Raw genomic sequence first — 105,870 nt, 5'->3', positions numbered from 1 at the left:
ACGATGTATCTCGGGAAGAATGGTTTTACTCTTTGAGTTTCCACATGGTGTGGAACATCTTTTTCGTCATGTTCTTCACGTGGGTATCGAGAGTGAGGTTTCGATCAATAGTAACTCCAAGAATTTTCAGGTTTTGTGTTGGGCAGACTGGATGGACCGTACAGGTCTTTATCTGTCATCATTTACTATTTACTATCACGCTTATTTTCGAAGGAGAAGGGCGCCCATCTTCTGACACAAATCAGGAGATGGGCGTCCTTCTCCTAAGGTCGCCCAAATCAGCATAATCGAAAGCCAATTTTGGGCATCCTCAACTGCTTTCCATCGCAAGGATGACCAAAGTTTAAGGGGGCGTGTCGGCAGTGTACCGAAGGTGAGACAGGGGGGTGGTTAAGAGATGGGTGTCCTCGGCCAATAATGGAAAAAAGAAGGGCGTCCCTGATGAGCATTTGGCCGACTTTACTTGGTCTCTTTTTTTTCGTGACCAAGCCTCGAAAAGGTGCCAGAACTGACCAGATGTCCACCGGAGGGAATCGGGGATGACCTCCCCTTACTCCCCCAGTGGTCACCAACCCCCTCCCACCCTATAAAAAGAAATTAATTTTTTTTTGCCAGCCTCAAATGTCATACCCAGCTCCATGACAGCAATATGCAGGTCCCTAGAGCAGTTTTAGTGGGTACTGCAGTGCACTTCAGGCAGGCGGACCCAGGACCATCCCCCCTACCTGTTACACTTGTGCTGGTAAATGTGAGCCCTTCAAAACCCACCCGAAACCCACTGTACCCACATCTAGGTGCCCTCCTTCACCCCTTAGGGCTATGGTAGTGGTGTACAGTTGTGAGGAGTGGGTTTTTGGGGGAGGGTTGGAGGGCTCAGCACCGAAGGTAAGGGAGCTATGCACCTAGGAGCAATTTGTGAAGTCCACTGCAGTGCCCCCTAGGGTGCCCAGTTGGTGTCCTGCCATGTCAGGGGGACCAGTGCACTACAAATGCTGGCTCCTCCCACGACCAAATGCCTTGGATTTGGTCGTTTTTGAGATGGGCGTCCTGGGTTTCCATTATCGCCAAAAACTGGGGATGACCATCTCTTAAGGTCGACCTAAATATTGAGATTTGGGCGTCTCCGACTGTATTATCGAAACGAAAGATGGACGCCCATCTTGTTTTGATAATAGCGGTTTCCCTGCCCCTTCGCCGGGACGTCCTTAGAGATGGGCGCCTTTAGAGATGGTCGTCCCCATTCGATTATGCCCCTCCACGTTTACTATGTTACTATTGGGTGGCACAGCCAGTGGCGGGAGGCGGGGATAGTGCTGGGCAGACTTATACGGTCAGTGCCAGAGCCGGTGGTGGGAGGCGGGGATAGTGCTGGGCAGAGTTATACAGTCTGTGCCAGAACAGGTGGTGGGGGGCAGGGCTGGTGGTTGGGAGGCGGGGATAGTGCTGGGCAGACTTATATGGTCTGTGCCCTCAAAAGGACAGGTTCAAATCAAGGTAAGGCATACACAAAAAGTAGCACATATGAGTTTATCTTGTTGGGCAGACTGGATGGACCGTGCAGGTCTTTTTCTGCCGTCATCCACTATGTTACTATGTTACTATGAGTGAAAAAAAATGTACTCCTATTTCTTTTAGAAGTATTTCCATGTAACTTCATTGAGTGTCCCCTAGACTTTCTACTTTGTGAAAGAGTGAAAAGTCAATTCATTTTCTACACCCCTCAGGGTTTTGTAGACCTCATATCGCTCCTCAACAGTCTTTTTTGTAAGCTGAAGAACCCTAACCTCTTTAGCTTTTCTTCATCCCCTTTATAATTTTGGTTGCTGTTCTTTGAACCTTTTCTAATTCTGTATATCTTTTTTGAGATATGGTGACCAGAACTGAACACAGTACTCAAGGTGAGGTTGCACCATGGAGCAATACAGAAGCACTATAATATTCTTGGTCTTATTTACCATCCCATTCCTAATAATTCCTATCATCCTGCTTGCTTTTTTGGACGCTGCCACCACACAGCAGAAGATTTCACTGTATTGTCTACAATGACACCTAGATCTTTTTCTTGAGTACTGACTCGTAAGGTGGACCCTAGCATTAGGTAACTATGGTTTGGATTATTTTTCTCAGTGTGCATCAGTTTGAATTCGTCCACATTCAATTTCATCTGCCATTTGGATGCACAATCTTCCAATTTCCTAAGGTCTCCCTACAATTTTTCACAGTCCACATGTGTTTTGGCAGCTATGAATAGTTTTGTGTCACCTGCAAATTTAATCACCTCACTCATCGTTCCGATTTCCAGATCATTTATAAATGTGTTAAATAGCACCGTTCCCAGTACAGATCCTTGCGGCACTCCACTGTTCACCCTCCTCCATTGAGAAAAGTGACCATTTAACCCTACCCTCTGATTTCTATCCAATAACCAGTTCCTAATCCACAAAAGAACACTGGCTCCTATTCCATGACTTTATTTGCACACCCTCTTTGCAGCTAGTCACTAAAGCACTGAGGGGCGTAGCCAGACTTCGGCGGGAGGGGGGTCCAGAGGCCGAGGTGAGGGGGCACATTTTAACCCCTCCATGGCGCTGCTGACCCCCCCCCCCCCCGCCGATGACCCCCCCCCCCCGCCGATGACCCTCTCGACCCCCCTCCCGCAGCCAACCCTCCCCTGCCATCACCTACCTTTGCTGGCGGGGGACCCCAACCCCCCCCCCAGCCAAGGTCCTCTTCTTCCGGCGCAAGGCTTCGTTCTGTTTCTGTGAGTCTGACGTCCTGCACGTACAACGTGCAGGATGTCAGACTCACAGAAACAGAACGAAGCCTTGTGCCAGAAGAAGAGGACCTCAGCTGGTGGGGGTTGGGGTCCCCCACCAGCAAAGGTAGCCGACGGCGATGGCGGGGGAGGGTTGGCTGCGGGAGGGGGGTCAAGAGGGTCATTGGCAGGGGGGTCCAGGGCCAAATCTACGGGGGCCCAGGCCCCCATGGCCACACATAGTTACACCACTGGCACTGACAGGCCTATGATCAGAGGAAAATGTGGGCGCTAGAGTCCATTAGCACTGGACTAGTGTCCACATTTACCTGTGCATCACGATCAGCTGCCCAGAGCGCCTGAACAAAAGTGTGCAGCAGATCAACACAGGTAGCATGCTAATGTACGCTGGTGTGCTCTTTCGTTGTGGCGTGCCATGACCAAAGGTAGAGCGTGCTGAACAATGGTGCGCTACCACCTAAGACCCTATGTCAGTTTGGAGCTGGCACTAGGGCATGAGGGGAAACAGGACAACTAGGCAGCAGGATGCAGCTCTCCTCCTGAGCTGTCACTGTCAGCCCTGGGAGTCCAGTGGACCCCCACCCTCCATTGGATGCCCCAGGGGTCCAGTGGACCCCTGAAATCCCCCACAGATACAAATACCCTGGTGGTCCAGTAGGACCCCTGTCCTCCTGCCCTAACCCCTCCCATGGGGATGATCACTGGGTCCACTGGACCCCCCACAAATGCAAACACCTTGGCGGTACAATGGGACCCCTGTCAAGGCTCCCCCTTCACCCTGGTAGCCTAGTGGTGAACACCCCTAACCCCTGGTAGCTTCAATAGAGGAGGGACACAATCCTAGTCCCTCCTTCCGCTGTGCGTGTCTCAAAATGGCAGCACCCAGCATTTAACTTACATACAAGAGTGTTTCTCTTTTATATGGAAGCCAACCCCACCCAGCACAGCTCATGATGCACCAGGAAGGACTGTTTGCTGCGATTTTGAGGTGGCATCCCGAATAGGAGGGAATGCTGGTCCCTTTTCCTCCAAGGTTTGAGGTACTGGGGAGGGGGTTAGGTTGGGGGGCCCCCACCACTTGCCCGCAAAGACTAGCCTTCAGGGGGGGTCAAGTCAGTCTTGGGGGTCCACTGGACCTCCAGGCCAATATGGGGGGGGTGCTAGATCCAGGTTTCGCAGGCCCAGGAGAAAGTCTCCGACCTGTCAAACTTCTTCTGTGTGTGTATTGTGCCCGAGCCCATGCCCAGAAGTCCCCCGATGATCAAAACTAATAGCGCACATTAATCTGCATGCTATTCATTTTGATCGTTGGGAATTTATTTCCCCGTGCTGTTCCAGCGCTTGTTTGTTTGCCTCCATTTGGGCACCTATTTTCCATTTGAGTGCCTAAAAATAGGCATCTAAATTTATAATGGACTCTATAGAATTAGTGTTCACTTCCTGATGCCAGATTGCAGACATGTCATCATATTGGTCTTGACTATGACTTTGGATGACCCAAGAGGCTAAAATCAAGATCTGCTTTGCTTCCAGCTTGTACGTTGATCTCCTTGGTCCAAAAGAGAGGGTTCCAAGTACACCAGGGCACAGAAAACAAAAAGCACAAGTGAACCTCCAGAAATGGAACAAAGAGGATGCTTTATTGGAAGGAGACGAGATGGGCCGTGTTTCAGCGGCCAAGCATCTGAATCAGGGGTCACAATAATTAATCTGTACTACCCAAGATGCAAAGGACTTAAATACAAAACAACTTACGCATCTAGTTTTTCCTACATAAGCACACAACTGTGGAACGCATTACCAAAAGCCTTGAAAGCAACGTACGGCCACCTAAACTTCCGGAAATCACTAAAAACCAACCTGTTTAAAAAGGCATACCTACCGATCCAACTTAAATGCCTAATCTCTGCAACACAACCAAACTAAAGCACGTAATGGACATAACACAACTCTTCCGTTATCCGATTCCCTAATGTGGCTGTTCCACATGAACTTGATCTTACCACATCACCCTGTATTTGTTCACACCGGAGCCTGCAAAGGCCTCTCCGGTACTATGTAAGCCACATTGAGCCTACAAATAGGTGGGAAAATGTAGGATACAAATGTAACAAATAATGAAATAAATAATGTCCGATTATAGAAACCTTTGGACGCAAATAGTTGCCTTCTTACTCCAAACGCACAGAACGCGGTGCCAATGCAGTGTCAAACATAAAGCTCCCATAATTAATTGGGATCTTCTAATCCAAATAATATTCTCAGTGTGACCCCCTTGGTCGCTGAAACAAGGCTCGTCTCGGGTCCTTTCAATAAAGCATTCTCTTTGTCCCATTTCTGGGGGTCCACTTGTGCTTTTTGCTTTCTGTACAGTATTCTCCTCTCACATTCACTGGGGCCTGATAGCCCATCCCTCCCTAAAATCTCCACTCTGTCAAGGAGGATTTGTGTCCTCTAGATTCAGGTGCACTAAACCTTTCCAGCTGAAGGCTAATGTATGTGGATTCCACCTCAGATTAGTGATCTCCAACAACAGAATAAGTATAAGTACATAAGTAATGCCACACTGGGAAAGACCAAGGGTCCATCAAGCCCAGCGTCCTATCCACGACAGCGGCCAATCCAGGCCAAGGGCACCTGGCAAGCTTCCCAAACGTACAAACATTCTATACATGTTATTCCTGGAATTGTGGATTTTTCCCAAGTCCAAGAGCAAATTGCTCAAATGACAGCTCACAAACCACACTGAAATCATGCTCAAGCATATTCTGTGTGGGCAGCAGCACAATATCAGAAATACCTTACATGTTGATGGCTTCTGGCTCCTCATTGGCTGATAGATGATCACCTGGTGCAATCTTCTGACCAATGGCAGAGGTTAATCTTCTTTGGTGCCCCGATTTTGCAGGTTTTTCCTTTCTGATCAAAATTGAAGTAGTCATCTGAATTTCTTAACATCTGTGATCACTCACATGGGCCCCACATTGGGTATCATTTCACTTTTTAACCCCCACCCCCAGGTACATTTTCTCCAAACGATCTGAGGGTACAATGGGTGTGAAGAACTCAGGCTCCTTCCTTCCCTTCATGGGTCAAGTGTTTAGTTTATTTGACACTTGTTATATCACTTTTCATTCAAGAACAGCAAAATGGTTTATAAATATATGTGGATGGGGAACAATCATTTCCAAAGCCCTAAAACCATAGACACTTCTAATATAATAATTTGCTCCTCCAACATTCCAATGAGGCTACCTGCGTTCGTAACCATCTCCTGACGTCACTCTTCCAGAGTAGAAGCCTGCGTGCCCGACGTCAGGAGATGTTACTGTGGTCGCCTCTGTCTTGCTGTCATTGGACTCTGCAGCACTGCCGCTCTCCTCTGCAACCCCACGTCCCTCTCGCTTCCCGCTCAGGTATCGGTGCCGGTCGTTCCATCTTCACTTACCAAGTCAGGGTTATGGCGGCCGCCAGCAGCGGTAAAAGGTGTGCAGCCTAGGCCCTTTTCTCTCTCTCAGCTGTGGTCCCGCCCTTGCGAAAACAGGAAATGAGGGCGGGACCACAGCTGAGAGAGAGAAAAGGGCCGAGCCTGCACGCCTTTTACCGCTGCTGGCGGCCGCCGTAACCCCAACGAGGTAAGTCGAGATGACTTTCAAACTTCGTAGGGAGGGGGCCTGGAACTGGAAGGGAGGGAGGAAGGGAGGGACGACGACCCTGGAACTGGGAGGGAGACGGGAGGGAAGGGGGACCCTGGAACTCGGAGGGAGGGAGGGGACGACCCTGGAACTCGAAGGGAGGGAGGGAGGTGGCACACACTCTCAATCTCACACACACACACTCTCTCTCACACACTCGCACCCAGTCTCACTCTCTCTCTGTCACACACACACACTCGCACATTCACTCTCTCGCTCTCTCACACACTCTCTCTCAAACATACACACTCTGAGGAAAACCTTGCTAGCGCCCATTTCATTTCTTTCAGAAACAGGCCTTTTTTACTAGTTTACTAATATTATATTACGTACTGTGTTCACATTGTAAGTAGTGTACTATGCCATACTTTGTATTATTTGCATATCTTTACTGCTGTAATTTTCTACTGCTTATGTTTGATTTATTCTTACTTGACTGAATGCCTTCAAAAAGGCAGTAAGTAAATCCTAATAAATAAATAAATAACAGACTCACTCAATTCTGAATCTATTAGCACAGCGTGATGCCAAAAGAGCAAATTATTTTATTTAGACCAAAACAAGGATGAAAACTACTTTATTATGTAAAATAAATTGATACACAGAATAGTTCACATTTATGCACATAAGTACATAAGTAATGCCACACTGGGAAAAGACCAAGGGTCCATCGAGCCCAGCATCCTGTCCACGACAGCGGCCAATCCAGGCCAAGGGCACCTGGCGAGCTTCCCAAACGTACAAACATTCTATACAATCAAGCCATTGTGACATCACTAATGAGGTTGGCTCTTATTGGTGGAATGAGCCACTATGACATCACAATAGGTTAAATCACTGCTCTATGTAATAAAAGTGAGCCAAGTAGAGGACATAAGTACATAAGTAATGCCACACTGGGAAAAGACCAAGGGTCCATTGAGCCCAGCATCCTGTCCACGACAGCGGCCAATCCAGGCCAAGGGCACCTGGCAAGCTTCCCAAACGTACAAACATTCTATACAATCAAGCCATTGTGACATCACTAATGAGGTTGGCTCTTATTGGTGGAATGAGCCACTATGACATCACAATAGGTTAAATCACTGCTCTATGTAATAAAAGTGAGCCAAGTAGAGGACATAAGTACATAAGTAATGCCACACTGGGAAAAGACCAAGGGTCCATCGAGCCCAGCATCCTGTCCAGGACAGCGGCCAATCCAGGCCAAGGGCACATATGCTATAGTGATGTAGAAATTAAATCACAGAGGGCTTCTTTTACAAAGTTACGCTAGCGATTCCTGTGGAATTGAGTGGGCTTCCTCTCATTTGCCGCACCGAGAATCGGCAGCGCAGCTTTGTGAAAGAGGCCCAGGGTTATCAAACTCTTGCTGCAGTTAGGGAGCAGGGCCTTAAACATACAGATATCAATTGATTGGCTCGGGGCCGATCTTAGCAATTGTGGGGTCCTGGTCAGACCAGTTTGGTGGGGCCCCCACCTAGCCCCACCTAGCCCCGCCCCTTGCTGACAAGTTGTGTTTTAAAAATTTTTTTATTTCAAATAAAGACAAATCAAGCAAAACTTGTACAGAAAAACTAAGTCAAATATGCATAGTGCTATCATAGGAAACCTTTGGGTTTAAAAAAGCAAAACCATGTGCATGTAAGGACTGGATAAATGAATTAAAACAAATCCCCTTAACATGTAATACTTGGTAGAAATAATGAAACAGTGATTGAATATTCACATAGCAGGCAGTCTGAGCCAACAGATTTATTTTCCACTCAACATTATTAGCTGCCAAGTTACGTTAATTGTGTGCACATTTAGACTGACTGGACAGTTCAGAATAACAGAAACCCTTCCTTCATTATTCAATACATTCTCTTTGAAATAGTACTAATAAAAAATAAAGGCAAGTGCATTTTTATAATATACCACTGCATTCCACAAAGCAAAAGGAGCAAGTTCCCACATGCCATCTTTTTCTTTTGATGTAGGCACAGAAAAAAAAAAGATGTTAAATGCTCCCAGGTCTAACCTAATTAATGATTTTTTTTTTTTTAAACTGTACTTATAAGTCTGATTGTTAAGCACCTGATACTCATAATGTCTGTTTTGGTGGCCCTTTACTAGGTGAAAACATCAGAATAGAGTGAGTCCCTATAACCAGCCCCTCTAAATAACACAATGATTACAATTTAGAACTAACTAGATGAAACCTATGCTTCCTCTGTGTTCATCCGTATGCTACACAAGCCGGTGTTATTGCTTGTTAAGTGCTGTTAAAAACGTTGATTGGCTTGTTACGCACGTTGTTATAGAACACACTTGGATTTTGGTTCGGAACGCTAGGTGCGATATATAAAATCCCAGGGTATGTACTAAGCATTAATATTCAGTGGAAATAACCAGCTATCTTGTAATGAAGAGGAGGAGGAGTGGCCTAGTGGTTAGGGTGGTGGACTTTGGTCCTGAGGAACTGAGTTCAATTCCCGGCACAGGCAGCTCCTTGTGACTCTGGGCAAGTCACTTAACCCTCCATTGCCCGCCGCATTGAGCCTGCCATGAGTGGGAAAGCGCGGGGTACAAATGTAACAAAAAAAAAATATATATATATATATATATATTACCACTTAGCTGGTTGAGTGCTATAACCACAGGTCCAATGGTTCTCAAACTTTCTCGGGTCACAGCGCCCCTAGACTTCACATTTCTTTTCAAGTCTCCTCTTCTGCCGTGATCCCCCTGCCCCACCCCCAACAACATTGAGTCCTACCCTTGTTGGCGGGGATGCCCAAGCCCCACTAGCTGAAGAGGTCCACTGCCCGAGGTCCAAGCTCCATGCTGCTTACGCAAGCAAAATCGGTAGCATGCTTAAGCCACCAACGCCTACATTCCTATGCATGTCCTCCTTTTCTCCCCCTTCCATCCAGCATCTTCCATCCTTCTCTCCCCCTTCTATCCAGTGTCTACCCTCCTTCTCTCCCCCTTTAATCCAACGCCTGCCTTCCTCTCCCCTTTCCATCCAGCATCTGCCCTCCTCTCTCCCCTTCTACGCAGCGTCTACCCTCCTCTCTCCCCTTCCATCCAGCATCTGCTTTCCTTCTCTCCCCCCTTCCAGCAGCATCTGCCCTCCAGCATCTGCCTTCCTTCTTTCCCCCCTTCCAGCAGCATCTGCCCTCCTTCTCTCTCCCTTCCATCCCTCCCTCTCTCGCAACTTTTATCTAGCCTCTAGCCTATCTCCCTCTTCCATCCAGCCTCTGCCACTCCCTCTCTCACCACTTTCATCCAGCCTCTGCCCTCCTTCTCTCCCCACTTTCATCCAATGTTGGTCCTCCTTCTTCCATCCCTCCTTCTCTCACTGTTTTCGTCCAGCCTCTGCCCTCTCCCATCTAGCCACTGCCCTCCCTCTTACCACTTTCATCCAGACTCTGCCCTCTCACCTCCTTCCATCCAGCCTCTGCCCTCCCTCTCCCCCATTTTCATCCAGCCTAAGCCCTCTCTCTGTTTCTCCCCCCCCAATCCAGCGTCTGCCTCCTCTCTCTGTCCCCGCTCTCCTCACACACCCTGCTGCTTTTCTAGATGAGCTGCAGCAGCGTTTAAACCAGACACTCCATACATGTGGCTGCCGGGGCCGGCTGTGCTCCGGAACAGGAAGTGACGTTCAAGGGGGTGGAATCATCAGTCAAATGTACGAAGAGCCTGGCACCTCGTGGCCTGCAGCTTGTTTTGCCGCCACCACTGCTGCTAATCTAGAGAAGCAGCGGGGGCAGTGGTAGGGATGGGTGAGGGAGGGAGCGGGGACAGAGAGGAGGCAGATGTTGGATTGGAGGGGAGCAGTAGCGGTTCATGTGGTGACAGGAAGGAGGTCAGGAATGGTCATGGCACCCCTAAGAGTTCAGTTTGGGAGCCGCTGCATTAGACTGTTCCTATAATCCACTTTATGGGCTTCTGGTTTGTGAAGCATTAGAATAAAGCGCAACTAGGGGTAAATGCTATAATAGCACCCAAATTTGGGTGCTGGGGAAAATCTGCACTATGCAGTATTCCATAATGGGTGCTCTGAGCTGAGCTCCCTTTGTAGAATAGCGCTTAGAGCATGGGCGTAGTTTTGGGGGGGCGAGGGGGGGCATTGCCCCCTCAAACGCAGGACCGGCACAACGGGCTCTCGGTCCCTACTTCCCGCCCTCCTCTCCCTCACAGCCCTCTTCTCAGTTCCTTCCTGCCTCCCCCCATGCGTTTAAATCTTTTTATTTTCAGAAGCGACGACAGTGAAGAGCAGAACAGCAAGCAGGCTCGCCTCCAGATTTTCCCTTCCCTCACAGTCAGTGTCCCGCCCTTGCGGAAACAGGAAATAAGTCATCAAGGAAGGCGGGACACTGTCTGTGAGGGAAGGGAAAGGCTGGAGGTGAGCCTGCTTGCTGTTCTGCTCTTCACTGTCATCGCTGCTGAAAATAAAAGGTTTAAATGCACGAGGTGGGGGGGGACAGGAAGGAACGGAGAGGCACAGGAGGGCTGTCGGGGAGAGAGGCAAAATCACTGGACATGGCGGGGAGGGAAGGGGCAGAAGAGAATCGCTGGAAGGGGACAGAAATTGCTGGACATGGAGGGGAAAGCAAAGGAGTGAGGAGAATTGCTGGATGAATGGAATGGAGGGGGCAGGGGGAGAGGACATTTGCTGGATATGGATGGAGGAGAGGGCAGGGGAGAATAGATAGTTGCTGGACATTGATGGAGAGGAGGGAACTAGAACTCAGGGACTGAAAAGGGGGAGCTGGGAAGGGGGAGCTGGGGAAGTCACTGGACATGGATGGGGGGAGGGTGGGGGTCAAAGGAGAATTGTTGGACATAGGGGGAGGGCAGAGGAGAATCGCTGGACAAGGAGGGGAGGGGAGAGAAGAGAAATCGCTGGACATGGAGAGGAGGGGAGGGCAGGGGAGAGAGGATAATTGCTGAACATGGATGGAGGGAGCAAGGGAGAGAGGAAATTTGCTGGATATGAATGGATGGAGGAGGGGGCAGGGGAGAGAGTAGAGTTGCTGGACATGGATGGAGGGGCGGGTAGAGGAAAGAGATGCACATGGATGGAGGGGAGGACAGGGGAAAGAAGAGAAATCGCTGGACATGGAGGGGAAGGCAGGGGAGAGAGGAGAATTGCTGAACATGGATAGATGGATGGAGTGAGCAGGGGAGAGAGGAAATTTGTTGTATATGGATGGATGGCTTAGACAAATTCCTGCACCCAACTGAGGACACGAAGACTGGCATGCAAGTTGTCAGTGCAACTCTGGTATTCTGTGTCTAAACATTAGGAATGCCCCTGACCCGCCCACGCCTCTCCCATGACCACACCCCCTTTTGGGTTGCACGTGAGAAATTTTGAACATAAGAATAGCTATACTGGGTCAGACCAGTGGTCCATCTAGCTCAGTATCCTGTTTTCCAAACAGTGGCCAAGCCAGGTCACAAGTACCTGGCAGAACCTCAAATCGTGGCAACATTCCATGTAGAACCCCAAAGAATAGCAAGATTCCAGAATCCTAAAGAGTAACAAGATTCCATGCAGAATCTCAGAGTTGCAACATTCCATGCTACAAATCCCAGGGTAAGCAGTTGCCTCAATAGCAGACTATGGATTTTTCCTCCAGGACTTCCCTCAGCACAGCTCTATAGAATAGCACTTAAAAAGACGAATGCGTAAACCCAAATTAGTGCCAATGAACTGCAATAATTGGTTGTTAGCACCCAACTAACTAATTAGTTTACATCAAGGCTCTGTGCCCGACTTTGGACGACTCGTATAGAATCAGGGGGTTAATGTACTTCTCAGACTTTCCTTGGTCCTTCTAGTGCTTAGCTTAGACCCTTCTCATCTTCTCCAGGGTCAGTGTCTCCACTTCCTTCATGAACCGAAGGCACAGATCCTCCTGCCAGGGTAACGCCACGCACTGCACTGCTACAGGAAGGCCTACTCCTCCTGCTGCAGCCTTCAGCAAAACAAAACAAAAATGAGAATTATCATCCAAAAACATGGAGGAACTCTTTAGTCACCCCTAAGTTTAGAGAGTTGCTTCTAACCTTTTTTATCAATTTATCCCAGTGGTCATTGTAGTGCCCTTTGCAACGCCTCAGCTCAGCCTCGTCTTCTTCAGTCACAGTGGTCACTGTCACAACCCCAGCAGGGAAATTTAAGATGTTAAATAAGACAGTGTAGGTACCAGTAGCTGGAAAAGAAGATTGTACAACTTTAGCTACTGGATTTCCAACATCACAAGATATGACAGGGAGTTTCATCCAATTTATTTGGGACAGCAGGAAAAACTTCAGATCTCCAGTTCAGAAATGTCCCGATAACTACAAGACTGAATCCTCCAGACCTTCTATGAGAAAGACTTGTCTAGAGAAGTCCTACTAAAATTACAGAACCGAGGCCTCGATGATCAAATCTCCTGTGCTGCTCTGAACAATGCTGGAAAATTAGCGCCGGAACAGCGCAGGAGATTAAAGCTACTACTACTACTACTTGACATTTCTAAAGCGCTACTCAGGTTACGCAGCGCTGTACAATTTAACATAGGACAGTCCCTGCTCAAAGGATCTTACAATCTAAAGGACAAATGTACAGTCAGTCAAATTGGGGCAGTCTAGATTTCCTGAAAGGTATAAAGGTTAGGTGCCGAAAGCAACATTGAAGAGGTGGGCTTTGAGCAAGGATTTGAAGATGGGTAGGGAGGGGGCTTGGCGTAAGGGCTCAGGAAGTTTATTCCAAGCATAGGGTGAGGGGAGGCAGAATGAGCGGAGCCTGGAGTTGGCGGTGGTGGAGAAGGGTACTGAGAGGAGGGATTTGTCCTGTGAGCGGAGGTTAAAGGCGGGAACGTAAGGGGAGATGAGGGTAGAGAGGTAATGAGGGGCTGCAGACTGAGTGCATTTGTAGGTAAGAAGGAGAAGCTTGAACTGTATGCGGTACCTGATTGGAAGCCAGTGAAGTGACCTGAGAAGAGGGGTTCTCATGATCAAAACTTATAGCATGCAAATTTGTGCACACTATTAGTTTTGATCATGGGGGGATTTCTGTGGGGGGGATTGTGCTTGGGCATGCACTCAAGGCACAATCCTCCCGCTGGTTGTTTGACAGGTACAGGCTTTCAAAAAAAAACCTGGACCTGGCAAACAGGAGATTCTTACCCCCCCCCCCCAAACCTACAAGGGGCTCCACCCTGGTAGCACCCCCCAAAAAACCCTGACATGACCCCTCCCCACCCCCAACAGAAGAGACGGCTGGAGATCCAATGGACCTCCAGCCCCTCAACTCCACCTCCAACATGAGGCACAGGGGGGCTACAGGTCCAGTGGACCCACCCACCCTGGTGGTCTAGTGGCCCCTAATCCCCTTCCCTGTACCTTATAATGACGGAGGAAGGTGCCCTGCCCTGTCCAGTGCATCCCAGAACGCACAGGGCGGGGCTTCCCTACCTTATAAGGGCGCTTCTGGGCAGGGTGCCCCCATTTTCGAGATGGCGCTGGAAGAAGGAGAGAGTGCTACTCCCTCCTCCATCATTACAAGGTACAGAGGGGTACGGAGGGTGCTAGACCACCAGGTTGGGTGGGGGTAGGGTTGCCCACTGGGCCACTAGGGAGTTTTTTTGTGTCAGGGGTGGTGGGGGAGGGAAAAAGCCACTGGACCACTATGGAAACTTGTCTGGGGAGATTATGGGGGCTGGAGGTCCACTGGACCTCCATCCCCTTGTGTGCAGGGGGGGATGGGGGCCTGTAAGCTTGCAAATGTATGCTGAACAGGGCTCCCCATTCCTCCCCAAAGCTCTGCAAACCCTAACGCCTGCTCCAAGCTGGCATAGGGCTTGCCACGGGAGCAGCGCCAATGTTTGGTGCACTGCCCGCTGAGCATTGCCGTGCTCGCTACTTGTGGTCAGAGACTGTGAGCATGTTGTTTCATGCACTCGTAGGCTCTGATCATGGGGCTGGATCAAACGCCAGCGCTAGTATTACGCTAATAGCGTCTAGCGCCCACGTTTACTTCTAGTCATTGGCCCCCAAGATAGGGGTTTTAGAGATTACACAAGATGTAAGAGCATGTGAACAATGCAGGTCAATATTCAGCCCACTGTAGTCAGTGTGCTTTTTTTAAACGCTGAAAGACAAGGACGTAGGGGTGGATCAATAAAATTAAATAGTAGAACCTTAGAGTAAAAACTAACAAAACGTAAAGAGGCATATTTTCAAAGCACTTTGGGAGGCTAAGTTCCATTGGTTTCTATGGAACTTTGGGAGGCTAAGTGCTTTGAAAATGAGCCTGATAGGGTCCCTTTATCTAAGCCGCGTAGGTCAATTTTCAGTTATCACCCGGCTACTGCATGGCCCTTGCAATAATTTCATTTTTGATGTGAGTCTGCTACGTGTGCCAGTAATTGGCATTTTACACGCATGGACCATTACTGCCCGGTTACTGTGTGAGACCTTACCACTAAGGTCAATGGCTGGGGGTAAAATCTGAGACCTAAAATGGACGCACAACAATTTTCTGCCTTGCGCCAGAAAATAAAAATTATTTTCTGGTGTGCATAGCGGACACACGGCAAAAATGAAATTACCGCAAGGGCCACGTGGTTGCTGGGGGGGGGGGGGGTAACTTCAAATTGATGCACATTGAGCATGCATAAGCGCCTACGCGGCTTAGAAAAAGGGTCCCTAAGTGTTTTATTATCCAGATTTTAAGTTTTTGTTTCTTTTCTACGGGGATATGAATATTCTGTGATCTAGAACGTATTTTGCTTTCGGTTGGATAGTATTTGTGTGTGGTCCTATGCCGATTTTATCTATTTGGATATTTGGAGGTTTTATTTAATGATATATTATTATCTGTTGAATATAACATGCTCACCTGGATCCTTTTCAAGTGAAAAGTGATAAAATAAAGAAAGAAACTTCATTTGAAAACATTTTTAAAAATCTAAAAATTGTAGAAGTAGGTACTTTGTTGTTGTTGATGGGATGTAATTTCACAGTGTCCCTACTCGCGTATTTAAATTTACAGCTTGCCAGTGACTGAGTGATTTCCATCTATTTCACTTTCAACTCTGAAACTAACACTTTTCCATTAATCCTTCACAGGCCCAGCCCATATGAATTTATTTATTTATTTGTTGCATTTGTATCCCACATTTTCCCACCTATTTGCAGGCTCAATGTGGCTTACATTGTTCCGTCATGGCGATCGCCATTTCCGGAGTGAGAGATACAAGTGGTATTACATTAGAGATCATGATTGGCGTGAGTAGATTAAACAGTCAAGTATAAAGAGTTCATATTCGGAATTAGAGATAGAGTGATGTGTTAAAGTTCATTCGTGGTAGGGTAGACTTTGAGGGGCATAATCGAACGAAAACATCTATCTCCATGGGCGTTTATCTCCGAGAACGGGTCCTTGAAGGGGCGGACCGAACCGTATTTTCGAAAAAAAAATAGACATCCATGTTTTATTCGACAATTTGTGAGCTGGGCGTTTTTGTTTTTCAGTGATAATGGAAAATGAAAGCGCCCAGCTCAAAAACGAATAAATCCAAGGCATTTGTTCGTGGGAGGGGCCATAGTAACATAGTAGATGACGGCAGAAAAAGACCTGCATGGTCCATCCAGTCTGCCCAACAAGATAACTCATATTTGCTGCTTTTTGTGTATACCTTACCTTGATTTGTACCTGTGCTCTTCAGGGCACAGACCGTATAAGTCTGCCCAGCACTATCCCCGCCTCCCAACCACCAGCCCCTCCTCCCAACCACCGGTTCTGGCACAGACCGTATAAGTCTGCCCAGCACTATCCTCACCTCCCAACCACCAAATCCTGCTTCCCACCACGGGCTCTGGCACAGACCGTATAAGTCTGCCCAGCCCTATCCCCGCCTCCCAACCACCAGCCCCGCCTCCCGATCTTGACTAAGCGCCTGAGGATCCATTCCTTCGGCACAGGATTCCTTTATGCTTATCCCACGCATGTTTGAATTCCGTTACCATTTTCATTTCCACCACCTCCCGCGGGAGGGCATTCCAAGCATCCACTACTCTCTCCGTGAAAAAATACTTCCTGACATTTTTCTTGAGTCTGCCCCCCTTCAATCTCATTTCATGTCCTCTCGTTCTACCACCTTCCCATCTCCGGAAAAGGTTCGTTTGCGGATTAATACCTTTCAAATATTTGAACGTCTGTATCATATCACCCCTGTTTCTCCTTTCCTCCAGAGTATACAGGATTCGTAGTGCACTGGTCCCCCTCACATGCCAGGACACCAACCGGGCACCCTAAGGGGCACTTTTACAAAAACAAAAAAAAAGGTAAAAGAGCTCCCAGGTGCATAGCACCCTTCCCTTGTGTGGTGAGCCCCCCAAATCCCCCTCAAAACCCACTGCCCACAAGTCTACACCATTACTATAGCCCTAAGGGGTGAAGAGGGGCACCTACATGTGGGTACAGTGGGTTTGGGGGGGTTGGATGACTAATAAGCATTAAGCAGCACAATTGTAACAGGTAGGGGGGATGGGCCTGGGTCCACCTGCCTGAAGTCCACTGCACCCCCTAACAACTGCTCCAGGGACCTGCATACTGCTGCCAGGGAGGTGGGTATGACACTTGAGGGTGAAAATAAAAAGTTGTGAAACATCATTTTTTGTGGTGGGAGGGGGTTAGTGACCACTGGGGGAGTCAGGGGAGGTCATCCCCGATTCCCTCTGGTGGTAATCTGGTCATTTAGGGCACTTTTTGGGGCCTTATTCGTGAAAAAACAGAGTCCAGGAAAAGTGCCCTAAATTCTAGCTACAAACGCATACTTTCTTTCCATTATCGGCGAAAGGCGCCCATCTCTGTTCGGGTGATAACCATGCCCCAGTCCCGCCTTCACCACGCCTCTGACACGCCCCTGTCAACTTTGTACGCTTCCACGATGGAGTGCAGTTGATAACGTCCAAGTTCGGCTTTCGATTATACCGCGTTATTCGTTTTTGTGAGATAAACGTCCATCTCCCGATTTAGGTCGGAACTTGGGCGTTTTTCTCGTTTGATTATAAGCAGGTTTGGTAGTCAAGTATAGAGAGTTGGGTTTTATCTAGTTTGGACTTAAGATTCGTTGTCTGGTAGTTAGGCTATATCATTGTGGTATGCCTTTTTCAACAGGTTGGTCTTCAGTGATCTCCGAAAGTTAGTTAGGTCGCGGATTTTTCTCACGGCAAGTGGTAGTGCAATCCATAGCTGCATGCTTATGTAGGGGAAGCTGGATGCGTATGTTAATTTATATTTAGTAAAGAATAAATTCCAAATGTGAGAAACTGGATGAGAGATTTCTTTAATCTTCCTCTCCCCAAGACTTAAAAATTCATTACTAATTTGCATTCACTCATAGACCTACCAAGTAACTTTCCCAGATAGCCAAGGTTAAAAGCAGGTCCCATCACGGGACACAGCATCACATCCAGCTTCAGCTTCCTCCACTCGGCAATGAATTCCTGGCAGTATACCTAAAGAGAGAGAGAAAAAGGGCGTTCACTGAAGAGAGACCTAAAGCTCTTGGCGTCTCAGAACTATTGGACTTTCCATGATACAAAGGTCTTCTCTCGTACATAGAAACTTGCTCACATCTATCAGCACCATAGTATAGAGATGGGCTGATCCAACCTAATGGAAGAGCTATGACCCAGCAGAGAGACAGGTGAATAATTTATAGTCATACTTGAAGCATAGCCGCCGAGAGGGGGGACGGGGGCAAAATTCCTTAGACCCAGGCCTCCGGGGGGGGGGGGGGGGGCGGCGCAGAGATCTCTCTCTCTCTCTCTCTCTCTCTCTTTCTCCTGCTCCTGACAGGACCCGGGTGATCGCGTCCTGACAGGAACAGCAGAGAGAAACCTCCGGCGCCGGGCCCCCCTTGCTTCACCTGCCTAAGCAGCTGCTGGGCCCTCAGTTTTGAAACTGAGCATGTGCGACCTAAGGAAAGCAGCCGCAGGGGCAAGCGATGCTGGGCAGAAGAAGGAGCTGCACTTCCTGCAGCTGGCGGGGCCGCAGGTACTGCGGGCGGGCAGGTGGGTGGGAGAGGGGCGGAGGGGGGCGGCAGCGGCGGTGATGACGATTCTGCCCTGGGCCCGGCGGCAGTGGTCCTGCCCCAGCCCAGTATCTCAGCAGCCCTGACTTGAAAAATTCTTTTAGGGCTCCTTTTGCCAAGCTGCGACTAAAGGGGGCCGGCACTGGCATCAGCACATGTTTTACATGCGTGCAGAGGCCCCCTTTTACCACACCTGGTAAATGGGAAGGTCTCGCTTTCCTACAGGAAATGGCCGGGCAGCAGGTAAAGCACTTGCTGCGCGACCATTTTGGGGAGGGAGCCCTTAACATCACTCAGAGGTGGCAGTAAGGGCTCCCGCCCTAACCTGGCAGTAATGCATTGCCCAATTACTGCCGGGTACACTCCGGAGCTACAAAGGTGAGAAGTACCGCCGGGCTGCTGCGGTAGCTTGGCGGTACTTCCATTGTAGCGAGTGGTAAGCCCATATTGCAGGGGCATAGCCAGACAACAGATTTTGGGTGGGCCTAGGCAAGAAGCGGGTGGGCACCAAGTGTTCTACCCCGTCCCAACCACCACAAACAAAAAAATCCCTCAGCTGGCTTGGAAATGCTTCTTTCCACCTTGGCAGTCTGCAGCGGGCATGTACTGAAAACAGAGCATGCGCAGGTGCCAGTATCGTGGAGAGTAGTGTTTTCGTTACCATCAGGGAGAAGTCTTCAGCTGGCCAAGCTTGGGAATCCCACCAGCTACCGCTAAACGTGTGCTACTCTTGGGTGGGCCAGTGCCACATTAGACTTACTGCCGCTCAGTAAAAGCCCTTAAGCTTTGAAAGTTGCATACTGTTCCGAGGCCATTGGCCACCAAACCTTATTCCACCAATCCTCAAATTTTTGGAGCTGCCACCCTTCACTCTTGAGCAGCAATTACCGTTCTTGTTGCTGGACAAATAAATAATTTAAACGATTGTTTGTTTAGCATCAATGAATCAGGATTTGCCATAAACCCCAGCGGCATTACATCACTTTTAAAATGAATGCAAATGAAGGACCCGATATTCAGCCACTAGCGCACAGCGTTCTGCCGCCCATTGCTGCTGTTATGCTGGGAAATTCAATACCTGGCCATGTCCGGGGCTTCAGCATTGAATTTACAGGTTTGCGGAGTAGCTGGTTAAGGACCTTGTTCACTAAGGTGCATTAGCATTTTTAGCGCGCACGCTAACCGTGTAGGCGCCTATAGGGATATTGCAGGCGTGTACACAGTTAACGTGCGTACGTGGTTAACATGTGTTAAAAACGTTAATGTGCCAATAACGCAGCTTAGTAACAGGGCCCTAAGTGCGATATTCAGCACTTAACTAGCTATGAGTTAGTGCCAGTGGCATAGGCGCCCCGTATAAGCCTCCCCAGCCCAATCGTGGACTTCCGCTTGTGATGTAGCCCACCCCCCCCCCCCCCCGCCCCGCGCATTTTGATCTTTTATTTCCGTGGCAGCGACGTCAATAAAGAAAAAGACTACAGGCTCGCCGCCAGCTTCTCCCTTCTCTCTGCACACAGTGTCCCGCCTTCTGCGGTGATGCATTTCCTGTTTCCGCGAGGGCAGGACACTGTGTGCAGAGAGAAGGGAGAAGCTGGCGGCGAGCCTGTAGTCTTTTTCTTCATTGACGTCGCTGCCACGGAGCGTATGGAGGTAAGCTCCACCCCCTTTAGCCTCCCCAAACAGTTGGGCTACCGACCGTCTATGGCCAGTGGCGTAGCCACAGGTGGGCCGGGGCCCACTCACTTTGGACTCAGGCCCACCCAAAATTGTGACACTTGCGGTGGCTGGTGGGGATCCTCAAACCTTGCCAGCTGAATATTTTCTGTCCTTGGGCAGTCCCCACTCTTCCAAATGTCAGCCAGCGGCACTTGCCTTGAACTGAGGCTGAGACTGGCCCTTCTGCACATGCAAAAGCACTGAGCATGCACGGCCTGCGGGCAGCAGCATCAATTTGAAGCAAGTGCTGCTGGCTGCCGTTTGGAAGAGTGCTGGCTGCAGGGGGGGAGGAGGAAATCTTCAGCTGGCAGGGTTTGGGGATCTCCGCCAGATCAAGTATTTAATATTTGGGGTTTGTGGGCATGGAGGGGTGGAGAGAGGAGCAAACGGGGAGGGGGGGAATTAATTCCATGCCCACCCACCTTAGGCTCAGGCCCACCCAAAATTGCCCATCTGGCTACACCCCTGGTTAGTGCATAAAGGTAGGACCGACTTTTATGCAGTTAACCTGGCCGGTTAAGTGCTGAATACTGGGACTTAACCAGTCGAGTGCTGATTCCATCCTGTAATGCCCCCAAAATAGCCAGTTTCCAGCAGCACTAACCAGTTAAATGCCAGTGAAAATGACTGATAAGCCCCAAACAGGCAACTTAACTGGCCAGAAGCTAAATCTGGCCAGTTAAATTGCTTTGAATATCGACCCCCAAAGATACGAAAAAGTTTTTTTAAAGAAGGGCTCACATCTGTATTTACAGAACTGATGACTGCTGATTCCTTTTATATAGTCATCCCAATGGTTTACAGACCATAGCTTATAAACTGAGAACGGCTTGGGGAGTTGCAAACCTGTAGAGTCCAATGCAAAAGATATTTGGAGACCTCAATGGAGGGAGGTTATAAAATACCTCCATTTTCAGATCTTGCCACAGGAAATCAGAATCAAAATGTGGGATCCTAATCCATCACCCCCAAGTTATTTCATTTATTTATTTGTTACATTTGTATCAGGGGCGTAGCCAGACTTCGGTAGGAGGGGGGTCCAGAGCCTGAGGTAAGGGGGCACATTTTAGCCCCCCCCCCCCGCTGCCGACCCCCACCACCACCGCCTTTGACGACCCCTGCCGACAACCCTCTCGACCCCGCCTCTCGCCGCCAACCCTCCCCTGCCGTGGGCTACCTTTGCTGGCGGGGGACCCCAATCCCCGCCAGCTGAGGAGGTCCTCTTCTAGGCTTTGTTCTGTTTCTGACATCCTGCACGTACAACGTGCAGGATGTCAGAAACAGAACGAAGCCTTCGCGGGAAGAAGAGGATCTCCTCGGCTGGCAGGGATTGGGGTCCCCAGCCAGCAAAGGTAGCCCACGGCAACGGCGAGGGAGGGTTGGCGGCGGGAGGAAGGGGTCGAGAGGGTCGTCGGCAGGGGGGGTCCAGGGCCAAATCTATGGGGGCCTAGGCCCCCGTGGCCCCACGTAGCTACGCCCCTGATTTAGACCAACCTGTGAGCTGGCATAAGTGCTTGTGTCTAAAGTTGGGCATGAAGTTATGCAACAACACAATTATTGATCTGGAATTCACACTTAGAGCTCATCATCCCAGCCAGTGGCGTACCTAGCTTGCTTGCCACCCATAGCAGGTCGCCACTGCTCCCCTTCCCCAAGGCATGTCACCCCCCCCCCCCGAGGTACGTCACACCCCACCACCCCAAAGCGCATCACCCCTACCAGCCTTCCTCCTAGCAAGGTGATGCGAAGAGCAGTCACACCCTGCCCTGGAACAGGAAGTAACGTCAGAGGGGGCAGAGGACCGGCAGAGCCGACAGCCACGCGACAGTTGCATGCACCCTCTTGCTTCCTGCACCCAGGGCGGACTGCCCCCACCGCCCCACCCTGATCCCAGCACCTAACTTTAGGTGACCTGTTGAGAATTGCCCCCCCCCCCCTAGAGGGTACCTGTCCTACAAAGGAAAATCATTTACAGAATATCAGTGTAACAGGTCAAACACGTAGCTATAATTTATGCCAGTCAAAGAGCCGATGTAAAGACCCACGCTTAAATTGCTATGCACTGGGATCACGGAAAACGTTATTAGCAAAGAATCAGTCCAAAACACGGTAACATTTGTGGACAATAAAGAAGGAAAACCCCTTCCTAAAACACAATCCTCTTCCTTATTTATTTATTTATTTATTTATTTGAATGTGGCCTAGAGTCATTTTGCAAATCGAGTGACTTTGAAACGTGAATAGTAATGCAGATAACTAATGAGATGAATCCAGTGAAATATTATGTCATAACATCACGCTAATGAATTAGATCCGTAAAGATTGTTGATAAATAGTGTATTATATTATTATATTTTATTGGGAAAGCAGGATTACCTCTGCTTCAGTGTGCTGTTTCCAAAGATTCTTCGCTGACCTAAAATTCAAGTGAAAGTATGTTGGATCATTGAATATTTTTGCATCTGTTATCCTATACTATCATTATTTATGTTATTTATTTATTTATTGCATTTGTATCCCACATTTTCCCACCTATTTGCAGGCTCAATGTGGCTTACATAATACCGTGATGGTGATCGCCAATTCCGGTATGAGAAATACAGAGTGGTATTGCGTTAAAAGTCAAGAGTGACAGAGTAAATTAGGTAGTCAAGGAGGAAGAGTTAAGTTTTGTCGAATGCTTCTACATGCTGTGTTCAAAAGAAATAAATTATAAAATGCCAATCAACTTATGTGTTTCCACTGAACTGTCCTGTAATATAACATTATTCATTTGGCAGGTTCTGATACCATTTATTAGAACAACGCCAGAATGGGGGAAGAAAGTGGCCTAGTGGTTAGGGTGGTGGACTTTGGTCCTGAGGAACTGAGTTCGATTCCCACTTCAGGCACAGGCAGCTTCCTTGTGACTCTGGGCAAGTCACTTAACCCTCCATTGCCCCATGTAAGCCCGCATTGAGCCTGCCATGAGTGGGAAAGCGCAGGGTACAAATGTAACAAAAATAAAATAGTTACTATTGGAGATTCTACATGGAATGTTGCTACTATTGGAGATTCTACATGGAATGTTGCTATTCCACTAGCAACATTCCATGTAGAAGGCTGCGCAGGCTTCTGTTTCTGTGAGTCTGACGTCTCCTGCACGTACGTGCAGGACATCAGACTCACAGAAGCAGAAGCCTGCGCAGCCACATTGGTGATCTGCAAGGGCCGACTTCTACATGGAATGTTGCTAGTGGAATAGCAACATTCCATGTAGAATCTCAAATAGTAGCAACAGTGGAGGAGTGGCCTAGTGGTTAGGGTGGTGGACTTTGGTCCTGGGGAACTGAGTTTGATTCCCACTTCAGGCACAGGCAGCTCCTTGTGACTCTGGGCAAGTCACTTAACCCTCCATTGCCCCATGTAAGCCGCATTGAGCCTGCCATGAGTGGGAAAGCACAGGGTACAAATGTAACAAAAAAAAAAAATTTTACAAGATGAATGTTGTACATGATCTATCAAGACTTAAAGAAAAAGAATTCCATGATTTTCCAACATCTGCTGGCTATACCTGCCAGTGGCGTAGCTACAGGGGGCCATGGAGGCCGTGCCCCCCCCCCAAAACAAATTGGCTCTGGGGCCCTCGGTTTGGCTGGCGGGGGTCCCCAAGTGTTCTCTAAGGGATAATTTCTCCAATTTTTGCACATACGATATGGGATTCTGTATGCGTTCCAAACCATTCAGGGTTTCAGGTTATCCACAATGCAGATTCATGAGAGAAATTTGCATAAGATGGAGGCAGTGCGTGGGATTTTTTCTTGTGAATATGTGGATGTCCTGAAAACCTGACTGGCTGGGGGGGTCTCCAGGACAGGTTTGGAACCACTGCTGTATGCGCTAGGTAGGAAAATCTCTGCAGCAGGGGACTGGATGGGCCATTTTGATCCTTTATTGTAACCACTACTCATAAAATATAAACTCCACTCTCAAAGCAATTTTCTCTCAGATTTTAGTTCTCCAGTTAAATAATAATAATTCATGCAAGAAAAAAATAAAAGCTGATGGTTTATTTTCAGTTTGCAAAAATAAACCTCATCAGCTACAAAAGTGGGAAAATCTACCATTTTTCCCCAGGTCTGTAGAGCCTAAAAGGATTAATGCTTCTTTTTGTGTAATTGACCTTGATCTGCAGGCTTTGGTTTCACCAATTATAGTAATATTTTTTTTTTTTTTATGTGTGTTTGTTGGGATTTAGTAAATACTTTTATGAAGACATTTACCTGAGTGGAGGAGTGGCCTAGTGGTTAGGGTGGTGGACTTTGGTCCTGGGGAACTGAGGAACTGAGTTCGATTCTCATTTCAGGCACAGGCAGCTCCTTGTGACGCTGGGCAAGTCACTTAACCCTCCATTGCCCCATATAAGCCGCATTGAGCCTGCCATGAGTGGGAAAGCGCAGGGTACAAATGTAACAAAAATAAAATAGATACTATTGGAGATTCTACATGGAATGTTGCTACTATTTGAGATTCTATATGGAATGTTGCTATTCCACTAGCAACATTCCATGTAGAAGGCTGCGCAGGCTTCTGTTTCTGTGAGTCTGACGTCCTGCACGTACGTGCAGGATGTCAGACTCACAGAAGTAGAAGCCTGCGCGGCCACATTGGTGATCTGCAAAGGCCGACTTCTACATGGAATGTTGCTAGTGGAATAGCAACATTCCATGTAGAATCTCAAATAGTAGCAACAGTGGAGGAGTGGCCTAGTGGTTAGAGTGGTGGATTTTGGTCCTGGGGAACTGGGTTCAATTCCCACTGCAGGCACAGGCAGCTCCTTGTGACTCTGGGCAAGTCACTTAACCCTCCATTGCCCCATGTAAGCCGCATTGAGCCTGCCATGAGTGGGAAAGTGTGGGGTACAAATGTAACAAAAATAAAATAAGTCGGAGTACATTCACAAAAGGTTACAGACTCCTGGAATTCACAGCAAGAAAAAGGTAGAACAAGAAAAATCAAGTTATTCCATGTAATGAAAAACCAGTTGGAAGAGAGCCCCTCCTCCTGGCCTAAACCATACTAAGGGATTTTTTTTTTACTAAGTTTCTGCAGAATGTTACTTCTTGTTGGTTGAACTCTACATCTCTTTGAAAATTAAACTTACCCAGTGCCACACAGTGCTTTCAATTCATTTGCAATTCTGGGAACCTGTAAGCATAAAAAATTAATTCAGATTGCAATTACAGAATTACAGCACTCCAAAGTCTGAACATTAACTAATATGAAATGAATTACCCTCCACACTCTTGCGCTGTCACGCTGTACCCCCCCCCCCCCCCTCAGTCCTTTCGTCTTGCGTCTCTATCATATCTCTCCTCTCCCGCCATTCTTCCAAAGTATACAAGTTGGGACCTTTAAGTCTGTCCCCATAGTCTTTATGATGAAGACCACTGACCATTTTAGAGGCCATCCTCTGGACCGACTCCATCCTGTTTATATCTTTTTGAAGGTACAGTCTCCAGAATTGTATACAATATTCTAAATGAGGTCTCAGAGTCTTACACAGGGGCATCATCACCTCCTTTTTCCTACTGGCCATTCTTCTCTCTACGCAACCAAGCATCCTTCTCGATTTGGCTGTCACCTTCTGTACCTGTTTGGCCACCTTAAGATCATCACATACAATCACAACTAAATCCTGCTCCTCTTTCATGCACAAAAGTTCTTCACCCCCTAAACTATACCATCACCTCGGGTTTTTGTAGTCCAAATGCATGACCCTGCAATTTTTTTAGTAATAAATCTTAGCAGCCGGATAATGCGGTTTTCCTGGACTGGGAAAGACAAGGAATAGGTAAATTGCAGCACATCTTCGCTGCTGACAGGTGTGTCCTCCCCTTTGCAGATCTTCAACAACGTACGGTAGTTAGTTGGGGACATAGATTTGCATACTGTTAGATTACGAATTGTCAAATTAGCGTATCTGGGTTTTAAAAAGGTTTGGACAAATTCCTGGTATTGAGACACACATGGGATGCAACTGCTTGCCCTGGGATTTGTAGTATGGAATGTTGCTAGTCTGAGATTCTGCTTGGAATCTTGTCACTCTTTAGGATTCCAGAATCTTGCTATTCTTTGGGGTTCTACATGGAATGTTGCTACTCTTTGAGATTCTGCATGGAATCTTGTCACTCTTTAGGATTCCGGAATCTTGCTATTCTTTGGGGTTCTACTTAGAATGTTGCTACTCTTTGAGATTCTGCATGGAATCTTGTCACTCTTTAGGATTCCGGAATCTTGCTATTCTTTGGGGTTCTACATGGAATATTGCTACTCCTTGAGATTCTGCATGGAATCTTGTTACTCTTTAGAATTCCAGAATCTTGCTATTCTTTGAGATTCTACATGGAATGTTGCCATGATTTGGGTTTCTGGCAGGTACTTGTGACCTGGCTTGGCCACTGTTTGGAAAAGAGAATGCTTGGCTAGATGGACCATTGGTCTGACCTAGTATGGCTACTCTTATGTTCTTATGTTGCTTCTCTGGCAGATCGTGCACTTGGAAAAAGAATGGGAGCCAAACTGAGAGAATTTTTTCATACTATTTCAGTGCAAGGTATTTCAATGTCTTGCATACATAAGGCCTTTCAATGGGTAGTGAAGGGAAATGATCTAGAGGAGTTGAAACAAATGGTCTGGAGACCTTGGAATCCCTTTGGATGAGTGAAATATAGCGGCATCTGTTAAGAGTATACCACGGTTTGATCTCCGGGGCTTGGCTCCAGGGGTGCCATTTTAGAGTAACACATAGGGCCTATATTTCACAGCCTCAGCTTTATAAGGTGGGGAAAGTACAATCACCTAAATGTGAGGCTGCAAGGTCCATTCTTTTTGGGATTGTATACAGATACAAAATTCTTGATCTCCCATTGTGCACTTTATGGAGTCTATTTTCAAGTGTACACTCATTGGCTCAGTGGAGCAGTTAGTTTTAGACTAGCCAGGGGCCTTTCGAGGTAGTTTCAAGGAGCATGCATTACTGTTTCGTAAGCTATCCTTGGTAGCACCCTCTGGCCTACTGGCATTGGAGAAACCAAGTACACCTGCTTGCCACCTGGGAGGCCAGAGAGGCAAGGGGTTCCTTTAAGAAGGCAGTCTGTTTTTGTTTTTGTTTTTTTTAAAGTGTGGGAAGCTTACTTTGATATTCTGTCTCCACAGGGTCTAGTCTTCTGTTTAAGAAGTGGATAGGGAAAGAAGATCACCCTGGTTTTCTCACTCATTAAAAGGGGTCCTTTACAAAGCCACGGTAGTAAGTGGCCTGCAGTAGTGTGGGCATGTGGAACTGCTGCTCTCCCAGTCCACTTACTACCGTGGCCGTAAAAACACTATTTTTTTTAAAAGGAAGCGTAAATGGCCATACGTTAAAACAAAAATCTGCACGCGGCCATTTACTGCCTGGGCCTTTACCGCCTGCCACTTAGAAGGCAGTAAATGCTCACACGCTAACCTGGCAGTAATCAGTCAGCATGCACTGCTGCCCGATTACCACCGGGTGCGCCTACGCCGTGGCCCCGCGCTAGAAAATAGAAAAATATTTTCTGGCGCAGGAAACAGTATGCAGAAAAGTCAGAACTACCGCCAGGCACCTGGGTGCATCTGGCAGAAGTGCCAGTTTCTCATGTGGTAGCCCTACTGCCTTGTAGCAAAAGGACCTCTTAATGATTTGGTAAGATCATGGACAGTCGCCTCAATTTCTGAGACACAGCAGCCATTGGCAGAAGACCTGGCAAGTTTTTTTGTGGATAAAGTTGAACAAATTAGTCTATCTTTATCTCATTCTGCCTCAGGTTTAATTCCATCAATCTCTTTTTAAAATGATAATTACATAAGTATTGCCATACTGGGACAGACCAAAGGTCTATCATGCCCAGCATCCTGTTTCTTACAGTGACCAATCCACGTTACAAGTACCTGACAAGATCCCGAAACAGTACAATATATTTTATGCTGCTTATCCTAAAAATAAGCAGTAGATTTTCCCCAAGTACATTTTATTAATGGCTTATGGACTTTTCTTTTAGGAAGCTATCCAATCCTTTTTTAAACCCCGCTAATCTAACTGCTTTTACTATATTCTCTGGCAATGAATTCCAGAGTTTAATTACACATTGAGTGAAGAAATATTTTCAGATTCATTTTAAATGTACTACTTTTACTAGCTTCATTGCGTGCCCCCTAGTCCTAGTATTTTTGGAAAGATTAAACAAGCAATTCATGTCTAAAGGGCTAAAGGCCTATCTGTTTGATGCTGCTTTTGACTCCTAACTTGTCACTTGCTCATAACCTTTATCTTGTCTTCCTCTCTTCAATAGTCCCTTTCCCTATGTGTCTTTCTGTCTGTCCTACCCTTATCCTTATTGGTCCTGTCTGTCTGTCCTGATTTAGATTGTAAGCTCTTTTGAGCAGGGACTGTCTTTTCTTCATGTTCAATTGTGAAGCAATGCGTACGACTGGTAGAGCTATAGAAATGATTTATACTAGTAGTATGTCTACCCATTCAACTCCACTCATTATTTTATAGACCTCTATCATATCTCCCCTCAGCCGTCTTTTCTCCAAGCTGAAGAGCCCTAGCCACTTTAGCCTTTCCTCATATCTTTTTTGAGATGCGGTAATAATGACTCTGTGTGTGATATTCCTGTTGATCAAATGAGGTCTTCATTCTGTGTAATTAGTAGTAGACATAGCAGTAGTAGTAGTAGTAACAGTAGTAGCATCAGTAGTAGATATAGCAGTAGTAGATGTAGTAGTAGTAGTAGGCTCATTCTGCCTCACCTCACCCTATGCTTGGAATAAACTTCCTGAGCCCTTACGCCAAGCCCCCTTCCTACCCATCTTCAAATCTTTGCTCAAAGCCCACCTCTTCAATGTTGCTTTTGGCACCTAACCTTTAGACCTTTCAGGAAATCTAGACTGCCCCAATTTGACTGCCCCTATTTGACTGACTGTACATTTGTCCTTTAGATTGTAAGCTCCTTGAGCAGGGACTGTCCTTCTATGTTAAATTGTACAGCGCTGCGTAACCTTAGTAGCACTTTAGAAATGTCTAGTAGTAGTAGTAGTAGTAGTAGTTATAATGCCGTTGTATCGCTCCATGGTGCGACCGCACCTGGAGTATTGTGTTCAGTACTGGTCTCCGTATCTCAAAAAAGATATAGTAGAATTGGAAAAGGTACAGCGAAGGGCGACGAAAATGATAGTGGGGATGGGACGACTTTCCTATGAAGAGAGGCTGAGAAGGCTAGGGCTTTTCAGCTTGGAGAAGAGACGGCTGAGGGGAGATATGATAGAAGTGTATAAAATAATGAGTGGAATGGATCGGGTGGATGTGAAGCGACTGTTCACGCTATCCAAAAATACTAGGACTAGAGGGCATGAGTTGAAGCTACAGTGTGGTAAATTTAAAACGAATCGGAGAAAATTTTTCTTCACCCAACGTGTAATTAGACTCTGGAATTCATTGCCGGAGAACGTGGTACGGGCGGTTAGCTTGACGGAGTTTAAAAAGGGGTTAGATAGATTCCTAAAGGACAAGTCCATAGACCGCTATTAAATGGACTTGGAAAAATTCCGCATTTTTAGGTATAACTTGTCTGGAATGTTTTTACGTTTGGGGAGCGTGCCAGGTGCCCTTGACCTGGATTGGCCACTGTCGGTGACAGGATGCTGGGCTAGATGGACCTTTGGTCTTTCCCAGTATGGCACTACTTATGTACTTATGTACTTATGTACTAGCAGTAGTAGTATTAGCATTAGTAGTAGACATAGTAGCAGTAACATTAGTAGTAGTAACATTGGTAGTAAACATAGCAGTAGTAGCATTAGTAGTAGATGTAGCAGAAGTAGCAGTAGTAGTAATAGAAAATACATGGAACTCACCACTGGTCTCAAGATGAAAGCCAGAATCCTCTTCACTAGATATGGGAGTTTATAAACAGAGATCTGTGGCTTCAGGTTGGGATCAATGAGATCTCCTTTCCTGAAAGAAAAGGAGGGGGGAGCAATGTTATAGTATGCCGCCAGAAGGAAACAAAATTCACCCATACATCATGACATAATAAGAGAAATGTACAGTTCTGAGACACTTTTAAAGGGGAAATTCTAAACACTGGAAAAAAAATTGGCATATTTTATAACGGCGTTCCAGGACCAGAGCCCTTTATAGAATAGAGTGTAGCGACCAGGATTCACGTTCAACTTTAGGTGTGAGGAGTTACACCAATTGAAACCAGGTGTAAAGCCCAGCACACAAGCTGGGTGCAGATCCCCCATTATATCACTGGTCAAATTTAAGGGAACAGCCCTGGCTCGCCCATGCCCCTCCCATGGCCATGCCCCCTTTCCAGAGCTGTGCAGAAACACTTATGCACTCTTCTATAAGTGGGCGAGTAACTGTTTTCACGTAGATCTGCCTTCTGTTTAAAAATGATTGTTTAAGTGTTACCTTAAAGGATTGCTTTTCAACTCTGCTTTTGTCCGATAATACACTCTGAAATCTTGTCTTTGACCGAAAGTAACTTTTCTTGTAAATAAAAAAAACAAGTTGGGATCCAGAAGATAAGACACAGCTCTAACTTATTTGGTATGCAAAGGGGAGGATGGCACTTATTTCCCAGGCCCAGCTTGGCCACCTGGACTTGGGAAAGCATGTGACCACAGTAAGCATTCTGTGATTTTCCATAGAAGCTTTCTGTAACTTTCCTTAGCTCTGGACATGGGCTCAGAGCCTAATAAAAAGGGAGGGCTTGTCACAGTAAGGTGGGGTTCATCTGTGAGTAATGTATGGACTGCACATAGGGTTACCATATGGCTCCAGAAAAAGGAGGACGGATTGAGCCAGCCGGGTTTTACTTCCATTGCTTTCCATTGAAAGCAATGGGCAATTACTTCCATTGAAAGCAATTACTTCCATTGAAAGCAATTGCTTTCCATTGAAAGCAATGGAAGTAAAACCCGGCTGGCTCAATCCGTCCTCCTTTTTTTGGAGCCATATGGTAACCCTAACTGCACAGAAGGTTTGTTCCTGGTCCAAAGCTCCTAGCTCTCGCTGCGAATCGGGCCCCCCCCCCCCCCCCCCCCCCCCAGCTGATAAGAGCCTGGATGATGGAGACCAGTGATGATTGTATGTATATACTCTGTTGCTTCTTTTCTTGGTCTAAGAGATGTAGAGGCCAGTAAAGTAATGATTGTGTATAGAGTTAATCATGGTATATGTGCTAACCATTATATATATGTATATATCTTAATCATTGTAGAATTTAGCTTCCCTAATAAAGGTTTCATTTACTTATTACGAATCTAAAACAATCCACGATAATTATTGAGCAGTCTGTGTTAGTGAGACAGGCTGTAAATCCATAGCAGTACACTAACGCCTGACATTGTCTCATGACATATGAGCACGTTTAATAATTTTTTTAAGCCGTGTACATTTGTTTAGTTTATGAAATTTGTTTTGGGGGGATTTTTTGAATTGTTTTCAAAATGGCATCTCCTGTGGTTACCCATTCTGCTCTTTTAAAAAAAAAATTCAATTTGATTTTTTTTCATTTTATTGAAATGCCGCATTTAAAAGGGGCGTGGCCATGGGAGGGGCATGGGCGGGCCTGGGGTGGTCCCTTAAATTTGCACAATGATATAGAATTTGGGGGATCCACACCCAACTTGGGTGCTGGGATTTACACCTGGTTTCAGTTGGTGTTGACATTGTAAATAGTTATACTATCGGGCTCATTTTAGAAAGAGAAGGACGCCCATCTTTCCACATAAATCGGAAGATGGGCGACCTTCTCACAGAAACGTCCAAATCGGTATAATCGAAAGCCGATTTTGGACATCCCCAACTGCTTTCCGTCGCAGGGATGGCCAAAGTTCAAGGGGCGTGTCGGAGGCGTAGCAGAGGCGGGACTTGGGTGTGCCTAACACTTGGACGTCCTTCACCCATAATCAAAAGAAACATGGACGTCCCTGACAAACACTTGGACGACTTTACCTGGTCGTGTTTTTCTTATGGCCAAGGCACAAAAAGGTGCCCGAAATGGCCAGATGACCACCGGAGAGAATCGTGGATGACCTCCCCTTACTCCCCCAGTGGTCAGTAACCCCCTCCCACCCTCAAAAAACATCTTTCAAAATATTTTGTGCCAGCCTCTATGCCAGCCTCAGATGTCATACTCAGGTCCATCACAGCAGTATGCAGGTCCCTGGAACAGTTTTAGTGGGTACTGCAGTGTACTTCAGGCAGGCGGATCCAGGCCATTCCCTCCCCTACCTGTTACACTTGTGGTGTTAAATGTGAGCCCTCCAAAACCCACCAGAAACCCACTGTACCCACATCTAGGTGCCCCCCTTCACCCATAAGGGCTATGGTAGTGGTGTACAGTTGTGGGTAGTGGGTTTTGGGGGGCTCAGCACACAAGGTAATGGAGCTTTGTACCTGGGAACAATTTCTGAAGTCTACTGCAGTGCCCCCTAGGGTGCCTGGTTGGTGTCCTGGCATGTGAGGGGGACCAGTGCACTACAAATACTGGCTCCTCCTATGACCAAAAGGCTTGGATTTCGTCATTTCTGAGATGGGCGTCCTTGGTTTCCATTATCGCCGAAAATCAGAAACGACCGAGTCTATGGACGACCAAATCTAGTGACGACCAAATTTAAGGATTTGGACGTCCCTGACGGTATTTCGGAAACGAAAGATGAATGTCCATCTTGTTTCGAAAATACAGGTTTCCCCGCCCCTAGATCGGGACGTTTTGCGAGGACGCCTCATCAAAACTTGGACGTCCCTTTCGAAAATGCCCTTCCACGCCACACTTTGTATTGTTATTTGAATATTTTTACTGCTGTAATTGTCTATTGCTCATGTTTGATCTATTCTTACTGTACACCGCCTTGAGCGAATTCCTTCAAAAAGGCGGTAAATAAATCCTAATAAATAAATAAATGAAAGCACATCCCTTTCCCATAAGCAGCCAATTGGTAAAGCAGCAACGGTGAAGGTGGGCCCAACAGAATAACCAAGGATAAAACCCACCACAAGTCGGCACCCCATTTCTACACGGTACGAGCAGTCCTGCAACTATATCTGCCCATTTCTACACGGTACGAGCAGTCCTGCAACTACAGTGGGGGAAATAAGTATTTGATCCCTTGCTGATTTTGTAAGTTTGCCCACTGACAAAGACATGAGCAGCCCATAATTGAAGGGTAGGTTATTGGTAACAGTGAGAGATAGCACATCACAAATTAAATCCGGAAAATCACATTGTGGAAAGTATATGAATTTATTTGCATTCTGCAGAGGGAAATAAGTATTTAATCCCTCTGGCAAACAAGACCTAATACTTGGTGGCAAAACCCTTGTTGGCAAGCACAGCGGTCAGACGTCTTCTGTAGTTGATGATGAGGTTTGCACACATGTCAGGAGGAATTTTGGTCCACTCCTCTTTGCAGATCATCTCTAAATCATTAAGAGTTCTGGGCTGTCGCTTGGCAACTCGCAGCTTCAGCTCCCTCCATAAGTTTTCAATGGGATTAAGGTCTGGTGACTGGCTAGGCCACTCCATGACCCTAATGTGCTTCTTCCTGAGCCACTCCTTTGTTGCCTTGGCTGTATGTTTTGGGTCATTGTCGTGCTGGAAGACCCAGCCACGACCCATTTTTAAGGCCCTGGCGGAGGGAAGGAGGTTGTCACTCAGAATTGTACGGTACATGGCCCCATCCATTCTCCCATTGATGCGGTGAAGTAGTCCTGTGCCCTTAGCAGAGAAACACCCCCAAAACATAACATTTCCACCTCCATGCTTGACAGTGGGGACGGTGTTCTTTGGGTCATAGGCAGCATTTCTCTTCCTCCAAACACGGCGAGTTGAGTTCATGCCAAAGAGCTCAATTTTTGTCTCATCTGACCACAGCACCTTCTCCCAATCACTCTCGGCATCATCCAGGTGTTCACTGGCAAACTTCAGACGGGCCGTCACATGTGCCTTCCGGAGCAGGGGGACCTTGCGGGCACTGCAGGATTGCAATCCGTTATGTCGTAATGTGTTACCAATGGTTTTCGTGGTGACAGTGGTCCCAGCTGCCTTGAGATCATTGACAAGTTCCCCCCTTGTAGTTGTAGGCTGATTTCTAACCTTCCTCATGATCAAGGATACCCCACGAGGTGAGATTTTGCGTGGAGCCCCAGATCTTTGTCGATTGACAGTCATTTTGTACTTCTTCCATTTTCTTACTATGGCACCAACAGTTGTCTCCTTCTCGCCCAGCGTCTTACTGATGGTTTTGTAGCCCATTCCAGCCTTGTGCAGGTGTATGATCTTGTCCCTGACATCCTTAGACAGCTCCTTGCTCTTGGCCATTTTGTAGAGGTTAGAGTCTGACTGATTCACTGAGTCTGTGGACAGGTGTCTTTCATACAGGTGACCATTGCCGACAGCTGTCTGTCATGCAGGTAACGAGTTGATTTGGAGCATCTACCTGGTCTGTAGGGGCCAGATCTCTTACTGGTTGGTGGGGGATCAAATACTTATTTCCCTCTGCAGAATGCAAATAAATTCATATACTTTCCACAATGTGATTTTCCGGATTTAATTTGTGATGTGCTATCTCTCACTGTTACCAATAACCTACCCTTCAATTATGGGCTGCTCATGTCTTTGTCAGTGGGCAAACTTACAAAATCAGCAAGGGATCAAATACTTATTTCCCCCACTGTATATCTGCCCATCCCCCAGGGGCCGCTGTGTGATAACGTTCACAGAAACCCTGACATTAACTCACAATTTCTCCAGCAATGTCGAACCTCCTTCAGGAAACAATCCTTTCAGGAAGAGTTCATTGGCAGTGTATTCCATCCGAAGAGGACTAAAGGGTATCAACTGCATGAAAAGAGCATTACTGGGTTAGATAATATCAGGGATAGGTGTAAGCTAAGAGATCACCTCTGTGATAAAAACTCATTGTGTAAATAAAGCTTGTTCTTTATGTCACCAAAGAGTAAAGGGCTATTACTGTTACTCGAAGCGAGTTAACCAGCTGGGAACAGCCGCTAACTGGTTAACTCACTTGTTCACGGCTATCTGGTCATTTTCACCAGTACTTGACTGGTTAGTGCCTCTGAAAATGACTAGTTAGTGCTGAACTTCAAGCTATGATGGAGGTAGGGCCACCGAGAGGGGGGGCGGGGGGGCAAAATTCCCCGGGCCCGGGCCTCCAAGGGGGGCCTGGCGCCGGGGTCAGGCCACCGGCACTGCAGTCCCCGGTCTCACCTGCCTGCCTCCACGGCTCCAGGCCCCCTTCATTCAAAGCGGCAGTCACAGATCGCCTCTCTTCTGGCCTTCCCTCCCTGTGTCCCGCCCTCGCGGAAACAGGAAGTTACATCAGACGAGGGCGGGACGCAGGGAGGGAAGGCCGGAAGAGAGGCGATCTGCGACTGCCGCTTTGAATGAAGGGGGCCTGGAGCCGTGGAGGCAGGCAGGTGAGACCGCGGACTGCAGCGGCAGGGGGAGCGATGTGGGGGCGGCAGCGGCGGGGGGGGGGCGGAGGCAGGGCGGCCTTGCCCCGGGCCCGGCCTCGTCTCTCGGCGGCCCTGGTTGGAGGCATTCTGGGGGCAGAGTCCAGTTATGTCCTGATATTCAGACATAACCAGCCAACCTGATGCAGTGTTTATGGTGCTGCCTTTTCCTACATAGATCATTGTTGTGGAAGTTACTGCTATTATAGTATAATAGAATTGCTCTGTAACAGGAAAGCCAGATTTCTTGAGATCTTGGACAAGTCACTTAACCCTCCATTGCCTCAGGTAGAAAACGTAGGGCCCTGTTTACTGAGCTGGTTGTAGGCATTCCTAGCGTGTGATAAAAATTAGTGCGTGCCAACACTAGACACACCCATGTAGTCCTATGGGTGTCTCTAGCATTAGTGCACACCAAAAACGCTAGCACACCTTAGCAAATAGGGTCCTTAAATTTCAAGCCCTCCAAAGTCTGGAACCCAATCTAGAACCACAGCAATGAAGCAGCTACAGCAACATTTCCCAAGCAGCTTTTTCTCTAACACAACATTCATTTCACATTCTGTTTCCTCGAAAAACAAGAACATCGTTCCACGTCTCCTCAGAAAGTAAGAAAATTAACAAGGAAGTTGGGCAGAGAAATTGGGATGCCTCCATGAGCTTAATGAATGATCAGTGATGCAAACGTTATCCAGAAAGCTGCCATCTTTAGGTGCAGTTCTTAGGTTACCTCCTAAAACGATCGTATTTATCCGATATCTTTGCTAATTTTCTCTTTACTAATGGAATAAGCAAGACCCCTTTAGGGTAGGGCTAAAGCGTTATTCAAATATTGCCTAGCAAAGGAAAAGACAGGGAAAAGATTTCAGCTGGAAGACGCACCGTATGCCCTGCCTTCTCAAGGAGCTTTCTGGTGTCATGGACGGCCCGTCTCATGCAGGGAGGGAGCATGGTAAAGCCATCTGTATCGTAGTATCCAATCCTCAGGGGTTTGGTGCTGGAATATACCTTCAAAGAGAGAAAAACAAAGCTTAGGATTGTTCTGCAGCTTCGACAGGAGAAAAGCCTCGGAGAATCAAACTCTTAGGGGACAATTCTATAACTTGGCGACTGAAGCTAGACACCTCAACGCATGCGCCGAGTTACAATTCTACAACAGCGCCTTGGCACCGAGATCTCATCATAGAATAGCAGTGTAAGTCGGCTTCGACGAGCCTACATTTAGATGTGCTCACTTACACCAGGTCGACGATGTTTTCCATTGCCGTGTCTAAGTGCGCCATGCTGTGCATAAGGTGCGCAGCATGTCCCGCCCTTGCTCCACCCACATGTACACTCCTTGCAATTAGAATACAACAAAGGAAAGGTGGTCTGCAGACAACACACAGCGAATAGACCATTCGTCAAGACAGAGGAAGGCATTTTGTACTGTTCTAGGCAAAGTCAGCATAAACCATCCCCAAGCAGAAGCTTCACCAGTGGTGTGACACAGAAGTTTCCTGCTCCCTTGGGTATACAACATTTTTTTGTGGCGCAAGATACGGTGTTTGATTTTTGCTTTCCCCTTGTTCTATTTATCACTAATTGGGTTTCTGCCAGATACTTACATAAGTACATAAGTAATGCCACACTGGGAAAAGACCAAAGGTCCATGGAGCCCAGCATCCTGTCCACGACAGCGGCCAATCCAGGCCAAGGACACCTGGCAAGCTTCCCAAACATACAAACATTCTATACATGTTATTCCTGGAATTGTGGATTTTTCCCAAGTCCGTTTAGTAGTGGTTTATGGACTTGTCCTTTAGGAAACCGTCTAACCCCTTGTTAAACTCTGCTAAGCTAACCGCCTTCACCACGTTCTCCGGCAATGAATTCCAGAATTTAATTATGCGTTGGGTGAAGAAACATTTTCTCCGATTTGTTTTAAATTTACTACACTGTAGTTTCATCGCATGCCCCCTAGTCCTAGTATTTTTGGAAAGCGTGAACAGACGCTTCACATCCACCTGTTCCACTCCACTCATTATTTTATATACCTCTATCATGTCTCCCCTCAGCCGTCTCTTCTCCAAGCTGAAAAGCCCTAACCTCCTTAGTCTTTCTTCATAGGGAAGTCGTCCCATCCCCGCTATCATTTTAGTCGCCCTTCGCTGCACCTTTTCCAATTCTACTATATCTTTCTTGAGATGCGACGACCAGAATTGAACACAATACTCAAGGTGCGGTCGCACCATGGAGCGATACAACGGCATTATAACATCCTCACACCTGTTTTCCATACCTTTCCTAATAATACCCAACATTCTATTCGCTTTCCTAGCTGCAGCAGCACACTGAGCAGAAGGTTTCAGTGTGTTATCGACGACGACACCCAGATCCCTTTCTTGGTCCGTAACTCCTAACGTGGAACCTTGCATGACGTAGCTATAATTCGGGTTCTTTTTTCCCACATGCATCACCTTGCACTTGCTCACATTAAACGTCATCTGCCATTTAGCCGCCCAGTCTCCCAGTCTCGCAAGGTCCTTCTGTAATTTTTCACAATCCTGTCGCGAGTTAATGACTTTGAATAACTTGTGACCTGGATTGGCCACTGTTGGAAACAGGATACTGGGCTAGATGGACCATTGGTCTGACCCAGTATGGCTATTTTTATATTCTTATGTACTCAACCTTAGGGATAAGCAATGACTTTCCCCAGGTCTACCTTAAGAATTCATGGACTTTGTCTTCATGAATTTGTCAAAACCTTTTTTTTTAAACACAGCTACATTAACTGCTTATAGAACTTGCTCTGGCAATGAGATCCAGAGCTTATCTGTAGGTTGAGTGAAAAAATATTTTCTCCTATTTGTTTTAAATCAGCTACTGTATAACTTCATGGAGTGTCCCCTAATCTTTGTATTTTTTGAAAGAGTAAACAATAGATTCACGTCCACCAATTCCACTCAACTCAGTATTTTATAGATCTCGATCATATCTTCCTTCAGCCGTCTCTTTTCCAAGTTAAAGAGCCCTGACCTTTTTAGCCTTTCCTCAGATAAAAGGAATTCCATCCCCTTAATCATTATGGTTGTCCCCTTTTCCAGTTCCATTACATCTTTTTTTTTTTTAGATGTCGTGAGCAGAATTGTAGTGATCTCACCATGGAGCAATACAAAGGCACTATGAATATTCTTTATTTTATTCACTATTCCTTTCCTAATCATTCAAACAGCAGCACCTATAGGTCAGTACCAAAAACATTATCACGACCTTCTCCACTCCAACCGATACGTCTTCCTCTGACCTCTCCGAATGCAGCAGAATATCTCATCCCAGTGTCCTTACGTGACACCTCACCCCAGTTCTGCTCTGCTGACTGACATCTTCCTGCCTCTTTACCTCATCTCTGAAGGGGATGGGAGGCACATTGGGGTCCAGGTGGAACATGTGGTCACACAGGAGCGCCTTCATGCACAGAGCCAGGCTGTCTACGTCCCTCGCCATCGGTCCTATTGCTGGGTGCACTGCAATTAAATAAGTCGACTGTCAAAATAAATAGTCTCATTTCTGTACAGATTTGTAGCATCTGTTACTTCATTAGTTCTTATTTGCTAGGATTTACTTACTACTTTTCTGAAGAAATTCACCCAAGGCAGTGTACAGCAAGAAAAATCTGGACATAGGCAATAGTCAATTTCAGAAGAAAAAAACATTTCAAATAAGTATAACAGCACATTATGGGCCCTGTTTAATAAGCCGCGCTAGTGTTTTTAGCGCACGCTAAACACGAGTCACTCATATGTTCCTATGGGCGACTTAGTGTTTAGCGTGTCCTAATCATTAGCGCGTGCTTAAAACGCTAATGCGTCCTTAGCACTGCTTAGTAAACAGGGCCTTCTATGGCATAGTATGCTACTTCAACAGCAAACCAACAAGCGAGGTCCCAAATAAAAAGGAGATGTCCAAGGAATCAAATACCAAATTTAATGCAAATAAGAAGTCCTAAAAAAAAATCTCCACGTTTACAATGCAAAAGCACGACTCGACACTTTGTAAAATACAGATGCACAACATGCAAAACATGTTTTTGCACCAGTAGCTTAGCCATGTGGGGCCACGGGGGCCTGGGTCTCCGTAGATTTGGCCCTGGACCCCCCTGCCGATGACCCTCTCAACCCCCCCTCCCGCCGCCAACCCACCGTCGCCGTCGCCTACCTTTGCTGGCAGGGGACCCCAACCCCTGCCAGCTGAGGTCCTCTTCTTCCCGCACAAGGCTTCGTTCTGACTGTTTCTAATGTCCTGCCAATTTTTACTTTGCCTCACGTTCATTTTCAGCCCCCCCCCCCCAAGGCCTTTTTTGCAGGTGTGCTGAAAAATGGACCTGCACGCGTCCAATACACATGTCTACACCAGCGCAGGCCACTTTTCAGCGCACCTTAGTAAAAGGACCCCTGAATTAATTATTTCTTGAAGTGTATTTCTCTAGTCTGGCCAGCTAGTGGAGCATGTTTATGCTTAAAGCTGTTACAGAGAACTGACTGTTCCTTCTTTAGTTAACACAGATAAGAGATAACCTGCAGTGATATGGCCAACTACTTTTAAAATGTTGTTCCGGGCTCTGATTAACCCAGGACCTCAATTCATCTAGAATGTACTGGCTTTTTTTTCCCAGTCTTAGCCAGGGAGAAAAGAAAGAAGGATCTCTTTGCTGAGGCCCTGTGAACAGTTATATTTGACTAGTTAAAAAGGCCCGTTTCTGACACAAATGAAACGGGCGCTAGCAAGGTTTTCCTCGGAGTGTGTATGTTTGGGAGAGTGTATGTGTGAGTGAGTGTTTGAGAGTTAGAGTGAAAGTGTGAGTCCAATCCATGCTCCTCTGTCACCTGGCCCCTCCATTCATCCCTATCCAGCAATTCCGCTGTCTCCCTGAGGCCTGCCCTGCAATCCATATGCATCCATGGCCATCTGTCCCCTCCATTCATCCCTATCCAGCAATTCCTCTCTCCCTGAGTCCTGCCCTTCCAATCCGTGCCCATCCATGCTCCTTTGTCACCTGGCCCCTCCATTTTTCCCTATCCAGCATTTCCCCTCTCTGCCTGAGGCCTGGCCTGCAATCCATATCCATCCATGGCCATCTGTCCCCTCCATTCATCCCTATCCAGCAATTCCCCTCTCCCTGAGTCCTGCCCTTCCAATCCATGCACCTCTGTCACCTGGCTCCTCCATTCATCCCTATCCACAATTCCCCTGTCTGCCTGAGGCCTGCCCTGCAATCCATATGCATCCATGGCCATCTGTCCCCTCCATTCATCCCTATCCAGCAATTCCCCTCTCCCTGAGTCCTGCCCTTCCAATCCATGCCCATCCATGCTCATCTGTCACCTGGCCCCTCCATTTTTTCCTATCCAGCATTTTCCCTCTGTGCCTGAGGCCTGCCCTGCAATCCATATCCATCCATGCCCATCTGTCTCCTCCATTCATCCCTATCCAGCAATTCCCCTCTCCCTGAGTCCTGCCCTTCCAATCCATGCCCATCCATGCTCATCTGTCACCTGGCCCCTCCATTTTTCCCTATCCAGCATTTCCCCTCTCTGCCTGAGGCCTGCCCTGCAATCCATATCCATCCATGCCCATCTGTCCCCTCCATTCATCCCTATCCAGCAATTCCCCTCTCCCTGAGTCCTGCCCTTCCAATCCATGCCCATCCATGCTCATCTGTCACCTGGCCCCTCCATTTTTCCCTATCCAGCAATTGCCCTCTCTCCCTGAGGCCTGCACTGCAATCCATATCCATCCATGCCCATCTGTCCCCTCTATTCATCCCTATCCAGCAATTTCCCTCTCTCTCTGAGTCCTGCCCTCCCAATCCATGCCCATCCATGCTCCTCTGTCCCCTGCCCCCTCCATTCATCCCTTTCCAGCAATTGCCCTCTCTCCCTGAGCCCTGCCCTCCCAATCCATGGCCATCCATGCTCCTCTGTCCCCTGCCGCCTCCATTCATCCTTTTCCAGCAAGTCCCCTGTCTCCCTTCCATGACCCCCCCTCGCATCCATGCTCCTCTCTCTCCCATGTCCCAGCCTGGGCCGCCCTCTTCTCCCCCCCCCCCCCCCCCCCTTCGCATCCATGCTGTCGTTCCTCCCTTGCCCTCCCGCTCCCATTGTTGTACTTTAGTGGCCACTCTCTTCTCTCCCCCCAACATGGGTTTTTTTTTTTTTTCTTGTTTTTAAATTTACCTCCGTGGCGGTTCCGGCAGCGAAGCATCAGGGAAGGAGGCGGTGCTCCCGACGTCTAGGTTTCCCTTCGCTGTGTTCCGCCTTCTTTTGACGTCATCCTTGACGTCAGAAGAAGGCGGAACACAGCGAAGGGAAGGCTAGACGTCGAGAGCGCCGCCTCCTTCCCTGACGCTTCGCTGCCGAGCGTTGCGATTGGTTGAGTGTCATTGCTCCGCCCTCGACGTCATCACGTTTGACGCGTGGGCGGGGCAGACACAATGCGATCTCACCCCCTTCACTTAGAATGTTGGCTAACAGAGGCTTCAGAACGTTGGAGGTGCGTTTTATATAGAGAGATATCCTGTGAGCAGCTATATGTCCTGATCTCCCCAGGTACTATTTAGATAGTAAACAAATGTTTAGATAGTGTTATAATAGATCCATATTTCAGTTACCTGTTATTGTTTGCTGATTGCACCTTTTTTGTTCATTGTTCCAATTTTTCATGACAATAAACATTTTTACCTTATTGCCTCTGCTTGTCTGGACTGACTAATAATCCTGGTGGTTTGTGTGTTGGGTCTGTGGGTGCTTTCTAGGAACTGTAGGACCACTGAGAGTATGGCCTCAGTAACCTAGGAATCACTAGGGATAATTTGAGAGCAGGAGACTCGCCCAGAGGCTGTTGGGACCCATTTGGTGCGAGAAGGATACCAGTGTAGAGCACAAGCGGCAGGTGCAGATGGACCTGAGCTGTGCTGGGGATAGACCCTCTAAGTGGCCGCGGGGTAGCCCCCGGTGGATGGCTAGGCATTTTGTGACAATTGGCTTTTACACTATATAACACGATTGGTAATTTTATATGTTCATATAGTCCCACATATGTAAATCAATAAACATTTGGTCCCTACTTTATATGATGCTTCTATTTCAACTTGTCTATATATGCACCATACTGGCGGCTAGTGTTATCTTTTAGATACCTTTTCAATTTGTGAAAGAGAACGGTATTTTTCTGAACTTGTATATAGTTCACCTATGAATACTATTTTATTTTATTTTGAGCTGCCTAATTCTTAATTGTGTACTGTACTAATTGCTTGGTTTTGTCCATTTACATTTGTAGACCATATTCATTTCAACCTCTCTTGACCTATTGGATGGCAAAAGAGTAGTGAGACCAGTAAGGCACCTCCAATAACATCAGGAAGACGGAGATACAGTGGAAAAACTTTATTACCCGACACAGCACCGTGTTTCGGCAAAGTGCCTGCCTCAGGGGTCTTGATATGAATGTTGATAGACTTGAGGGTTCTACTACTACTACTACTACTTATTTCTATAGCACTACTAGACGTACGCAGTACACTTGAACATGAAGAGACAGTCCCTGCTCGACAGAGCTTACAATCTAATTAGGACAGACAAACAGGACAATAGTACCAAGATTCTGGAATCCCAAAGAGTAGCAACATTCTGTGCAGAATTCCAATGAATATCAAGATTCCGGAATTCCAAAGACTACTACTACTTATCATTTCTATAGCGCTACTAGACATATGCAGCACTGTACACTTGAACATGAAGAGACAGTCCCTGCTCTACAGAGCTTGCAATCTAATTAGGGCAGACAAACAGGACAAACAAGAGATAAGGGAATATTAAAGTGAGGATGATAAAATAAGAACTGGCTGTCTTTAGAAAGACGCTCAGTGCAGTAGCTCTACTGTTTTCATAGTGATTACCTGTGTTGAGTTTTTTCCGCACTGAGCATCTTTCTATCAAGACCCCTGATGCAGGCACTTTGCCAAAACATGGTGTCGTGTCGGGTAATAAAGTTTTCCCACTGTATCTCTGTCTTCCTTGCTGATCTCACTACTCTTTTGCGTGAAGTGATCCACAGGCTCAGCACTAGTGGTATATAGTGGTATTCTGAAAATCAAGGTTTGGTTCCTGAGCCTGCCTCCTGCTCATCTGCCTGTCACAGAGCAGATAGGAAAGATGCAGCATTCACAGTCCTTGAGACCACACACAACAATGACACCTACTGTCCAGATTCAGGGGGTAGACATTGGATTCTGGAGGGTTTTAGGGACTCTGGCCCCTGGACAAAGATTTTCAATAAGACAGGAAGGGCAGGTGGAGGAACTGGTGGGAAGGGCCTGGGTAGATGTGAATGAAGGCTCTTGACATCATAACCTCAACCGAGATCAGAGCCAGAAGAGCCACGCACTGAAAAGGGGCAAAAAAAAAAAAAAATCAACCAACCAACCAACCATGGAAATAACTAACAATGAGAGCGTCTGATATCCAAAGACCATCTCTCAGCCGTGAGTTCTCTCTCTGTTGTACATTTCAACACTACAGGCAAAAAAAAGCTGATTAGATATAAGCACATCATCAATTTACCTGATTTTATGCCATATGTTGGAGAAACAATGCCAGAGAAGCTGCAGAAAAGACACAATCAAAAGATAAGGGTCATATAATAGATGAGGAGACAGCTTTCCAACAATACACGTCTGCCAAGTCTGTGGATGCTTTTGAACATTGAGGGGGGTCTTTTACTAAAGCTTAGCTCGAGTTATCTGCAGCAGGGCCCATTTTATTCCAATGGACCCTGCTGCAGATAACTCGAGCTAAGCTTTAATAAAAGACCCCCTAAGTCACACAAATCTGCACCGTATCAACTTATGCACATACTCTGGGAAAACCAAAACGAATCCGCACAAGTCTACTTCCTAACGTGTGGATAAACTTTGGCGTGTACTGCGTGTATGCATGGAAGCTTACCTGCAAATAGGGTGAGCAATTTTCAGAGATCGCATTTCTGCGTATGAAACCTCTTTATGTATAGAAATGCCTTCACATATTGCCTTCCCTAAAAGCAAAATGGGTAAAATATTTTTATCGCAAAATCGCCTCATTAGTTATTAAAGAGTAAAAGGGCCCCGGGCTCAACTCGTCATGATGTATCCACACCACCGGCCCTTTGACTCTACAAGCAATCCTTGCTCAGACTAAAGGTACAAGTATTTTTTATTTTATTTATTTATTTTATTTGTAACCTTTGTAGGCTCAATGTGACTTACATAGTTCCAGAGAGGTGATTACGAACTCCGGTGTTAACAAATACAAGGTGATAGAATGGTTAAAATGAGGCTAGTGTGGTTTAACCACAGAAGGGGATCGAGCAACGGAAGGTTTTGTGTTATGTCCATGTCGTGTTTTAGTGATGTTGTGTTTCTGTGGCCGGGTGTTTATGTTGATTCTCTGGGGTATGCTTTTCTAAAAAGGTGTGTTTTTAGGTTTTTTTTTCGGAAGTTTATGTGGTTGTTTGAGGATTTCAGGTCTTTTGGTAGTGTGTTCCATAGTTGTGTGCTTATATAGGAAAAACTGAATGCGTATGTTGCTTTGTATCCCTTACTAGGAAACAAGTCTCCACCACGGATATCGTATGATAAGTGTTTAGTGGAGAATTATAATGTAAAATACCTTAGCGGGTAGTACCGGGAGGTCAGGAAAAGAAATAAAATCAAGAGAATATACATTTTTATACGAAAAGCAGCTGATAATTTGACAGTAAGGACGCCTGCTTAGGTTCACAGAGGCATTACATAAACCAACAGAATTTCACCTCATCTGACCTCAGAAGTACACAGGCTGAATAACATCTGACCAGCTGGACATTCTGGCCTCTTCAAGAAAGAGGGAGATATTGTAATCAGAGGGAGGAATTGGAGATGGAATGAAATTCCTGACTATAAAACCTTGATTCACAGTTGAAATCTTATCCTAAGTTCCTAATCCTTCCCAGTTTCTGACTTTAATCATAAGGAGAGAGCCTTCAAGCCTAAGCCTTAGCCTCATAAGCCAGACATTATTCAGACTGGTGCTGTGCTACCCAAGCCAGTACATATTGTCAAAGGAGTAGTCAAGAATACCTAAAAGTCAGAAAGTGACTTAAGCCCCTGCTCTACTGGATAGCAAAGGGAATGGGAAACCCTCAGCACCCTCTTGAGTTCCTGAGGAGGAGAGGCTGGTCTATCTGTGTATCTATTACAGCAAGGTGACCTAGATTTCATCCCATCTACTGGTGGTTCAGGATCATCACTGGGCTGAAGAACTGGAAGCCCACAGAACAATAGACACAGAAGAGCTGGAAGCCTACGAGCAATAATACCCTGAGCCAGAAGGCAAGGCCCACAGGTGATAGTAACTAGCAAAACAGAAGAGCTGGAAGCCCACAAGAAAAGACAAGGAAAGCTAACTGTGCAAACAGCACACTCACCTCGGGACCTAAGGCACTGCGGAGGCATTGGCAATGCAAAGGCACTGAAGACTAGAACACCAGTTCCTTACAACATCTGCAGGGTTCCTGAGGACCAAAGCATACCTCAGCTGATCTCAAGTGAGAACTCTGGACCTGAGTCTCAGAGTCCCCAGGCCTCATAGGGTTTAACATCTAAACTGTAGGTGACATCTTTACTGAGCTATCCTGCACTGCTACCCAATGAGGCAAGTGTCTTGGAGTACAGGAACTGTGTTCATCAGTAGTAGGAACTAGGAGCTAAGAAGAAATGACTTTGTCAGAGAATGGAGTGGAAGCCAAATGCTTTGAAGGCATTGTATACATGTTGATTGCTACAGCTGCCTTTGCCATTGTACTTGTCGACTCTGCCACCCTGAACTGTGAATTGCCATTAATTGGCTTTAGTAAAGAATTGATTCAGAGCAACCTCTTTGGAGTTCGCTGAGTTTTTGAGTGATTGGAGTAGGGAAACGTTTGAGAAAACTGCTTATTTTGGCCTCCTGATGTAAGCCAATCCATGCCCCGGTTCCAGCGACCAATACATTCTGTTTAAGTACTGGGTTCCCACTGCTCTGGGTACATGCTAGGTGGCCACTTAGGAAACAAACATAAACCCAAGTTACATATATTAAATTAAGAGCACAAAATGTTTTTTGGGTTTTGTCTTCTTCAGACATCTAGGGCTCAAGTTTGAAGCTGCTGAATATCTAGAGGAGTTGTGTCTACAATGGCTGTGAAGAACTTCAAGGTAACAGTGCTATTGACAGGGATTATTTCCTTGATTTACTGGGATGTATCCTCACCAGTGAATTTTGATGAAGTAGAGAGGCACAAAGGACAAGTTCCAGAGTTTATGGAACTGGTAGACATTCTGTTACCCAGGAGCGTGGTCTCCAGAGGTGTTGCTACCAGTGAAAACTGAAAAGAAAGCCTACCAGAGTGAAACAGGGATTGCTATTGTGCTCATCCAAAAGGAATTCAGAAGGGCAGGAGACACCCAAGGACAGATCAGGGAAACCCAAGAGAGTCACAGATAGTTCCCTAGATTAGCCTAATGGGGACCTAAAAGTCAACGGAGGCCCTTTCAATATACGTAACTGTTTAAGTGACTGAAAGAAATCCTTGCTATTCAGCCAGTTTCTCAGTAAACTCTTTTCATTCTGGAACACCACAATCCGGTTTGAAGTTATCTTTTCTTCCAAGACTAGAAGAGTATGTTCCTAGCCCTAACAGCCCTGAAGCAAGAGACTTGTCCCCTGTTGGTGGAAGCCGGGGAGCCCTACAGGACGCATTATGGCCTTGCAGCTTCCTTATCCTCCAAGGCTTGAAACAGGGGTTATATAAGTATCGAGGAAGTCAGCTCATAGCTTACGTGTTTGGTATGTCTTCACTTTGCAACATAAGGTCCAGATATTTTGGTACCACTGCTATGTTCTAGTTCTTTTTTGAGCATCAGAAGAGGGAATCGACACTTAATCCTCTCCTATACATACTACAGAGTACAACCAGAGTCATCTGCCCCTTCCCAGCCTCTGTGCTTCTACGGCAGGTGTAGCTTTTTGATCTTATTTCTCTCTTGTATGAAATTTCTTAGGCAAAATTTAAAGATCAGTTTGTTCAGTGTTCAAGTTTTCAAGTCATAGAAAGAGCGATAAATCTGTTGGAGCTACTGAATGACTTAGCCGAGATTGGATAACAGAGCCGGTAGTGGGAGGCGGGGCTGGTGGTTGGGAGGTGGGGATAGTGCTTGGCAGACTTATACGGTCTGTGCCAGAGCTGATGGTGGGAGGCGGGGATAGTGCTGGGCAGACTTGTACGGTCTGTGCCCTGAAAAAGACAGGTACAAATCAAGGTAAGGTATACACAAAAAAGTGGCATATTTCTTGGGCAGACTGGATGGACTGTGTAGGTCTTTTTCTGCCGTCATCTACTATGTTACTATGGTGCATGCAGAAGCTCAGCCAGTTCTGGTTTTACCCTACTACAGGAAAGGCAAGAGATTGCTGCTTTTCTTAAGGGTATTAGAATCAGGTCTCCATGCCACAGCCAATGGAAAAATACAGGGCTGTCTCAGCTTATTCTAAGGGAGAAGAAGCCATCAGGTATCCATGGAAAGATGTTGTTGAAAAAAAAAAAGTGGATCGCAGTACTTACCTGAGTCTACCTTCTGTTGGCTTGATCCCACAAATCCCACAGAAGCTGGAAGGTACACGGATGCTTCCAGCAATATCAGAGCCAAAACCTAAGATGGCACCCCCACCTCCAATCAGCGCCCCCTCTCCTCCTGAAGAACCGCCAGGAGTCTTCGTGTGGTTATGGGGATTTAGGGTTTGCCCAAAAATGGGGTTGCTGCAGTCAAAGCTAAATAAGATTAAAAGAACAAGTTAGTCATTATGGACGGTAATTAATTACTAGGCCTCAAAATATTTTTGCATTATAAGTTCTTGAAAGGCTTATGACAATTCGTATTAAATATTAAGCTCAACAATGCTTAGACAGTTGTACTACACTTGGAAATCTGTGTTTTATAGCACCAGCGTTTAGAGGACAGATGCAGACTAGACATGTACAGGTTGTTTATTACATGTGGATAATTCTGTTAACACGGTAGACAATACTGCAGGGAATCAGTGGAGTGGAGGAGTAGCCTAATGGTTAGTACAGTAAGCTTTGATCCTGATGACTTGGGTTAAGAACATAAGAGTAGCCATACTGGGTCAGGCCAATGGTCCATCTAGCCCAGTATCCTGTTTTCCAAACAGTGGCCAAGCCAGGTCACAAGTATCTGGCAGAAACCCAAATCATGGCAACATTCCATACTACAAATCCCAGGGCAAGCAGTTGCTTTTCCATGTCTGTCTCAATAGCAGTCTATAGACTTTTCCTCCAGGAATTTATCCAAACCTTTTTTAAACCCATTACCAAATCCTCCAGCAAAGAGTTCCAGAGCTTAACTAATCGTTGAGTGAAAAAATATTTCCTCCTATTTGTTTTAAGTATTTCCATGTAACTTCCTCGAGTGTCCCCTAGTCTTTGTATTTTTGGAACGAGTAAAAAAAAAAATCGATTTACTTCTACTCATTCTATACCACTCAGGATTTTGTAGACCTCCATCATATCTCCCCCTCATCCATCTCTTTTCCAAACTGAAGAGCCCTAACCTCTTTAGCCTTTCCTCAAACGAGAGGAGCTCCATTCCCTTTGTCATTTTGGTCGCTGTTCTTTGAACCTTTTCTAATTCCGCCACCAAAAACAATACCTTCCATGACAAATACTTCATATGACAAGTGTCAAACGGCTCGAAAGAAGCTGTCATCAGCTGGGTAAGGAAAACATTGAGATCCCATGACAGTGTAGGGGGCTTGATGGGAGATTTGAGTAACAAGTCCCTCATGAAGCAAACAAGTAAAGGCTGAGCAGAGGTGGGCTTACCTTCCACATGGTGATTGTAAGCACCAATTGCAATGAGGTGAACCCTTACAGAGTTGGTTTTAAGGCCAGATTTAGAAACAGCTCTAATTGCATATTCCTAGCTGATTGGTATTCATTATCATAGTTCAGATGTACTATCTCATTCCATCCAGGCAACATGAGTTTCATTCGGTGCAATAGCTGTGGTGCCATCAGCATAGGGCAAACCATGTGGAGTCTTAGAACTTGCCCCATCTGTCTACAAATCTCTGCTATGCAAGGGGAGCTTACCAAAACAAGAACTGGCTGTAGTTTCCAAGACTACACATCTTCTGACCAGTTTCTCTATATCTAAATGGGCTACAGTAGGATCTGGTAGATTGCAAAATGGGCAGATCAGAGGGAAACAGCAACACAATAAATCATGGAACAATGGAACTCCCTTCTTCAGTTACCTCATTTTCTTTCTCATTGCTTCCCAACCCCATGCCAATCCCTTCATACTACTACTACTATTAAACATTTCTATAGCGCTACTAGACTTACGCAGCGCTGTACAAATTAACATGAAAAGACAGTCCCTGCTCTACAGAGCTTACAATCTAAATTGGACAGACGAACAGACAGCTAGGGGTGGGGAAATTGCAGTGGTAGGGGTGATAAGTGAGGGTGTTGAGTAAGAGAGTCATGGTTAGGAGTCGAAAGCAGTAGCAAAGAGGTGGGCTTTAAGCCTAGACTTGAAGACAACCAGAGACTGAGCCTGACATACTGGCTCAGGGAGTCTATTCCAGGCATAGGGAGCAGCGAGATAGAAGGAACGGAGCCGGGAGTTAGCAGTGGGGGAGAAGGGGGACGACAGGAGACATTTACCCAATGCACCACCCAATGCCAAAGACTTTCAAGTTCACTATCTCCCCTCTAAGAATAAATAACCATAATACCATCCATCCCCACTTACATACCTCCCTTGACTCAAAATAACTGGAATACCTTCCCCTCCAAATCCTGTACAAAACACTCACATCCCAATCCATGAAAAATAATATGACAAACCCTAGCCCATCAACCCTCCAACTTTCTACCCCAATACCTCAAAAAAAACCCCAACTTTGAATATCCCTCACCACACCTGAAGAAATTAGGCACTTTGGCATTTCTTTTCATTGCCCTAGCTGGGTAGTTCCCATTCTCCCGGGTCCAAGGAGTGCCTGCTGAGAAAGTCCGCCTCCACATTCCAGGCAGCGATGTGAGCTGTCAACAAGCAGAGATTTTTCTCTGCCCAACTCATGAGGGAGGCCGCCTCCATCACCATCGGACAGCTGTGGGTCCCACCTTGTTTGTTGTTATAAACCACCACCATCGCGTAGTCGGAGAAACTCAGACCAGGGTCCCAACCAAAAAGGGAGCAAAGTCACTTAAGACATTCCACACTGCCCTGAGTTCCAAGCGATTTATTGACCACTGAGACTCCTGTTCCGTCCAGGTACCCTGTGCCAGATGGAACTTGTAATCAGCTCCCCAACCCAACTTGCTGGCATCCATTTTCACCACCTCCCATTTTGTTATCAGAAAAGGAGCTCCTGGGCGACAACCACCACTGCATACTCCATCTGGCAGCCAGCATCCAAGGAAGATGAAGGTCGCACTTCTTTGACACCGGAAACCAGCAGCTGAGAAGAGATTCCTGTAATGGCCGCATATGAGTCCTTGCCCATGGCACCACTTCCATCATCGTGGTCATTGTCCCCAGAACCTGAATATAGTCCCAGACGCTGGGCCTGCCTTGTCTGAAGAGAAAAAAAAATCTGTTGAACCAGCTTCAACCAACTGCATTCTGTGAGGAACATCGTCTCCCTTGCTGTGTCGAATAGAATGCCCAGATACTCCAGCATCTTTGATGAAGTTAGTCTGCTCTTCTCAAAATGTATCACCCAATCCAATGACTGCAGAAGACAGACAACTTTGTCCATCGCCACCATGCTGTCCGAATAGGACGATGCATGAATGAGCAAGTCGTCAAGATAGGGGTGAACTCTGATTACCTGGTGCAGAAGGAAGGCCGCCATCACCACCCTAACCATGGTAAATGTTCTTGGTACTGTGGCAAGAGCAAAGGGCAAAGCCCTGATCTGGAAGTGACAGCCCAGCACCACAAAACGTAGAAACCTCTGATGCGGTGGCTATATTGGTATATGCAAGTATGTCTCCTTGAAATCAAGGGTGGTGAGAAATTCTCCAACTTGAACTAAGACTATGACTGCTCTTAGCATTTCCATACAGAAGCAGGAAACTCGGAGGCAGTGGTTTAGACCTTGCAGATCTAAGACCAGACGAAAGGTACTTTCCTTCTTTTGAACAATTAAGTAGATGGAGTATCTGCCTTGTCCTTGGTTCAGCCTTGGGAACTGGAATAATTGCCCAGAGCACCAGCAAGGAATCTACAGTGGCCTGAACCTCGACCGCCTTTGGTTCCCTTTCAACAAGGAGACTACAAGAAGAGAGGAGCGACTGGGCAGGATAACTCCAGCTTGTAACTTTCTGTAAGAACTAGTAAAAAAGGCCCGTTTCGGAAACAAATGAAACGGGCGCTAGCCAGGTTTTCCTCGTAGTGTGTATGTTAGAGTGACTGTGTGTGAGAGAGAGAGAGAGTGACTGTGCGATTGTGAGAGAGAGATTGAGTGCTTGTGTATCTGTGAGTGAGTGTGTGTGTTTCAGAATGAGTGTGTGCGAGTGCGTATGTTGGACACAGTGAGTGAGAGAGACAGAGTTTTCAGAGAGCTACAGTGTGTTTGACAGAGTGAGAGTCTGGTTTTCCCCTTCCCCCCCCCATCCTACTTTTGCCTTTTGTTGGCCCCCCCTCCGTTTCGTCCCTCTTTCCTCCTCTCCTGCCTTCCCCCTCCCCGCTCTGTCCCTTCCCCACCTCTACTGAGTGAGAGAGTGAGTGTGAGCCCACACCTCCCGAAATTCCTGAAGAAACCTCCCACCGGCGGAAGAGAAGAGTGGACCAACCTCACATCACTGCAAAGCTTGGGAGGCATTGGGCGCTCTTGCTGATTGAGAGGAGGATTTCCTGTCCACACAAAAGGAATATTGGCATGCCTGAAAGTGGGACCTCTGACCATATTGCTGAAGACTAGGCCAATACCATCTGCTACCTTGAAATCAAGATCAAAAGCCCCCTTAAGATGAATGACCAGGGGCTTTCAGCTTATCCTCCAGCAACTGCTGTGGCTTAATTTCTCCCAGTTCTTTCACCAAGTTACTAAGATCTTCTCCAAATAGCCAGTTGACCCGAAAGGTCAGTTAACTAGACATGACTTTGACGCTGCATCTGCTGCCCCCAATGCCGCAACCAGAGTTGCTAACGTGCCGTAACATGTCACAAATAGCATCTGCCAAGTAGCCCAACCCAGCTTCCAGCTGGGTGTTATGGTGCCCATCTTGTGTTGCAGACTGCTGATGCCACTTCAGGCATGCTCTTGCCATGAACGAGCTATACTCTGTCACTTGAAGGCTCCAAAGAGGTCACTTGAAAGGCTTGTTTCATGAGTATTCTAGCTTTCTATCCTGTAGGTCTTTTAGTGCAATGCCCCCTTCCACTGACAAGGTCATCTTCATAGTCACTGCTGTAATAAGGGAATCCACCTTGGGAAGTTGCAATTTATCTTCCAGAACCAACAGGTAGAGGCGAATCATGGCTCTTCCCACTGTCAGCCCCGCATCTGGTAAGACCCATTCTACTGTAATCAGGTCCTGAATGTCTGGATGCATCAGGAAGGCCTTAGAAGGACATCTAAGCTCCCTCATAATTGATAAAGGTGGAACTCCTGACACCAAAGCAGAAGGCTCCTCAATGGAAAGCACTGCCAGTGCCTCAGAAATAATAGTACTGAGCTCCTCTTTATGAAACAACCTCAGTACTTTTGAATCATCCCCCTCCTCAGGGGGAAGCTCTCCCTCTTCTAATGGCATCTTCAACAATGGCTCCTCTGAACACTCTGAGGCCACATCAGATAAGGAGAGAGAAGCAGAGATAGCCTCATCTGCCCACTCCTGGAGGTCTAAATGAGAACTCTTAGGAGCCGGAGGGGCAACGAGGTGAGAAACCGAAGCACCTTGCATCAACTCTGACTGTCCCTACTTCAGTAAATAGGCCTGCTGTAAGATCAATATAAGCACTATAGAAAACAAAGATCCCAATGCAGATGAATGCTATGTCAGGCCCTGAAGCTGTAAAATGGCGGCTGAGCTCTGTGAGTGATCAGACAGAGGCTGTTCCTCACTGCCAGTCGGCCCCAACAACATGACACCCATTCCCGTGCTCTCCTGCATCAAACTGCACACCGGCCCAGCAGGAAAGCCCAAAGTCCCCAGCATATTCGGATGATATGTCAAATCTGAAGACGTACTTCCACCAACCATTTCCTCCACATCCCGTGAGACTCCCGGCTTGCATGCAGTGCAATGCCCCATAGTACAATGCAGTCCCAAGTGGTGAGTCAGAGTCCTTGCCCTGGACCAAGTAGAACTTGCAGGCTTCCAAGTGGTTCTGAGTCAAACTGTAGTTAGACTTACCACCACCAACTGTTCTCCTCAAGTTCACAGCAGTGGCGTAACTAAGGGTAGGCACAGGCCCAACCATTCTTGCCACAGGCCCACCCAGTCAGCAGCCCATGAGGTGCCCAAAACTCTTCAGTGGCAGCGCCTCACTACTCTCTCTTCCTCTTCTCCACTCATGACCTGGCATATGCCCATTTCTCTCTGAAACCCCCCTCCCGGCCTACCTCAGAGCTACTGCTGGCGGCAATTCCTATAGGCAACCTGCGCCGGCCCTGCAGGCTTGTCTCTATCATGTCCTGTCCTTAGTGATGTCACTTCTTGTTTCTTTGGCGGGGACGTGGTAGAGAGAAGCCTGCAGGGCCGGCGCAGGTTGCCTATAGGAATTGCAACGGGCAATGGCTCTGAGGTTGGACTAGAGGAGGGGGTTCAGAGAGAAATGGGCAGATGTCGGGTCATTAAAAAAGAACACTATATTGTATGTATGTACAGGGGTGGGGGTGGGAAAGGCCCACCCAGGTTAACTCTGGGCCCACCCAATATGACAGGTCTGCTTACGCTCCTGGTTCACAGTATCCACAAGTCTCACCCCGGATGAGAAAGGATCAGAACTGAAACTCTGTCCCACACTCTCCAGTAAACCTCTTTCCTTCTCCTTTTTTTTTTTTTAAGGTTGTTGTGCTGGAAAAGGAGAGTTCCACAGAAAACAGGGAAGAGGTAAAGGGAGGGAAGAAGTAAATTTTCAGGACACCACAGACAGGGATCTGAAGACATCCAGCTATGACTCAGCAGATTCCATCCACCTGCAAACCTCAACAGGTGACCAGCTGACCAACTGAACCAGGAGCACATCACTCAGAACCAAAGGCTGAAAAGTGTGTCCATCCACCTGCTGGAGATAGAAAATATTGAGGAGCTGGACTGGATGCCAAGAGAGAGAACTGAAAACTCAGCTGAGATCTATCTCCACCTGCTGGTTGATGGACACAACTATCCCACAGGTTCTGGAATAGTGGGAAGCTACATAATGGAATGGACAACTTCATTCCTTGGGTGACTCTCCTCCCTCTCTTTTCTTCCATTTCCCTTCATCCATGTGTATTTCCTTCCTTTCTCCTCCCTTCCGCTCCATCCATGTGCATCTCCTCCCTCACTCTCTCTCTCTTTCTTCCCTTCCTCTCCATCTATCAGGACTTGTTAAAATCCGGATCCTTCAAATCTACTCTATACCTCCTACAATGAGGTCTGCAGAGGATCTGGCTTTTACTTATGTGCTGTCCCAAATCCTCCCCTGCCTTGGACATGGGGCTCTAACTTGCCCTGCTCTGCCCCCAGATCCTCTGCTGCTTTCATCTGAGGCAGCAGAGAATCCAAGGAAAGCAAGGCAATTTGGAGACCCATGTCCGAGGCAGCAGAGGTTCCAGGGCAGCACATAAACAAAAGCCAGATCCTCCACGGACCTGATTGGAGGAGGTATAGAATGGATCCAGCAGATCCAGAAGATCTGACTTTTAATTCCTCCATCTATATGCAGCATTTCCCCTCTCTCTTCCCTTCCATCCACATGCAGCATTTTCCCTCTTTCTCTTCCTTCCCCTTAGATCCATAAACACTCCCCTTCTCTTTTCCATCTCTGTGCAGCATTTCACTTGTCTCCTCTTTCCTACTGTCTTCCCCACCTCCCACCCATCCAGTATCAACCAATCTCTCATCACCCCACCTCCCTCTGTCCAACATCACTCCTCCTCACCCTCTCCTTCTCCCCAAAGTCCAGCATTTCGCCTAAAACCCCACTCCCTCCCTCCCGCTGCCACCTCCTGCACTGCCGTACATCTGAGTCTGGGCATCCCCCAGCAGCAATGGAAACGGACCAGGACCACTAAATCAGCACTAACTTCCCCACAGAGGAGCCTTCGAGCCCAAGCACTCATTGAAGGCCCTGTTGGTACCGCCATCTCTAAGACATATGCGTATGGATCAGAAGGGGCGGTACCAAAAAGACCTCTTCACAAGTGAATAGGCTGGAAGGCTTCTCAGCACAGATGTTAGTGCTGATTAGTTGGCCTGGTCCTTTGCCGTTGCTACTGGGAGGCTGGACTCAGGGGTACAGCAGCACCAAAGGTTGCAGAGGGGGAGAAAGGAGATCAGCCCAAGCTCAAGCCTGGAGATCCAATGACCCTCCTTTGGCAGTTATCCCCTTGGCCCATTCAAAATGCATGAGTTGAGGGGACTTTGTCACGTCAGTTGGATAATGGGGCTGAAAGCGTGCGTCACACACCAAATACGTGTGGCTCACCTCACAAGTAACTCCATAAAAAAAACTTATGTAAAAACCCACTACACAAGCAAAAGCAGCTCAGATGCTGGTCTGAAGGTCACCAGCAGAAGAGATCCAACAAGAAGCAGCATAAGAGATCCTGCCAGAAGACTGAGGAACTCCAGACCCCAACCAAAGGAGCCATGCAAGCTTGAGAGAAGAAGCCCTGGATGATAGATCTCCGGTTTCTCTCTTTTTAGGTAATTTGGGGCTAGAATAGCTGTTAGGGAAACACAGTGATTGTCACCTAGAACTGTGGTCGCATATACTAGCAGACATGTGCACTGTATTTTATTTATTTATTTGCTGCATTTGTATCCCACATTTTCCCACCCATTTGCAGGCTCAATGTGGCTTATAAATTCTGTGTGTTATATCCATACAGGAAAAACCCCCAATACATTTGTAAATAGAGGTTAACCCTTCTTTACAAGTCCATTAACCTTTTTAGCCAAGTAGACTTGGGGAACACACTGCTTATCCCTAGAAGGAATGGGATCCTGCCAGGTACTTGTGACCCAGATTGGTCACAAGATGCAGGTCTAAGTGGAACTTTGGTCGACCCATTAATGGCATCTGTTTTGTGTTTATATACTGCAGATGCTTATTTTGAAGCACCTTCGAAAGTGGTTGGTCTAGAACATTTTAAATAGATACAAATCAATAAAATACGGTGTTGCTTGGACAGGGCTTCCTCTCTCAAGCTTGCACGGGCATTTTTGGTTGCTTGGACAGGGCCAGTTTTAGACATTGTGGGGCCCAGGGCAGAAATTAAGGAGGGGGCTCCTGATTCCTCCCTCCCCCCAATCTCTCCTTCTGTATTGCTACTACACGGTCCAGGCATCTCTTTCCCTTCTTTCCACCACTGTCCGTCTCCCTCCCTTCCCCTCACCTTGCATCCTTCTTTAAAATGCAGCAGTCATCCTCACAAACTGCCTCCGCCTGTCCCGAAGTTTTCCCTCTCTGTTGCGATCCGCCCAGACAGAAACAGGAAAGTGCGACAGAGTGAGGTGGATCACGGAAAGGGAAGTTCGGGGCAGCTTCTGAGAGTAGCTGCTGCACTGGGGCCCTTCTGAGAAGGGAAATACATTTTTAAAGAAGATCGTGAAGGGAGGAGGAGATGGTTGGGGAGAAGAGGAAGAGATGCCTGGACCGAGGGGCCCCTGGAGCTGTAGGACCCAGGGCAGCTGCCTTGTTTGACTCCCCCACTACCCTAATGCCGGCCCTGTGCTTGGAGTTTACTAATGGTATACAAGGTAAAATTCAGAATACATTAACGAGAAGAACGTACTTAAACATGGACTGTGGGACATTGGTTTTCACAAATGGAATCGCCCCCTGTTTCTTTAAAACCTGGACGATGACACTGTCCTCTTCTGCCAAAATGCCAAGGAAATAAGCAAGACCACATGGGGAGTCATGTCCCTGTGGAAAGAAGAAACACAGGTTGAAAATTCTTTACCGACCAATATTCATACAACAGAAGTATTGAACAGAGGTGCTCAAACACTCTAAAATTATGCCAAGCGTCACCCAAAGGCAACAGGCATCTGAGGTAAGCTCTCCTCTGGGCCTTTTCCAATGGCTTATGAAGTCACATGATGTTACTGATAATGCAATGTATTTTTACCAGGAAAAGGAGTGGATAATTGTGATTTCTGCTGGAGGCAGGCACTTTGCATAAGCCCCATCTGTAAATTACACAGGTTTAAAACCCCTAATGTCAAGCTCCATCAACATCATCATAGTGGGACATAATGGAGTCCCATTAGTATCACCTTAAAATGGCATTGACATGAGGGATAATATTTGCCATTGGTATTCTCCTGTTATCTGCACCTGGCAGTATTCATTGCAATTGTAATGGAGAAGATGTCACTAGGACATCAAATAGCTGTCTACATATTGTCACGAGCAGGGGAAACATGGCCTGGCTTAGCTCTCTTTCCAGACACAAGCAACAAGGAACAGTTCTAAGAAATACACCAAGGTGCTTTATTATAGATCTCTAAATAAAACATAGATTCAGAATTTGGCAGATATATTCTCTCTGCAGTCTCCAAACAACAAACAGCAGATAAAGGGGCATAATCGAAAGGGACGCCCAAGTTTTGCTGAGGACGTCCTCGCAAAACGTCCCGATGGAGGGGTGGGGAAACCCATATTTTCAAAACAAGATGGATGTCCATCTTTCGTTTCGATAATACAGTCGGGGGTGTCCAAATCTTGAAATTTAGGTCGTCCTTACAGATGGTCGTCCCTAGACTTGATCGTTTCTGATTTTCAGCGATAATGGAAACCAAGGACACCCATCTCAGAAATGACCAAATCCAAGCCTTTTGGTCATGGAAGGAGCCAGCATTTGTAGTGCACTCGTCCCCCTGACATGCCAGGACACCAGCCGGGCACCCTAGGGGGCACTGCAGTGGACTTCAGAAATTGCTCCCAGGTACATAGCTCCCTTACCTTGTGTGCTGAGCCCTACAAAACCCCTCCAAACCCACTCCCCACAACTGAACACCACTACCATAGCGCTGGCTTTCTTCCCCTCCCAAGCTCTAAATCTCTCCTAAGGCTCCTTTATACAATCCCAAGTGAGAGAAATGGAATGGGTGCCCCGACTGCTCCTTCTCAAAACATTGATGTAACATAGATGGCCTACAGAGCAATGTGGGGGGGGGGGGGGGTTAATAGATAATAGTAAACATCACCCTGAACTCCACAAGACTTAAAAAACAAAAAACATACAGGAGTGAAAAGCCATACCTTGTAGTTATAATGTTCCTTAATACTGACTGGGATGCCATATAATAGGCCTCTCTCTTTCTGCTTCTTCATGTCCTGAAGTTGAGTTACACACTCTGGGAGAAAATGTGTGAGACAGTTCACGTCGTTGGTTACCTCCAAAGCCTATCAGTTGAATATAAAGAAAAGGGTGAAAACCGTTGTTCCGAGAGATTATAACCTTGAAAGGGTAAGTTTTAAAAGCCAAGTATGCCACACGCTTTCAGTCTCACACTCATCTTATGTTCTTCATGTGATCTTGTACCAGGAATGTGCATTTTCATTTTGCGGTATTTTGTCTTAGTGCACACAAAAATAAAACAAAAGTCAATCAAACAAACAAAAAAAAAAAGAAAGAAAACTTGTTTCACTCTGCATAATCACTCCTTTGTACCGCACCATCGTTAATAATTCATAGTACATATCCACTTCTATTTAGGGGCCTGCTTCCCAAAGATTTTGGAACGAGAGAAAGCATATCGAAGGATCGAAGGAGTAGTGTAGCCAACAGGACACGACCAAAAGAGACGACAGAGTCAGACAAGGTCATAAGAGGGATTTATTCTCAGAAAACAATGGGCGACTTGACAAGCCACCGTGTTTTGGCAAAGTGCCTGCCTCCGGAGTCTTTTGTGACACAACGGAATGGAACGACGTGTCAATGTACCATAAAGATGTGCTCCTGTCTTTTTCAAGACTAGCTCATCCCCTGGTAAGTGAGCAAAGAAACGATGAGCGTCGTCAGCGTATGCTGTTGCTGCTATACGCAGACAACACTCGCTATTTCTTTGTTGATTTACCAGGAGATGCACTCCTGACTTTTTCGAGACTAGCTTTGTGCACCCCCTTGCTAGGAGGAAGGGTGGTGGGGGTGATGTGCTTCGGGGATGAGGGGGTTGTGATGATGTGCTTTGGAGGTGGAGGGGTATGACACGCCTCAGGAGAGCGCACGCAGCGGTGACTTGCCCCCAGTGGCAAGCAAGCTAGGTACACCACTGGGTGAATTACTTCAGTGCATGAAAAAAAAAGAGAGTTTGATTTAGGGGCGATTGTATGTGATGACCTTAAGGTGGCCAAACAGGTGACAGCAAACACCAGAAAGAGGGCTTAGGTGCATAGGGAGAGGCATGGCCAGCAGGAAAATGGAGGTGTTCTCCATTTAGAGTACTGTCTACAATTGTGGAGATCATGCCTTCAAAAGATAAAGTTGGATTGGTCCAGAGGACAGCTACTAAAATGGTCAGTGGTTATTTTTTTTTTGTTACATTTTGTACCCCGCGCTTTCCCACTCATGGCAGGCTCAATGCGGCTTACATGGGGCAATGGAGGGTTAAGTGACTTGCCCAGAGTCACAAGGAGCTGCCTGTGCCTGAAGTGGGAATCCAACTCAGTTCCTCAGGACCAAAGTCCACCACCCTAACCACTAGGCCACTCCTCCACTGTTGCTACTATTTGAGATTCTACATGGAATGTTGCTATTCCACTAGAAGTGGGCCCTTGCAGATCACCAATGTGGCCGCACAGGCTTCTGCTTCTGTGAGTCTGACGTCCTGCACATACGTGCAGGACGTCAGACTCACAGAAACAGAAGCCTGCGCAGCCTTCTACATGGAATGTTGCTAGTGGAATAGCAACATTCCATGTAGAATCTCCAATAGTAGCAACATTCCATGTAGAATCTCCAATAGTATCTATTTTATTTTTGTTACATTTGTACTCTGCGCTTTCCCACTCATGGCAGGCTCAATGCGGCTTACATGAGGCAATGGAGGGTTAAGTGACTTGCCCAGAGTCACAAGGAGCTGCCTGTGCCTGAAGTGGGAATCAAACTCAGTTCCCCAGGACCAAAGTCCACCACCCTAACCACTAGGCCATTCCTCCTCCATCATAATGCATACAGGCACCAACTTAAAGATCTCAATATGTATACTTTGGAAGAGAGGCAGGAGAGAAGAGGTATGATAGAAGCATTTAAATATCTCTGTGGCATAAATACACAGGAGGCATGAGGGAGCGTAGGATGAAGATGAAAGGAGATGGACTCGGGAGTAATGTAGGGAAATTGTTCTTTATGGAAAGGGCAGTGGATATGTGGCACAGCCTCCTAGGAGAGGGGATGGAGACGAGGACTGTTCTGATTCAAGAAAGCATGAGACAAGCACATAGAATATGTAAAGGAGAGGAAAGGACAGTAGATTGTATGGATGGATAGACTGGATAAACCACATGGACGTTATCTGCCATTATGCTCCATGTTTCTAGGTAAAATACACCCCTTCCCTAAGCAGCTTACAATATAAATGGATACTTGAGGCAGTAAGAGATAGATAATTATAAAAGTAAACCCAAGGAAAGGATCCTGCCTGGTACTTCTGACCTGGATTGGCCATTGTTGGTGGACCTTTGGTCTGAGCCAGTATGGAAGAGGGGGTGGTGGTTGGGAGGCAAGGATAGGGGAGGGCAGACTTATACGGTCTGTACCAGAGCCGGTGATGGGAGGCGGGACTGGTGGTTGGGAGGCGGGAAATACTGCTGGGCAGACTTATATGGTCTGTGCCCTGAAAAGGACAGGTACAAATTCAAGGTAAGGTATACACATAAGAGTTTGTCTTGGGCAGACTGGATGGACCATGCAGGTCTTTTTTCTGCCGTCATCTACTATGTTACTATGTAATTCTTATCTTCTTATGTAATAAATATTTTCTGTTTAAAAGACGGGATCCTAACCATAAGACTGCACACAGAACCCAGTGTATGGTCCCAGGATAATTCTACTGTAGCCTGATGACTGTCTGTGCTGAGCTGTTTTTATGGAAGGTGTCACACTCACTAAATGGTTAAAAAAAATGACAAGAGGCAAATCCAGCACAATTCTTAAGCACCATAAGGGTCAAATATCTGGAACTGCCTGACCCGATGGCATCTTTCTCTTGCTGCTTGGAAAGTTATTTAGGCTGTATATGAGGTTGGGTGGGAGAAGTGGGGAGGGAGGGAATTCTGCTCCATTCTACAGAGACTTAGGGATGTAGTTATCAACGAGGGCTACCGTTAAGATATGTTATTTTGCCACTAACTCATGCTGTTTTAGGACAACTCCCATTTTATACAATGATATCTACGTACTAATAACTGGAGTTAACAATAAAATAACACATCTTAACAGTAGCCGATACTGATAATTTCCCCCCTTAATTGAAGAAAAAAGAAATGTTTCTAGAAACTGAAATCACTGCTATACGTAACAATATATCTCTATCTCCAGCAGGTGGTGGACGGATCTGTCCCAGCTCCTGAGTTTCTGGATTTTACAGTCTCTTGGGCTGTTTGCCAGTTGAGACCAGGGGTGTGTGTGGTCAGAGACCCTCTTTGGAGGCATACTGGTGTTCCCTGCCTCACCCTGTGAACGCTGTATTTCCCAGTGCCTTGACTGCTCAAAATTCCTCACAAAAAAAAAAAAAAAAAAAAGAGCATTGCCTTTGCAGCATAAGTTTTGTTTGACACGGGGATCGATTCTGAGGAGGAAATCAGAGTACTGCGTTGGGCTGTGAGTGCTGTCCCGTTCCTGGTATTAATCCGCAAACGAACCTTTTCCGGAGATGGGAAGGCGGTAGAACGAGAGGACATGAAATGAGATTGAAGGGGGGCAGACTCAAGAAAAATGTCAGGAAGTATTTTTACATGGAGAGAGTAGTGGATGCTTGGAATGCCCTCCAGCGGGAGGTGGTGGAAATGAAAACGGTAACGGAATTCAAACATGCGTGGGATAAACATAAAGGAATCCTGTTCAGAAGGAATGGATCCTCAGGAGCTTAGCCGAGATTGGGTGCCAGAGCCGGTGGTGGGAGGCGGGGCTGGTGGTTGGGAGGCAGGGAAAGTGCTGGGCAGACTTATTCGGTCTGTGCCAGAGCCGGTGGTGGGAGGTGGGGATATTGCTGGGCAGACTTATACGGTCTGTGCCCTGAAGAGGACAGGTACAAATCAAAGTAGGGTATACACAAAAAGTAGCACATATGAGTTTATCTTGTTGGGCAGACTGGATGGACCGTGCTGGTCTTTTTCTGCCGTCATCATCTACTATGTAGTGAGCCAAGTATAGGACAATCAAGCCATTGTGACATCACTGATGAGGTTGGCTCTTAGGCATTGGTGGAATGAGGCATTATGACATCACAATATCAGCTCTGGCTACCAAAGAATGAAACTCTTGGGGGAGGAAGGTATCAACGTGGGCTACCGTTAAGATGGGTTATTTTACTACTAACTTGTTCTATTTTAGCACAGACCCATTTTATGCAATAAGACCAAGTTACTAATAAATGGGGTAAACATTAAAATAGCACGTCTTAATAGTAGTCCACGTAGATAACTTTCCCTCTTAATTAAAGAAAAAAGAAATGTCTCTGGATATCAAAATCACCGATCTATGTAATAAAAGTGAACCCAGTATAGGGCAATCAAGCCATTGTGACATCACTGATGAGATGGAATGAGGCATTATGACATCACAAGAGAGGAAGTTACCAACATGGGCTACTCATGCTGTTTTAGTACGGGTCCCATTTTATGCAATGAGACCTAGTTACTAATAACTAGGGTTAAAAGTACCACAACATGTCTTAACCATGGCCCACGTTGATAACTGCCCCCCTTATTTTTGTGTAGAATTCTTTCCACCTCACTGAACTGGAGCAGCTATTTCTTCCCCAGCCAGGGGCAGCAGAATATCTTTTTGGTTAGAGGGGCCAAACAAGCCAGTCTTCTGCCCTGCCCCCAAGCTCTCTAGTTTCTGATGCTGTTTGGGAAAATATTGGTCAGGCCATGGCCCCAATGGCCCACCCCATTCCACTGCCTATGTTTCCCTCACCTTTCCTATGTAGGTATACAGGACACTCTCAGGAGACAGGGAGCCTTCCCTCAGCTTCTCAACCAGCTCCGTAAGTGGCAGGGAGAGGATGGCATCTGGCTGTACACTGGGATTCTGGAAGAAAACACAGAGATTGCGAAGAAAGTGTTATATCCATCAGAAGCATACTGCAGAGAATATGCATATGAGCTACTACTACTACTATTACTACTACTACTATTTAGCATTTCTATAGCGCTACAAGGCATACGCAGCGCTGCACAAACATAGAAGAAAGACAGTCCCTGCTCAAAGAGCTATGTAATAAAAGTAAGCCAAGTATAGGACAATCAAGCCATTGTGACATCACTGATGAGGTTGGCTCTTATTGGTGGCCTGAGACATTATGACATCACAATATTAGCTCTGGTTACAAGAGACTACTACTACTACTATTTATCACTTCTATAGCACTACAAGGCATACGCAGCGCTGTACACCATACATGAAAAGACAGTCCCTGCTCAGAGAGCTTACAATCTAATAGACAAAAAATAAATAAAGTAAGCAAATCAAATCAATTAATGTGAACGGGAAGGAAGAGAGGAGGGTAGGTGGAGGCGAGTGGTTACAAGCGGTTACGAGTCAAAAGCGATGTCAAAGAGGTGGGCTTTCAGTCTAGATTTAAAGGTGGCCAAGGATGGGGCAAGACGTAGGGGCTCAGGAAGTTTATTCCAGGCGTAGGGTGCAGCGAGACAGAAGGCGCGAAGTCTGGAGTTGGCAGTAGTGGAGAAGGGAACAGATAAGAAGGATTTATCCATGGAGCAGAGTGCACGGGAAGGGGTGTAGGGAAGGACGAGTGTGGAGAGATACTGGGGAGCAGCAGAGTGAGTACATTTATAGGTATTTAAGGAGGACTTACGCTTTCATAAAGCTCCACCGCCCTCCCCCAGCAACATAAGCAGATAGAGACAAAGAAAAATTAACTGAAGGAGCTAAAAGGAAAGTTCAAAGGGGAACAACACTTCCAAACTCATTCACATCAGGGGCAGCCCAAGGCAAGATAACGCCTGAGGCAGGACTGAGATGCTGCCCCCCCCCCCCCCCTCCAGGCTGAGATACCACCACCTCCCAGGCCAAGTTCTAGCATCTCTCCCCTTCCTTACTCCACACCGTTCCTCAAGTTTACCTTGTTTCATTATGTTCCAAAAGTCACCAGCGGCAGCTATTCCCATACGCTGCTCTGCCGCCGGCACCCGCTTCTTCTCTACACAGCCGCCTCTGAGGAAACAGGAAGTTACATCAGAGAGGTGGCCGCAGTAAAGAGAAGAGGTGGGTGCCGGTGGCAGAGTAGCGTATGGGAATCCTGCCCACCGCCGCCTACATGAAGAAAGAAGGTAAATTAAACTCTGGGAACAGGGTGGAGGATGGAAGAGGGAGATGCCGCTCCTGAAAGAGTGCCGCCTGAGGACCCTGACTCAACTGGCCCAATGGTTAGGCTGCCCCCGATTCATACACATCTCCACTCCCACCTACAATACACACATTCGCATTCTTGTACACACCACCTCCCACAGTCATAACAACATACGCAGATATAGCAATATCCACACACACACACACATACCTCAGAACTCTATATATGGGAGGTTCAGGTGTGCTCCAGAGATGCGTACACAACTTTATTGATTAACAAACTGTTAACCATCAGCAATTCGATGCTAACAACCAATTATTGACGTCATTTTGAACTCATGATTTTTTGAAGGCTTTTTTGGAAGAACGAAGGGTATTGTAATGACTGTTTTTCAGTTAATTGGATTAATGTATTAATTATTATTATTGGTTATGTTTTTCATGTTTTATTGATTATGTAAGTTTTTCTTGTTACCCACTTTGGGCAAAGGCGGTATACAAATCTAATAAGTAAATAAAGAGTTGGGATTTGCACATGCATCTGGCTATGTGCTATTCTATAACACTGGGCACCTAAACCCCCATAGTGAGCGTGCTTCTCCTGTACTTCAACGAAGCATTCCATATGCGACCCTCTCTCCTCTAGCTGAAAAGGGAGAGGATCAGGAACAAGAAAACTCTGGGATCTGCACGATTGCTAGTTCTTTCTCCTATCTTGCATTGTATTTCCTTTTTCTGTTTTAAAATACAGTTATTGTAAACCACTCTGAAAGGAACCCTAAAAGGGGTATATGAAACACTAGTAAAACTTGAAACTTGTTCTTGCATTATCATCGTTATCTTTGCACTGGGACCTGCTCTTCTTGTCCTGAGCCATATGTACTGCACTTTGGATGTCCAGTCCACTCTCGGATATGATTCATCCATCTTCTTTTCGATCTTCCTTTTTTTTCATACTTCTTTAGCTCTGTTTTTAATAACCTGTCATCTTCCATCCTACAAACATGTCCAAACATCACCAGTTCCCTTCCTTCTTATCTCGTCCACAACCATTACTTTCCTGTTCAAATCCTCTCTGGTCTCTCTGTTGCTCACAAATACCCTTCCAACTTGTTATTTTCCTGCAACACTTCATTTCAAGCATGTTCAACTTCACTGTCCATTTTTTTTTTAAGAGACCAAAACTTCCATGCACTTAGGAAACATCAAATGAATTGGAGTTTTATTTATACACTATTCCAGCCTCCTTCTTTTCTCTTTCAAAGTACAATTTATGTGCCTGCCAAAGACTTTGTTCTCAGTCCGGAGTTTTCTCCTCAGTCCTTGGGACGCATCTAGCCAGTCAAGTTTTCAGGATACCCACAATGCATGAGAAAGATTTGCATACAATGGAGGTAGCGTGTGCAAACATCTAATGCAGAGTCATTGTGGGTATCCTGAAAACCTGACTGGCTACAGTCTCCTGAGGACTGGGTTGAGAACCACTGTTCTAGGTGAATAACCAGTCATCAGGGTACCCTTTACCACTCTGTGCACTTGGGAAGAGGATTTTATTATTATTACATTTGTGCCATAAACATTTCTGAAACGCTTGGGTCACCTTGAACGCCAACCTGAGAGGCCCAGTACATATTTTTATTGCAAGCTTCTCATTAATGATTCATCAAGAAATTGGCATGAGGTTGATGCCAATAGAGCATTGACTTTCCTCTATGAGGCTCTAATCTCACTCTATTTATTCCTAGTGTACTTTAACCAGAAGGACAGATTCCCTTTCACACTTTGCAGGCTGACACTTGCAAGCTGGGTACATGTTCTCTGGAAGCCTTTGTTGAATAGTAATTTTATGTTAAATCATTTTTATTGAAACACAATCAACAGCAAAAGAATGAAGACAATATAGGCATAGGATCTTCTTAACAATGCAGTCTCCTAACTATACCCCTAATCCACCCTTTCCCCAATATTCCCCAAAAACACAAGTAAAATAAGAGACAAACTGATAATCCAAGCATTATTTTTTTATTTTATTTGTTGCATTTGTATCCCACATTTTCCCACCTATTTGCAGGCTCAATGTGGCTTACATCGTACCGGAGGTGCGTTTGCAGTCTTCCTGTGTTTACAATTACAGAGTGATGTTGAGATGAGATAACGTTCATGTGGGACAGCCACATAAGGTCATTGACCAGTGGGAGAATTGCGTTTTGTGCATTTTGAATTCTACTGTTATTGTGTTGCAGAGAACAGGCATTTGTTGGGTTGGTAGGGTATGCCTTTTAAAAAGATAAGCTTGTAGTGTTCTCCGGAAGTGTAGGTGGTTGTATGAGGGTTTCATGGCTTCTGGTAATGCGTTCCACAATTGGGTGCTTATGTAGGAAAAGTTGGATGCGTAGGTTGATTTGTATTTGAGTCCTTTGCAGCTTGGGTAGTTCAGGTTTAGGTATGTTCGTGATGATTCGGATGTGTTTCTCGTAGGTAGGTCGATCAAGTCTGTCATGTATCCCGGGGCTTCACCGTAGATAATCTTGTGAACTATTGTGCAGAATGAACACATTCATCAAAAGATATATAATAAATCTAACATCAACAGGTAAAGAACCCAGGACCGCAGGGAGCTTATAGCTCCCTGCAGTAATCTCAGAGTAGGTCCGAAATATTCAGCTATGATTATCCCAATATTCCCCCTCCCGCCCATTGCTAAATATTGAACTTAGATGCTAAAAACAGTTTACAATGATAATTTATTCAAAAGAAGACAACGTACTTGAGAAGATAAAGATTGCACATAAGGTTCCCCAAATAGCCCAAAACCTCCGTTTTCGTTTCAAAGTTAAGCATGCATCCCTTGATCAATAGATTAGAGAAAGCATTCCTCCAGTGCCAAAAATGAAGTGCAGACTTCAAGGTCCAATGTTGTAGAAGTCCATTTTTTACCCACCACCCCAGTGTTATATAAAAATATATGTTCCTGCCATGCACAACACTCCACCTGTCCCAAAATAATACCTGCAGGAGAAGGCATAACAGACTTGTGGAGCAGTCGCTCCGGGTATCTGATCAAACTATACCAGAAATGTTTAATAAAGGTACAGAACCAAAAGGCCTGAGAATGCTTGGCATCGGGGTAGCCATACTTAACACACACCCAGCAAATTAAGCTTAGAAACTTGACGGCAGATAAAGGCCACATGACCCATCCAGTCTGCCCATCCTCTGTAAATAGTATGATGTTGTGAGTATCCGAAATTGACATTCGCTATACACTGCACTATGTACATAGCTAGGAATCATATGGATACAGACTTCCAGCTCAGTATTTCACTTCTGCACCGACTGAGCAAAATCCTTGCCAGGTACCACTAACGTTAGTGCCCTGTAGAGACTAGAAACAGACACCTGGGGGTTCTCTCCACAGGTAAGAAAACCTTTTTGGACAACTGAAACAGTTAGCCTGAAGCAGCTGTTTGATATAATGTGCAACTTGAATATATGCAAAGGCATTCAATCAATGTGGTCCCAAATCATAAGTACATATAAGTACATAAGTATTGCCATACTGGGAAAGACCAAAGGTCCATCAAGCCCAGCATCCTGTTTCCAACAGTGGCCAATCCAGGTCACAAATACCTGGCAAGATCCCAAAAAAGTACAAAACATTTTATTCTGCTTATCCCAGAAACAGTGGATTTTCCCCAAGTCCATTTAATAACGGTCTATGGACTTTTCCTTTAGGAAGCCTTCCAAACCTTTTTAAACTCCGCTAAGCTAACCGCCTTTACCACATTCTCTGGCAACGAATTCCAGAGTTTAATTACACATTGAGTGAAGAAAACTTTTCTCCGATTCGTTTTAAATTTACTACATTGTAGCTTCATCGCATGCCCCCTAGTCCTAGTATTTTTGGAAAGCATGAACAGACGCTTCACATCTACCCGTTCAACTCCTGCAATAATACATCTAAAGGTTTCAGTCAGCCCCTCTCCTGTAAAAAGACAGCAACATCTAGAATGGTGAAACATCCAGCATCCTGACCAGGACCAAACTCCAAATTACCTACAAGGGGTATGAAATCCACACAGGTCGGATTCAGTCACAAGGTTGTGATAAAAATGTCCAAGTCAGAGGCGTAGATTTAACAATCTTCTTGCCTCCAAATGTGGGGGACATGCAAAAGGTAATGAGGATGTAGGGGATGAAAAACTTCCTTTCCAGCATCCAAAAAGTAAAATCCTCCAATCCCAACACTCAATCAGCCAAGTGTAAATTGTAGAGCTGGAAATTGGGTACTTCTGAAAATTAGCAATTAACCCCGAACAGGTAATTTAACCAGCCAGGAGCCAATTCTGGCCAGTTAAATTGCTTTGAATATCGACCCCTGGATAATCTTCTTTAATAAAAATACAATTATTGCAAAATGTGATGAAAATTCAGATGTTTTATGAAAGGCCACTAAGTTAATGATTATTTAAGACCAGCGAAACCTCAAAAATGCATCTGTCTACCAGCCAAGATTATCCCCACCGGACCTGTTCTTTTTTTCCACAATGTACGCTCACTTGGCATACGCTTCTCCGTTGTTCGCTACTCCGTTGTTTGAGACTACAGCTGCAATTCGATTGCTGTGCTGCTACTGTGTATCAGGCACATCTTGCTTTTTCTTTGTTGTAGAAGTTTGATTATGACCCCTGAGGCAGGCAGCCATCTGCCGAAACATGAACCATGTCGGGTCCATCCTCTGGTGCTTTTATTCAAAGACTTTTATCATATTTCCCTTGGCTGGTCATTATTTATTTACTTATTAGGATTTATTTACCGCCTTTTTGAAAGAATTCACTCACGGCGGTGTACAGTAAAAATAAAACATAAGCAATAGACAATTACAGCAGTAAAAATATTCAAACAACAATAAAAAGTATGGCATAGTATACTACTTAAAAATCAAAATATGCTGAAGAGCAAAAACATAGAAAGTAAATAAAAAATTGCTCTAAGAACTGGCTATTAAGGGAAGGGAACTGGGACTTGATATACTGCCTGTCTGAGGTTTTTGCAACTACATTCAAAGCGGTTTACATATATTCAGATACTTATTTTGTACCAGGGGCAACGGAGGGTTAAGTGACTTGCCCCGAATCACAAGGAGCTGCAGTGGGAATTGAACTCAGTTCCCCAAGATCAAAGTCCACTGCAAAAGCATTCTATGGAGAAAACAATATTGGATTCCTTTATTACAAACAGTGGAACCAAAAGGTTTGAATCGCAATATAGAATGGAATGCTTACTATTAATTCGCGTTGAGCCACTCCCTGGGGGGTGGGCCTGAGACAGCCCATTGGAGCAGCTGAAATTCCCAGGGCGGGGTCTTCCGTTTTGAGTGAGTGATGCAGTTAGGTTTAAGAGCCTTTTCGGCGTCTTTTTCCACTTGTGCCATCTTGCTAGTGCATGCATCAATGATTTTCGGACTGTTTGGTGATTCTGAGAGGTCCGTGTAAGGATCCATCGAAGTGCCCTTCCTGAGGCAGCTTTCATTTTGGCGATTTCCCCAACTACACTACCATCAGCCTGAATTTTCACAACTAAACCCAGCCTGGAGCTATAAACAAGAAGATAAGTGAAAGAGATTTTTTGAAAGACATTGATTTGGTACTTTTTTCTTTCACATTTTGAGGTACTGGGCGGTTAGGTATGCCAGTTTCAAAAGTTATAGATTTAGGCTTTAAATTGATGTGTGTGTTTGGGTTTTTCTAAGATTTACCGGGTTTATAACCGATCTGGTGGTTTTGAGGGGAGGTGTTTCATCTTGTTAATTTCTATTATTAGTGAAGGAGAGGGAGAGTTTTTACACCATCTGTTTTTCTCATATATTCATGAGTTTTTTCGTTTGGTTTTTTTTCTCTCTCATTCTCCTCACTGGAACCAGTGATAGTACTCCACTCCTTGAGAAAATAGTGGATGGTGCCATTTTTGCAGTATGTTCCCTATTTTGAGGTTCCTTGTTGATTTATTAGAAAAGATGCCGGTTGTGTAATCTTGGAATTACAAGGTGAGACACCCACAAAACTGTATCTTTTTCAGTAGTCATTTTTCTTAATATTTTTGGTATTAACTCAGTACTTCATTATTATTAAGAAATTTTCTCTGTTTTTTTTTTTTGGCTGCAGTGTTTTTTTCCTTCAAGATTTGTACCATGGTGCACAAAATAATTTACGGCCTAGCTCTGGGTTACATGACCGAACTGATCTAGCTACTTACCAGAAACACGACTGAATCAGCAAGGACATACCTAAACCTTCATTTCCCGAGTCGTAAAAGTCTGAAATATAATTCAACATATGCGTCCAGTTTCACATATATATGTGCACATAACTCTGGAATGCACTACCAGAAGACTTGAAAACCACGAACAATCTCCTTAAGTAACGAAAAAAACCTGAAGACACACCTATTCAGAAAGGCATACCCCACAGAACCGGCATACTCATTAAAAAATGAAAGACAGGACCGAAAATAGGAAACGAACCCCTCACTGCAAGATCCTACCCCTGGCATGCTGCTTGAGACAGTCCACATCTGATCTATTTCACTGTATTTGCACTCTGTATCTGTTCACTCTGGAGTCCGTAACTACCTCTCCGGAATTATGTAAGCCACATTGAGCCTACAAATGGGTGGAAAAATGTGGGATACAAATGTAACAAATAAATAAAATTAGGGAGTTGTTTTGCACTGCAGTTGGTTTCAGAAGTTACATTGAAGCCCATGATGAGAGCCTACTACGGGGAAGACCATCCTTCTAGGCACCCTAAGCTTTTGAATTTTCCTTTATTTAAATATCCTTTATATATATGAAGTCATAAGTATTGGCATACTGGGAAAGACCAAAGGTCCATCAAGCCCAGCATCCTGTTTCCAACAGTGGCCAATCCAGGTCACAAATACCTGGCAAGATCCCCAAAAACTACAAAACATTTTATACTGCTTATCCCAGAAATAGTGGATTTTCCCCAAGTCCATTTAATAATGGTCTATGGACTTTTCCTTTAGGAAGCCGTCCAAACCTTTTTTAAATTCTGCTAAGCTAACCACCTTTACCACATTCTCTGGCAACGAATTCCAGAGTTTAATTACACATTGAGTGAAAAAATATTTTCTCCGATTTGTTTTAAATTTACTACATTGTAGCTTCATCGCATGCCCCCTAGTCCTAGTATTTTTGGAAAGCGTAAACAGACGCTTCACATCTACCCGTTCAACTCCACTCATTATTTTATAGACCTCTATCATATCTCCCCTCAGCCGCCTTTTCTCCAAGCTGAAGAGCCCTAGCCGCATTAGCCTTTCCTCATAGGGAAGTCATCTCAAACCCTTAATCATTTTCGTCGCCCGTCTCTGCACCTTTTCTAATTCCACTATATCTTTTTTGAGATGCGGCAACCGGAATTAAACACAATATTCAAGGTGCGGTCGCACCATGGAGCGATACAAAGGCATTATAATGTCCTCATTTTTGTTTTCCATTCCTTTCCTAATAATACCTAACATTCTATTTGCTTACATAGCCGCTGCTGCACACTGAGCAGAAGGTTTCAATGTATCATCAACGATGACACCTAGATCCCTTTCTTGGTCTGTGACTCCTAACGTGGAACCTTGCATGAGGTAGCTATAATTCGGGTTCCTCTTTCCCACATGCATTACTCTGCACTTGCTCACATTAAACGTCATCTGCCATTTAGACGCCCAGTCTTGTAAGGTCCTCTTGTAATTTTTCACAATCCTCCCTCGATTTAACTACATTGAATAACTTTGTGTCATCAGCAAATTTAATTACCTCACTAGTTACTTCCATCTCTAAATCATTTATAAATATGTTAAAAAGCAGCGGCCCCAGCACAGACCCCTGGGGAACCCCACTAACTACCCTTCTCCATTGAGAATACTGACCATTTAACCCTACTCTCTGTTTTCCATCTTTTAACCAGTTTTTAATCCACAATAGAACACTACCTCCTATCCCATGACTCTCCAATTTCCTCTGGAGTCTTTCATGAGGTACTTTGTCAAATGCCTTCTGAAAACCCAGATACACAATATCAACCGGCTCAGCTTTATCCACATATTTGTTCACCCCTTCAAAGAAATAAGCCGCATTGAGCCTGCCATGAGTGGAAAAACGCGGGGTACAAATGTAACAAAAAAAATGTAGTAGATTGGTGAGGCAAGATTTCCCTTCACTAAATCCATGTTGACTTTGTCTCATTAATCCATGCTTTTGAATATGCTCTGTAATTTTGTTCTTAATAATAGTCTCCACCATTTTGCCTGGCACCAACGTCAGACTCACTGGTCTATAATGTCCTGGATCTCCTCTGGAACCTTTTTAAAAAATCGTCATTACATTGGCCACCCTCCAATCTTCCGGTACCAAGCTCGATTTTAAGGATAAATTACATATTACTAACAATAGCTCCGCAAGCTCATTTTTCAGTTCTATCAGTACTCTGGGATGAATGCCATCCGGTCCAGGAGATTTGCTACTCTTCAGTTTGTAGAACTGCACCATTACATCCTCCAGGTTTACAGAGAATTCATTGTTTCTCCGACTCGTCAGCTTCGAATACCATTTCTGGCACCGGTATCCCACCCAAATCTTCCTCAGTGAAGACCGAAGCAAAGAATTCATTTAATCTCTCCGCTATGGCTTTGTCTTCCCTGATCGCCCCTTTTTACTCCTCGGTCATCTAGTGGTCCAATCAATTCTTTTGCCGGCTTTCTGCTTTTAATATACCTAAAATGTGTTTTTGCCTCCAACGCAATCTTTTTTTTGAAGTCCCTCTTAGCCATCCTTATCAGCGCTTTGCATTTGACTTGACATTCCTTATGCTGTTTCTTATTATTTTCAGTCGGTTCCTTCTTCAATTTGCTGAAGGATTTTCTTTTAGCTCCAATAGCTTCCTTCACCTCACTTTTTAACTACGCTGGCTGTCGTTTGGTCTTCCGTCCTCCTTTTTTAATATGCGGAATATATTTGGCCTAGGCTTCCAGGATGGTGTTTTTGAACAGCATCCATGCCTGATGTAAACTTTTGACCCTCACAGCTGCTCCTCAAAGTTTTTTCACCGTTGTTCTCATTTTATCATAGTCTCCTTTTTGAAAGTTACATGCTAACGTATTTGATTTCCTATGTATACTTACTTCAAAGCTAATATCAAATCCGATCATATTATGATCACTGTTATCAAGCGGCCCCAGCACCATTACCTCCCGCACCAGATCATGTGCTCCACTAAGGACTAGGTCTAGAATTTTTCCTTCTCTCGTTGGCTCCTTTACCAGCTGCTCCATAAAGCTGTCCTTGATTTCATCACGGAAGTTTACCTCCCTAGCGTGCCCCGATGTTACATTTACCCAGTTAATATCGGGGTAATTGAAATCACCCATTATTATTGTGTTGCCCAGTTTGTTTGCGTCCCTAATTTCCTTTAACATTTCTGCATCCGTCTGTTCATCCTGGCCAGGCAGACAGTAGTACACTCCTATCACTATCCTTTTCCCCTTTACACATGGAATTTCAATCCACAGGGGTTCCAAGATGTGTTTTTTTCCTGCAGAATTTTCAGTCTATTTGATTCAAGGCTCTTGTCAATATACAATGCTACCCCTCCACCAATTTGATCCATCCTATCACTACGATATAATTTGTACCCCGGTATGACAGTGTCCCACTGGTTATCCTCCTTCCACCAGGTCTCAGAGATGCCTACTATATCTCATTTTTCTTTTAGTGCAATATATTCTAACTCTCCCATCTTATTTCTTAGGCTCCTGGCATTCACATATAGACATTTCAAAGTATGTTTGTTGTTCCTATTTACATGATGCTTAGTACTTGACAGTATTAATTTGCAATCTTTTGTCTGATTTTTATTTTTATTTAAGGACACCTGATCTACTACATTCTCTTTTGCAACCTCACTATCAGGATACCCTATCTTCCCTGTTTTGGTGATATCTTTGAAAGATACCTTATTCCGAACCATGCGCTTTTGAGCGACTGTCGGCCTTCCCCCCGTTTCTAGTTTAAACGCTGCGCTATCTCCTTTTTAAATGCCGATGCCAGCAGCCTGGACCCACCCTGGTTAAGGTGGAGCCCATCCTTTCGGAATAGGCTCCCACTTCCCCAGAATGTTGCCCAGTTCCTAACAAATCTAAAACACTCCTCCCTGCACCATCGTCTCATCCACGCATTGAGACTCCGGAGCTCTGCCTGTCTCTTGGGCCCTGCATATGGAACAGGTAGCATTTCAGAAAATGCTACCCTAGAGGATGTGGATTTGAGCTTTCTACCTAAGAGCCTAAATTTGGCTTCCAGAACCTTTGTCCCACATTTTTCTATGTCATTGGTACCCACATGTACCAAGACAGCTGACTCCTCCCCAGCACTATCTAAAATCCCATCTTGGTGACGCGTGAGGTCCGCCACCTTCGCACCAGGCAGGCAAGTCACCAGGCGATCCTCACGTCCACTAAGCCACCCAGCTATCTATATGCCTAATGATCGAATCACCAACTACAACGGCTGTCCTAACCTTTCCCTCCCGGGCAGCACTTGGAGACATATCCTCGGTGCGAGAGGATAGTACATCCCCTGGTGGGCAGGTCCTGGCTACAGGAGTACTTCCTACTTCACCAGGGTGATGCTGTCCTTCTAGGAGACCTCCCTCGTGAAAGGTAGCACAGGGGCTACCAGACGAGGTAGGACTTCTCTACAACATCCCTGTAGGTCTCCTCTATGCACTTCTTCGTCCTGGGTTAATAGCCAGTTCTTAGAGCAATTTTTGATTAATTTCTATAGTATACTACTTACAATGACAGCATAATATGTTTAAATTGTATGGACAAAGATGTTACAAATTACCAGTTTGGCTTGTTTGTTTAAGCTCTGGGGCACAGTAGTGCATATCTTTCTGGGAATTGCAGAGAACATGGGCAGGCTTGTACAGAATGTCAACGCCCTGAATGGGGTACACAGGCAGAAGAGCACACCTTAAGATGAACCGCCTGTGTTTTTCCTTAACATTGAGGAAAACAGAACAACATTGTTTTTCTGTTTTATACTGTGCTGACATATCTGTTCTAACAAGCACTTTTTGTGGTATTCCTCTATTATCGCTTGGTTCCCTTTGTCTTTACGGAGCGGTACCTACCGTTTGTGTGTTTGGCTTCCTACTCTTTTCCACCAAGCCCCCATTGTGTATTTTTGATCCTGTTTCATGGTGGTCCTATTATTCTATTTATTTGCTGCATTTGTACCCCACATTTTCCCACCTATTTGCAGGCTCAATGTGCCTTACACTATGTTGCAAGAAGTATAATCATAAACAGAGTAAGAGGTTTGGTCTAATTTAACATATTACTGTGTAAGAAATTAGGTAGATAGGTCAGTAGAATTATTTACATAACACAAAATAAAACAGGTAAGATGTAATGAATTTATGTTTATATTTGTACATTTTACTATTGTTATGCTGTTAAAAATTGTAAGTTTGATGTTAGACTGTACCTACCATACACCGCGCCTTGGGTGAATCTCTTCATAAAGGTGGTTAAGTCCCAATAAATAAATAAAATTTCCTGAAAACATTATCAGTCCAAGCCATCTACAGCACACTTGGGGCAAGATTCTCTAAATGGCACCAAAAAACCTCAGCTCTAGCAAAACCACCATTCTATAAGCCAAGCTTAAAGTTAGCCGCAGCTTATAGAACAGCGCTTATGCCCGGGAATCACGCCTAACTTTAGGCACAGCTATTTGTGTCAACTGAAATGTGGTGCAAATGTACACACCTACTTTTTTGTTTATTAAAATTTGCTCAAATCGTGGTGTTGTTTTTTTTACAGCATAAATCAAAAGTGATGGATATAATAAAAATGAATATGAAAGGAATGCCATTATAAATATAGAAAAAAAAGTCAGCCGTCACACTAAACGTGCTGAGCAAGTTGAAAGGTATAGTCAACACCATACCTTTCAACCCACAACACATACCCCATCCACGGGAAATGCCTACTGAGCCCCCGATCCAGAAAGTCTCGACCTCCAATTGACCAGAATAAGACCGAGGCCCCGATACAGAAAGGCTCGATATCCCCGATCAGGAAGTCTCACCCGAGAACCCAGCCACCACCTCAGTTCCAGTTTCCTCACCCGCAAACCAGGTACAGTGGAGCTTAAACAAAGCCGCCACCCGATGACCCGACACTGCTGATCAAGCACAGTTATTCGGGAACAAACGAGAAGCGTTACACAACCGCTCACCCGCCACAACCGAACTGAGCAGTAAGGCAGAGAGCACAGAAGTCGAGGAAACGACGACCATCGTTACTGACGGAGAATTGGTGAATATTTACTGAATCTAAACTTCTAAAACTGTAGATAAAGACTCTAGATATCTAATGTTCTATATGAATCTTACAGCAATTTGTAGGTGCATGTCTGAGTTATTTTGTACTCTAACACCTGCCACTGCTGCGTGATCCCTTATGCGTAATTTGTAGTGTATAAAATCAATCTATAAATTTAACACCTGCCATTGCTGCCAGATCCTAATGCATGATTTGTAAAGCAGAAATTCAATCTATAAATCTGTAGCAGCAAATCACCTCGCAAGACAATGCATGTCGTATATCATAATCTGTTCTAAAGCAGCATTGAGTTACCTTGTATTACAATTAACTGCTTAGCATTATATAACATCTTTATACTGCATCGCAGCCTGTACCAGAACAATAATTGACTGCTTAGCATTATATAACATCATTATGTACAGTAGCTCAAAATCATACCGAAATGAAATGCCTGATCTGTACTTCGCAACATCACAACACACCGCAGCATTACTGTTCTTAACAACCTTAATACTAAATCACACCACTCCAATCACAGATACTAACATGACACCCATACTACACACCCACAGCAAGCCGACAGGATACAAAATACCACACCAACCTGACAAATACCCAAATAAGGATAATACGACAACAAGAGGACAACAACAACAGAAGGGAACCACAGGCACAACCAAAACAAAGGAACGTCAACTAATAAAAATCCACACAACACCAATAACAGACCCATACAAACAAATCCAAGTGGGATACACAAACGCCAGATCTATAGTGAGCAAAACAATTAACATAACAGACTGGATCACAACAGAATAACTCGACCTACTAATGATCAGCGAGACATGGATTCACGACCCAAAAGACCCCATAATACTGGAGCTTTGTCCCCCAGACTATAAAATCACCCACTGGACAAGGAAAGAAAAGAGAGGAGGAGGAATAGCACTAATCTATAGATCTCACTTCACGGTAACAACAACTGCCGAGTCTATAACACCAATACTCGAAATTGCCTCAGTCAGAATCAGCCACACAGATCTGATTGACAACCTAAATATTGTCCTATTCTACAGACCTCCAGGCAACTGGAAAGAAAGTCAATCGCAATTTACGGATTTCATATCAAATACCTGTGTATCTAACGTCAACATAATAACAGGAGACATAAATATACACCTAGAAGACCCTAACGCAAATAATGCACGTGAATGCAAAGACTTCCTTCAGCTATGGGATCTTAAATGGCCCAGCATGCAAGCCACCCACGAAACAGGACACACAATTGATCTCATCACATACAAATTATCCTCAGACTTAAATATCACAATATCAGACACAATATGGACAGAGATACCACGGTCAGACCACTACAAACTAAACTTTAACTTAAAATGGCAGAAAAAAGGTACACAACCCAAACAAGAACCCACAACATATATGACGAGAGGAGTGGAGGAGTGGCCTAGTGGTTAGGGTGGTGGACTTTGGTCCTGGGGAACTGAGGAACTGAGTTCGATTCCCACTTCAGGCACAGGCAGCTCCTTGTGACTCTGGGCAAGTCACTTAACCCTCCATTGCCCCATGTAAGCCGCATTGAGCCTGCCATGAGTGGGAAAGCGCGGGGTACAAATGTAACTAAAATAAAATAAAAATAAATTGACCCTGCAACACTCTGGCAAGAGATCTACAGTGATGAATGGACAGCACAGACAGACTCTAATCAATTCCTTCAAAACTGGGACGACAGATGCAAGAACACACGAGACAAAAATCGCACCATTACAACAAAAGACTACACGAAGAAAAAACTCAATGCCATGGTTCAATGAAGAACTAAAAGTACTAAAAACACAGGCCAGAAGACTTGAACGGATGTGGAAGAAAAGGAAAGACGGACACTTAATGAATGGAAACAACAACAAAGAAAATACAAATACACAATAAGGCAAACCAAAAGAGCATACTATAGAACCAAAATAGGACCTAACTACAAAGACACACACAAGCTATACCAAATCATAAATAAACTAATAGACACTACACCAATTACTACAACCAGCACAGACATCCCAATGGCAGACGACCTTGCCAAGTACTTCAACGAGAAAATCATAAAATTACGGTCCACGTAACCACTTAACACCACTGACCACGAAAAATTTATGGACTGCATAGACCCAACCCCCGGTGAATACCCAGCGGATCGAATTTGGAACAGCTTCGATTTATTAACCGAAAACACTATTTCTCAAGCAATCAACAAATTTTCCAAAATCCACTCCAAATTGGACACATATCCCAGTTATCTAGTAAGGTCCACCCCCAAACATTTCATAACAGAACTTACGACATACCTGAACTACATGCTACAACACAGACTCTTCCCCAAAGACAAAGGAAACATATTACTCACACCGATACCCAAAGACCTAAAGAAAAAATTAAACGACACGACCAACTATCGACCAGTGGCATCCATCCCCCTGATTGTCAAAACAATGGAAAGTATGGTAACACAACAACTTACCAACTACTTAGACAAATTCACAATATTACATGAATCACAGTCAGGATTCAGATCCAACCATAGTACGGAAACAGTGATAACCACCCTCATAACTAAATTCAAACAACTAATAGCAACAGGACACAGTGTGCTACTCCTCCAATTCGACATGTCCAGCGCATTTGACATGGTTAGCCACCAAATACTCTCGAACATCTTAGACTACTTCGGGATTGGAGGAAAAGTACTAAAGTGGTTCCAAGGATTCCTAAAAGCTAGAACCTACCAAGTGATCTCAAAATCAAAAACGTCAGTACCATGGACACCAGAATGTGGTGTTCTACAAGGATCACCGTTGTCACCAACCTTATTCAACCTAATGATGACACCTCTAGCTAAATCGTTATCTAACCAAGGTCTCAATCCATACATTTATGCAGATGATGTCATGATATACATCCCGTTCAAGCATGACCTAACAGAAATTGCAAATGAAATCCAACATAGCCTCCAAATAATGAATTCATGGGCGGATGTATTTCAATTGAAACTAAACGCAGAAAAGACACAATGTCTCATCTTATCCTCACAATACAACTCAAACAAAAACAATACTATATACACCCCAGACTACACTCTTACGGTCTCCGATAGCTTGAAAATTCTGGGAGTTACGATTGATCGAAATCTCGCACTAGAAGACCATGCGAAAAATACAACAAAGAAAATGTTCTACGCCATGTGGAAACTTAAAAGAATCAAATCCTACTTCCCAAGAGACACATTCCGCAGCCTAGTACAGTCAATGGTGTTAAGCCACCTAGACTACTGTAACGCAATATACGCGGGTTGTAAAGAACAAGTCATTAAGAAGCTTCAGACAGCCCAAAATACGGCAGCCAGACTCATATTCAGGAAAGCAAAATACAAAAGCGCCAAACCGCTAAGAGAGAAACTACACTGGCTTCCACTAAAGGAACAAATTGCGTTCAAAGTATGCACCATGGTCCACAAAATTATACATGGAGAAGCTCCGGCCTACATGACAGACCTTATAGACCTACCTGCTAGGAACACTAAAAGGTCAGCACGTACATTCCTCAACCTTCATTACCCCAACTGCAAAGGATTAAAATATAAGTCCATTTACGCAACCAGCTTCTCCTACATTTGCTCACAGCTATGGAACGCGCTCCCGAAGACCATAAAGACAATGCAAGATTTAACCATCTTTCGTAAACTACTGAAAACGGACTTATTCAAAAAAGCAAACAACAAACAATCGTCCTAACTTTTAAACAACAACAATGAAGAATAAGATTGAAACGACCTAATCACTGCCCAATACTATTACTCTCACCATAATACAGTCACCTGAGCAACTACATAAAGCCGACACCCACACAAGATCACTATCAAGCTCATTTTCAAAGCACTTAGCCTCCCAAAGTTCCATAGAAACCTATGGAACTTAGCCTCCCAAAGTGCTTTGAAAATATGCCTCAATGTATTCTTCTACCACATATATACGCACTTGGTTGTAAAACCACGTGTTAACAAGTACGCAAGTACACAATGCATTCTTCCACCATGTATGTACGCACTTGATTACAAAATCATGTGCATATCTGAAGTCCTGAAATGGCAATCGCCATAACGGCAAATGTAAGCCATATTGAGCCTGCAAATAGGTAGGAAAATGTGGGATACAAATGCTAAAATAATAATAATAATAATAATATGACTTTCGGACAATTATACAGAGCTTGGTACTGACAAAAAATGATTACTGTAACTCTACAGGTCATCCAAAAGGCAGCTGCACAATACTAAAGTCCGAACACATCACCCCAACATTTAAAAAACTGGCTTGCTGTAACATACAGTGTTCAATTCAAGTCTCTCATACTGATGCATCAACATATATGTATATAGAACTGTCCCAGCCTACTTTCACAATACCCTGCAATCGTATAAAACCGAAACAAGCTCCGAGATGTCAAATCAGCTCTGTTTACCTCCCACAAAGTCATATAACTATGTAGAGACAAAACTACGGGCCTTCTCTATCGCTGCCCCATCCTTGTGGAACACTCTACCTGGATACCCGAGATCATATGAAGACACTCAACAATTCAAACGATTGCTAAAAATGCATCCGTTTGTAAAGGCCTTTTCAGCCGCATGAGGACTTATCTGTACAACTCTAATTTTTCTTTACTCCTTCCCTTACATTTATACCCCACTTTTTCCACATGCATGCGGACTCAAAGTGGCTTACAATGTACCGATAAGGCGATCGCCAGACCAGTGGATATACAATTACATAAAATAGGATAGAAGGAACTGGGAAAGAAGAAAGTGGGAAAGGGTATTAGAGACTAAAAAGATCCATGGACATGTTGTTAGGATGGACTGTAGGTAGTATGTGGCAGTTCTGAAGTTGGCTCTCCTAGAGAGGCCGGTCTGAGGGAAATTCCAGATGGAACAGAGTGACTGGAACAGCTATCGGCTAGGCAATCCACGATGGGGAGCAGTTGTAAAACCCGTCCACACCCATAGAAAGCAACAAGGCACGATTAAAACTGCTTGAGGCAGAAGAGATGTGAAGTTGCCGGACAACAAGATGCAAATGGTCATACATCCAGTTTACTGATCATGTTTCATCTTCATATGAATGCAACTGCTACCTATCTAAGTCCACGTATGTGACCATTGTTATCCGCCTTGGATAAAGACAGGATATAAATATAGCAATTAAATTAAATAAATAAATATGAAACAATCATCCTACTTTCATTAAAAACAGAAGCTGCCTACATTATGCAGATATCCCTGTTATTCTAGAACAATGTACGTTAATTTTAGGAATGTCCCCAGTATGCTCATGCCCCTCCCATTTCGGCACCCCCTTTTCTGATCGTGCCAATAATTACTTATTAAAAGGCAATTGTCATCAGCGCCAATTGGTTCATTATTCAATTAAGGGGTCCTTTTACTAAGGTGCGCTGAAAAATGGCTTGCGGTAATGTAGGTGTGGGTTTTGGGCGCTCACCGATCCATTTTTCGGCACGCCTGTAAAAAAAAGGTCTTTTTTTAAAATTTTTGCTCAAAACGGACGTGCGGCAAAATCAAAATTGGCACGTGTCCAATTTGGGTCCGAGACCTTACCGCCAGCCATTGATCTAGCGGTAAAGTCTCACACAGTAACTGGGCGGTAATGACCTACGAGCATCAAATGCCACTTGGCACACGTCAGAAAATAAAAATTATTTTTCAGACGTGCATATCGGATGCACACCGAAAATGAAATTACCACAAGAGCCACACGGTAGCCAGGCGGTCACGCCATTTTGGCATGCGTTGGGGGCGCGTAGATGCTTACGTGGCTTAGTAAAACGGCCCCTAAATTTGCACTTACAGTTTTCGGGGACTTTTACAGAATTAGGTGATTGAACGGCATGCTGCGCAGTCACAAATTATTCAGTCGTTAAAACATCAGAAGATGATGAGGGCTTGCGGAACGATCTTCTGAGACCCGGAAACTGGGTGTCTAAATGGCAGGTAAATTTAACATAGTCAAGGGCAAAGTGATGCACATAGTGAAAAATAAACCCAGCTACCGGTACAAGATGCTGGGTAGAAAATGACATGGGGACGGGGACCCGCGGTAACCATGGGGATGGGGAAAATGAACAAGCAGATCAGTATATTATCCAAAATATTTTATTGAAGATACCGTATATAAGACAGTTGCCCGACACAGGCCATGTTTCGCCCACAAAAGGGCTGCGTCAGGGGCAAGTCTGTATCTCTACGAATCAGAACAATTGCAGACTACTTGCTGGTGATTTGGAAACACAACAGGACACGCTGTTTGTGCAATTCCTTTTTCCTTGTCCTGATATGCAATTTGCAATTGTTCTTATTCGTAGAGGTACAGATTAGCCCCTGACGCAGCCCTTTTGTGGGCGAAACACGGCCTGTGTCGGGCAACTGTCTTACATACGGTATCTTCAATAAAATATTTTGGATAATATACTGATCTGCTTGCTCGTTTTCCACGTTGGATTTCGCAGATCGTTTGCCTTGCTGTTTTCTGGGACCATGGGGATGGGGACAGAGACGGAACCCACGGGAACAGGGACAGAACCCACGGGGACGGGGACAACCTTTGTCCCTGTGTCATTCTCTAATGCTGGGTTCTGAGGTAGGAGTCACCACCCAAGAGTGTTGTGTGCAGTTCTGATCACCCCATCTTACAAGGATATAGTGGAATTAGGAAAGGATCAGGGAAAGGCAACAAAAATGATAAAGGGGATGGAACACCTCCCTTATGAAGAGACACTAAATAGATTAGGGCTCTTCAGCCTGGAAAGAGACAGCTGAGAGAACTGAAGACACGATAAAAGTCTATAAAAATATGAGTGGGGTTAAATAGAGAAAGGTCATTTAACGTTTGAAACAACACAAGAACAAAACGACAGTCCATGAAACTAAGGACCAGCAGACTGAAAACAAACTTAAGAGAATATAGTTTTATACGCAGCACAAATTAAGCTGTGAAACCGTTACTGCAGGATGTTGTCAAAATGACTAACAGAGTTCAAAATAGATTTGGACACGTCCTGGAGACCAAGTTCATAAAAATTATTACCCTATAAATCAGCTGTGAGAACTTGGATATATTTCCGGGATCCAGACTGGCCACTTGATGAACCTTGTTCTCACTCCGCATGGATTTTTTTATATTTAAAGGTTTCTGGGCCTGATACAGCAGTGAAAGTCTTTCATTAGAAATCAGTAACCCCTTGGCTATGAAGAATTGCTGCTTGAGATGTTTTGGGGGTACATTGAAAGCACCCTCAGTCTGCATTCAAAAATAGTTATGCAGCTCATGAAAGCACCAACCATATAAATGCTTTAAAATATTGTGGGTAAGAAATGTATATTAATTACTGGACGCAGAAGACCCTTCCTACGTTTTGGTCTTGGAGGAATAAACTGCATACTTTGATGCTCTGGGAGTCATATGGGGATGAGTTCTCATCCAAAACAGCAAAAGACGTTTCTTCTTATCTGGGATCCATATCTGGCCTCACGTTCGCCATGGGCACACAGCCAGGTTCTTAATCGATTCCAGAATAGGACTATTGTCCCTGCATAACTAGAGTGGAGAGGGCCTTTTAGGTTTGAGGTCATCAGAACCTAGAGCTTGAGCTGTTATTTGCTCTGTATCATTTACTTTTCTGGAACGGGGGAGCGGAGGGTGTTGAAAAAGATGTTCCACTCCATGTGGAAACTCAAAAGAGTAAAACCTTTCTTCCCGAGATCCATCTTCCGTAACCTGGTACAGTCAACGGTACTAAGTCACCTGGATTATTGCAACGCACTGTACACTGGCTGCAAAGAACAGACTATCAAGAAACTCCAAACAGCTCAAAATACCGCCGCCAGACTCATATTTGGTAAAACAAAATATGAAAGTGCAAAACCCCTAAGAGAGAAACTCCACTGGCTCCCACTGAAGGAACGTATCACGTTCAAGATTTGTACAATTGTACACAAAATCATACACGGAGACGCCCCGGCTTACATGCTGGACCTCGTAGACCTGCCCCCCAGAAATGCCAATGGATCATCTCGCAAATTTCTTAATCTACACTTCCCCAGCTGTAAAGGGCTAAAATACAAGCTAACACATGCAAGTAGCTTCTCTTACAAGAGCATGCAAATGTGGAATGCACTACCAACGGACCTGAAATCAATCAACGAAACATCGAACTTCTGTAAATCTCTGAAGACGTATCTCTTCAACAAGGCCTACAAAGAGAACCCTTAGCTTAACTTTAGCACTTCGCCAAACTACCCAGCTCTGAAAGTCATCTTTCTATAACTATCTGCTTAGATCTCTTTTCCTATCTATAGTCTTTTTGCATTACCAATTGTATCTGACATCCTGGAATGGCAACGCCATAACAGGTCTTTGTAAGCCACATTGAGCCTGCAAATAGGTGGGATAATGTGGGATACAAATGCAATAAATAAATAAATATCAAACATTATTCCCCTTGTTTTTGGAATTATCAGCTTTGTACTAGTAGTTTTTCTTCAATAAAAAGATTCTTTAATAATAAAACAGTTTGCAGCAGCTGCTAGTACTGACACGGTTAATTGAATACGTGGGGAGGCATAATTGAATGAAAACGTCTATCTCCATGGGCGTTTATCTCCGAGAACGGGTCCGTGAAGGGGGGGACCGAACCATATTTTCGAAAAAAATAGACGTCCATGTTTTATTCGACAATTTGTGAGCTGGGCGTTTTTGTTTTTCAGTGATAATGGAAAATGAAAGCGCCCAGCTCAAAAACGAATAAATCCAAGGCATTTGTTCGTGGGAGGGGCCAGGAGTCGTAGTGCACTGGTCCCCCTCACATGCCAGGACACCCTAGGGGGCACTTTTACAAAAACAAAAAAAAAGGTAAAAGAGCTCCCAGGTGCATAGCACCCTTCCCTTGTGTGTTGAGCCCCCCAAATCCCCCTCAAAACCCACTGCCCACAAGTCTACACCATTACTATAGCCCTAAGGGGTGACGGGGGGCACCTACATGTGGGTACAGTGGGTTTGGGGGGGTTGGACGACTAAGCATTAAGCAACACAATTGTAACAGGTAGGGGGGGATGGGCCTGGGTCCACCTGCCTGAAGTCCACTGCACCCCCTAACAACTGCTCCAGGGACCTGCATACTGCTGCCAGGGAGGTGGGTATGACATTTGAGGGTGAAAATAAAAAGTTGTGAAACATTATTTTTTTGTGGTGGGAGGGGGTTAGTGACCACTGGGGGAGTCAGGGGAGGTCATCCCCGATTCCCTCTGGGGGTAATCTGGTCATTTAGGGCACTTTTTGGGGCCTTATTCGTGAAAAAACAGGGTCCAGGAAAAGTGCCCTAAATTCTAGCTACAAACGCATACTTTTTGTCCATTATCGGCGAAAGGCGCCCATCTCTCCTCGGCCGATAACCACTCCACAGTTCCACCTTCGCCACGCCTCCGACACGCCCCCGTCAACTTTGTACGCTTCCGCGATGGAGTGCAGTTGAAAACGTCCAAAATCGGCTTTCCATTATACCGATTTATTCGTTTTTGTGAGATAAACGTCTATCTCCCGATTTGGGTCGAAATCTAGGCGTTTTTCTCTTTCAATTATAAAGGTGGATAGCCACATAAGTATTTTAAACATTCATGTGCCTTACATGGAGAAAATGTGTTTGTCTGGGGTTATAGAATGGATGCCTTGAGGGGGGCTGCTGCTGTGGCTTCTAGTAATACAATCAGTAAACTTTCAGGGGTTAAGATTGCCCTCTGGTTTAATTTGGACTTGATGGTGGCAAAGCAGTTCCTACGGTGTTCAGAGAGTCAAAGGCAAATGCATAGATATGAGAATTACAATCTAATTATACTGAAAGCATGCTAAATTACCACTCACAGGTACAGGCAGCTAAGAGAGATTATTTTTCTAAAATAAATTCAAAAAGGTGCTTTATATTTAAATCTTTTTATTAATAGTAACAGAGCTAATACAGAGTATGCTATGAAAAGAGACCCTTACAAATTATCCATGTCATAACTCCAGTCACTATACAAATTTTCCCCCCCCCCCATGTTTATCCCCCCCTCTCCCCTCCTCCCTCCCTCCCCCCACCCACCCCTCCCCCCCCTAATTAAATTCCAACAAATGTTATTGATCATGTAACAAAGAATGCCTCCCTCAAGTTCAATATACAATGGATCGAAAATCTTAAACAAATCAGACTAAGCAAAAGCTGACATTTACCACATTGATAAACTTGTGACGTGCATGAACAGTCCCTCCCCCCTCCCCCACCCAATACTTCAATAGCTCAAGGAGCACACAGATTATGATCTATAACCTAATCTCCTGACCCTATACTCTATAAGACCGCCTACCCCCATCACAAAAAACTGGTAGAGGGCCCGTATGAGAAATGTAGAGCAAATGGGAGGGTTTTGTCTTATCACCTCCCATTCTTCTTTGAGCCCCATTCCCAAGCCACGAAGCCCCCCCCCCCCAATAAAAAATTAAATAAAAACTAGAATCCATTCAGTACTAAACTTCGTGCCCTTGGAGACAGGGACTGAACATAAGGCCCCCAGACCTCCAAAAAACGTGTTCTTTTCTTTTGCGAGGGTCCCACCGCCCGGCGTTCATGCAGCAGCAAGTCATGAAATCTGTTTCTCCAATGCCAAAAATCTGGTGGGTCCACAGTCAGCCATCCATTCAGGATCACCTTCTTCCCTATCAGGCAGGCCTTACGAATCAATTGCTGTTGGCCCCCCCGCTGTAAGGCAAAGAGTTCATATTTGTCGAATAAAATCCCCAGAGGAGTGCAGCTTATTCTAGATTTTACCAAGCCTTCCAAATACTTTATAATCAATTGCCAATATCTTTGTGTACCCGGGCACTCCCACAGGCAGTGATACAGTGTACCTTCCCGCTGTTGACACTTAGAGCATAATGGATCTGGTACCCCTCCCATCTTGAACACCTGTGGTTTAGTCATGTATGCTCTGTATAGGATACGAAATTGGCATTCCCTCAGATTTGCATGTACCGAGATCCCTGGTATACGGGACACCAACTTTATATAATCCAAATTCAAGCTAGGTCTCTGCATGTCTCGAGCCCAACGGGCTGTGATTACTGCTGTATCTCTCTGGGGTCTCAACTCCCACAGTCGCTTATGCAAACTTGAGATCGAGATCCGTGACCCCGGGATTTCTTTAAAGAATTCCCTTACCTTCCTCCCATGCCCACTATTCAACTGTTCCACATTTAGGGTTCTGACATAGTGGGCTAATTGCTGATGCGCAAACTCATGGCTAACGTCTATGCCGACCCCCAGCGCCCCCAGATTCATCAGTCCCCCTCTAGTCCCCAATACATGTTCTAATCTTGTTATACCCATAGAAGCCCACCTTCTAAATACCTTATTCTCGGTTCCAGGTGTGAACGTAGGATTACCTTGCAGTGGCAACATATCAGATGTATCCGCTGCCAATCCCCAGTACCTATTCAAATCCTTCCAAACCGCCCTCATAGGACCTAATAGTAAACTATCCTTAAATTTATGGGGCACCGAGCTCTGTGGGCCATGCAGTAGGTAATGTATGTGAAATGGTGCAAAAAAAGCCTGTTCCAACTCCCTTGGGGTGAAATCCTGCTTATCTAACAACCAGTCTCTCAGGTGTCGTAGCAAACATGCTTGATTGTATTTTTTAATATCTGGGATCCCCATACCTCCCACCCTCCAAGATCCCATTAACAGTTCCAATGATAGCTTGGGCTTTTTTCCCCCCCAAATAAACTGTCGTATATGCTTGTGAAATTGTCTAAGATCCTTGTTGCTCAAACGTAACGGTAAAACTTGCAAAACATACAGCCACCTGGGGAATTCCGCCATGCGAAACAGCTGAATTCTTCCATGTAACGAGAGCGGTAAGACTGCCCATTTTTGCAACCTATGCCTCATGTTGTCCAGCAACCTAGTAAGATTAAGACCATAGAAGGCCGTAGTTTTCATGGCTACCTGCACCCCTAAGTATGTCAAACTTTCGTTAGCCCACTTTAATGGGAACCCCTCTCCCCACTCCCCCCGCACTTTATCCGATGTTGTTAGTGCCAAAGATTTTGAGAAGTTGACCCTAAATCCAGCAAAGTCCCCATACTCCCTGAATAATTCCAGCAAATTGTCTAGAGATTTCCTGGGGTCTGTGAGATGTACCAGAATATCGTCCGCGAATGCGGATATCTTAAATCTGACCTTTCCCCATTCTACCCCAGCAATTTCCGGGTGGGACTCAATCTCTCTAATCATGGGATCCAGTGTCAACACAAAAAGTAATGGGGAGAGAGGGCATCCCTGCCTCACCCCTCTCCTAATTGAGAACGTCTGCGACCGTTCGCCATTGATCCACAAAAACGCTTGAGGGTTCGAGTACAGAGCCTCTACCGCCGTCCTAAAAAAACCTTCTATACCTACTTTCTGCAGAACTGCGAACATAAACTGCCAAACCACTCGGTCAAAAGCCTTCTCTGCATCGAAACTTACTAGCAGAGAGGGCTGTCCTTGTTCCTCCACCTGTTCCAACGAGGCTAACAGAGCCCGCACATTACTTACCACTGACCTACCCTTTACAAACCCCACCTGCGGGGTTGCTACCAGACCCGGCAGCACCCGTGCCAACCGATTTGCCAGAATTTTTGCGTAGAGTTTAACATCGCAATTTAATAGGGATATTGGCCTATATGAACCCATATCCTCCGGGTCTTTACCCGGTTTTAGCAACACAATCATTTTGGCCATACTTAAAGTCTCTGGGGTCGACCCGGAGGCCGCCATGGAATTAAAAAGCTTTAATAAAGGCGGGGTCACCTGTTCTTGTAGTAATTTATAAAAAGCTATGCTATATCCATCGGGCCCTGGCGCTTTGTGAATATCGCTCTGTTGTAGCGCTAAAATCAGCTCTCCCTCTTCAATGGGGGCATTAAGATTTTGTTTCTGGGAGTCTGTCAACAGTGGGAGGTCAATATTATCCAAAAACAATGCACTGTCAGGTATTATGTCTGTGTTCTCCTTATACAGGTTTTCATAGTATTGCCTAAAACTATCTACTATGTCCTGTTCCAGTCTAAGTAGCCTGCCCTCTTGATTCTTCACTTGCAAGATCCTAGATGTATCTCTTTTCCCCTTTGCCAATCGTCCCAGCAAAGTACCTGCCTTATTCCCGTGCATGAACATCTGATGTTTATAATACAGAATAGATTTCTGTGCTCTCTCCTGTATGAGTTCATTCAATTCCCTCTGGGCCTCCAAATATATTAACTTCTGTTCTTCTGTCTGAGCTGCCCCATATTTCTTCCGGTGCACTCTCACCTCCCGTTCCAACCTCAGTATCTCTTTATCTCTCCGTTTCCTCTTCCATGCCCTATATGCGATTATCTCACCTCTTAGGACCGCTTTTGCTGTTTCCCAATACAACCCAGGTTGTTCTACGTGCCCTTCATTATGATACTCATAGTCCCTCCACTTTTCTTGTAAAAGTTCTTGGAATTTTGTGTCCTGATAAAGCTCAAATGGAAACGTCCACCCCCCATGCCCTCTCTTATCTCCTGTGCCTTCTAAAGTCACCCATATGGGGGAGTGGTCCGATATTTCGCTGGGCCCAATCTCTGCCTCCACTGTTTTAGAAAAAAGGGGGCTTGAAACAAAGATGTAATCAATTCGGGATAGGGAAGAGTGAGCCCGAGATAAGTGCGTGTAATCTCTGCACCCTGGATGTAGCACTCTCCACACATCTATCAAATCTAATGTGGAACACAAAAACGGTAGTCCCCTAGAGTAATGACTAGGGCCCAAGCCCCCCCGACCTGTCTTATCCATTAATGGGTCATACACCATATTAAAATCTCCCCCAAGCACCACATTCCCCCTCTGGTATGGTGTCAGCAATGTTATGATTTCTTTGTGAAATTTCTTATCATATACATTTGGTGCATATATATTACAAAAGATATAGGGCATCCCCCCCATCTCTACTTCTACCAATACGAACCTGCCCACTGCACTCCTCTTAACTGACTTTATGACCAGCCGCAGCCCCTTTCGAAACAAAATCAGCACACCTGCCTTCTTATTGTGAGCTGGGGCTCCGACTACTGTTTCTACCCACCCCTGCCGGAATTTATTGTGCTCTACTGAAGTCAGGTGCGTTTCTTGAAGAAACACAACGTCCGCTGCATGACGCTGCAAAGCCTGTAAAATTTTCTTCCGCTTTACGGGCGATGAGACCCCCCCCACATTCCACGATAGCAACTTAACCTGCCCCATCACTCCAAAATAGCACATAACTCCGTGTGATTTCTTTCCTATCATGTGGGGACCGCACCTCCCAGCCCTTAAGTGCCTCCCCTCTTGACCATTGTGTCTTCCATAGATCCCCTCTAATGTATACAGTCAGCGGGCAAATAATATCAATCACAGCAAATGCATTCCCAAAGAAAAAAACCCCGAATTCCCCCCTCCCCCCCCTCCCCTCCCCCTTCCCTTCCCCTCTCCCCATACCACCAGATAGTGTTCTCATCTGAGAACTGGTCACGTGTTTGCTCTACCCCTCCCCCTCTACCCTTAACTCTAAATTAACACAAACAACCCTTTTCAACATGACCTCGTAAATTGCTTAAACCCTCTTCCCATATTTAGGCTAATGTAGTTCCTCTTAGCCTATAAGTCCCTTTCAAACCCCAAGTCTCTTTCAGATAATTGGTTTATTAAACTGTAAAAACACATTCCAAACTTTTAAATCCCCAAACATGGGACTCTATTGCTGTTGCATGTGAGGTCTTACTCGACCGCCGTCTCCAGTTTCTGCTCCAGCTCTGTCAAAGTGGGTTCATTTCTCCTGCATCTATTCCGATTGATCCCCACCATCCAAACTCCTGTACGGGTGTCTCTACTTCTGTCAGCGCACTGTCTCCTCCGCATCCTGCACCATGCCTCCTTTGATCTCCTTGGCGAACTGCATCGCCTCCGCTGGGGCCGTAAATAGTCGTGTCTGACCATCATAGTGAACCCTCAGGCGTGCCGGGTACAACAAGGCAAAGCGAACTCGGCGTTGATGAAGCTCCGTGCAGGGCCCCACAAATTGCTTGCGTTGCGCCGCCACTGCAGCCGAGAAATCCTGAAAACACAACACCCTCTGCTCTTCATAACATACTTTTCCCAGGGATCGCCACGCTCTCAAGATCTCCTGTTTATGAGTGTAATTTAAGATTTTGCAAATTACAACTCGCGGACGCATCTCTCCCGATCTCAACTGTCCCAAACGGTGTGCACGCTCTATCTTTAGGTTATTCTCCAGGGCTTTAACTTGCAAGACCTTTGGTAGCCAGGACTCTAAAACTTCGCGCAGATCCACTTCTCTTATAGCTTCCGGGATCCCCACTAGTCTGAGATTGTTTCTTCTTGCTCTGTTTTCTAAGTCTTCCAATTTCGTTTCTAGTTGGGTAATCCTCTTCTGCCAGTCCTTATCACGGCCCTCCTGCTGTGCACTCCGATCTTCTAACTCTGACAGTCTTTGCTGGAATCCCGCCATATCATTCTTTAGTCCTTCTAGCTTGCCATCCATATTATCAAGCTTTTCGGAGATTCTCTGCAGTTTAACATCTACTGATGACTCCAGCAGTTGTGAGACCTCCGCCGCTATTTCTGCCGCCCAGATAGAGCTTACAGTTTCTCCCGAGGGACCCGCGTCCGCCATTTTGCCTTCTCCAGTCCGCCCTCGTGCTCCATCTTTCCGCTGCGATTTGGATGCCATACTATTGATATTTTCGGCGGATCTTCTCAGCTTTTTCCCCTGGTAATGTTCTATTTCTATTTATACTCCGTATGGGTTGTTCTCTTGTCGATTTCGGCCGTTAGAGGGGTTGATGTTACACCGGGGTTTCAGAGCTCTCCCCTGCGGCGTCCTATCCCTCGCCTAGCATCACGTGACTCCCCAAAAAGGTGCTTTAATAATTACCTAAATAATTGTTTGGCTATTTTGTATTTTAAAACGGCCTAAGTTACGCATCTAGAAAAGAGGAATAAATTTGGAGTAGGCCAAGAAGTTATATGTTCAGAATTTAGAAGACTGGAACCAGGGCCAGACTGACCATTCGGGCAACCTGGCAGTGCCCCGAGGGCCCAGAGGCTCTGCTCGGATGCCCGGCGCACCGCTGGTGATCTAGTGGCCTCAGCGGGGGGGGGGGGGGGGAACATGTTCTTTCCTGTCCGGCCCACTGGGCTGCCGCTATTCCACCCCCCTCCAACCTGGCACCACCGTATTTTAAAAATGGCGGCCATGACTCCCTGCAGAAGTCTCACAAGACTGTCGAGACCCCTGAGACTACCGCGGGAAGTCTTGGCCACCATTTTGATGGTGCTGGCAGGCAGGGGAATAGTGGCAGGGCAGCGTGCAGGAAAGAACATTCCCCACCCCCACCCCCAGGCACAGGCCACCAGACTACCAGGACCTCAGTTTGGACCGGGGCAGCAGCTGGGCAGGGAGCCCAGACCACCCTCAATCCGCCCCTGACTGCAACAAATAGTGCCCGGACTACAAAGGTAAAATATATGTTTGATACTCTCTAAGGATTGTGATGTGTCCTATTTGGGAAACGTGCATCCTTTCTGTTTTGTATTCAAGAACAGTACAAGAGAAAATGCATTTCTGCTTCTCATTTACCAGTATTACACTGCTTACAGAGTCTGGCTTTCTTGGAGGTCTCCGTTTCAGTTTTTGTCTGCATGCGTTTTATGGTTCCCTATTTCGTATGAGGTGAGGGTCTGTCCATGTTTTGCACATGTAGAGTGAGGTGAAGGATTCTACTGGCAGGTGGTATCAGTGTAGGAACCTGCAACAGTCCAGCTGGATCTAGTTTCTCACTAGCAGATATATTGGTGCTCTAAAGGCCCCCTGTAATATTTATAGCACTGTCTTTTCGTAGCAGGGTTTGGGCTGTTACAGTGTGATAGGTTTCCTATATAGGTTTTGAGGGGTTTTGTGTTATTTTGCAACGTCTGGCCCCGTTTGAAAGCAATCTTTTGACACCCAACATAAAAATGCTCAGGAATTCTGTAGCGCAGTGATTTTCAACCAGTGTGCCGTGGATGGTCTGCAGGTGTGCCACGGAACTCTGTGGCTGTGGTGGCTGGCAGGGATCCCCAAGCCCCGTCAGCTGAAGAAGTCCCCGAAGGTGCCCAGGAGCCCCCAAGCACAGCTCAGCAGTCCGCAACTGCTTTCTAAGCCGCCGCTGCGGGTACTCTGCGCATGCTCAGTTTCGCATATTCACAGAGTACCGGCGTCGGGGGACATCCAGAAATTGTTTTTCTTCTCAGGATCAAGGTAACTGAAGTGTCAGTCAAAGTTGTTGTTGAAGCTTCTTTCTCCTGCAGTTGCCTGCTGAATTTTTCTTCCTGTTTTCTTCTTTTTTTTTTCTTATTTCTTAGGAGCACTTAAATTTTTATTTATTTTTTATTTGTAGCATTTATACCCCGCTCTTTCCCGCTCGATAGCAGGTTCAGTGCGGCTTACAAAGTATCACAGAGATAACATAGTTAGGATAGTAGGTCTAAGGAGTGGTTGTGTTAAGTAGGACAAGAGGGAGATGTGTAGGGGGAGGGTAAAGGTATGGGTAAGGTTAGTGGCGTGGATTAGGCTCGTTAAGTCGGGTCATGTGGGTGGGCTTGTTTGAAGAGGTGATATCTTGCCTTTATCAAATAATATTATAGAATAATTGGGGTTTTCTTTTCAAAGTAAAGTGTGTGGGAGGGGAAGCAACTCAAGGGGGCAAGGCAGGGCGAGAAGGGGGGGGGTTGAGAAGATACTAGCCTTAAAAAACTCATGGTGTGCCTTGACAATTTCAACGCCTGGTCCGTGTGCAGTGAGATGAAAAAGGTTGACATTCGCTGCTGTAGAGTCACCGCACAAACAGAAAACCTGTCTGATCGGGAGGCGGGGCAGACTTATACGGTCTGTGCCCTGAAGAGCACAGGTACAAATCAAAGTAGGATATACACAAAAAGTAGCAAATATGAGTTATCTTGTTGGGCAGACTGGATGGACCGTGCAGGTCTTTTTCTGCCGTCATCTACTATGTTACTATGCTACTATGTCTGCTTTGAGCAAAGGGTCTGTCGGTGGAAGGAAGCATATGCTGCTCCTGAGATAACCATAATTTGAATATTTCTTTGTAGGGCGAGTTGTTGGGGAACACAGAATTTGTGATACAGTTCAGCAGTGAAATTCAGCTACTGGGCACGTAAATTCTACATACAAGTTATGATGCATGAGTACCAGATATTATTATTATTATTATTATTACATTTATATCCCACATTTTCCCACTGATCGCAGGCTCAAAGTGGCTTACAAAGTCTGTAGTGCAAGCTACAGTACAAGAAAAACAATTATACAAATTGAGAATAAGATATAAAATCAGTGCATCTTTTCTAGCAAAAAAGGTGCCGGTACTCAAATGCCAGACCACCCTTCAAGGGTGGGGGTGATCACTGAGGAACCCACCCACAATAGCCAGGCCTCCTGCAACCAGTCAGAGAATCCATGACAAGGCAGAATTGTTGTGTAGAGCCTGAGCTCTTTCATTAAAAGCTTGGAGTCCATTAGTCAATTTTAGCAGACAATAGAAAAGGTGCCAGTACTCAGTACCCCCAAGTACCCCCTCAAAAAAAGCCCTGTATAAAATAACAATTAAACATCAAAAGGCAAGTGATAATGACAGGTAATTAAACTTTAAACATGTAGGCTAGTCATTTAAACACTGATACTTACAGTTAGTGCTACTGAAAACATATGCAACTTTGAACGTTCAATTTAACTGACAGCCGTACCTGCTGTTTAAACTGGAGAGACATCTTTTCCATTTGTAACAGGGCATGCTCTCGCTTTCTCCTTGCCTCTTCCAGCTTCTGTTTCAGTCTCCTCTGTCGGGTCCATTTTACTGCTAGGAGGGCAACTGCTGAACCACACACCAGGGCCGAGAGGATGCGAGGATTCACCTCGATGTGGGGCAGGTGGTGACTCAGTCTCTCGGCAATCATCCTTCAAAGACCTTCAGCACTCCGGTGCTCTCTGGCATATATAGTAACTGGTACACACCCTGCAGCCTCATAAAAACTATCCTGGGCAGAAGTTCAAAGCCTAAACTGGATTCTCTAAAAGCCACACCTGAGCCAACTGCTTTGGAAACAGAATTTCTTAGTGCAGGCTGCTTCTGGCTACAGCTATATTAATCCCCAAACAAACCTTTTCCGGAGACAGGAAGGTGGTAGAACTAGAAGACATGAATTGAGCAGTGGCGTAGCCAAGGGTGGGCCTGGGTGGGCCCGAGCCATCCCAGTAGCAGTACACCTATGATGTGGCTGGCAGGGATCCCCAAGCCCCACCAGCCAAAAGCTCCCAACAACTGTCCCTCCTACGTACCTTGTAAATAGCAGATCTTCGCCTGCAGTGAGCAGTGACTGATACATACAGCTCACACTGGCCCCACAGCCTTCCCCCTGATGTATACCCACTTATGCGGAAACAGGAAGTTGCATCAGAGGGAAGACCGTGGGGCCAACATGAGCAGTGTGTATTAGTTGATGCTCGCTGCTGGTGAAAATCTGCTATTTAAAAGGCATGCAGGGAAGGGGGGATGTTTGAGGGACCATATGGCATTCAGGGGAGAGAGGGAGAGACCAAATCACTTGTGGGAGAAGGCGGAGTTCTTCTGCCCACCCATCTTGGGCCCAGGCCCACCCAAAATTAGGTGTCTGGCTACGCCCCTGGAATTGAGGTTGAAGGGGGCAGTCTCAGGAGTAATGTCACAAAGTATTTTTCCACGAGGAGGGTGATGGATATGCGGAATGCCCTCCCGCGGGAGGTGGTGGAGATGAAAGCGACAATGGAATTCAAACATGCATGGGATAAACACAAAGGAATCCTGTTTAGAAGGAATGGTTCCGTGGAATCTTAGCGGAGATTGCGTGGCGATGCTGGGAGCTGGGCAGACTTCTACGGTCTACGCCCTCATTGTGACTGAATAGATAGGGATGGGCTCGAGTGTAAATTTTAAGAGGCTTCGACGCTAGCTTCAGAACTTAGTACTAGAACAGTGCTGGGCACAGGGCCGTGCCCATGCGGTAAGCGAGGTAAGCGCCGCAGGGGGGCGCCCACCTCTGGAGGGCGCCGCCGCGGTGCTTACCCTCGCCCCGCGCCCGCAAAGGCCTTTAAATATTTTACCTGGGTCGCAGCAGCGTCAGTGAAAGCGCTGCCGACCAGCAAGGGCGGGGCGGTGGGGGCGGTCCGCCCCGAGTGTCATAAAAAAGGGGGGTGCCGCCGCTCCCACTGCTCTTCTTCCTGGCAGCCCCTCCCCCGCACCAGCCCTTTAAAAATAAATTGCCGACGCGAATAGCGAGCGCAGCACCTCGTGTGCAAGTAAAAGAAGCGGATCCGATCATCTCATTGGGCCTTCCCTCACTGTCCCGCCCTCCTCTGACGCAACTTCCTATTTCCTCTAGGGCGGGACAGTGAAGGAAGGCCCAATGAGATGATCGGATCCGCTTCTTTTACTTGCACACGAGGTGCTGCGCTCCCTATCGCGTCGGCAATTTATTTTTAAAGACCGGGTGGCAGGGAGAAGACGAGGCAGGGTGAGGGTGGGGGACAGATGGGGTGAAGGTGGGGGGGACTCGGATAGCAGAAGGGACTGGGTGGGAGCCAGATGGGGTGAGGGGGACTCGGATGGGCAGAAGGGACTGGGTGGGAGACAGATGGGGTGAGGGTGGGGGGCATTTGGATAGCAGAAGGGACTGGGTAGGAGAAAGATGGGGTGAGGGGGACTCGGATGGGCAGAAGGGACTGGGTGGGAGACAGATGGGGTGAGGGTGGGGGCACTTGGATAGCAGAAGGGACTAGGTGGGAGACAGATGGGGTGAGGGGGACTCGGATGGGCAGAAGGGACTGGGTGGGAGACATATGATGGGGTGAGGGTGCGGGGCACTTGGATAGCAGAAGGGACTGGGTGGGAGACAGATGGGGTGAGGGGGACTCGGATGGGCAGAAGGGACTGGGTGGGAGACAGATGATAGGGTGAGGGTGGGGGCACTTGGATAGCAGAAGGGACTGGGTGGGACACAGATGGGGTGAGGGGGACTCGGATGGGCAGAAGGGACTGGGTGGGAGACAGATGGGGTGAGGGTGGGGGCACTTGGATAGCAGAAGGGACTGGGTGGGAGACAGATGGGAGAAGGGGCATGGATCTGGAACTGGGGTCTGAAAAGTGAGCAGGAGGGAGAATGGGGTCATGCCTGGGGCAGAGGTGGATGGGAGAATCAATGGATCTGGAACTAGGGGCAGCCGCAGGTGGGAACTGGGAGCCGAAAAGAGGGGGCATTGAGAGAGGGGGGATAGATCCTGGATGGAATGGGGAGTGAGAGGGAGGGCAGACCCTGAATGGATGGGAGGGGGAAAGAGAGAGGGCAAATGGTGAATCGAAGGAGCAGAGAGAAAGGGCAGACAGTGGATAGAAGGGAGTGAAAGAGCAGACAGTGGATGGAAGGGGCAGAGATAGAGGGCAAATGCTGGAGGGAAAGGAGAGAGAGAGGGCAGATGGTGGATGGAAGGGGGAGAGAGAGATGGCAGACTGGGGCAGATGGTGGATGGAAGGCACATTAGAGAGGGCAGACACTGGATGGCAGAGAGAGAGCGAAGACAGATGCTGGATGGAAGGAAGACGGTGAAAAGAAGATGAGGAAAGCAGAAACCAAAGACAACAAACTGTAAATATATATTTTTATTATTTTGCTTTAGGATATAGTATTGTAGCTGTGTTAATAAATGTTTATAAATAGAACATGTAAATAAGGTAATCTTTTTATTGGACTAATTTTAATACATTTTGACTTAACTTTCAGAGAACAAAACCCCCTTCCTCAGATCAGGATAGGATACTGTAACAGCACTATACTGTATTGACCTGAGGAAGGAGATTTTGGCCTCTGGAAGTTAAATGTATTAGTCCAATAAAATGGTATTATTTTATTTTCTGTATTTGTTTTATTTCTATTTGTTAATTTGTAAAGTGGTGATTGGTATTTGTTAGTTTTTTCAAATTTACATCTGCTGTCTTTATATTTTGCACAGTACTAGGAGACATTTTCTGTTTCAGTGGCGTTGCATTGTATGCAGAGTCTGGCATTGGGGGTTCAGTTTAATTTTTGTCTAAATAGAAAGTTTATGATTACTTATTCAATAGTGGATTAGGGTGTATCTGTGTTTGTGAAAAAGACATGGCTTTCAGTTGGCATTGACTGTGCAGGATCGACGATCTGTACTATTCTGTCTGGTTTCGTTTTACAATAGGTGAATTGATGTTCTAGTGCTCACTGTAGTGCTTAAGATGCTTTCCTTTTCCTTGTGTGACTCATAGAAACGACTGCTTATGGTATGGTAAAATTGCTCTATAGGTCGTGTTTTGTATTCTCGGTATGCCTAGTACTGGATTTGGGGGGGGGGGGGGGGGGTGTTAAAAAAATGACTGGCCCCGGGTGTCAACTACCCTAGCTACGCCACTGCTGCCGACGTCTCCCTTCCCTTGCACTCGTTGGTTCCCTCAGTGTCCCGCCTTCTTCTGACGTCAGAAGAAGGCGGACACTGAGGGAACCAAGAGCGCAAAGGGAAGGGAGATGTCGGCAGCGCTCCGCTTTCACTGACGCTGCTGCGACCAGAAGTAAAAGATTTAAAGGCCCCAGGGCGCGGAGGGAAGGGCAGAGAGGCATGGATGGGAGGGCAGAGAGGCATCGATGGGAGGGCAGGGCCCAGGGAGAGGACAAATTGCTGGAAGGGGAGGGGAGAGAGGATTGCTGGCTATGGATGGAGGAGGGAAGGGCAGAGAGGGACAAGGATGGACATGGGGGCCCAGGGAGAGGACAAATTGCTGGAAATGGAGGGGAGGGGAGAGAGGAGGATTGCTGGCTATGGATGGAGGAGGGAAGGGCAGAGAGGGACAAGAATGGACATGGATGGGAGGGCAGGACCCAGGGAGAGAGGAGAAATTGCTGGAAATGGATATAGAGCAAGAAATGAAGAAGAAAGGAGAAAAGTAAAGAAATAAATGGAAAGGAAGCCCTGGAAATGGAGTTAAGAGGACAGATAGCAGCAGAATCAGATACTGGACCAGCATGATTGAAAAAAGAAAGTCACCAGACAACAAAGGTAGAAAAAAAATCATTTTATTTTCATTTTAGCATTTGGAATATGTCCACTTTGAGAATTTACATCTGCTATCTTATTTTGCAATGTATACCAATTTGTTTCTAAGAATATTGCTGACAATTCCTTTCAGTGTGGCAAGTGGTGAGCGATCATTTTCATGGGGGGGGGGGCGTGATCATTTTCACGGGGGGGGGGGGGGGGCGCCAATTGATAGTCTGCAGGGGGGCGCCAGAGACCCTAGGCACGGCCCTGGCTGGGCAGACTTCTAGGGTCTGTGCCCTGAGAAAGGCAAGGACAAATCAAACTCAGGTATACATATAAAGTATCACATACCATGTAAAATGAGTTTATCTTGTTGGGCAGACTATATGGGACCGTACAGGTCTTTATCTGCTGTCATTTACTTGAAGTCCCAGTTCCTTGAATGAAATATTTGTCTGGAAGAACAGATTTAGCAAACTCTCTGCACTTGGCTCCAGTAAGTTTTGCTGGTCTCATGGAAGCCAATCCTGTCTACTGTCATCTGAAAAGCCTCCATGATTTAAGATTTAGGATTTGTACTTTTCCTCTTATACAATGGCAGGACTTCTCCCCCCTCTGTGCATGTCAAGAGATAAACCCAGGCCTGAGGCTGCCGCTCATCCTATGCTTTAAGAACCCCCATATCTCTTTATGACACTAAAAAGGGCCCTTTTTCTAAAGCACGTTATAATTTTGCTCTGACCATGTCTTAACAGCAAAAATGAACATGCAGTGAGCACAGTTACCACACTGAAATATTCATTAGCGTGTTAAGCCTGGTTGCAATTAGTAGGGATACACCTGGCACCTCCTCTCGAGGCCGTAAGAGATCCTGAGTTAACTGCACAAGTGCCAGTTAGTAACTCACGCTATCTGCAGTATGCAGACCACACCCATTCTCCACCCATGACCTGCCTAGTTCCCGCCCCCCCCCCCTAACACAAGACGCAGTTAATGCCCGAATTAGCACATGCCATCATGGCACTGGAGTAGCAGGGTATCGTATTTGTCCCATAGCAGGTCTTGCACACTAAGTCACACTTTAAGAGCTGGATTCAGTTTAAAGTGCCAGGAAAAATTCATGCCCAGCGCCATTCTATAAACTACTACTAATACTACTTAACATTTCTAGAGCGCTACTAGGGTTACGCAGCGCTGTACAAATTAACAAAGAAGGACGGTCCCTGCTCAAAGGAGCTTACAATCTAAAGGACGAAATGTCAAGTTAGGGTAGGCTAGATTGCCTGAGTAGAGGTGTAGTGGTTCGGGTGTTCTGGGCCGAGTATGAATTCTGGCTCAGAACTTGGAACACGAGACCAGAAAGGGGAGTTTCAAGATAGCGACCTGAAGGGAGTGAGTCGAAGCAGCTCCTACGCCCGTCTTATTCTTTTTTTCTACTTTTAATTAAAAATGCCTAAACCGAGAGGAAGGCAAAGACCAAGCCCTGCGGCGTCTTCCTCACCTTTAATTGGGGCCATGGATCGCTTCGTTGTGCCAGGAACCCACAGAGGCTCTGATTCTTCGCTGACCGTGGAAACTGAGAAAGGAGAAACGTTTCCACAGCAAGAAGCAAACACCACGCTTAGCCCCGAGCTGAGGTATCCGCCGCCCACGCCAGCGTTCGTACAGGAAGCGTCTGTGCAGATTTCTACACCTTCCGAAGTGGGGGAAGTGGTTGCTGCAGCCGGGTCAGACTCCTGTAATCGATCGCCGATTGCCCCAATGGAGAAGGGCAGTGATCAGCATGGCGACGGCGTTTCTGGAGGAAAATCTAACGAGGTGGAGAGGAAAACTTTCGAAGCTACTGAGATTTCTTCAGCTTCACTTAGTAAGTCTCTTCACTTTTGCCTAAACCCTCAACCATTACCCTTGAAACGATTTGGGAAGCACTTTTGACTTTGGAAACGTCTTTCTCTCAGAAATTGTCATTATTATCCCAGAAAATACAAGATCCCAATGAAGCCATTTAAAAATGGAAAAACAAATTAAAGTTATAGAAGAAAAAACTGAAGAAAATGTTAAAGACATTAAAACATCTCAACAGATACAAGTAGATATAATAAATGAACAAAGATCAAAGGCTTCGCGCGTAATAAACTTTCCTTTAAAAAGTATGTGTTTGATATTTTAAAGATTCTGGAACAGGCTTGTCCATCAATATCCAACATTTATTACTTACAGCCTCATAAAAGATCAACTGCAGATGGACAACCTGAGCCCAAAGGAACTGAACCTGTAATGGAGACTTTAAATCTTTCACAAATAATAGAAGTTGACAATTTGGGTTTGGAACCCCGATCTCTTATTGTAAACATTTGTTCTGCAACCAGACAGGGACTGGGTGTTAAAACAATTTTTCAGACATAGGAAAGAAACTTTTTTTTTTTTTTAATTTTTTTATCATTTTACTTAATTACATTCACATTTATCACGTACGTAAATGTAAGGAAAAACAGAAACTACATAGTAACATAGTAGATGACGGCAGAAAAAGACCTGCATGGTCCATTCAGTCTGCCCAACAAGATAAACTCATATGTGTAAACCTTACCTTGAATTTGTACCTGCCTTTTTCAGGGCACAGACCGTACAAGTCTGCCCAGCAGTATTTCCCGCCTCCCAACCACCAGTACCGCCTCCCATCACCGGCTCTGGCACGGACCGTATAAGTCTGCCCTCCACTATCCTCGCCTCCCAACCACCAACCTCTCTTCCCCCCACCTGCTCCACCACCCAATTTCAGCTAAGCTTCCGAGGATCCATTCCTACTGCACAGGATTCCTTTATGCATATCCCACGCATGTTTGAATTCCGTTACCGTTTTCATCTCCACCACCTCCCGCGGGAGGGCATTCCAAGCATCCACTAATACAAGGAAAAAGAAAAAATATTTTCTCTCAACAATATATATCATTGTCCACAACTGGGGGATCCAAGATCAGAAAAACAATCTCAAAGAAAATAAGAAAAACAGCAAGTGGTTAATCTTACAAATTCATATTTTCTGAGGGAGGAAGGTTAATCAGTAATTGCAGCCAATACAGTGGTAACTAAAGGAAGTTGCTGCAGAGGGTTCTTCATCTGTTCTTTTAACTCCACAAACTCTTGCAATTTCTTGGGTTCAACAAATAAGTAATAAGGAAATAAAACACTTAGGAAAGAAACTTTCTTGAATTATCAAGTAAGAATATATCCAGACGTTTCCAAAGTAACACAAAAGAGACGTCAAAATTTCCTTAAATTACGTCCCACTGTATTTCAGATGGGAGGATTATTTTGGTTGAACTTTCCCTGTAAATGTGTAGTGAAGCTGAATTCAGTAAAATATATTTTCTTTGATCCCCAGCATTTAAATTCATTCTTAGAATCTAAGAAAGTAATTACCCCACACTTAAAACTCAGAAACGGTCTTGACATCGACTCCTTAGTTAAAATTATAATCCCATGTTCCTCCTTTCAGGCCTCATGATAATAGTTTAAATACTTAAATGTTATTATTATTACTTTATATAGTGCCTTGTCTCTCTCATTTGTGGACTAACAGAAGAGGATTGTAAACTGTTACTAGTAATTTAGTTTGTTTATAAATATTGTGAATATAATCTTTTTTCTGTACAAGATGTCTTCTTGGAACTTAATATGAAACAAATAAAAATTTAAAAAAAAAAACGAACTTGAAACACGAGGACTTACAGCAACTGAAATCTGGTGGAAATCCTTGCCCACAGCCCCCACATTCTATAACATTGCCCATAATTCTTTGAAATGCCCCAAGCTGTCCATACCCCTTCCCATAGCCACACCCCCTTTTAGGTTGCATCTGAGAAGATTCGGGCACAGATGTTTATAGAATCACACACTGCCAGAATCACACACAAATCCAAATTAGAGCCAGTTAACGTCAATAATTAACAGCCAATTATGGATTGTTAATGGCCCATTAACTCATTTATTTGAATGCCAATTTTAGGATTGCATTTAATTTTGAGTGCTATGTGTAGAATCCAGGGGTAAGGCCTGAATACGCTTCAGTAAAAGGGTCCCTAAGTTAAAAATAAAATCTGAGAGCATTTACCAGGTACTTGTGACCTGGATTGGCCACTGCTGGAAACAGGATACTGGGCTTGATGGACCTTCGCTCTGTCCCAGTATGGCAACACTTATGTAATCTTACCTTCCTCTTGGCCCAGATGAGAGTCCAACACCTGGCAGTTGTAAGGCCAGGTCCATTCTGAGCTGGCAGCTTACTTACTGCCGGGATGCTGGATTTATGACAACCCGATCCCGATTGTGGGGCCTGCCAGCACCCATGTCAATGGGTAGAGCCAAGAACCACAAATCCCACACTACTTTGGGATGCAAGTTTAAACAAGCTGCATTTCACCCCTTCAGAACCAGGACTAGCTGAACTCTCCAGCCTGGAACTGAGTA

At 45.6% G+C, this 105,870-nt stretch overlaps 1 protein-coding gene across 1 annotated transcript; it reads right to left on the bottom strand.

The window, feature by feature from the left end:
* Window positions 1–12,155: 12,155 nt before the first annotated feature.
* Window positions 12,156–97,281, bottom strand: LOC115472003 (vitamin D3 hydroxylase-associated protein-like). The gene is made up of 15 exons (XM_030206028.1): window positions 97,053–97,281; window positions 64,269–64,382; window positions 59,387–59,530; window positions 57,912–58,045; window positions 48,490–48,696; window positions 44,433–44,473; window positions 39,211–39,335; window positions 36,709–36,834; window positions 35,094–35,191; window positions 30,192–30,291; window positions 25,417–25,460; window positions 22,650–22,689; window positions 17,871–17,979; window positions 12,535–12,680; window positions 12,156–12,443 (listed from the first exon to the last, which is right to left on the bottom strand). The coding sequence occupies exons 1-15, from the start codon at window positions 97,260–97,262 to the stop codon at window positions 12,315–12,317; spliced, it is 1,767 nt and encodes a 588-aa protein (XP_030061888.1). The 5' UTR covers window positions 97,263–97,281; the 3' UTR covers window positions 12,156–12,314.
* Between the last annotated feature and the right edge of the window lie 8,589 nt (window positions 97,282–105,870).

Source organism: Microcaecilia unicolor, chromosome 6, assembly GCF_901765095.1.
Source record: "Microcaecilia unicolor chromosome 6, aMicUni1.1, whole genome shotgun sequence".
In the NCBI taxonomy this organism is placed as follows: Eukaryota; Metazoa; Chordata; class Amphibia; order Gymnophiona; family Siphonopidae; genus Microcaecilia; species Microcaecilia unicolor.
The sequence above is the reverse complement of the archived record's forward strand: the minus strand, read 5'-3'. Positions and strand labels throughout refer to the sequence as shown.

Excerpts from the sequence above, each read along its gene's own strand:
- LOC115472003 (XM_030206028.1), bottom strand. The coding sequence starts at position 97,262 with ATGATTGCCGAGAGACTGAGTCACCACCTGCCCCACATCGAGGTGAAT. Across the intron at positions 59,531-64,268 it reads TGTATACCTACATAGGAAAG|GCTTTGGAGGTAACCAACGA; the intron begins GTGAGGGAAACA and ends TTCAACTGATAG. Across the intron at positions 12,681-17,870 it reads CTATCTGGGAAAGTTACTTG|CTACTGGTACCTACACTGTC; the intron begins GTAGGTCTATGA and ends CTTCTTTTCCAG.